This window comes from Anas platyrhynchos, chromosome 7 (genome assembly GCF_047663525.1).
Source record: "Anas platyrhynchos isolate ZD024472 breed Pekin duck chromosome 7, IASCAAS_PekinDuck_T2T, whole genome shotgun sequence".
NCBI classification, from domain to species: Eukaryota; Metazoa; Chordata; class Aves; order Anseriformes; family Anatidae; genus Anas; species Anas platyrhynchos.
Genome location: NC_092593.1, coordinates 6,712,451 through 6,831,789, shown reverse-complemented (window position 1 = coordinate 6,831,789; position 119,339 = coordinate 6,712,451). Strand labels below are relative to the sequence as shown.

The window sequence follows — 119,339 nt, the reverse complement described above, 5'->3', positions numbered from 1 at the left end:
CCTAAAGACTTTGGGTCACAGCTGACATCCCATAAACATGGCTGACAAATTTTGCCAGCTGCGGCTACAAGCGACCGAGTTTTGAGGGACAAGCGAGCCTGCCTCAGGTTGGCTTGGGAGTTATTCATCAGTACCGGTCAGAGGCAGTGCTTCATCAGTCGGTCTTTACCACAGCCCTCTTAAAATTTTAACATATATATATTTTTGAAAACTTGACACTCATTTTTATCATCCTAATGCGTATTTTTATGGAACATATCCCCTCAGAGAGTGCTTTACTGCTCCCCTCACGACGCTGAGGGAGCCACCCCACCTCCCCACCGCGCATGCGCCGCCCTCCGCGGGCTTCCCCCTTGGCGCCTCCTCCTCCCCCTGCGCCATGACGCCGCCGCCGCCGCGGTGACGCCTCACGCTCCCCCTCCGCCTTCCACCGGCGGCGTCACGGGCCCGGCGGCGGGAGGCGGGGCCTTGGCTCGGCAGCGGCGGCGGCCGCCGGCGCCTGACGCCCGCCGGGACCCCCCCCCGCCTCCCTCCCTGCCTCAGCGCCCCCCCCACAGCCGTTATCCCCCCCCCCCTTCCTTCCCCTCATCGCTCTTCGCCGCCTCCCGCCCCGCTCGGGCAGGCCCCGGGGCCGCTTCTCTCCCCCCCCCCCTCCGCCGCGGCCCCGGGGGGGGGCGGGCTCCCGGCAGGGCTCCCCTCAGGGCCGCCCTCTCTCGGGGGGGGCTCCGCCGCCACACAGGTTGGGCCCGGCCGGGGAAAGGAGGTGGGTGGGGGGGGTTGGGAAAGCGCTGAGGCGGCCCCGGTGGCGCTGAGGGGGGGGTTGGGGGGGTTAAATGTGTGTGTGGGGGTGTGAGGTGGATGTGGGGGTGGTTTTTTGTTTGTTTTTTTTTCCCCTTTTTGGGTTTTTTGGGCGCGCTGAGGTCGCCGGGTTGGGGGGGGGGGGGTTCTGCTGAGGGTGCGGGGTTGGGCTCAGGGCTGTGCGGTGGCTCAGGGCCCTCTGAGGGGGTGGGGGTGGGATGGGGATGGGGAGGGGGTGGCAGCAGCACCTGCTTGGCTCCCCGCAGTAACTGCGGGGCTGGCTTGTGACGGGTTTGGCCTCCGTTAAACAATGCAGAGCGCTGCGGTGGGGCCAGGAGGCCCTGGAAACGTGCTGCCGGGGCTGTGGCGAGGAGTGGGCATCGCCAGGCTGGCCCGTGGCGTAGCGCTTATTAGCAGAATGCCCGAGGAAGTGTGCTTCCAGCTGGCATCCCCTCACGGCTGGCTTTAAGGCAGTGGGCAGTGGTGTTTATGTGGTGTTGCAAGACCTTAGAAGAATCCCCTTGCGTTTATTTTTCTCTTATCTTATGGCTAAACCCTTCCTTGTCTTTGGAGAATAGCAGCAATACTGCACGAGGATTCTTCCTTTCATGCCTACAGTGGCTTTCTTAATATCTCCTCCAAAAATATTCAAAGGTGACAACTTATTATAATTCTGGTTTTCTTCACACTTTGTGTTCATTCGCGATTGCCACCACCGAGCGTGGTTATTGATTCAGATAACGAGGCTGTATGCAATTAGCTTGATGTTTTTCAAGGTTTCGCTGCATTTGATAAACGAGAATAGCAAAGTATTATTTGTCAAACTGACTCATTGCTGGAGAAAAATCTGTGCACGGCTCATCTTGATGAGCAGGCAGGCAGCCTTGATGAACTGTCAGCGGTTTACCTGACGTTAAGGGAAGGCTATGGTGAAGAAAACAGATGTTTCCAAACTGCTTGTCTTGGCTTGCTGGGATTTGTAAGCTGTCAGAGGAAACTTTTTCTAAGGCAGCCTTGGTGTCTGGGAATCCTGAGAGCTGTCCTAGGGTGTGTGAATAGGCAGATATCTGTGACAGGTAGATTTTTTAATTATTTTTTAGCGTAGTGTAACAAGAGTGCTGTTTTGTTGTATAATGTTTAGTATCGTGGTAGGGAAGATCTTACATAACATTTATTTATTTGCTTTGTGCTGATTAAACTCTAGATACTTCATAGCAAAAACCACCTTTCAAATGTGGTCACAGATCCATCGGTGGTTCTGTGCTGTGGTTCCTGGGAAAGCTGGTCAGTGCACAGACTCGTAGAAATTACAGCTGCCTGAGGCTAGATGGGGAAGGCTTTGGGTTTATTACAACCATAAAGATACAGTTTTATTCTGGAGAAAGCAAGAAAATTAGTCATGCTCTAGATTTAATTCACAGATGATGTTTTGACTTTGTGTTGTTGTTGTTTTTTTTTTTTTCTTACAGTTTCCTAAAGTCCAGTGTTAACATTTAGCTACAATTCGGGTTTTAAAAAAAAAGTCACTACTGAGTATTTATAGAGCACTTAATAAAAAAAAAAAAAAAAGCTTTGTATATTAGCAACCTGGATTTCAGCCTTTGTCTTTCATCTGTATTATCTTTACTGCAGGCTCAATTTTTATATTAGCAAACTAAGTCAAAAGTAGCAAATATCATGTTTATCATGTTCAACAAATATCAATAATTTTCGCTACATGTTTTTTACTGGCTTCTGAGCAGTCTCTAGAGTGACAATAATGTTTCCTTATAAACTGCTACATCAGAAGGATCACAGGGTGATTTCCCCCACTGTCTCCAAACACACACTCAAAGGTGTTCTGATCTGTGAAGGTGTATGTGTTTGGTGTAGAGTTAAGAACGTTTTTTTTGTTCTGTTTTTAATAATTTCTTTTTAGATTTTTGCTCTTATCATTGTCCTAGGTACAGATGAGGGTTTGGAGAAAAATGAATGAAGAATAAAAATGTGACCAATGTAATTAATTACATTTTGTTATTTTTGAAGAACTTTGTTTCATACATGTGATGAACCTCGGTAGGGTAGCAAGTTAATAACAATGTTTTTATTATTTAACATGTAAACAATTAAGTTTGCTGTCCTGAAAGTTAAGCTTTTGAGATTCAGAAGTAGAGCTGACACAGTATTGCATTAAAAATATCTTGGTGACATTCTGTTAACCCCACTAATTTCTCCTTGGGAACGAAGAAAAATGCATTTTATTTTTTTTTTCCACAACTGCAAATACTCCATTTGCTATTTCAATGTTCTGGTATTTTGTAGTGTTTAGGAATAGGTCAAAATAGGTCACGCATGTTATAGTTGCACTTGTGTTGCAAAATAACATTGTAAACATGTAATTGGGTTCTGGGAACAGCATTCAGCTTGCAGTGTGTGTTAGCTGTGATTCTTACTTCTGGATCTCAGCGTGAGATTTTGATTTAGTAATTCATGAATACAGACAGATGTAGCATGTGGATGTGTGTTAGCCTCATTTCTTACTCTGAACGTATATGTTTGCAGATTTTTTCTGGGATGTTTGAATTGTATTCACCTTAACTGTATTTTCGGAGCAGCTGCAGCAGTTCTGGTACCAGCGAGGAGAGGAGAGGTGTTCTGTGTTAGAATAGCACACCGGCTTCCCATCAGTGGGAGCCACTGCTCCAGAGACACTTGACCCACAAATGCACGTACGGCATAGCTTGGAGCCCAGCTTAATGAGGTCATTTGAAGTTGGTCTTCCTTGAGCAAGGCCCAAGCAGGGTTGTCTGCAGTGTGCTTTAAGAACTGCCAGTCAAGAATTGCTAATGGAGGCAGGCTGGTGGAGCTCTGACTTTTTCCTGTCCATTGGCAAAGTCTCTCACTTGTATTTACTTCCATGTCTCATATGATTATGTATTTTTGAAGTTATCTTGGCCATCTGTAACTTATTTTTTCATTTGAGAGCAAAATCATTTCTTTAGGCTGAAGCTTTTTCTTTGCTGTAGCTTTGTTTTCAGCCCGTTTCCTCACCTCCCTCACTTCCTGGTCTTTCCTCACTCACTTCTCTTTCTGTATGTCCATTCAGTCATTTATTTGTCTGCTTATGCGGCTCACCTGCCGTAGTAAAAGATGCTGCTTCTGTGTTCCCGGAATATTTTCTGCTAAGCATAGTAACGGTTCAAAACAGCAGTGCTTGCAGTTACAGAATTCAAATGCTTCAGATGCTGAAATTGCAGAGACTGTAATTCTGAAGCTCAGGTACAATAACGCTGATAAATGGTTTGCATTTCAATAATAACAGGACAGATGTGTAAGAAAGGAAGGGATTTCATGGGGTTGCTCCCTGCTCTGAGGCAGAAGCAAATACATTGAAGTTGTATCTGGCATACGCTTGTCTAATCTGTTCTTAAAAAGCTTCAATGAGGGGAACACCACACCTTTGCTGGTCTGTTTATAGCTAGTGCATAGCTGTTGTTATAGTTCGGAGGGTTTTCTTAATATTTAACTTGGGTATCTGTCTTGACACTCGTTAAGCCAGTTAGTTCTTGTCTCACTATTATTACTCATGCCGGATAATGATTTCTGTACTGTTTGTCCCAGCCATGTGTAGACGTGAAGACTGTTCCTCTGTCTCTTACTTCTGACTTCTCTTTACTAAACTATGCAAAGAGGCCTTTGCTTCACAGGCCATGTTTTCTCAGGTTTTGTTGTGTTTTTGTTGTCATCAACTCCCGCTGGACTCTGTCTGATTTGTCTGCAGATTGTTCAGTTCCCCAGCCAAAGTCTGACCACAACAGAATAATTAACTTACTTCTGCTGTAATTCACAGAGTAACATATGGCAGCCCTATTAAAATGTAATTCCTGTGTGCGTGCGCCCATATAATTTTGTTGCTTTTTTTTTCTTGTATTTTTTTTTCCTCAACAACATCAGGGTCTTGGCTCCAGTGTTTTTTAACACAGGAGCTTGTGTTAGTATTTGTTGAATTGGGTACCTTGAACAAAAAGAGTAGAACCTTTTGGTGTGTTTAATTTAATCTGTATTTCAGGTTAGCTTTCTGTTATGAACTATTACCAGACTCCCCAGAAGCAGGGATCAGTTCTGCAGGAAAGGGGGCAGTTTCTGCTCTTCCTCCTCTATTTCCCACCACACACAGTCCCTGTGTTTTTTGAGTGTACGTCTTGTCTGCAATGGGAAACCTGACTGAGAATGTTCTTCTGGGGTTTGAAGTAGCTTCCATTGGCAAAAATGTGTCTTAACCAGTCTGTTTTCATATGTTATGACATTGAAGTGGTCCTGTTGGTGAGATGACTTGTGTCAGTGCAGCCATACCTGAGCAAGCCTCCTTCTTCTTGGAGATGTTGTTGCCCTCTCACAGTCCAGTGACAAAGCAGAAGAAACGTAGGTGGGCTTTTCTGGAAGACTTGCAGAGTCAGCTAGCAAACAGCTGTGTTCAACATGCTTCCTGGCTTTACTCCAGTTTATCCCACTTGTTATGTAAATAATTTTATCCATAACTTTTCAGAGTAGATCATAGGCGGGACAAACTGCAGGATTCTTTTAGCAGTGCTACTTCTGAAAAAAGAATGAAATAGCCACCAGTCGTCATCATTAGAGAAGGCCTTTGGTTTATTGCAGGAAGGCATGTTCCAGTAGTCAGTGGTGATTGACTCTTACCTGATCTCAGAAGGATTTTAAAGTAGTTCACACAAGAGAGTCCTGTACATGCCAACAACTTTGAATGCCACATTGCCAAAACTGTCACAATGGGAACTGTAGTGTCACCTTTAAACAAAGATTTGAAAATTGAAACATCTGTGTAAGTCCCTTGTTTGGATTTAAAAAAAAAAAAAAGTGAGAGGTAGAACGCTGATAAGCAGTAATTAAACCCCTAAAGAAAATCTTTAGAACAGAAGGTGTTCTATTGCAGAATGTGAGGACTGTCACCATGAATATTTTTGGCAAATACCATCTAACTGCTGAAAAATGCTCGGTAAAGCTCCACCTATATTTAGCTGCTGGTTTGCCATGCTGACTACGTGCGCTTTTAGAAGTGCCATGATTATTGTAGCTCCAGCCTGAAGCTTTTGATTTAAAACAACAAAACAAACAAAGCCCAAATAATTGGAATGGCAAAACCCTGAAGCACTACTCTGTTTTTTCCAGGATGGTTTAAATGGTAACAGAATGGGCATAAAGTAGTAGTTTGAAAACAGCTTCTGCTGCTGGTGCAGTAAGTGCAGTACGTTGGGGCAGGTAGTGTAGCGAGTGACTTCTGAAGCTGCTGCAGTAAGTTTCTTTATTGAAGGCTCTGTGTTTGTGATGTTAACACTATCATGAATACCAAATGAGATTTTCAAAGGAGAATTTATATGTCACTGGCATAGTGACTGACAAGTCTGTGGTAAAATCTTAATCCGTAATTAAATCGGAAAAAAGATCCTCCGGTATTCTTCCTCCAGCAGTAAGCATGAACAGATGCTTAGGGAAGAGTAAGAACATGGCAAGCGTATATCAGGTTTAGCTTGAGGATCCATTCAATCCCTAGTATTTTCAGTGAAGGGCTGTTCTAAATCTAGGCTTCTTTGTTTTTTCATGCAGCCGGTCCTTTTTCTGCATGCATCCAAATTTCTAGCACCCAAATACCAATGGGTAAGAAGTTCAGTGGGTACTCCGCTACTCGTTATGTTAAAATCCACCTTCTTTTTGTTTTCAGTTTGGTTTGTGCTATTGTCCTTTGGTGCTGCATTTGTTGTGGAAGAGAGTGAACAAGCCATCTGCTCTGAGGAACCTGCTTTGGCAGGGGGGTTGGACCCGATGATCTTTTGATGTCCCTTCCAACCCCTACAGTTCTGTGATTCTGTGATCTCTAATATAATGATCAGTTTCTGTTCCTCGGGTGATTTTGGAGATATTTATCACTTCCTCCTCTCACCTGAGTCTCTCTGAAACTGAAGAGTCCTAACTTGCCTCTCTGTACCCTGCTGCAGAACCCATTCTGTGCCTTTGGTCATGCTTTTTGCTCTTCTCTGAACCTGCTCTATTTTGCTTTGTCCTTTTGAGAAGCTGAATGCCCCAGAGCTGCTAGTGTGACATTCAGGATGGACAGACACTGATCTGCTTTGTACTCATTTCTTTCATTTTCATTCCTAATGATTTCTATTTCTGAGTGCAGGTGGAGTTTGCTGCCGAGCCCGTTGGTTGTTTTGTTCTGTGTAAATTCAACTGGTTCTCCCCCAGTACACACGCTTACACATGCACATTTCCATTCACCTGCACTGGCCATGAGCTGCTTGATGTGACAAGGACCACCTCTGGTACTTCACGGGGCACTGCCAGCAGGCACAGTGCTGCTGGCAGGCTTTTCACCTTGCTCTCATTTTTCAGCTAATTCAGGATGCCTTCAGCAGCTCAGCCTCTCGGGGGACCCTGCTGGTACCCTTGTTCCATTGTGAAGCACAAATTTTGCCTCTCCTAGTTTTTTTGTACTTTAACTGATTTATTCACGCTGTGGTCTTTCCTCTTTATTACACTGTGACTGCAAAATGCCTTTTGAGATTTTTTTTCCGTCGTTAGAAGTCCAAGTAGCCTTTCTTAGGGAATATATTCAGATTTTCTATTACCCACATCCAGGGTGCACCAACAGATTAGAAAGTGAGGAAATCCTCTTGTCACACCTGCTCATCCGCACCCTACTTCTCCATATGCCCATTCATCCGAGTTCATTGTGTGCCAGGGAGGCTGAGGTGTTAGTCATTTCCTGGAATCCCTGCATCACACGTGCCATCCTCTAAAAGATCTTTTAAAGCCCAGAGCTGTGCAATGGCTGCCAAAAGGGGTGCTTCAAGCAGGGATTGTTGCTCCTGTCTTTGTGCCGGAGTTACTGCTGTTGATGTGTGAGATCAGTCAGGTGAGCTGGCAGTAAGTTAAAGAATGTGAAATAAATCTTTTTGGCTGGCTCACCTGTTTGCTCTGGATCTCCTGCGTGGCACAGGATCTCAGCTGGAAAGTAGCAGTGCTCCTTCGACAGAAATGCAAACTTAGTGCACCTGTAGACTTGAAATTGTGATTATCTATGGGCATGTATACATTAAACCTTTCCCTGGTAAAATCTCCCAACTTTCAAGTCTGTATTTAAGTTACCTTATTAACTGTCTTTATGAGCTACATTTTTATCGGCTGAGGAACAGGTGTAATCCATGTAGCATCATGGATGTCACTGAAGATTTGGTACCCACTGCGAAGCAGCGAGTTGTGGGAGGTGCAGGCAGGAAATGTCACGTGGCTATGTTGTCCTCGTGCCTTTGTATTTGCTTTCTGAGTGTTCAAAGTTAGGTTTGCCATGTTTCATTTTGGTTCAAATGTATGAGAAATTACGCTGAATATCAGTTTTCTGGTTTACAGGAAGCTAAATATTGCTCCCCAAGTTCGAAACGAGGAAGGGCTTCTGCTCTTGACAGCTTAGCAATGCTTTAACATGTTGGCTTTTGTGGGGCATCCAGTTTAAAAGCAGTGCCTGCTGCATATGGATAAAAACCTCAAAGTTTGTCTGCTTAGAGCTGCTCAGTTAGACAAGGCAGACTACAAAAATGATGCACAGTCCTATTATGCGTGTGTTCTAAAAAAAGTCTGTGAATTTTGTGTATGTATACATGTGTTAGAAATGCCTCTCTCCATTTCCATTAATGGATGTATGTTAAGTATAGACTTGTCCATCTTTCCAGTGGTATTATTGGGCCCCATGTTGCTACAGCTCCAAGCTTGAGAGAATCATAGAATCATAGAATATCCTGAGTTGGAAGGGACCCTTAAGGATCATCAAGTCCAACTCTTGACACCGCACAGGTCTACCCAAAAGTTCAGACCATGTGAAGGACAAATGTGGCTCCCTTGATAGCTTTACTCCTTCTGTTTGTTGTTTTTGTTGAATTTTTTAATCTCGAATAGGAGATGGGTTCATCAGTGTTCTTTCTGTGCTGTGGTGGAAATGCGTTTGGCTCAGGAATGTTTCACCTCACTCAAATATTCCATGTCAGTGTGTTAAGGGATTCTCTTGCATTTTTGTGTTCCCGTTATTAGGGATAGCAATAAGGGAAGGAAGGGCCGGCTGAGCCTGCGGTTGGTTTTCTTGGTACTGGGTTTGCAATGATAGTGGTGTGATTTGCATCATGGTTAAATCTCACAGCTGGAATCAGTGAGTGCTGTTTGAATGGAAGGTGCTGTCAAAGCGATGATTATATTGTAGAAAACTAAAGCTTCTCCTTTTTGGCACCTAAAAATAGAAACTACAACTAGCTTTAGAAATTGAGAGCGAGTTTGTTTCCCCAGTTTATTTCCCCAGGTAGTTGTCTTTCAGCCCATCAGGGTTACAGAATTAGCAGGTGATCCGACAAGGATGGAACTGGTTACTGGAGTTTCAGGATGTGTTTTTCTGCGTGCTCTCACAAGTGAAGTCTGACTGATGAGCTGTAGGTAGCTGCTGTCACGTTAATTGACATGCTTCAGTTGTTTACAATACTGGTTCTGCTGGAAGCCAGCTTTTTATTCTTGGGTGCTTTATTTTTGCTTGAAGAATAATGTTCATAGATTCAAACTGCTGTTTGATTGGCTTACTTCTCTACTTAATGAGTACTCTTCAACTTCATTTATTTAATACTGGTTGTAGCAGAGTCTTCTGATCTTAGAGATGTGGAGATTGCAGGAACAGCTAGTACCAGTAGTGCTGGTAAGTGTACCTGGGGTGCAAGCTTACAGTGTCAGTGTTACTGTGCCCTTTGGCTTATCTGGCAGTCCTGAATTCTGTCATAAGGAAGAGAGATGCCCTGTGCTCTTTTAGGGTATTTGCTGTGATTTCTCTGTGATGCTAAAAAAAAAAAAAAAAAAGTTTAGCCTGCTGTCAGATCTTGGGTAGGGGCCATGCAGTTACAATTGCAGCTGGTAACGTTTATGATTGTAATATCCTTAGCCCTTGTTGGCAAATATTTTGACTTGCCAGTTCAAAGATTGAACTAAGCCTAATGTTGGTGCCATTGGTGCCAAGAGCACCACTGACAGTTTTCAGAGAGGGAACAGAAGTGCCTAAATCCAATTATAACACTCATTGTAATACTTAACACGTGGGATTGTAAGGGTTAAAACTATTTTATTTGAGAAGCTTTTTATGGGGCAATTCCATTAATTTTACACAGTTAATTATGAAAAAGTTACATCTCAGAAGTATTTTACTCTGCAACTTTGTGGTCGTTGTGTTATCTTAATATACTGGTTAGGGCTTAAACCTTTTTATGGCATGAATAGCATTAATCAGTATGTGTGACATCCAGCTTCATTAGTGGTGAGAAATGTATTCTTCACGTTGTGATGCTCTGAGACTCTTTATCACCGCGGTGGTGATAGATTTCCAGGTGCTGGAGTGATTTGGTGGCAGTGATGCAGTTCACGGGGCTATTCCTCCTTATCATACTTCTGTGAGAAAATCTAGTCTCAGATAAAGTAGAGCCAAGCGATGAATAGGAGCATGAGCAGAGTCAATTAATTCCAGCTGGTGTGTTCTGCTGCAGAACTGGCAACACTGAAATATTTTGCATGGTGTCACTGTGGTACCTGTCCACAAGTTTCAGCTGTTGTGACCCTCTATATTAGAAAACAAACATGCATTTTAATAGCTGTTTGCAATTTAAAGAAAAAAATGTTAAGAAAGCATCATAACACTCGAAGCAGGTTTACTTGATGTATCAGCACAGTCATTCTGCAGTTAGAGCGAGAAATTAGCTGTCAAAGAAAGTGCTTGGGCTGCTACTGAGTACCTGCAGGAGCAGACACAGGAACTGGAGAAGTTCCGTAAATCTTGAATTAGGCAAAGAAAGAGATCTTGTTGAGGAAAGTAGGTGCTTTTCTGTTCGAGGCCAATTACAGCCTTATCTTTTTTGTGTACTTTAAGTGGAGTGGATTTATGAAGGGGTATCCAATAGAGGCTCTTGATTGGAAAGAAGAGGTTCATTCAAAGCAGGGAAACTTGCATCTGAGTGCCTTGAAATTCTCTAAATATTCTTATCTCCCCCTATCAACTGTAAAGGAACTGCGGGGAGATGAGCTTTCCTAGACTACAGTTACTCTTTGTGAATCTTGCTGTAAGTGTTGAGATATTGATCTCAAAAGCATATTTTTTCTATAAACTCATCTTCAGCTAAATTATCTACTACTTTGCATTTTTATGAGAACAGTCATTAAGAACTGTGTCCTTGCATTCTCAAAGCCTTCTTGAGCTTTTAAAACTTTTTAAGCCAGTGTCATTGTTCATGAAGCTGATAAATGTTATAAGAATGTGTCAAATTGCAGCCTATAGAGCTGCAGGCACCAGGCATTTAATCGGGCGAGGAAGTGGTGGTTGTACTTCTGTCACTGGGTTTGTTGGATCTTTCAGCTCCTTCTGAAGTCTGCTTCTCCAAGTACTTTGAGAGATGAGCTGCATTTAGGGTGCTAAAACTGACAGCACTGCAACTGGGAGGGCACCATCTGTAATTAGAAGCAGTATTTTATGCCAGTCTGGTTTTCCCTCTTTTTGAAAATTGAACTCCAGAAGAGTAGAGCTGGTAACCATTCTCTTCAGGAAATAAATGCCAAATCCTGCTTATAGCTATACAGATGAACTTAGTCTGTGTTGTCGTGTGTGCTAAATTTGACATAAATTAACTTCTCCTTTGGCTTGCCAAAGTCTTCTGTCAGAGAAATTGCAAGTCTGCATGCTGCAGAGATACCTGATACATCTGTAATGGCTACAGAGGTACTGATGCTTCAGCCATCCCACGCTTGCTGGCTGCAGTTTTCCTGATACTCCACACTGAACGCTGAATCTGTAGGTTGCATACAGAAGCAAGATGGCTTCTGCATGCATTGCATTTTTATACAAGCAAGGATTGCATTATCCCTCTTTAACTTCGTGTTACTCTTGTGTTAGATAATTATGCAGCATAATTTAATAATTCTTCTGAATTCTCTTGTGGACTGTCCTTTCTTGCAGCTGCAGCTTTGTTTCTGATTTCCTCAATGATCATCTTTGTCAGAGTGTATTTGATGCAAAAACATTATTGAATAATGTTATTTTAAACACAACAAATACTAATACTGAATGAAAAAACAGCAGATTATTTTATATATATATATAAATATAACATTTAACTGTATTTAAATACATTTTGTTCGGCTGACTGTTTTTAAACATTTGATTCAGATCATTTTCCTAGGCCACAACTTGCGTATCCCAATGTTTGTGGCCACCTGAGCATTGCCAGGCTGCAGGGGGTTGCGCTGGGAATCAACACTTAATGATGTTTTCTGCTATGTGGAAAAATGTATCTCAAAATATTTTATTGTAATCCATCAGCTGAGTTTCCTGTTAGTTAATTTGGACTTCTAAGCAAATAATTCAAACATCGTGCGATGTTTAGCCAAATGTTTTTGGAAAAACCTAAGTGGGCTAATTGCTGTAGTTAGTTCTGTTAACTAATCTATAATCATTTCAAGAAGCTGTATTTTGGTTGGCAGTAATAACAATCCTTGAAATCAAAGCATTTACTGCATTATTACTTTTTATTCAGCATAGATGCCGAGCTAATTATTACATTATTTTACTCTGAATTGATGTGGAGCTAAATATCTACAACTCTTTGGCCTTTTCCTTGTCTATTGTCGGTTATTTATATGTCATTTACAATTTTCCAGATACTTCCAAATATTTGCAGGGGTGCTCCAGAATGCTGATCCAGTAATTTTGTAAAGGGTCTTGCTTAGACTCTTGTAAGTGCCTGAATCTTTAATTTAAAGTGTTTTATCTGAAATATACTACAAATAGTGCTTCATGTCCCTTAGTTGCTGTAGATGGTGAAATTTCTATTCCAGTAACACTGTGCTGTGGTTTGGATACATCCTCTTGCTTTTTTTTTAAAAACCAGAACAAAAATGGACGCTGACTATTTCTTCCTATTTTGTATCACTACTTGCAATCTCACCACCTAAATTCAGTAAAACACATGTATCTTGTGTTGTTTTTTTTTTTTTTTTTATTATTATTTTCCATCTTGTATGATTTTATTGTGAGGAAGACATTAACTTTGCCTGAGTTAAGTGTTACTGTTTCAGGAAGCTGGTTGTGCTGTACTGGTAGTTGGCTCAGGGTATTATATATGTTGAAAATTGGTCTGTTTCTGTACAATAGGTTAAAATAACTTGGGGTTCTGAATAAGCTTGTTTAACTACAAGAGAGTGGGAAATTCAGGGCAAAGTTTAGAAGTGCACTGACTAAGCTACGTAGAATCAGAACAAGTCCTAAAATATTGTGAAAGACAAAATCAAATAGATTTGCAGGAAATAAACCAGATGTCGAATCACCCTTCTCTTTCTGCAGACAAGCATTTGATGTGTTTTGTGCTTGATATTCTGTCAACTGGTTGTCCCAGTGGTAGAAGGCTTTAGGTTAGCTGCTCGGGATAGAATTGGTGAATGCTGGTATCTCGGGAAATATAGGCAGTGAGAGGGAAAAATAGAAGGCAATACAGTTTCTGTTTTCTGTTCTCTGAGTCGAGGACAGCTAAGTCAGTCCCAAATGCTGTCTTGGCCTTGGAGTTGGTTGTGGGGTTGCTGGCTTAGATTGTCAGGATGGTCTAGGTTGTCCCTTAAGTCAACAGCTATGTAGCTTTTTTTTGGTCAGTCTTTTATCTGTGCATTTGCCTCTAATATCTTTTAGATTTAAAAGATTCTGTAGTAGAATATTTGTTGCTGTTATTTAGGCTTGCTTGTGATGTTCCAAACTCGATCTGTTGAGTTCGCTACTTTTTTCGTTTGCCTTTGTTTGTAACCTTAATTTACTAATATGTCATTGACTCTTTTTTTGGGGGGGGGAGGGGGTTTCTCCCCTTTCTACTTTCCTGGTGGATACCTTTTCATATAGATTATCACAACGTGTAAAAGGACTACTGAGTTTTTCTAAAGCTGAGTTCCAGTATAGTGACTTTTCTTGACTACTTGTGTACTACCTTTCCTGTTCTCACAGGATTGGGTTATGGCTCTCATAGTAGCTATAGCAAATTTCCCTCTTCAGAAATCATCCTTCTGTTCTGAAGTTGGGTGCTGCACAAACCATTTCATTTCTGCATGTTTTATGTCTCCATATCCCCCAGAACTCAACCGCCCTTCCTAGCGCACCGAATAGTCATCTCTTAGAGCATCTTCTTTCTTCCACCACTGTGTGAGGTTAAACTTTTTTTTTTAGACTACAAGTTTTCAAATGTGAACAATAAGTAGTTGAAAGATCCTATAGTATATCTGCCACCGTTTGTGCGCTTTCATCTCTCTGTACAGGAGAGGTGGCTTAACCTGGTCCAGTTATTGTAGGAAAAGTGCATGCACGTGGACAGTTGGCACAGAATATTTTGGCAGCTGGATTATCATCCACACGAGGTACTTGCCCTCAGGCTTTGTGTCATTTATCACGAGGAAGCTACAAACAATTTCTGAGAATCACCTGGCTATATTCCTCCTTCAGCAGCTTTCCCAGAGCCTGAAAGACTTCCTGGCTCTGTGGAAGGTAGCTGATGGGAAGTGAATCATGAATATGAATCGGCATCTCTCCACCCTCTGATCCAAAATGCTGTTGCTAGGATATTCTTCTTTGTTTGCCTCTCTTATCACATCATCACCTTCTTGAAATTCACTCTCTGCCATCCTTTCGTTAATTACATTCAAATTCAAGCTGCTGCTGTTTTTCTACAAGACCTTGACAAAATCTTATTCTGCCTTTGCATCTGCTCTCTTGTTTTGCTGTTTTTGCTTCTCTGGGATCTTCCCGAGTTCCAGTTTTCCCTGTTCCTGCTTTCTTTTTGTTCTGGTCTCTCATCTGCTCCACGTGTGTTTCTATCCATCTGTCTAATGCTGCTCTGTACCCGTGGATTAGGATTTGGTGTCTTTTTCCTGACTGAGATCTGGGCCACCTGTTTAATTCAGATTTTAATATTATTAGCTTATTTTTGAAGTGACAGTTGCTAACAAAAATGTTAATATGTTCAGTTGGTGATTAATTATACATTATGTTGGAACAGGATTCTGGTTAAGAGCAATGAAGTGAGAATTTCATAAGTTATTATAGAAATTTGTGTTTTTCTAGTGTTTTTTTGTTTTTTTTTTTTTTTCTCCTATGGGAAAAGAAGTGGATGCTCACTCGCTGGCTTATGTGCATCTAAGATGAGGCCTCAGAGTAATAGCAAAGAATGAGTTCTTACAGCTGGAGGAACTCGAAGATGTTTCATAAAATCTCTTTTCATTTTCAGTTTGCTTGCTGTGTGTAAGCCCTACAACTCAAATACCTTGAGCCTCCAAGTTTGGTTATTTATACAGCTAGATTGAGGAAGAAAGTCTTAGGTATATTTCCTTGGAGGTAGAACCAATTCTTTTTTTTTCTTAGTGTGGCAGAAGATTTAAAATGCTCAGAGAACTTCTGTATTTCTTTGAAATGCTTGCAAGGAAATATTACAAAAATACTTCAACCAAAGTCATAAACCACAGTTTTATGCTTAAAATATTAGGTGAGTAATAAAAATCAGGTGTTCGTGAAGATGACACTAGTTCTTATTTTAAGATAGTTGGATCAAATACAGAATTAAAAATTGTTTTATGAACGCTCTCATAACTAGTGAATAAATATTTGGCAGATCCCCAATGATGACTACTGGTACAAAAACCATAGTGAAGGAAATCATACATGTAGAATACACATTCTCTTTTGCTGCTTTTACTTGTAGGGATGTAAAAGACACGAAAATCAGACATGGGGGAAAAGTTAGTTGTATTGTTTCAGGCTGTGTAAATAAAACCCATTCACTAAGCAAAGCAGATCTCCTGGTACCTTGTGAGAGCAAGGCCCAAAGATTCTGTCCTTATACTAAGTCATCAGAGCTAATAAATGCAAATCCATCCCGTTTTGCTCTCTGAAGATAAGTACAAGTCTGTTTCTTCTGCATCTTTGCAATTTTTCAGCTCTGTTGTGGAGCAACAGAAGTTTTTTGTTTGCTTTTAAAATTTTTCTGTTTCCTGCTGGTGGTGGCATCAGGAGGCAATAGTCAATGCTATCAGTAAAGTTGGGCTTTCTGCCTTGAGACTGAGGGCAGGCCGGGTCAGATGGGCTTCTCATCCTCTTTCAGGCTTTAGTGCTTTCCAAAGCATCGGGGGGAGTTCCTTTCCATAGTGCTTGGAAGCTCTTTCAGCTACTGCTTTGAGGCTGTCTGTAGACCTGGGAGTACTTGAGAGCCTGGTCTCTTCTTGGTTATTACAGAGCTATTTCAACAGGCAGTAGTGCATGAGTCATCTGTTATGTAGGTAAAAGGCAGTATGCAGGGGAAAACTTTACATGGCTCCCAAGTGCAAATTTCTTTCTGAAAAATACGACCTTTGCAGGTCCTGCCATACGTAGTGAATTTTTCTATATTTTCTGGTGAAATGAATGATGCTTTAAAAGGCTGTTTTTGTGAGATGAGTATGCAAGAGACACGATGCCAAAAACTCAAAATGAAAGACCTGTCTACCTAGCCAAAATTACCTTGAGATCCAGAAATACTTTTTTTCTGTACTGTATATACACATTTAGTTTATGTATCGTTTATATGCATGTTTCATATGTAGAATATTATGAAAAAATATGGAAAGTGAAGATTTTACAGCTTTATATTGCTTTCACAACTTCAGTAATTTTGTATTTTGTGGTTTTCATTTTAGGAAAAAAAATAATGCTAACGAGACAGCCATTTCCCTGAAGTTCAGGTTTTCAGGCTCTCTGCCATTATGGGTAAGTTTTGTGTGAAGCATATATAAAAATTGACTTACTTTTCATTTCTTTTTAAGAGCAAATACATTCACATAATGGCTTTTTTATACATTCTTAGGAAATGTATAGCTGTGTAACCTCCTTTAACTGTGTAACCTAACGGAATGTCTGCATGAAAGGCAAAGCTCAGCTGCTTTGCTAGTGTTCAAAATATTTCTGTGGTTGTTTTTTTTGTTTGTTTGTTCTTCCTCCCCATTGGAGTATAGCACTTTTCTCTCACTATGTGCTAACTTGAACATCCAGCAATGGGAAATTAGGACTCATGGCATTAGGGTACTGAGTGATACCTACTGTGCTCTGAATGGTAATGGCTAGGGGAGGGCATCACTTACTGGTGCTCGTTCTCAAAATAAAAGAAATAAAAATTGGGGTCAGAAGCTTTTGTCTATCTTTTATTCTAATGCTGCTTGAGCTAACCTCATGCTTAGGAATAAAGTAGTATTTAGATTTGTGATATTCTTAGACATTTTTTGTGAGGTGACTATTGAATCACACTGCATATTCAGTGAGCTTTAGATGCTTTGCCACGCTACTTTAATTTCCCTTGTATGAAATGTGCTGCCTTATGAACGCTGGGAATTTTACCTCCTCCAACCCACCGCTAAAAATATACTTTCTTATCGAGGATTAGAATTGGCTATAACACAGTGAACTAATTGAATTGTGGCAAGTTATGAAATGTGTGTTAGTTTAAGAAAGGAATAACTGTCAGCTGCAAGAATGCCATCAGTTCTGCTATGAAATATTTCTAGTAAAACCTGCTTTTTTTATAGATTTGCATATCCTAGTAGAGTTAATGAATAATGGCAGCTTGAATGGTGATCAAAGCTACTAATTTTCAGACCAGTTTTCTCATTTGTTAGGCATCTATTAAGTTAGAACTCCAAAATCCCTCAGTTTCTTGATTTGACAAGTTTATTTACTGATTTGACAAGTAATTTGGTTATATTTGAATGGAGTGTGAATAAATTATCTCATCACTGCTGGATACCTGGAATGCATGTTGGCTGGTTTTAGTGCTGAGTTCTTCTCAGGTCCATGTTTGAGAAAATTCCCTTCTTTACAAATAGCAGCATCTAGCTAGTAATTCTTCAGCAAACCTTTTTAATTGTGAAGTAGCATGAGTGCATATGGGTAGCACTTTTGCAGGTGAATTCTGGTATCGAGTATTCTAGATATGTGCTGAGTGTAGTATTGTTGTTGTGCCAAGGAATTAATACAAAATAATAGCATCAAATAAATTTCTCGTAGCGATGCATGGACAAGCTTTTAGTTCCTAAGTGCTTTCCTGTCTTAAGAAGTCCAGTGCAAATTTTCTCTAGAATAGATCCTACTCTGTGGCCTCAGGCCATCATGATTCTAGCAGAAGATGCTCAGGATTTAGTAATCTAAACTGCGTAGTGTTCTTTCCCCTAAATTGTCCCGTGGTTCAGTGCTTCTGTTTCTTGTTGTGACTGTCTTGCTTTAGATTGGACCCACTCTACACGCAGCCAGGAGTACATGGGACTGGAGATTTGAAAATCAGTGTAAATTAGCAGTGTTAAGAGTAAGTTTGCAGTTGGTAAATTAAGGTGGTATAGACCTCTTTTATTCAATGTTTTTAGGTGGAACTTAAGTTTGTTCAGCCTCAATTAATTTGTCCTTAGACCAAAATAATAGTAAACCAGGCATTCCTTAAGTGTGAAATGAGGTGAAAAGCAGTGTTTTCCTTTCTCCTTTGTTTTAAGAGAACGTGTTCATATGCTTTTGATTTTTTTTAACCCTTTGTAAATTAGGTAGGTATGCAAATAGCACTCCTATAAATAAAGAGTGGCATTCTCAAATTCTAGAACAGAATTACCATTTATTAGTCTTGAAATTTCTTCAACTTTGAAGTTCTAATAAATTGTTTTTCATAAGACACATTGTCAAGGGTAACATTATCTTACTTGAAGCTTTACGTGCTTACACAGAACCACTGGAACCATTTAAATATGAACTTTGATAATTTGTCATGGGCCTGACATAGGACTGATAACTTGATCAATGCTGTCCATTGCAGAGGGACTCTGATACTACTGTTATTAAGCAGTTGATGTGATCATTTGGACTGAACAGCCTAAAAAGAGTCTTCCTCATGCCTTTAAAGTGTGAAATTCCAAGAGTGATGAAATTTTAACATTTACAGGTCACGTGGCTAAATTAATTTTGAAAGTGGTGAAAAAAATGCCCAGAAACATGGGGGTGTATATGTATGTGGGGAAAAGGCGGGAGAAAGCAAGACAGAAGTTGTGTACTCTATGAAACTTCCCTGGACTGCAGTGGTAGTCCTCTGCTACCTTTGAATTCAAATTTCTTAAGAAGGAACTGAAAAAAAAAATTGAGAGAAGCTCTGTGATGTCAGTGTTCAGTCAGAGGTGAAAAGAGAAAAAAGACTGGCTTGCAAAAGAATAACTGCAGGTATTAATTTTTTTTTGAAGATGTTTCTCACCTACTATTGTTTCTTGTATTTGCCCTTCAAAATATCACTGCAAGACTAATGAAGTGTGACTTGTGTTCAATTTTTAAACTTTGTTACCATGTTGCTAGGCAGATTTCTTCATGCATAACTGTAGGTTTTTGTGATAAGATCTTGGTCTTTGCTGTGCTTCTGTAAGCCCCCAAAACACTATCCTTGCAGACCTGCAAAAAGTGGAAAAAATTACCCTATGGGGCCATCAGCAGATGTTCAGACAATGGAGGTGTTGAGGCATTGGTGATATGATGCTTCCTGAGTGCATGACCCTACTTCTTAAACCTGCCACTTAAGTATAGCTAATGATTAAGCTGTTTATTTCCTTAAGCACTGCTAATAATAAGATAAAAATATTTGATTGCAGCGTGGCAGTAATGTTTTTAAATTTGGCAATTACGTGTTGCAGATGACTTTTAGGTTTTAGAATGATGCTTGCCTAACTGGGAAATAAGACAGTAATGTACTTCAAGTTTAACAGTCGTTTACACTTTCCTTCTCTTTTTCTTCTGAGCAGATGAGCAGCAAGCTTTGAACTCAATCATGCAGGATTTGGCTGTGCTTCATAAGGCCAGTCGTCCTGTATTGCCTCAGCAAGAAACAGGAAAACCAAAGTCATCTTCACCTAAAAAACAGGTAATTTTTAATATCCTTACTAACGTAATGAAAACTGGAGGGCCTGCTGCGACTTCTGTAATTATTCTTCTTGCCAGGCCAGTGAACATACCAGAATGAGCTATTAGTTTCTCGCGTGTGCTGCCATTTCCTTTGTTCATGTTCTTAAATTAGCAGCAAAATGAAGCAGTAGGATTTCAGACCAGATCATAGTGTATGATTACGTGACTCTGATCCTGGTAAACTGAAGATCACAGAGATGTTTTGACAGTGTATAAAGATTGACAACATTTATTTAGAGTATTTTAAAATGTCAAGCTGTGCATCTTCTATTTAAAATGCTTCTTTAGAATGAATTTCATACCTATATTGGATTGCACATGTGTCAACTGCGCAGATATCAGCACAGTAGCACAAACCATACTTAAGCTCCTTTACTCCATCTTTGGCCTGATTTTTTTTGTTAGTTTGTTCATATGCTGAAGATGTGAGTTATTTACACCTTTAATTTTTTCTGCAGATGCCCAACACAGCTGGAATAGAATCACTGTATGGAGAGATTAGGAGAAGAGAGGATATGGATATTTACCCAAATTGTTGTAATAGGCCTATTGGATTAACTGTATGTGATTGGACCCTTAATTGGCAATCCAATATCACAAGGACCATTAGCTTGTACAGTCTTGTTTTAATCCGTTAAAGATCCAAGTATTTAAGTATATTTGACTCTTAAACTATCTAAAAATTTGCTATGTTATATCCTTCTCATTCTGTAAGTTTAGTATATAACACAGTTTTTTTTTTGCTAGTATCGTGTGAGTCACTTCTGAGTTGTGACTTCAGGCATTGAAGTAATGTACAGATATGATCTTGAATGATTTGAATATAATCTTTAGAAATAAAAAAAATAATTGAGCCATTTCTGAGTTTAAGCATGTTAGTGGTAAGGCAGAAATGTATCTTTGTTCTGTTTAAATCTGTGAGTCTTCTGCGTATATCAATCTTCTGGAAGATTGAAAGTTTTGTTTTTTTGGACATAATCTCTAGTTGAATGTCATCTTTCGCTGTAATAGTTGCTAATATAATTTGACTTTTAAATTTTTTAATTTGCAAAAGAATTTTACTTCTTCGACTGCAGGTATTAGAAAACTATAGGAATCCTAACTTAATGCGATTTTAAATGGTAATACTTATGAAACAAAGTGTCCCTTAAACAGAGGGGGGGGGGGGAAAAAGCTTCCTTGTATGTTCACCAATTTCACAATCAAAGTTTGAAAGAACAGTTGTATTCTGTCCCAGTGCAGCAAGGTGTTTTTTATTATTCCCATGGATTGCAGGGCATAGAAGATTGTCAGTAACCAGGTCATAAAAAACATTAGAACTATAAAAACATTAGATTTAATTATTTTTTTTATTTCTTATAGCAATCAATCCAGTGCCTGTTCACAATAGAGGACTGTTTGGTAATCAGTTTCATGCTGAACTTCAAATTACAAAAGTGTTACAATATTAAAATATATTGATTTAAAATGATGTGTTTACTTACAGAATCATTCATTGTACTTGAGGATCTTTTTTTGTATGTGTGTTTCTTACACATTTTAATCTTCTACTGATACCTCAGCAGAAGTAGCTTGTTAAAAAGCTTGGTAAATCAGAAAGTACAGAAAAACAATATGAACTTTATAAAAAATTTACTTAAGGATTTACTTAAGGATTTAAGGATTTACTTTACTAGGATTATTGAGTGAAATTTCACGGCCTTTGCTAGAGGCAGTAGCAACAAACTAATAGTTTTTGTATTCAAGTTCAACAGTTGTTTACACTTTCCTTCTCTTTTTCTTCTGAGCAGATGAGCAGCAAGCTTTGAACTCAATCATGCAGGATTTGGCTGCAGATATTGTAATGTTTTTGTATTCTTTTTGTTACAGAATGATGTTAGAGTCAAATTTGAACATCGAGGTGAAAAAAGGTAAGCTGGGAACACAGGAAACAGGCTTTTAATTATTCGTAGATTTTGTTGCACTCCTGTCACAAAGTTTCAAATAACTGTTCAGAGTGTTTCAGATATCTGAGTGTGTTTGGCCTGATCTTAAATTCAATTTTTATGTAAGCATGTTTTATGCAGAATTAATCTTTAAATATTAGGTTATACACAAATGCAGAAGTGTCTTACTGTAGCTAAGTCCCATGTAATATCCTTCATGGTTTTACCCTTCAGGTAGATGTTTGTAGCCTAAAGCAATTTCTTAGCTTAGGCCTTAAATATGAGTAGACCAGCAAATATTTTTAATATGATTAAAAATAATTCATAAATGCATGGTAATATTCTGAAACCTGGAGTAAGAAGCCTAGGTCTTTAATCTTAATAGTGGCTTGTGCTTTGGAGGAACCAGTCTTGAGAACTATAATAGGAAAATTTACTAGAATTTATAATTAGATTGTCTTCACTGGTATTTTTTGAACAATCAGTTAAAATGAGTTTCATTCTTTGTATAAGAGGTAGGTGAATGATGTGCATGCTTAAAGCATAGAAACATCTCTATATAACACTGCTCTGATGGCCGCTCAAAAGATTTCACAGAAGTCTACCTCCAATTCTGTGCAGAAGTGGTTTGCAGGCAACTGTATTTTGTCTTGTCTCTTTCTGAAAGGGTTGTACCTACAGAGAAATAGTTAGAAATTAAGATTTTTGAAAATACGTAATGAAAAGGGAAATAAAATCCTCGCTATACTATTTGTCAATAGAATTGGTAAACTTCTTAAGCAAAGATTGCATCAGAACAAAATCTCTGCTGCTACTTGGCAGTCCTTAGTGATGTGCAACAGATGAGTGTGTGTCCATGCCGATTACAATTTGTGATCTCCCTTTATACAAGTTAGGGGAAATAACGGTAAATTTGCTAGGTGTTAACATTCTTCAATATCTTTTTCTGTTCAATTTTCCAAACATCACAGATAATGGTGGCTTGGTAATGGTTGAGTGCTAGAAGTATTTTGGAGGAAATAAGTTTTTTAAAAGACTTTTAACACTGGGGACTCTTCTACCTTGGGATTTCTTGTGAAATAAAGGGAAGTGTGTATTTAAAACAAAGAACTGCTTACTCACTGCCAGCCCGCGTGGCCGTGCATTTTTGTAGTTTGTCTTAATTCATTTTGCAGTGGACCAAGTTAAACAGTTCACTATGAAAACAAGAATGAAGTAAGTGCATGGACGGTTACTTTCCCAACGTTTTATGCTGATAAGCCTAGCTCTCTTTTGGATTGTCCAAAGCAACCTGAATCTGCTTGTCCAAGGGTACTGGGCAGGCCAAGCTTATTGCTCAGCAGGAGTTCTAATACTTTTGTTGCCTGAACATGAAGATCTAAAGGAAAAAATAATGAAATGATGCAAGAAAAATAAGTTGTGCAATGGCTTTCTCGCTAGTTTTTAAAAAGGGAAGTGGGAAAGAGAAGTGATTCCAGCGTCCTTTCAGCAGTGAATGTGGTGCTCTGTACCAAGGAGCATGCACTGTGGTAGGCAAAGTTCCAGACCTTCTAAACAAATTGTGAACTACAGTGAGAGTTGATATGTTTGTTTGATTTTATTGTTGATGGTTGTTTTTTTATAATAATTTTAAATTGAAAGTGATCTTGCTTGTAGCCTCATTTCAGTATGAAATATTGTTCCCTACCTAGAATACTGCTTAGAACATGGATAAGAGAAAGTTATCCTTTCCCAAATTTTCTGCTAAACAAAGTTTGTGTGGTTTCTTTTTAAAATTTAAATGTACCTGACTTGCTTAGTCACTTCTAAAAAAATTCCTTTTGTTTAATAGTGTTCTGTCCCAAATAATACAATACTTTTCTATAGCAAAGGGTCAGTAATAAGCGTTTTGCTTTTTTTGGTTTGGAAAGGCATCCGATTAAATGATAATTGGAACTGTTGATCTACATGATGCAGTGTTCTTATTGGGGGTACACTTGCACAGTTAATGATGGACTCATCAGTTTTAATGTGTCATTTGTTATTCTAAGGACGCTTGTGTTTAGTAACCTTCCTCAGATGAGAAAATTTTGGATTTCCAAAAAATGGGACTGCAGGGCTAATTTCTTTCTGATGCTTATGCTCATCAGCCTGTGGTAGTCCATTGTTTTACTCTACTTTTTCTGAAGAAGAAAGTGAAATGGTAGATGTTTCTAAGAATTTCTCTTTGAATGGGAAGCAAAGGATTAAGTTAAGAAAGAAGCCGTATATAAGAAAGTTAAACACTCATAATGGAGTCTGATTTTATGCTTGATTATCCCTTTTATTTTTTTTTTTTACTGCTTCTGTTCTTTTGATGATTCCTAAATATAGGGAACAGGAAATACAGCAGAGCCTCTTTTGGTCTTTTTAGTAATAACTTTGATTCGAAGAGTATTTTTAAGTAGCGAGGTAACAGATTTTCATGAATAATTGATAAAAATTCTCTAACTTATATTGTGTTTCAGGATCCTCCAGTTACCAAGGCCTGTCAAACTTGAAGATCTTGCAGCTAAAGCTAAAGTTGCTTTTGGACAGACTATGGATTTACATTACAGCAATAATGAGGTAATACTCTGTGTTTTCTAAATTTTCAGTGATTTGTGCATAGATTATTTTAAGGCTGAAATTTGCTCTCAATAGCAATGAGAACCACTCCTGTGACAAAACCTCAGATTTCTAATGTTTGCGTTCTCAGATATATAAGGCTTGCCTAACTTAAAATAGGCAAGAGATTCATGAGATGTTTAATGGGGAGAGCTGTAACTCAGACTTGATTGGGAATGGGCAAGTCCTCTTTCTGCTCTGCCACAGACCAGTTGCACAAATTCGGGAAAATCTTTACCTCTTTGAGCTTTGTTGTGTTTGTAAACTTCTTCAGTAACATCTATACTTTATTGTACAGTGCTGTGTTTTTTGTTGTTATTATTTTCTGCGGTGTTTTGTTTTTTTCTTTGTTTTGAGAATTAATCTCATTAGGTAATTACACCAATGCTGTATTTAATAACGTGTAGTTTGGAGGCCTAAGCTTAACTGTTGTTCCTCTTAAAGTATCTGGTTTGTGGAGATTTCCTGAATAGTAGCTGGGTGCTAATGCTCTCAGGCCACAGGTTTAAGTGACACCTGATCAGGATTACTTCCAGGTTTCCTATGGAAGTAGAGATGGGATTATTAATGGAAGATATGTTTATGGGTACAGGATCTGTTCTTAGGACTCACTTCTGTTTTTGGCATTGAGTCAGCAAATGCTTGGAGGATTATTTTGTGTGCTTGGTTATGCACAGCATAATTGCTGAATCTTTGCTGAAGTCAATACTTGTAGTTGCTGTTTGTTGGTTGCTAACCAGACACTTTTTTGAAAGCGATCCTCAAAATAAAGAATTTCTACAAGAGAAATTCCATCTGGAGATTCAGAAGTTCAGAGAAAATAGGTGTTTGTAATGCTTTGGCTACTTTCTCTGATAGGTGTTTGGATATTTGAACAGGTTTTCATCTTTTGTGTTAGCTGGCAAACCATCACATCACCCTTCTAGAAGTGTGATGGTAATAACCTGCCATTAGCATTAAAACTGCAACTTCAAATGAGCATACTTTTCATTTTTTATCAAGACCTTCCTTTCTCATTCCCATTTCTTAGGATATAAAAAGACTTCATCTGTTGTATTGGAGCATCACTGACCAAAACTGTTGAGAAGTAGAATAGCTTTAAAAAAAAACAAAACATATTTTGCTGCTCCTTTGTTACAAACAGTCATAATTTCTACTCCTGAAACATATGCCCTATTTTAGTACTATGTAACTCTCATTTGATGTGGGTTTTAATGGCATATTATTTTCTGAAGAAACATGGATGCCAGGTAGATTGTAGTGGAAACCACAGTTCTGTGTAGCCAGATACAGTTCCATCATAAATTCTGTTGTTCATTGGAGGCATTACGTAAATGAAGCAACTTCAAACAAATACAGCTGTAATATTATGAGAGAGGAATATCTACCTTGTAGTCTAGAAAATAAGATGTCCTCATACTTCCTACGTACTTGCATTAGTTTAGGAAATGGAAAATATATTGACACTGCACATGTTTCTGAAACTGTAGGAAATCAAGTTGTGCATATGTGAAATAGTTGTTTCCACATTGTGAAGACTTGTTCCAACATGCTGTAGCTACTGAAGGCCTCTAAAGGAAGAGTTAAAGTGGGGCCTCGGACTTCTGCTGGTACATTTTGGTGGTAACTTAAGATACTGTTAGTGAATCTTATTTCCAAGTTGTTTGAAATGAAAGGAAAGATAAAATCAATTTATCTGTTCTCCTGTATTCGACTAACTAATTTCTTTCCCATGTACTGTTTAAGACAGCTATTTATTATTTTATCCTTTTTGTAGCTTGTAATTCCATTAACCACACAAGATGACCTGGACAAAGCAGTTGAACTGCTTGACCGTAGTGTTCATATGAAGAGTCTCAAAATACTGCTTGTAATACATGGAAATACACAGGTATGAGCTGACATCCTAAATGTCTTTTTCCTCAGTTTTCAGATGGAAGTATAATTTGTGTTTTTTTCTTAGTGATGACATTTTCCCAGTTGAAAATGTTAAGGACTACTTCAGTTTAAGTAAGAAGTATGTATTAGCATTCTGTATTGAGTCAGTTTTAACTTTTTCCTAGATACTGTTCCCCTTTTTTTGGATGCCCTCCTTACACCATTTGAACATTTAAAGTGTTCTTTAGAAGGATGAGGATGTAATGCAAATTTGAAAAGTGCATAGAATTTTAAGCTACTGTAGTTACTTGAAACTATTATTTAAGTGATATGCTAGTGATGCACTTTTGTGATACATTGAATGCTTGTTTTAGCTAACAGTAGCAATGTTTTAGGAAACAGTGGCTGTAGGCTAAATATTGAGTTATTTTTGCTATTATCTGACAGGTCACAGCCATGGTATTGATAGGATCCTGTATACTAGTGCATATGGAAAATTATTTTAAACATTAAAACTGAGCTACTGAAATAGATTATTTTTGATATAATTTTGCAAATTTCATTTTGACTCCTTGAAAAAAGGAATACTTTGTACAAAGCCTTTAAAAGTTTGTGAAGGTTTTTGATTGTCAGGAGAATAAATTAATTATAGTCTGTAATATATACTCTTTTTCAGTCACCTAGTGTAAATAATGTGGAACCATTACCGTCTTTGGAAGCTTTAGATAATACGGTGTTTGGTGTCACAGAGAGAAAAAGGCAGCTTCCTGTAGTAGGTAAGCCATGGATTTTAATAGTTTTAATTGTAAAAAATTTTTGTAATATTCTCTTCATGAAAATCTTGCTCTCAGCACAGACTGTTTTATGTTTCTCTTACTTATGGATGACACTGTACTATAGAGTATGTCTTCTTTAAAACTTTGAATTTTAAGTCAAAGGTAACCACTCTTAATATACAGTATAGAAAATTGTCCCTCACAAGCTCCCCCTTCATCCCCTCCCCCCCCCCCCCCCCCCCCCCCCCAAAAAAAAAAAGTAAAAAATCATCCACAAGCATATACACCTATGTAGAATTATTGGTGTTAACTGGTGGGTATCCAGAAAAGGTTTTAATATTTGCCTTAATTTTCAGATACAGGAACAAATTACTGAACAAATCTTTGTTTATATGGGAACATGTTTTCTTGCTCAGTTTGACTCCTATATTTTTAATCTTAACGTGTGAACATTTGTTCAAGATACTTTTTTCTTTCTTTTTGGCATTGACAAAACCTTTTTGCCTATTCATGTTTTTACGTTGGTGTGATGTTAGCTTCCAAATTTAATTATGAAACTAGAGTTAATGCTTTTTCAGATGAGTTAATTTGTTGTGCATTTATTAAGAATACGGTTAAGAGATCCAGGCAGGCTCAGTCTCTATGAAGCATGTGAATAAAGACCCTGGATTTGGGGTTAATGAAGAGACTCTTAACTAGCCCTGTTCTTTCAAAAGGTTCGAATACCCGTGATAGGAGTTCACCACCCCCAGGATACATTCCAGATGAGCTGCACCAGGTGGCCCGAAATGGGTCGTTCACCAGTATCAACAGTGAGGGTGAATTCATTCCAGAAAGCATGGATCAGGTATGTGTGTGATTGATTGAAATTAAAGATTTTGCAAGTGAGATTGATTTACAAAGTACTGCTATTTCAAGAAGGATATGTAATTTTTAGAACAGAAAAAAAAAAGCCCTAGGAAAAAACATGATCTGTAAGTGAAGGTTAAAATAATTATGCTTATTTAGTCTTGCAGAGCCTATTTTTTTCTCTATAAGTCTGTTCAATTATTTAAATCTGTTGCTACAGAGAGAAAGATAGTGTTCTTCGTTTTCATTATAGATGAATGAAGTAGGGAAAGATACAAATTACAGGAAAGATGTCCACGTTGGAAAGCACAAAATCTTTTTTTTTTTTTTTTTAGTAAGAAGGGTAAGAAAGATTACCTCTGCAAGTTGCAAAACTAATCAGAGGAGGTTCTAGAGATGAGTTTTGGCTTTGTCTGAATTATTTGGACTCAGCTGATAGTGTTTTGGGGTAGAAGGATGATGATGATGGGCCTGCTATAAATAAGCTCTGAAATACATTCTGATGTTGTATTTTTGTGTGGTGATCACAAACGTGTGATATTTTGTTCTCCTTACCTGTGTTGTTTGTGTGGGCTTACCAGCACACTTAGATATTCATAGAGCAAGACTTTTATAAATACTAAATTCCTCTTAAAAACATCAGGGAAAGATGGAGGAATGTAATGGTTCACAGAATTGGCAGTGGAGAAAGTTATTTTTAAGGAGAGAGAAAATAATGCTTTATACCCAAATCATTTCAAGTTCCTGTTGACGTTGGCATGGTATTCACAAATGGCAAGAGGCAGTGGTTTATGAGCTGAGTAAATGAGAGACAGATGATGGAATAAAAATAGAGGCACAGAGATTGTGCAATGAATTGCACAATTTTCATGGTTGAGTCGGGAGTAGAGACTGAATCTCCCAACTTCCAGCCTGGGGTACTATTCATTTTCATAGCCGTGTGGTCACATCCAGCCTGGGCCTGAGTTCATTCAGTGAAAAGATTGCTTTTGGCCTGGACAAAGTTGGTTTTGGCCAATGACTGTCCAAGCAGATGAGCTCAGAGGCCCAGGATGTCCTTTCACTCCAGAGTAGTTAAGAAACATGTAATCTGCCATGTAAGAGTTGCCGTGTGAGCTGTCAACAGAATTTAAGTAAAAGCATTTTACTGTCATGGGAAGCCAGGTTAGTTCAACCTGAGCAGCCTCCAGGTCTGGATTTAGGTGTTGGGACCTCACATCCTCTCTTGGTTCCCTTACCCCTAAGTTGCCACATCACCTTTCCAAGTGCTGACTGTGCTGCCTCTCTGTCACAGCCTGCCTCAGCAACAGGAGGGGAATTGGGAGTGGAGGGCTCTACCCTGCTCTTCTGCTGAGCTATTTCAGCACTGCTATTCGTGCTCAGACCCCACACTTCCCCTAGGGAAAAGATGGTGGGTTGGAGAGAAGTGGACCATGGTCTGCCAGTTGAAATACACTGTGTTAAATTATAGGGGTAATAGGTCTGGCAGCAGATAGGGTTTTATTTCCCTTTCAGGACTCAGTGCTCAGCATGATAGAAGAGGAATATAACGTTGAGCCTCTGGTGAATTGAACGTATGGTGAATTTAATCCTTCCCAATATAGAGTTCATTTTAAGTGAGTTTGTAGACTACAAACTCACTTTCTCGGCACTATTTCTTTAGTAAGTCCTTGATGGGTGCTTACAAAGTCACGTAACTGAGACCTTTAAGATGCAGCACAGACCATAAAAATCAGAGGGGCAACTGCTTAATTTACAGCAGTGGACTATCATCCAAATCGTAAGAAATAGCAGATGTGTAACATACCAAAGAAGTTATATTTCAGGAAGGAGCTCATTTTGAGACAACAGGTGAGCTGCTCGTTATTTTTGAGAGGCAGGCTAGTAAAATGGACATTAGTATTATATTCAAGATTTAGATTCTGTTTCTACATCTTTTAAAAAATAAATGTGTAAAAATTTCAGATTGCTTTACTGCAAAAGAGTAGGAAGGAATACCTGCCAGTTGTTACACTGAAGATTTAAGGGAGGTAGTGAGAGAAACAAAAACTAACATCAGCTGGTAGAAATAGCTGCCTGTCAAGAGCATACTTTTTATTTTTCTCTAGATTAGAATTTGAGCAAGTGTTGATATCTGTTTTCATTATGTGATGGATCTGGTCTAGATAGTCAGTTTTATGATTCCTTCACACTGATGCATGGAAGATATCATGTAACTTGTGAGTACTGATTACTAGGATGTCAGAAGTGCTTTAGGAAGAAATCAGTTTCTGGTGTTTCATTGTTCAGTGTTTGTTTTTTTTGTAAACTCCACTTTCAGATCAAAGTGTATTTTATATGAAATAGTATTTTAGTTTGGGTGAAAAGAAAGAATGTTTATAAATTGTGTTCCTCCATCTTTCTCCTTCCTTTTACTGTCCAGTTCTATTCATAATTCTGAATAACTTGCTTGGAGTCCTAACCAGAGATAGATGTTTAGAGCTTTTTACAGTATTTTATTTCTATGATTTTCTGAGAATTCTAGTTGGTGAAACTTAAATCACTTCAGAGATTGTACAAATTGCATTCATCACAATCAGTATCATTCATGATTTTTTTTTTCCTTGATGACAATGAAATTCACTTTTATTTTTAAATTCTCTAACCTTTTTCTCTCTTTGGAGACCTTATTCTGTTGAGACAATTTCATGAAGGTATTGCTATAATATTAATAGTCAACGGTGCATACAGGAAGAGTGTAGCAGTACAACTAGGTGTGTGTGGACCATTGTTGAGGATTAAATGCTTTAACTTTATTGTACTCATGTGAGAGGAAAATGATGGAATCCTTTCAGGGAAAAAATATGTAATGCAGGTTCAACTACGGCAGCCAACTTTTTCTCTGGTAGTTAATTTTATTTATATATATGTGTGTATATATATATATACATAAATAATATATATATATACACACACACATAAATTTATTTATTAGGAGTTGAAAAGCCAAAACCTTCAAGTATTTTAAAAAAAAAAAAAAAACAAAGCTTTTAAGTTGTTGCTCTGATACCTGTATTGTTAATAGATGCTGGATCCACTGTCTTTGAGCAGTCCTGAAAATTCTGGCTCAGGAAGCTGTCCATCACTTGACAGCCCTTTAGATGGGTAAGAATTAATTGCATTCATTATTTATCTTTGTTAGATTGCTTAATGTATCAGTTGTAACATATAAAAACTCTCCAGCAACAGCTACTACTGAACTTCTAGGAATTTCTCTTGATCCAAGATCTTTAAGATGCAGAACAGGCCATGAAAATTGGAGGGACAACTGCTTAATTTACAGCAATAGCCTGCATTGCTTACAAAAGCTTATCAAAATACAATTGCTTACTAATGCACAGCAAAAAAAAAAAAAAGTAGCTTTCTTTTCCTTTTTAAATTTGCATTTGAAACCTAAATTTAGATTTTGGATCCTACAAAAATACACTAAACTACATTTAAACATTTAAACTACATTTTGCCACTCATGCGTATATGAAGTATGTTCCTTGGCATTGAGCATCCCCATCAAATTTACACTTTTTAAGTATTGCTATATGAATTTCCCTTTTTCCAAGGTTGAGGGTACCCAATACCAGAAAGGAGGTGGAACTGATTTAAGACTTAAGCAGTCAGTCCCCTCCTTTTCCTTGCAGTTACTGTCCAGTCTGTCCCTTTTTCCCATTGCAGACTTCCCGCTTATTTTCCTTTGTTTAAACCTGTCAGTTAGCGAGAAGCAGCATGTATGGTGGCGAGCCTGGAGGTCTCTTTTTATTGACCTGTCAGGAGATGCATGTATTTCGAGAGGGTGACTGCCCACAGTTTCTCAGCTGCCAGGAGCTCCAAACTGTACACACTTCTGCTTGGCTTCTGGTTGGTCAGACGAATAAAGTGGGGTCTTAAATTGTGCAGATTGGCTCCTCCTTTACTTGGAACTACTACATTAGCAATGCTACTAATTAAATGCTTTCATTAATAGAGAGGTAAGAAGTTGGGTATCATTTTTTATGGCAATCAATTAGAGCTATGGTATTCCGTGGTACCTTTTCATTTGAGAATGATTTGAGGACAGAAATGCATTTGGTCTTACAAATAACTTTTTGAATTAAATAATATTTCTTCATGCCACAAACAAAACAATAGACATGAAATGCGGCTAAATACATACAAAGCTTAAAGTAGCTAATTAGAATAGAAATTCAACAAACTTCTAGTTTTTTTTTTTTAATGGGGTAGGGACAAGTAGAAGAAGGGTAAACAAGGCAATCTTAATTTGACTGTTTCTGTTTCCAAACTTTTAAATTGCTTTTTATTTACTAGTTTTGTCATCTCTGCTTAGTCTGTTTTCCTTTTTTATTTATTTTTTCACCCCACTTTCAAATGTTTCCTGCAGAGGTGTATGTTTTGTGTCACCATTCAGCTTCCGTTACCTATTAGAGAAATTCTTACCAGAAAAAAGGAGGAGATTGGTTTGGTATGTTTTTAGAAATATACTGTATTTGGTTGCTCTGATCTGCAATCCCATCCATTCCTTTTAGTCACTAAGAGATGCGTACCAACTGTAGGCAAGAAACAATCCGATTGTATAAGAACCAAAAAAAAATCATTCATCATTCTGTAACTCAGTAAAATTAATACAGCAATCCTATAGCTTTCATGGAGAGAAGAGGAAATATTCTAGAGGCATTAAAAGCTTCTGCATTTCTTTGGTTAAATTTCATTAAGGATTTTTGTAAGCTGCATAAGAGACTTTGCTAGTCTATAAACCATTGTGTTTAGCCTTAAAAATGTTAAAACAGCAGTGCTCCTTTGTAGCTTTATTAGTGCTAATTCAGATTTTTACTAGTATCATTACTCATTGACACAGTCTGTTGTTCCCTTACTACATTAAGCTTAATAAGGAAGCTTTTCCATTGTTACTGGATTATTATTGATACCTAATCGATTTAATTTCTTTTAACTGTGTTCCACTTTTGTAAGCAGATACAGTGACTTGTGTAGCAATAAGCTTTCATTAGTCATAAAGAATTGTGACGCAGTAAGATTAAGTGCTAAACCAGTAATTTTTAACTCCTGTACGTTTTTACACTTTTAGAGACAACTATCCCAAATCACGGATGCCAAGAGCACAGAGCTATCCAGATAATCATCAAGAATTCTCAGGTAGGCAAAATTGCTGGATATTAATAGCTTTCCAAAATACTCTGGCAAGTAATAAGACTCAAAAGGGATGTTCATGTGAAGAGGTATTATATTACACAAACTTGTTATGGTAGTGGAAAACAGCAACAAAATACAATGTAAATATTCACAGGAAAAGATACAATGAAATTTAAGATCTTCTTAACATTTTCTTTCAATTATTGTGTGAAACAACAGGTTTGTGACATATCTGCCTCTGAAAAGAAAAAGGATGTAGTGGGTAGGGGCACACAACAGTTGGTTAAACTATACTGTAATGTCCACCTCTATATTGGTGCATAACCTTTGTTTATTTAATGTTGGAGCATTCATTTTCTACTTTGTGAAAAGAGGAGCACTCTTAAGTGTTCTTAACTGCTGTAATTGAAAGCTTTACAAAGTGCAAGATTGAAGGAGAACCATGTGCTGTGCCTATAAATTAATCAATCATCACCACTAATGTTGCTTTCATACCATGCTCTGGCTTGAATCCAAATTGTTGTGTGTGGTTCAGGATACCAAGTGCAATGGGTAACCTTGAAAGTATTTTGAGTTAACTTTTATGGACATGCCTCAAAATAAAATTTTGCTGTTGAACAATAACTAGCTTCCAGTGAATCCAGGATGTTTTCTATATGGGCTTGGTGGTGGGTTTTTGTGTTCTGGTTGTTGTTGTTTCTGGTATGTTATATATTTTAGCACACTTCATGTTAGTTATAAAGGTTTATTCACATAACTGTGAAAAAACAGTTATTTAAAAAACAGTGTTTTTTAAAGATTCTAGAGATACGTACTAATCCTGCAGCTTGTTATTTAGTATCTATTCTTATTATTTGATGTATGACAAAGAAAAAAATAGTTTTGAGTTAGAAAAAATGTTTACCTGGCCCAGTCCATTCTCCTACCACAAGCAGTATCAGGCTTCTATAGATGTGTGTATAGTATTCCTGCCTCAGAATATATTCCCAGTCAGGTATGTCTTAAAGATTCTGCAAATGCTTTTTTGTACTCCGATGGATTTTTTTCTTCTACAAATTTCTACATTCCCTCTTTCAATTTGTGTACACTTCCCCACAACTTCTTGTCTTAAAATTCTGTTGATGCTGATGTTCGTTGTGTTTTATGAAGAAGCATGCCCCTTGTGATTTTTATGGACCTCTCATGTCTCCCTTTAAGCTGTTGCTTTTTTAGGCCATAGAGACCTGCACTCCTTATGGAGAAACTATTTTGTATCTTTGATCATTTTTGGACTTTTAAATCTTTTTTCTGTGTAGTAAGAGTAGACCAAAACTTTGTTCAGTATGTCTTAATGACTTACAGCATTTAGTCTGCTTTTCAGCCAACAGCGTTTAGTTGCTGCTTTCCCGCAAATCTCTCTCACAGTCCTTTAGTCTACATTGAATTCCATCTGTCATTTTAACACTCAACCAGTTACTCTTAAGGGCTTCCTGTGATTCTTCTGTTGGCTTTGTTTCTTCAGATAATTTTGTCACCTCACATTGTTCTGCCCAGAGAATTCATGCGTAATTAAACTGTATGAGTTGTAGCCCAGATTTTTGTGGTACTGTTGACCACTTACTCCCATCTTATGTGTTTATCTTTAACCAATAGTTTATTTGTGAAGGAACTTTGCCTTTATACCATGAATACTTCATAGATCATAAAGGATTTATTCACTGTGTTTTAGTAATTCAAGCTGTGTTGACTCATTTACCAGACTTTTGTATTTATGCATTTTTAAATTTTATTATTTATAGTAGTTTCTGCTCCTTTTCCTGCTGAACTATAGTTTCCCAGAATTTCTCTAAAAAAAATAAAAAAATAAAATAAACAGAATAACTAGGCATGCTGCAGTCCACCGATACTGTTTTAAGCAAGAGATTACAAACAACTTGAGTTACATTCTTGAAATCCTGTGGAATTTCAGGCTGGATGTCCTTTTAGTTCTAGTTATTTTTTAGTGGTTTGGGGATTTTTTTTCTATAGTCTTTTTTTCTTTGAGGCTTCAACTTGAAACATATCCTCTGATGTGTTCCTCTAAGTTTAAAATTATAATACCAAACTGATTAATATGCCTTTATTTTTAATTTTGAAATTTATTTTTTTTATTTTCTAGTAGAATATGATATTCCAATATTCGAGAAGTTTGGAAAGGGGGGGACTTATCCCCGAAGATATCATATTTCATATCATCAACAGGATTACAATGATGGTAAGTGTAAATACTGCAAGCGTTCAACTTAATTAACCTATTTTTCTCTTCTTAAAAACTGAAGAAGAAAATTCAGATAGTAAAATCTTAATAAAACGAAGTATTGAAGAAATGGAGAACATAACTTCTTTCCCCAGACTTGCTTGATAAACCTCTAATGATTTCTAGAGCTGCTGAGTAGTCGCACCTCTGGTAAAGTTATGGATTACAGAATTCAAGACTCATATGAACAGACCAAAGATAGAACTTCTTTTATGGCTTTCACAAATCACCCAGTGTATGCCTTTGTGACCTTTTCCTGTCCAAAGTTAGCTTGTCATTTCTTGTTTTGCTCAAAAAAACCACCCACAAACACCACATTCTGAATGGAGTTACTGTTAATGAGTTCCCCAATTAAGAGAAAATAAAATTGAAGAGCAAACAATTTGACAGAATTAAAAATCAACTGTTAGTCTTGCATTCCAGCAATTTATTCTGTTGTTTATTGAAGTGGCCAAAACCCATGTTTGGATAGTAATGACATTTCAATTAAATTCAACACATCCTGAATTTCAAAAGGAAGAAGAGAGGAGCGGCTGAAGGATTCTTTGACTTCAGAGTATCTCACTAGTTCAGTGTGCTAAGAAGAAACTTCTCCAGAGACCTGATGCTTTCATTTGTACTCTGAAATGACTACAGCAATAAACAGAATTCTGCTGTGGAAATCACAGAAATACCAAACTGAAACAAGGCAGTCCCTTGTTCTGAGGCAGGATTAAATTGACTGATTTCTGTCACACTGAATCTTAAGTAAACTCTAAAGTGATTCTAAGGGAAGAGATACTCCATTGCTTTCTTCTTTCAAACCTTTCCTCAAGCATTTTTGAAAGGCCCTTAATTTTTTTTCTGGTCTCTTCTCTATAGTCTTGTGGTGGCCAAAACTGAATAAAGTACTCTAGCTGAGGCTTTTCTAGTGGCTGCTTTATGTATAACAGGGTGTAACCATGACTTTGTATGCAACAGTCCTGTTAATGCATTCCAGAATGGCACTTTGTTTTTCCTTCAGAGTCACCATACTGACTACTGCTTGATCTGTGGTCTGATACAATTCCCATGCCCTTTTCTTATGTTACTGTTAGTCAGCCAATTATTTTTCACTTTGTGTTTTTTGAAATTGATTTCTCTTTAAGTATATATGTTCGCTTCCTTACTGAATTTCTTCTTGTTGATTTGTGAACCATCTCCAATTTACCAACATCACTGTGAATTTGATCTTTAAAAGTACTTCAAGCCCTTCTTGATGTCGCTTGCAGTATTTCAGTGTACTCTGTTCCATCGTTATATCTCATCAGTTAAAAATAGTGTAAGGAGGTGAACTGAAGGTAAACTGCTGTGTGTGTCCACTTGAATTAGTCTCTTTTGGGTGAGACATAACTGGTAACTGTTCAGTCTGTCTTGGGCATCCACTTCACTATGTTAGTCTGTGCAACAATTCATTAATTGGCTTATGAGAATGTCCTTATGAAATGGGTGAATTGGGTAAGATACATGTGAAAAATCAATTTGGGCTGTTCTCTCACCTTATTGTCTTTTCAGTACTTTCTAAAACTGCTTAATAGTTTGTTCCCATATTTATCTTAGAATTGAAATTGATCTGACTCGTATAAATCTGAGTCTGCTTTTTCAAAGATGTTTCATCTGCCTTCAGTCCCTTGGAAACTCCCTCTCCAGCATAAGACTTAGTTGAAGGAATGTCTGATTCATTATTTATCTGAGTTCCCTAGGAAGAAACTTCATCAAACCATGCAGAGCTAAAAATGTTCGTTACCTAAATATATTGACATTGTGTTAAGCATCTGGTTGTAATTGACCTTGTTGAATATCAATGTCCTTTTTTTATTTTAATGCTGTTACTATTTATGAATCATGGGATGTTTGGGATGTTTATTTTGTGGTCTTCCCTCTGATTCCAAATGTAGATCTTTCTCTACTTTTGATTCTTATTTTCATAAAAGGATAAATATGTTAGCCTGGGTGTCATTGGAACATAAACATCTCTCTCTCTCTCTTTCTCTTCTTTTTATTAGAAGTTTATTCTTTACATCTTAACAGAGCAATACAAGTGGAGGCAGGACATTTTCCTTCCTGCCCTCACAGCCCCCCAGGTTTCTGAAGCATGCCAGTTAAACTTCAGAACAGTTCTAAAAACTGTCATTTGTAAGCTGCTCCCAGTTTCAGACACTTTAACTGTTCTGCCTAATCCCTACATACACCTTTGAATGTTTGTTTTCTTCTAGTCTGAAAGTTCGACCAGTAAATTCTATAATCATTGCATATATCATATGGCGTAGAGAACTTGAACTACATTATGTGGAATTCACGAAGTATTTGCATACGTAAATTACACAGGAGTATGTTTTTGCAGTGTAGCATATTTTTTTCTCCTTTTTAACACTGAAGGTCGTAAAACTTTTCCAAGAGCCAGAAGGACTCAGGGGAACAGCTTCCGATCACCGGTTAGTTTCAGTCCCACCGATCACTCGCTGAGCACCAGTAGCGGAAGCAGCGTCTTTACACCAGAATATGAAGATAACAGAATGAGGAGAAGGGGAAGTGACATAGACAATCCTACCTTGTCGGTGATGGACATCAGCCCACCAAGTCGCTGTAAGTTAAGGAATTTTGTGAACTCTAATATAAACTCTTACCTTTCAAATATACTGTGTCAAAACTAAGCATGTCATCAAAATAAATGTGATAAGTAATGTTTTTCTCTCTAATAGGAAAAAAATGAAGTCTGTAGGCTCTGCAGTTTTTTCATGGCTTACTGTGCCAACATTCACGTAGATTTTTCTCATGGAACATACAACTGTGGTAACAAATCACTGTAAACCTATTTTTGATGCATTAGATTTTTGAGGACCTGAGAAGGGTCACATAGATGACAATTACTATTTATTTTTGCTGATATTGGTCAACTTTTCTGATACATCGTTGGTCTTAATTGGTACTGTTTTATATTTGTGGTGGAACAAAGACACTTTGTGATGACTTCAGTAGTTGATGGATTTTAATTATGCCTCAATTAAAAAAAAGTTACGAAGTTTGTATAATATGCTTTGTCTGTTTTTCAGATTCGATGTTACTAACTGCTTTAAGAGTATATATTTCTAGAAGACTTTTTTAAAATAAATTTAGAGTACCTCATATTTTCCATCTCATAGAGAGCTTTATTATCTTCATAACTTATATGGGGAAGTTCAGGACACCCTGTTGTTGGAAAATACGGAAAACTTTTTTTTAAAGACTATGTTGTGGTTTTTTTGTTGTTTTTTTTTTTCAATCAGCCGAATAAGAAACTCGCTTGAAAACCAGAGCTATACTTATTTTTTTCAGCACCACGAGCTCCAACTAACTGGAGACTTGGAAAACTGCTGGGTCAAGGTGCATTTGGCAGAGTGTATCTGTGTTATGATGCTGATACTGGAAGAGAACTGGCTGTTAAGCAAGTCCAGTTTGATCCAGATAGTCCAGAAACCAGCAAGGTAAGTGATGCAGAAGAGAGTTTGCTTCTACTGAAGTGCTACGTTCTGTGCTAAACTGGTCCATTCCTTGAATGAGATAATGTTTTAAAAAAAGATGTGTTTTCATGTCTTTGTTAGGAATCCCGTTTTGTTAATACATCAAAGAATTTGGTTACCTGATTTTAATGTTACATCACACTTGAAAATTTTCAGACATATATATCCTCATGCAGTGAACACACAATTTAATTTGGTGCAGTCTTGGTCTCTAAAATTAAGCGATTCATTACAAATAATTACCTACTAAAGAGCACTCTGTTTGTACTAGTATAGGAATTAAAACACATTCCACATACAAACAGAAATCCTGCACTAATTTAAGTGTTCCTGAAATAAATTTTAAGGGATTTTTTTGTTTGGCTCTGAAGATGATATGAAATTTTTCTTTCCTTTTTTTTTTCTTTTTAAAAATCTCTTCAGTTTTTAATTTAAATTATTAAATCTTTGAGTTGGGGGTGGGTCTGCTAAGCTTCGCATATCACATCTCTTCAGAGAGAAGCAGTAGACAATCCATGTTTCTCTCTGAAGAGCTAATCTTTCATTGACAGGTTATTCTCTCTAAAATTGAACTTGTCCTCCGAAAAGTATTGGACACTTAAGAAGAGTAACTACTTTAGAATAACACCAATCTTCCATTTCTTTTTTTTCAAGTCATGTTTGCTCCTTTTAGCAGGACGGAAAAATTATTACTATTTTTCCTGCCTTAAGACTGTGTTTTATACCATGGTGAGCAAGGCCGGCGAGCAGAGGGTGTAAGCATTGCTGCAGAATTGAGTGGCTACCAGTGATGCTTGCTGCTATTTGTGATGGAAGATCAAGGAGAAGAGCCAAGAATCATTTGTGGTGTTATGTTTTTAATCAAGTAGCAACACCAACTACTCTAGAAATACACAGCACAACTGACTTAGCTTCAGAAGTGTTACAGATAAAATATTGTAGTCTCTCCAGTGGCAACAGTTTTGTGACCTCACTCGCCATATTATTTTGTAATGTGTACCTTTCAACGTCAAAAATGTTTTCCTTCTAACTTCAGAAGTATGAGGATATCAGCAATAGTCTGCGATGGATAAGTCAGTTTTAATGAAAGGCTTCTGGGTGAAATCCGGAATAGAATAAAGTGGGTTAGTAGAGTTTTTAGCATCTTACTGTAGAGTCTTTCAAAATATCTTCTGTTTACAAAATTTTTGGTAGTTAGATTAGTTCTGGAGAAAGCACCATATGTGTTAATGTATTTGCATATTGTTTTTCATGACTACAATATCAAGCAGTCCTCAGAGGCGTTTTTAAAGTATGGTCTGTCAGTTGACATTCCGGAAAAGTTGAGAAATAAGGCTAATTATTCCAGTAGAAAGACTGAACTTAACAAATTAATTAAATGGGAGTTTTGTGATATGTTACATAAGGATTGGTGAGGTAATACACATCTCGATATCTGTGCTCTGGAACAGATATAACTTCAAAGAAATACAATGAGAAGGGCAAGCAATTTATAGAAAACATCTTTTTTTCTTCATTTTGCTCAAACTAATGGTGTTATTTTCTGATTACAAAATTTGTAAACTTTACATAACCTCCAAGAGTGTTTCATTACTTAGTTTACATATCCTTTCAGAACAGCAGTACATACTATTCTGCTTAAGAAAAATGAAATCCAAAATCCAGAACATTATTTTAATATTACTGAACGACCATGGTAAATCCTGTTTGCTTTTTTCCTTGTAGGAAGTAAATGCACTTGAATGTGAGATTCAGCTGCTGAAAAATCTGCTGCATGAAAGAATTGTTCAGTATTACGGCTTCTTGAGAGACCCACCAGAAAGGACACTCTCTATATTCATGGAATATATGCCTGGGGTAAGCAAGAGAACCAGTCCAGTTCAACCATCGTTTCTTCATGATGTAATAAGCATGGCTTTTGCAGAAGTGCACATAGATAGTAAAGATACGTTCAAGTTAAAACAATAACCAAAGATGGGTACCAAAAGATGCTTCCAACAGTCTCACTCTGTCTTCCCTGTGTTTTCAGAATTGCTGTGGTTTGTACCATGCATTTGATTTTGGTATGAGAAGTGCCTAGCATTGTCTTTGAGAAAACAGCATTATTCTTAAACTCTTGGATTTCCTTGAATGTTAATATTTCTTTTTACTGTGCTTCACTTTGTGCTGTTGAGTAGTCGTCATCTCAACTATTCTGTTATTCTGAAAAAAAGGAAAGGTAACTAAGATAGGTGTGGGAATAGGTGCAGACAGAAAAACTTGGTTCTTGTGTTTGTTTTTTTTGTTTTGTTTTTTGCATAGCACTTGAATGCATGAACACGCTGAACTGTTCTTCTTTTACTGTTTTGGTTAAAAAATAAAAAATAAATTCAGGTTAGAAAACTGTAGATACTAATTTTCTCACCAAGTGGAGACAGATCTAAATAAAATGTGCTCTTATAAAAACATAGGATCTACATTTCTGAATAGTAACAGCATTGTACTTCACTGTAAGACTCCACAGAAGAAAAGTGTTGTTTTTTTCAGGTGAGTTCTGGGCTTTGTTTTGGGGGGATTCTTCAGTTCTTCTGAGATTTGAAAGTCAGTACCACGGAAGTAATCTGTGATTAACAGAGCCAGGTTATACAAAGATAGCTTCAATACCATGAGGTTTTAACTTAACGTTATTTTAAGCCAACACTTTAAGCACTGTCTTCCGGTTTGTGATGTTTTTCTTGACAACTTTTTTTTTCCCCAAGTAGAAACTAGCCCGTATAAACACCATCTGTTTTGTCTGACTTGAGTATCATCATTTAACCATCAAAAGAACTGGGAGTAGTGTTTGACTGCAGATAGTGCTGTTCTCTTTTTCTGTACAACATACTGGCACTATTCAGCTACTTGATAGTCATAAAGTTAATAGCTTAATATTTCAATACATGACTTCTCTGTTCAGCCTCATCTGAGTAAAAGTGTTTTCTCAGTGGAGACAAAACTGTACTTTAAGATGATCTAGAAAGTCCTGAAATCTCTGCATTTCAGGCATAATCTTCATTGAAGTTTAACAGCAGTAGTATTGGGCCACTTGTGATCCTACAAATGTTACAGTGTTTCATACTTCTTTGCCATAGGGTTCCATCAAAGACCAATTGAAATCATATGGAGCACTCACAGAGAATGTGACTCGTAAATATACGCGACAAATTTTGGAAGGAGTTCACTATTTGCACAGTAATATGATTGTCCATCGAGATATTAAAGGTAAGAAGGAGGATAGTTCTGTGTACAGCTCAGTGCTCTTCACTATGAACTATATTCTTGCCTTTTCACTAAAATTTAATTAAATTTGAGATGCCAAAATACTGACTTGATATCAGTGTGATTGCTTTCCAGTGTTATTCTTGTCACTGTTGTAAAATGAGTCTGTTCTAGCAGATCTCTGAAAATGTTTCCCTAGTCTCCGTCTGCAAAGCATTCATAATAAATTTTGTTCTGATTTTATTTTAGTGTAAGTAATTTGAATATATCAAAAGATCGTGTAATTACAAATAGATGGAGTATGCAGAGGAAAGCAGCATGATTTGAAAATATTTATTTTTACAGAGTTTTGTTAGTTACACAGAAATTACCCAGCACTTCACTGTTACAAGAAATGACTGGCAGAGGTGACTTGCCTGACCCAAATGACTCAGACTTCTTCCACTTTCCTTCCAGGAAACTGATATCTTTACTTTTTCAGATAGAGATAGGTAACTTATAAGTGCTGCAAAAGCACATTATGAATATGTGGGAAGATGGTGAAGTGCAAAATATGCGTGTGGAACAACACCGTTGTCTTCCCTAAAACACTTATGTTTTTTCTGTTGCTTTGTATCAATAGTATTTTCCAAAAAATATTTGAATGTCAACGACATTTTTTGCATGCTTATGGAAATAAGTGTTTTGAGCTACTCTGTGACATAGTTTAAGATTTTACTTTAATGTGGTGTGAAGACATTTGTAGCAGTGTGAAAATTTCCCATTTTGTTTTGTCAAGAAGGGTTTACAGAGTGACTGAAGTTTCCTGGAGAAGGAAAACAAAACAACACCAAAGTGTTTTTTTCCTTCCAGGAGCAAATATTCTGCGAGATTCAGCAGGCAATGTGAAGCTGGGTGACTTTGGTGCCAGCAAACGACTCCAGACTATCTGTCTGTCTGGTACAGGAATGAAGTCTGTCACAGGAACTCCGTACTGGATGAGTCCAGAAGTTATCAGTGGAGAAGGGTACGGCAGAAAAGCAGACATCTGGTATGTTACAAAACTTCTTTACCAAAGTGCATGATTTCAGAAGGGGCTCTTTATCATCCAGAGTTGGAGTGTTTTGTTCTGGGGTTTAAGCTGAAGAAGGGGACAAGTGTGAGCACTGGCAGTCGTGTTTGGAGCATGTAACGCTGACATCTGGGAATTGTTGGTTTGGCAGTTCCCGAGCCTGTTAATTTAGGGGTCATACGAAAATCCTGTGAACTAACCTTGCATGAAGTTAGGGTTAACAGACTGCTTGTAAATCCTGCAGAGTTACTGGGTGAAAGCAACATGTAAAGCTCTGAAGCATCAGCAGTGTCCCGTAAATTAATACTTTGCTTAATTGAACTTTATCACTGAAATACCTCCAATGCAAAGCGTTAAAATGAAATGCTGCTCCCTTGAGCACATAGGAATGAATTAGCTAGATTTAAATGGGAGATTGGGTATGGGGGGAGAGGGGAGGTTTTTGTAAGTTATTACATTTTTAAGAACTAAAAAGGGAAAGATTTCCAGAATGAACATGAGAGAGTGTAACACATCGCATAGGGTAACTTAGCGCAGGCCCAATGGACAGATCCTTTTGGCCATTACACTCCTTACACTGTGTGTGCTCTGAACACAGGGCTGGGTAGGCAGCAGTAGATGTGCAGAGGCAGAAACATTTTGTTTTAAAAGAAACCAATTTCTGTCCAACCAACAGCAATATTTTCAGTGTCAGGAAAATTCACTTAGCCTGCTTCAGATCACTTCGTAATTATTCTGCTCTACTTGAATGATAGAACAATTGGCATTTGACCTGTTCATTGCTGAAGTATTTGTACCAAGGTCAATGCTTGTTTTTGATGGGGAAAATTATGGTTAAAACTAAGAAGAAATACTGAAGTGAGACTTCTGTCATTCAGTAAATTGTTATTGTGTAAAGAAATGAGACTCTAACAAAATAACTTCTTGGAAATTGAGAAATTTGTCCAACCTCTCCATTTGGCAGTATTGTTCATGTGTTACTGGAAGAGGCTGCTGTTGCAGGGCTTATGGAACAGACTTCTCCTGGACATTTGCATGCACTTCTGCCTTCATAAATCATTTAAACATCAGCTTTGTGTACAAAGATAGTTTAAGAACTTAAAACTTTGTTTCACAATCCATTTTAGTATCTTTAGCTAAAAGAGGAAGACGCTACTGAAGGATGGTTTTAAACTTTTTTTTCTTCAATGTTAGGTTTCTATCCCACTAACTGGGGACAAGTGCATTTCTAACGAGCTAACAAAATGCACAGTGTACTCTGCCTTTCAAGCATTCCTGTTGCTTTGCATTTCCATTAAGGACTTACTGAGCAAGAAAGCTTCCAAGTGCATTCAAATCCTGCAGGTGTCTGAAGAGCTGGAGCACCGGGCTTGCGCGGAGCTCTTGGCCTCTGTCAGCCTGCTGAGCGCTGAGATGTGAACCTGCAGGGTTCTGGTGTCTGGTCGCAGCCCAGGCAGTGTTGTCCAGAGAAAGACCTGGGTATCTCTTCTCTGAGGTAGCAGCTCTGGGCCTGGTGAAGTAAGGGCGTGAAGCTGCGGGTAGATTTGGGTTACCTTGAGACAGTGGATGGCTGTTCTCTGTTGCTGTGTAGAGTTAAGAGGACCCTACATGCTCATGGTGTTTAGTAGCAACCTGATGTTTCTTGCATTCCCAGGAGAGCACGATTCTGTTGTAACCTGCTGTCTCATTTTGCCTCTGTTTCAGGAGCGTAGGTTGTACAGTGGTAGAAATGCTCACTGAGAAGCCCCCGTGGGCAGAATTCGAAGCTATGGCTGCCATCTTTAAGATTGCCACTCAGCCAACCAATCCCCAGTTACCACCTCATGTCTCAGACCATGCTCGGGATTTCTTGAAAAGGATTTTTATCGAGGCCAAGTTGCGACCATTTGCAGATGAACTGCTAAGACACACGTTTGCACACTATCACTAACAGCCTGCCTCAAGTCAGCTTGCGTCTACTGCATTTATTTTCTATTTGACTGCACTTTTATTTTTTATCTTTTACAAAAAAAAAGGAGAAAAAAAGACAAGAGAGAGAACGCGTTCTCTTGAATCTTTGTTTCACTTAGATTGTAAACAATCTGAATTTTGTATCTAAAATGAGAATCTTCCCTTCCCTGCTCCCACCAGGACTAGAACTTCTTGTTTCTATAATGTACTGATGTGGTTCGTGTAGATAAAGCACTTTAGTACATATTTGTTCCTTATTTAAAGGGGGAAAAAAAAAGAAATGATTGGATAGTCAGGAACTGTGTGACTTTTTCTGACACTGCTGACAGACTCAGGGTGCAGGGAAAAATAGACATGCAGCTAGAGGACAAAAAGGTTACTTCTCTGTGATTGTTCTTTATATTATAGGTACTTGTAACAGAGAGTTCGAAGTTCTCATATTTTAACGTTTTAATCAGTTCTAGCATTTTGTAATTTAAGCTGGATCATGTGGTTCTGAGAGTTAATTATAAAGCTGGAAGAACTTGGAACTCTTTGTACAAAAGCATGTCTAACTGGTACTTCTATGTGACCAAAAGAAAATAATAAAAAAGAATTCAATACTGATGTACTAGAGATGTTGGTGTAGAACTATCCTATCTTTATAGGAAAAGAATTACAGGTAAACAGATTATGGACCCAGACTCCTAGGAACTTAGCATGCTGTAAGGGGAAAATTTCTGCAATAGAAAAGAGGTAGCTGTTGGATGTAAATAATTGGGAGAATGTCTCCTGCTGTATCTGCCAAAGAGAATCCTCTGTTGCATAAGCTTGGAGGGAGACAATTACCTTAGATAAGAAATAAGTGGTGTTGAGAGAGTTCTCCTCCATAATCCCATGAACATTTGGGGGAGAGAGGAGTGACAAATCCTTCTGCAGTATGTGTGTTACGTGATTCAAAATGACCTATAGGAAATAATGTCTTCAAAGCTGTTGAGGGGCGCTAGGATGGAATGTATGTCAACATCAAGTGCCTGAATACTATAAAGTTCTTCCCATTATGCACTATAAGCATTGCTTTAGTAACACAGTTCAGTCATCTAGGATGTATTGACAATTCCTAAAATAAAATTAAACTTCTTTGAACACTAGGAGTAAGTCACTGAGAAAGATAAGACTCCAGTTATACTTCTCATGAGGCAACAATGAACAAGGAGGCACAGCACAAGAGACTGTATGAAGGATAGGCCAAAAGTGCAGAGCGCCAGCAACTGAATAACATGAGCGGGATTACTGCAGCCCAATAATCCAGTTGATCGGTGTTTTTTCAGATTTCCAACTCTCATAAAATGGACATTAATCCTCTTTCTCAAAGAGAATAATAAAAGAACAAAGGCAAAACTCTGAAATAGTCCTTCTCAATAGAGAAGTTCAGGTTCTGATCAGGTATAGTTACCAACCAAATTTCACACCAGAAAAGTCAAGCTCTCGTATTTTTGTAGAATACAACATAAATAATTTAAAAAAGGAATTTGGAAATAAATTATTGGACTACAGAACTGAATTAATGTATACTGTTTGGATGATTCATTGCTTGCTTTTGTTTTATAAAAACAGAGCAGGCAGATGCTGTGAACCTTGTCTACTCTGACAAGACTCTACATTATTGTCCCCAGGCTCCACTCTGTTTTATATCTTTAGAGGACTACCAGAATTATGAAATACATGGAGACAGAGTAATAAATTTACCTATTCTCATGCTAATTAGCTCATGAGATTTCTGAATTTATCCTGTTAACTTCCAAATTTTTTTTACAAGGGCATAAGCAGGAGTGTGGATCTATCCTAATCACTTTACCTGTAGTGGAGTAAGAATGAATTTTGTGCCACCTCTCCTGACACTGAGAGTGGTGGCCTCCAGTTTGTGAGCATTGTACCCTGTTTATAATTTTCTCAGTCAGGGTGCACATCTGTGCAAGGTTTCCTGAGCATGGGAGGGGACAATCCTGACCAGGGAAAACTTAAAAGGCTGAAAGGAAAGTCTGCTTGTACTGACTTTTTGGGAGGGTTGGGGGGCGGGAGGGGCTCTCTGTCACTAGATAAAAGCTATGGAAGCAGACTTTAAGGAGAATGTGTGTGTGCTCTGCTGTAAAGGACCTTTGCTTTATAAGCAAAATGTAGTGACAGCAGGGGTGGGAGGGTTAATGTAGAGCCTAATAGTTTATGTAGCTAATTTAAAGATCATATAACCGAAATGATTGATTTCAAGCAGATTAAGAAGGTACCAAAACCAAGGTGAAAATGTATATAAAAATCAGTAGTGGACAGTGATACCTGAAAAGGAAATTTTGTATTACCAAAAAAGGACATTAAAGGGAAAATGTAACCAGGTTTATCTGTAGCATTCATAACATTTAAAGATACTATTCTAAAAAGAAACTGCACTCTCTGAAGCTTGAAAATTTTCAGAATCTAGTTTTCTAATACTGTGTCCTTTTTGTGAGACAGTGCTGGCTGATGTATATTGCAATACCACTTTCTCATTGTGAATTTAATTACTGAATAATTGAGTTTGCTGCTTTTGTGCCTTTTCTAAAAACGGCATTCAGTCATGACAAGGGTAAGCATTTTGGAACCAAAAAAAAGAACTTGCAGAGCACATATCAGAAAGCCGCTGAAGTAAAGACAGCACTTCTTAAATACAGACAACTTTTTGTCAGCTCCAGCAATGCTAGTAAAACGTTATTAACTTGACCAGGATTAGGCCTTAGCTGTGTTTTTGTTTTGTTTTTGTTTTTGTTTTTTACTGTGTGGAGAATTTGTCCACTGACCTAAGCAACTTATAGTAAATTTAGATGATTATCAATATAAATGCTTTGAGCTGGAAGTAATGATGAAGCTAAATCAGACCTTTCACCAGAAAATTAGTTGATACTTATCCCCTTGCATGATGCACTTCAGTGTTGTTGTGTTGGGGTAATGTGGTAAAGCAATTTGTATTAAATAATGTAATGCCTCTGTGTACAGTGCCTGTACAACACTTTGTTGACCACTGGCATGATAATGGACAAACCCTTGCTCTAAAATTCCAGAGGGTGCATGGAATTGCATGCTGGAAACTCCACTGGAGGAGGTTTGCTGAGATGAGGCCCCTTCTCAGCTCACTATTTATGGTATCTTATTAGCAAAGACACCAGCATTTTAGAATCATCAGTTGTTCTTCATTGTTGAGTCCAATTACCAGAAAATGCTCATGAAAATAGCACTGTTGCAAGGATATGATTTGTTTTTCTGTAAATGCCATGATGGAGCTATGCTCCCCAAAAGTAAGAATCAAGGTTCACCGTGATTATGTTTATTTACAAAGGACTTATTTATCTATTAATTAATTTTATGTTGTGTGTTTTACATATTAAGTAACAAAAGTTAAGCTATTTCTGTAATGTGCTTTTAATGGTGGGACTCTGTCCTGTTAAACTAACTGTCATGTTAGAGCAAGTTTTATTTTTAATTTAGGTGATAGAAATATCCATGCAAGAACTTAAAGTATGGATCTATTAACTTCATTCAACTTACTTTGACTTCTTGAAAGTTTAAATTTAGTCTCAAATTTTTAACCGAATTTGCAATTCCAATTGCAGCCTAACAGTCCTTTATAACAAAATGAAAAGTTATTCATTTGTGGTGGTGTTTTTTGTTGTTTTTTTTTTTCCCCCTTAGGTAGTGCCTTTTTATCTGTATGCCTTAATTTTGTTCCTCTTGAACAGCATATTGAAATGCTACGGCTGTCATACAATTCCGTGTCACCAAATTGGGATTAGAGTATATTTTGAGGTGCCCAAACCAGAATTCACATGACTGCATTAAAAAGTGTACTTTAGTTATAATCTGCTGCAGTCTTTTACATTGAGAATTTTAAAAAGTGATTTTTGGAGCACTTCCTGAGTGCTTCCTATGCTTGCACAGGTTTCATATTTGCATTTTGGAGACTGTATGCTGTTATGCATACCACAGAAAAGACGTGTTTCCATTCACAGAACCGCAATTACAGCTGAGATTTAGCTTCCTAGCTCTGGGTACGAGACTCTGGGTTTCCTGTAGAGTACTTAGCAGATGTGAAATTGTAGTTGGTACGTTAGTAAACATGGTACTGTAATAAAAGTTGTTTACTTTCAGTACACAGGAATATTATCTAAGCAAATCAACAGACTTCTCAGTGAAGCTGATATTGTTTCCATTAAATTCTTTCCTGTTTTCTTTTTTGGAAAATCCTAATCCTGCCGTTGTCTTGACTGAAAGCCTTCTTGCAGCACCTGTAGGTACAGCGCAGTATAGCAAGCCATTCTTTCAGATGATAGAGCAAACTGTAACTGCAGCTTCAGAGACTTGAGCAAATTGGTCAGATCTACAGTTATTTATAGTTAATTTCTTTTTAATCTTGAAAATCTGTCACGCATATAGAAAAGCAGAATTTGTGTGCTTGAGTGTAAGTCTGTATGGTGTTTCTGGAAAAGCGAAAGTATTACTGCTGGTATCATTTCTTGCTGGTAACTTGCTGTCTTGTGTTAATGACAAGCCTGCAGTGTAAAACCACATAGAATTACCAAAGCTTTTCTATTCCCATATACATATAGCCAAAAGCGATGTTTCATGGATTAGTACTGTTACTTATAGATACACATACTTATATATCCACCAGTAAGCTTATTGCTAACTGAATAAAGCAGGTACTAGTACATAGACACCTCCCATGTTTAAAACATTTGGGTGTTTATATTTGCTGTTTAAATGCACAAAATTCATGACAGCATTAAAAGGAATTTTTTTTTTTTTTTAGTAACTCTTTTTAACTTAATCTTATTTTTGTAATTCTAAAAATAAGGCATAAGCTTGGTGACTAAACCTGGTGACTTTTTGTAGCCAGGCTTGAGCTTTGGGACATTTGAGGAACGCCATCAAGATAAGTAGATTTGTGACCTGAATTGCTCTGTGCACCATAGTAAGAACTTTTCAAAGCTGCTGGGAAGGAGTCTGCTTTACACCAGAGCCAGATGTCACCCACAGCTACCTGGGTGTACGCTGCCTTCAGGAGGAGCCACAAACCCACACCAGAGGGGGCAGAACTGCTACCAGCCTGGTTGCTAAATCGGTACTCTATCAGAATACAAAGGCACTCTTTTCATTTCCAACCCCTCGGTTTATTTTTCTAATTGGCATAACCTAAATGCTGGTTAGGTGGCAGCCACCGAGAGCTCCCCATTAGGGCTGGAACTGATGCGGTGCAGCTTTAGCACCCGGCCCTGTGCCATGAAGTGGGGTGCAGCAGCTGGGGCGGTTCTGTGGGACCCCCTGCCCCGTGTTGGGGGCACGGCCCCGTCTGCACCATGCACAGCAGCTGCCTGGCTTTTCTAGCAATAGATATGTACCTGTACTTGAGGGGTAGGATGGATGGAGAAAGTAAAATTTCTCATCCTTCAAAGAAACAATGCGAGTAGTCTCGCTTTGGTTAGGTCTTAGGTTTTCATAAACTTACTTTCAAGGGAGAGGAACTGGATAAAAATACATTAAATTTGTACCTCGGGGTTCAGTCCTTATTTTGAGTCCACTGATGAGGATTGGAGGTCAGGGTCTTCTGTCAAGAGATACAAGGAAAAGGACACTTTAAGTGGATATTCCCAGGAAATATTTCAGTTGTTCACGTCGCTTACCCCAATAATAGCTGATCCTTTTCCCCAATGGTTATTTAATGTGGGTTTAAAAACAAAAGTTGTGTTTTCTTTTCTGAACAGGCATCGTCTTGCCAGTTCCCTAGTGTTTGTTTCTCGTTAATAGCAGTGTAAAGGTGGTGTCACCCCCAAATCTTTAACGGTTTATCAAAGCCTAGTGTCTGTCATCTCAGACCTCACAGGAGTCGTATAAAGGAATATCACTGTATATATGTGGAGGAGACTTAGGTAAATCGGAACGTAGACTTTTAGTTTTCATGAAGCTATGAATACAAATTTGTAAATTTTCTCTTGATCTAATGTACATTTTTATGTAGCCATTAAATTCTCTATTTAATCTATCAGTTTCTCACTGTAAATGTTTTTACTCTCAGTTGAATGCTGGGCACAGTTTGTAATGTATGTACACAAAGGTGTTTTTTTCTATCAACGTTGACTTTTTTGCACATTTTTGGAAATATTTAATTTGTACACTGATTTAATACTCTGACCAATTGTTGATGGGTGTATGAGAATCACGTGTGTGTGCAATGTACTACTGTCTGGATGTATGGTTTTTTATTACTTTTGAGATGTTGCTATCAGTAACTGCACTGCTGTTGCTGCTTTACATGGAATATCTTGTGTATAAAAAAAAAGGAAAAAAAAAATTAAAAAACTAGCCTATGGTTATCTTGGTTGAGGAACTCAGGAGCCGAGCGTCGCTTGCCAGTTCCCTCTGTGTCTGCGGTGACTGTGTGTGTATATATCCCAGTAATCTTATTCCACAATTTCATTTCTACATTTTTATGAACTTGTTTTTTAAGGGTACTATGTTTAGTTAGAATAATTAAATATATAAAAGCTTTGAGAGATAATTTACTAGATGAATATATTTTCAGCTGGCTGATGTTCAGAATATTTTTTTAATTTTTCGTTTTTAACCATTCAAAATGTATTTGTATTTCCAGAATCAGACACGAATTGTACTTAGAAATATATTAAAACACTGTAGGGACAGCTGTGTGCCTAAGAGTTTTGTATTAATATTAAAAAAAGAAAAAACAAATCAACCTTCCCTCCCCCCACACCCGTCCCCTCAGCCCCTTCCCGCCTTTTCCCCTCAGCCCGTTCCCGCCTCTCTCCTCCGGAAGTGACGCAGCGCCTGGCGGCTGTGGTGGCTGAGGCGGCTGTGGCGACGGCGGCCATGGGCAGGGAGGAGCGGGGAGGGGAGGCCGCTTAGGCCGTGCCCTCGGCCGCCGGGGAGCTTGTGGAGGACGGCGGCAGCGAGCTGGACGAGCACGGCGCCGAGGAGTGCCGGCTGCGGATGCTGCTCGGGGTGGTTGGTAGGTGCGCGGCGGGCGGGCCGGGGCCGTTGTTTCGGGGGGAGGGGGCGCTGAGGGTGGTGGAGGCCTGGGCAGGTGGGAGAGCTGGGTGGTGGCCAACCGCGTGAAGTTAAACGAGAGATAAAAGCGCCGGGTCCTGCACCTGGCTGTACCTACAGGCTGGGCGAGGAGATGCTGGAGAGCAGCCCCGCAGAGAGGGGTCTGGGGGCTGTGGTTGACAGCAAGCTGAATGTGAGCCAGCCTCGTGCCCTGGAAGCCAGGAGGGCCAACCATACCCTGGGGTGCACCAAGCATGGCATTGTCAGCCAGTCGAGGGAGGTGATTGTTCCGCTCTGCTCTGTGCTGGTGCAGCCTCACCTCGAGTACGGTGTGCAGTACAAAAAGGACGTTAAACTGTTGGAGAGTGACCAGAGGAGGGCGACAAAGATGGTGAAGGACCTGGAGGGGAAGACATACAAGGAGCATCTGAGGGGACTGGGCCTGTTCAGCCTGGAGAAGAGGAGGTTGAAGGGAGACGTCATCGTGGCCTACACTTTCCTCGTGAGGAGGAGTGGAGAGGAAGGCACCGATCAAGAGATACGTCTTGGCAGTTCTTTATTTTTCCCCACTCGTGCCATTTTAGAGAGAGATCATCTGACCAAGGTAGATAACATGAAAGTACGTGATGCTTTTGGTGTGAGGCGTTTTCTAAAACTTCAGATTGTCATATTTTTTTTTTTTAATTACCTCCCCTAACAGAGGGTACTTCAGAATGCATCTGGGAGAGCTGTAGATATGAGCACCTGTGCCCCTCTTCCTATGTATGATTCTGTTGATTAGTTCATCCAGATGTTTTTCTTTGTTCTTTCCTTTTAGATATTTCGTGGAAAGTACTGATCCTGATGTCATTCAGCAGCTTCTGCAAGACCGTGTCATTAAGGACTGTTGCCTGAGAAATGCTGAAGGTGAAAAAACAGAGCTCATTACAGAGACATCCACCAGTAAATCAGCAGTATGTGTGGCAAGTTTTAAAGCAATTGAAACAAACGTTGGAGAAATTGTTAAGTAGCTTGGAGTGATTATTGTGTGCTTGTTTTGTCAGCAGTCACTTTCAGTTCTGTCAGCAATGCTCTGTGCCTCGTTAATCAGCTCTGCTTCAATGTTTGTGCGGGGAGCATCTCCTAAAGATCCCTAAGGTACTTTGGTTAATTACACCAGCAATGCGATTTCTCTCAGTCCCTGAAATTTAAACTTAATTTAAAATTAATAAATCAATATTTCTATCATTTAATTGATCGTTTTAATTAGTGTTTTTATTAATTAACCATTAATTAATAAATGTTATTATTAATTAATAATTTTTATTTAAAGTTAAATTAGTAATGTTCAAAGTTTAGGTATTGTTCAGTATAACTAATATTGAGACATTGAGACCATTGAGACATTGGAAAGTGAAGTCTGAGCTGCCTTTCTCCTGAATGACATGTACATTGATATTCTTACAGCCAATGTTTTGAAATAGTACTCTGAGATATTGCTAAAGCAAAGAATCAAATCAAAAAAATTGATGGCTGGGAAATATTAATACATGTACAGCTGCTTTGCTTATTTGTGTGGATCTCCTTGGCATGCTATTGAGAAGTAGCATCTTAGTGTTAGGTCAGAGGTTGGACTCAATGGTCTTGGTCTCTTCCAACCTAGAAATTCTGTGGTTCTGTGATTTCTTACCGACTATTCTCCATGGCCATAAAAGATGTCTAGTTCACTCTTTAAGTGCACTTCTTGCTAGGTGGCAGGAGAGGGCAGTGCTGCTGTCTGATTAGGCAGGGCATGGCCACTGCAGGTATTACTCTTTCACGGTGCCAGAAGAGAGCGCAGCAGTTCCATAAACAGCTGCAGTCTGTTAAAGTAATTGTTAACTTGTTCATACAGTTTTGTTCTGTATAGAAGACTAAATGTTTCTTTAGGTTTTCAGAATACGGATGAAAATGAATTTGTAGGAAAAAGGCTTTGCAGCGGCAGGGAGATTATACAAAGTTTGTTCCCTTAATACTTGCTTTCTAATATGTGGTAGCATTCAGTGAAACTACCAGGTGTGAAACAACTTTTTTCCAGTCCTGTTCCAGTCAGTCCCCTGCCTGTTCCTGTTGTGGTCACAGTGCCTCAGCCTGTATCTTTCACCCTTTTAGTACAGAAGTTACTGTATTAAGATTTGTGATCTGAACTGTACAGAAAGCTTTCATGTATTATCACCCCCCAATATCTTTTAAATTCCCTCTGGGATACAATAACTGTAATTAATTAATTAATTAATTAATTAATTTAAAGTAATTAAAAAAATAACTGGGGTTACTCTGGATATGTTTTCTAATTCTAGGTTTGGTGCCCAATGTCACCTGAATTTTATTGAGAATATGTAGCCATCAAAATAAAGAAACGGATACTGCTCTACACCATGAACCCAAATAAGTTCTGAGCCTGCCAGTTCCTGATTAAGTTTCATGAGTGACGGAATGACAAAATCAACGTTTTTGCTGACAATGTGTTTGCACTGAAGGAGTATGCAATTAGACTTGGGAAGTAAGTGTTCACAACCAGTGACAGCACTGTTGTTTTTCTTCTTCCTAGAAAGTTATCTCGTAATCTCACAGATTTCAGTCACCTCTAGACATTTATTGTAATTCAGTGCACCACAGAAAAAGAGCCTTTAACAAGGACACAGGGAGGGGGCACTTGCTAAATAGCACAACAGTTTTTAAATGGGGTAGATGCTGTAGAAGTATAGCAGCAGAATTAGTTGAAGAAATACTAGGTGCTTGCTTTTCATGTTCTTGACTCAGTTCTCCTTTCCACGCATCATGTATGGAGTTCCAGTTTACTGAGACATGTTAAAAGGAAAAGACAGTTGCAGTGCTAGATGAGTGTGGGAGTGTTTTAATGACACCCCTGTGCCAGCTCCTCCTCAACTGCCACATGTTCCTTTTGGTACTGGCAGGGAAAGGCCATGCACATGACAGGAATTAGTTCGTCTATAACTTCTGGGGCCACGGAATTCAAATCTGCTTGGCCAGGTTTTACTGTCATGAGTCTTTCATCAAAAGTTGTATAACTTGGGCTGTTTATTTTTTACTGGTGCTGTTAATATATTTAAATGGCTGTTTTTGAAGGACTGTCCCTGTGTAGGTTTGACAATATGTCAAAATATTGGAGAGGCATCTTTATAGATCCCTCAAACACCTTTTTGTAGGAAATGAAAGGCTTTTTGTTAAAAAAAAATCAATCTAGCACTGCATGTTCTGTGTTCTGGAAAGTACTTAGATGCGTCTTAATTATGGTGAAGTAGGGTGCAGGGACGGTGGGACTTAAAATGGAGGACTGATAGCCTGGCGCTCTAGGTTATTCTGTGCTTAATTTAAATTTTCTTCCTAGTAGCTTGTATGGTGCTATGTTTGTGTTTCTGATGAAGATAGCGTTGATAACACAGTGATGATGTTCTAGTTGTAGCCCCACCAAGCGAGGAGGCTGGGGGTGCGGCAGCTAGGGGGGACGCAGCCGAGGCAGCTGGCCCAGGCTGGCCACGGGGTGCTCTGGACCACAGGATGGGTGTCTTGCTCAGCACTAAAACCTGGAGGGGAAGTGTGCCAGGGCTGCAGTTGCTTGGGTGCTGGCTGGGTATCGGTTGGCTGGTGGTGAGCCATTGAATTTTATTTTACTTGTTCTTCTTGGTTTTGTTTCTCTTTGTGTGTTCGTTTTGTTTTCCCCAAAACCTGTATGAAACCTAAGAGTTTTCTCACTTCTGCCCACCAATTCTCTCCCCCATCCCACTGTGGGGAGAGTGAGTGGGTGGTGGTGTGGTGTTAAACCACAACACTCATTTTTAGCACCCAGTTTGGGGCACGGATGAGATAACAGGTTCAACCAGAGTGCATTGGAGGAAATTTAAAATTACAATACCAGTTTTACAGTTTCTGGTTGCAATATTGGCTTATCTGTTGTCAACATTGTTTTATTTAGTCCATGCCATGCTTCCTTTCTTGCTGAATACCAAATATGAGAGCTCGTTAAAGGCTGTTCTTGGCTTTTTCAGTTTGCTGTGATGTGTAGCACTTTAGTTTTGTTTTGCTTGGGAGATGTATGACAAAAGCATTGGCCTTGAACCTAACCTGGTAGTTGGGCCCTGAATTGCTGGCGTCCCTGCACTTTAGGATCCATCTCGTAGAGACAATTAAGAATTAATGCTTTTTTCCTTTTTTTCCTCTCATAGCCAATTTATGGATAAAACAAAGGATGACACCTTCCCCTTTTTTTTCCTGTGTGCTAGATATTTTGTGCCTTGTTACAATAACTCCTCAGTATCTTAAACATCCTTTGGTAACCAAAATATTCCTATAGGTGTGTCTCAAGAACGTGTTTTTGACTTTTCCTAAGGTTAAACAACTATTTAAGATCCTTGCTTGGGGATATGCGCTGAGGAGTACGGTTACAGGTGGATAGGTGGGTGCATGGGCAGGTACCTCCGATGCTCCGGGACTTCATCCTTGAACAGCTGTGGGATCCCAGTGAAGCGATAAAATGTTTGAAGGAAGTGAATTGTTAGAGAAGCCTGCATTTTCAAGTGTTTGAATAGGAAGCAAAGGTTGCAGCTGTTAATGTGCTAACTCAGTAGATTTGAGGAAAACATCTTTTATTTTAACAGCTGCCTCTAGTCTTTTCATGTAGGCCTAGTAAATGTATTCGGTCTCATCTACAGCTTCACTGGTACACATAATTGCAAAATATTTGTAACTGCCAGAATTTATTTCTGGTAGGCTGGGTTGTTGTCAAGGGTTCCACAAGCTGGATAGCTGCCATAAACATCCCAACAAGCTAAAAGCAAACTGTAAGCTGTATCAAAATGTGGTCCGTTCTTTTATCAGTTCAAATGTGTTCTGTGCTTCCTGATGTGGTATCTTTGTGAGGAAATGACTGAGAAACCTTGATTTGGTTTAATTTGCATTTGTTCTGTGGTTTGTTTTTTTCAGACCCTATATATATGGTCCTACTGCACAAGGAGAAAGAATCCAAATTCTACAAAACTTCAAGCACAATCCAAAAATCAACGCTATTTTCATTTCCAAGGTAATTGAGGACTTAGTGTGTTATCGTATCCATTTTCAGAGTGAACTTTAAGAGCAAGTTATATATGTAACTTGTGCATTGGCCATCTTTGTATTGCAGCTAACAAAGGTGTACTTTGTACTCAGTCTTTGTTTATGAAACATGCATATAAATATAAGATGCTGCTCAGAGACTGCTTCTGTGTTGTAGGTAGGGGATATGTCCTTTGATCTACCAGAAGCCAATGTTCTGATTCAGATTTCATCCCATGGTGGGTCTTGAAGACAGGAGGCTCAAAGACTGGGGCGAGTGCTGAGAGCCAAAAAAGGTAAATGAGATAGTTCTTAGGCTCTGTTTAGCATTTCAGTAATTATTAAGTTTAAATTGAATACTGAAATGTAAACAAAATAAGCTGTGTCTTCTTAAATAAGCTGTTAGGTTGAGATCACATGGGAGAGGTTTTTTTAACAATAATATAGATGCTACCCTGTCTTTCACTTGCATCAAATTTTCTTTACTTTTCCAATTTTTCAGCCAGAAATGAATTTTCTTAAATGTTTTCTCACATCTTTTTTGCCCTTCCATTACAATGTTGTTTCACTGTTGCCAGAATAACTGAGGTTTTTTTTCCCACTTTTTGTTTCACTTTTAACAACTTAAAATTAGATTTGTGAAATATGCATAATATCAGTAGAAGCATCCAATGTTTCTGGAGCCAGAACCCACAGTGATTTTAATTTTTTTCCAAAATGTGTGGATTGGAATATATTGTATGAACATAAAGCAAGTATTGTTTCTATTCTTTGATTCTGTCCTTTAATGATCGGGGGATTCTAGGGGATAAGTAAATTGCAAACTGCAAAGCTATTTTTCTGGGATATCTGTGGAGTTGTTCCCCTGTAGCTGCAGTGCCAGTGAGCTCTGCTGACATGACAGACAGGAGGATTTCTGGCTGGCGTTAGCTCCAGTGCTTGCAGAGGGTGGCTCAAGCAGCCTGACTGACAGTGATATGATCGATTAAAAGATGTAGTCGGCAGCTTTTTCAGTAGAAGTGAGGGCGGGCTTCCTGTCCAGCATTTTAGCCCAGTTGTTAGTCACTAGCAGGTTTGTATAAACGAGCTGTAACCAGCCTGCTGGTTTGGTGTGGTTTAGGTTAAGTGCAACTTGTCAAGCAATTGCTCTCATTGAGAACAAATTAACAGAAAGCCACCACAATGGAAAAACCCTGTCTGAAAAAGGGATAGATATCATCCGCTTCTGTTGAACCGTGGTTTTTGTTGCAATGAGTCTGTGAAATTAATTCTTTATGGTGGCTTCTAGAGTCAGTGAGTAGAGATCACCTAGTAAGCTGTCTGATTGTATTGACATTTTCATTTTTGTGATGGATAAGCAGAAGGTCGGTAGGATTTAAACTTTTATATGGGCAGGGTTTTAGGAATTGCATCTTTGGTTACTGGAAATCTGACTGATGACTCCCATTCATTTTTAGTTTGAGGAATATTATTGGGAAGGTGGTAATGGGGTGCTTCTGTCACTTTTTTTTTTCTGTTTCAGTTTGTCTGGAACTAAGGAGAACTGTTTCTTAGACATGAATTTCTGGTTGACTTGATGAACTGAATGTTTCCTAACAGACACCGACTTAAGGCTGTTCCATTAGCTGTTAAACAAGGAATGCTTAATCTGCTGTATTTCAGTTTATATCGTCCTAAGACAAGTCAAAAAGTAGCTCCAGGCAAAAGTGGTTCTGCTTCAAGAGTTCTCTTGTACAGGGTGGTAGTAAGCTTGAAAGTTGGTTTATGTCACAGCCTGTTGACACGTATTTTAGAAAGAGTGAGTATTCACTTGGGAAGCAGTCATAATTTAGTGGAGGCTGTAACTGTCAGGTGGAGAGTGAAATTATTCATAGTGCTTCAGTTCTGTGTTTGTCTATCTGGAAAATGACTCCTGTAAGCAGGGTAGTGGTTTTGTTTTTTACCTCTGGTTTTGTCATTTAGGAAACCTAACTTTCTTGCCCTTTTTCTTGGATACAGAGACAAAGTGCACTTTGTCTTTAAAATAAACTTTGCAAATTGATTTTGTGGAGAGATGGCTTATTTAAACACCTAGTTTTACTGTTTAGTCCTTTTTTGTTCTTGGTTACAGTGTTCCAGATGGAATTAATCATTTGATGTCTTTGTCTCCTAGGCATGGTTGCAGAGGAATACAATGCCTTTTTTTATTCTCTTGTGTCCCAAGACACTCAGGAAACGGCATATTCAACCAAGCAACAATGGTTTATTGTAGATCAAGGCTACAGCTTCAAGGTAACTCATCCCTTCTGTTTGTTATACATATATAACATTCACAAATCACAGAATTGTAGGGGTTGAAAGGGACCTCGAGATCATTGGATCCAACCCGATTTCTCTATGCCATGGGGGCACTTTTTAAAGTCTGTAAACTTAGAGTGAATGGTGGGCAGTGTCTTTGCTTCTTAAATAGAGCCTTGTCATCACAATTTGCTACTCGGAGTCTTGATTATCTAAAAGATTTTCGTTAGCTAACCAAAGTTTAGTTTTTTACTGTGTTGTGGTTTTGAGGTTGAATGTGGGATATATTTGAATTTTAAACCAATACCAGAAGAATTTACTATATCAAATAGCTGGGGATCACTTAAAACTTGGCATCTGATGAACCGCTTAAAAAAATTATGATGCAGTGGGAATTCTTTGCATTCTATGAATCATGTTAGCACTGTTTTGCAACAACTGGAAACAGGCTAATGCAATTTAAAATTGCTTCTCATGACTCCATTTTAGATTTGAGATGGTTATAGCACATGTGCTTCTTAAACAACAAGAGTGACAAGTGTTAATTTGTCCATGTAAGAGACAGATTGCTTCCCTGATTGGATTCTTAAAGCTAGACTTTTTCAGATGTCCATTTTTGATTTAAAAATTGCCATTGACAGCAGCCCACAACATGGATTGGTCGTAGTATTTTCACTCTGTTTTTCAAAAACATTGCTTTGTGTCTAATGTGGATTTGTTTTTCCTTAAGCTGTATTTCTATTGTTTTATCAGTCTTTGAGATCAGATGCAGCCCAGATTACTGATGTAATTAGTTTCTAATTCTGCTGACTCTAGATGAGCTGGAAAAGGAAAATGAGGAGGAAAACCACTATTTTTTTTTAATTGAGGGAAATGGCTGAATTTGAATGTCTCAAAATGTCTTCAGGATGGGAACATGGTGGGAAAAGTGGGATTGTCATATATAAATGTATGCTTACCAGAACACATTTAACTGCGGGGAAAATTCTTGTGAAGTGTTCAAAATAACTTGTTTAAGAAAGCAAGCCACCTATTCTCATGCTTCATAACAGAAACTTGAGAGCTTTACAGGAGCTCTTCAGAAAATGAGAATTTTCAATTAATGAAATATATGGCACTATATTGCCAGTAGATGGCGTGTGCCCTGCATCCATGGTTATCAGATGAGTTACTGGGAATTTTGAAAAGAACTAACATAACACCCACATTATTTTTGTGTGCTTAGACACAAAATTGAAAGAGTCCTTTTGCTATGCTGCTGCTGTTTCGTTGCAGAACCCCACTGAATATTATCCAGGAGCATTTGTACATCTATCAAATTATGTAGCAGCATAGTTATATCACTGATCTGGGGACGAATAGTCTTTTGCATAGCAAGATACGCCTCTCATAGAGAGAATGCTAGAGAGAAGCTGCACAGCCGCCTCCGCCTCCATGGTTACGTCAGACAGGCTGCAGGGTCGTGATCTCCACCCCTCTGCTCTGTGCCAAATCGCCACACAGTGCAGGTCGTCTGCTGTTGTCCACAGACGCCTCTGCTCTCCCGTAGCAACTTGATCCTGGATGTCCTGCGTCTCACTGCGATTTCTGTGTCCGGGTCGGTGCTTGGAGTTTCTCAGCGTCTCTCAGGTGTTTCGGCTTCTGGCAGATCTCTCCGTGTCTCTCAGGGCTCTGCGTGTCTCTGAAGTCTCTCTGTGTGTCTCAGTGTCTGTGGGTCTCAGCCTGTTTGGGTGCTATATGTTGCAGGAAGAACAGCCGAAAACGACGACAGACACCAGTATGGTCAGATCATGCTCCGTTTATTACCCGAATAGCCTGACTTTTATAGTGAACTTAACAGGGGCGGATAGCGTCTCACACAAGATTATTGGTCAAAAGCACTCAGACAAACAACTACAAGAAAACAACCCCGTTGTGATTAGCAGTCACGTAGATCCTGTCCTTGAAGTCAGCTGCTGGCAACAATATTTTTCTAAATTCCTCAGTTGGGTGATGTGGGAACACTGTCACGGGAACTTCTCATAGTCGTCCTGGTAGCTTGGTTTGCTCAGCTGCAGCAAGCCGTGGGATCTTTGCTGTTTCAAAAATCCCTCAACACAGAGTTCTCCATCATTTGAAGACTAGCGAGGAGGTGTATTTCTCAATAATAATTAAGGTTGTTTCAATAGGGTGCCAAGGAAAATAGCCAGTGCGGGAAGATAATTTTTTTGTTGAAGTTTGTTTTTGTTGTTGACATGTTTGAGCTTCACTGTCTATTACCATTTGCATGTTTTGCCTCCTGAAATATTTTTATTTTTCTTACAGCAAAAAGAGCAAGCAGCATCAAAGCACTCCTCCACAACAGAAGCCTCTAACCTTAGCCTATGATGGAGACACTGATATGTAACGTAAAAAAGAAATCCAAATGTAGACATTGACTGCCGTAACTGCTTTCTTTTTTGTAACTCTCAGACTTCTCAGTTTTTTGAGGAATCTCCTTATGTGTAATATACCGGGCAGAACAGAAATACCGCAAGCTTGAAATTTTGCCACCTCGTTATTAAAAAAAAAAAAAAAAAAAAAAAAAAAAAAAGAATCAAAGTCTTGGATCTTGTGCAACTTTTTTGAAGAGACTGGAAAATGCATCTCTTCCTGACATCAAAAGGAATTAGTATTAAAAAAAAAAAAAGCACCAACAAAAAGGCATGACAATCCAGAGGAAAATGTGACGTTTACTGTAAATGACAAGTTTGACACAGCATCATTATGCACTATATTAGTGCAGGGTTCTTTATTCTTCACATATTTCAACAATGAGTTTTATAGTGTTTACGTTTCGTTCAAAGACTTTAAAACTGGATCATGTATTTTGAGAAACACAAAGAATAATGAGCTGGAGTATCTGAAGTTACCTGTTTTTTTTAAAATTTCTTCCTTCTTATCCTGTTTTCTAGTCTGGAATATGATTTCACTTCATTTACACCTACAGGACAGAATAAAGATTGCTAAGAAAAAGCCTAGGTGGTTTCTTAACTGAAAATATTTTTTAAAAGGTTGAGTAGATAGGTGTTCTGATGAATGGCTAGAAGATTTGATTGTAATTTAAAAGTATTTTAAATTAAATAAAACCATGTAGAAACATTATGGCCAGTTTAAATTGTTATTCAGTTTAATTAATATAAACTCTGCTTTTGTATTTAAATTTTCTTATCTGAAATATTTATAAATTATTTTTTTTGAATTTAATTACCTGACCTCATTTAATATACATCAAACACAAAAACAGTTTGTAGAAGGTCTTGTTTTTTTAAATGTTTCAAATCCACTGAAAAGTTAAATGTTGTAAACATCTGGGAACATTTGAGAGGGTATGTGTTTATAATAGTACGTGTTGCAAGTAAGAAAGTGCCATCTTGTGGTATTGACTTGTATTTATAAGCAAATAAAATGCTAAAGGGAGTGAAAATATTGCTTCTGGTATGTTGAATTAAATGTGTGTAAACAACATTCATTATTAGTCTTTTACTGTGTCTGGGATTGAATTCTGATTTCAAACAATTCTGGCATGTTTTGCGCTGTAGTGATTAGCTGAAGAAATACTGTAGACAAGTAAAAGTTGAGAGAGTAAGTGCAGATCTGGAGAATGCTTGGTCTTAATTTCTAGCTCAATGCTACTTCTTATTTGAATAATTAGAAGGGGAAAAAAGAATTATTACCAGCCTGACATCTACATGGCCCTTGTCAATGTGCAGCTACTTCACAGTGGTTCATCACAAGAGAAGAGCTTAACTAGGGCAGAAGGCAGTGCCTGTGGCACTTTCTGAAAAGAAAGCGCCCCATTACAAAATAATGGGGAGAGAAATCTCCCCATTACAATTCTGTCAATGCCCAGAGATGCTGCTCTGTGCAGTCAAGCACGTCCTGTGTTTTGTATTTTGTTAATATTAGACACTTTGTCTGGCCTTTTCTGCTGTTTGCTTTGTTTCTATTAATTTTCTTTGGTTTTCTTTTGCTTCTTTATCAGCTTTGATTACTTTGTCTGTGAAACTTCAGATCGGCTTTCGAAAGCGAAGCAAAATGTAAAGTGGAGCTTTTTTCTCCCTTGCTGACACCAAGACAATGAATATGGATCAGAATTTTCATTTCCTTTTTTTTACCACATCCATTTGCTTGATAGAACAAGCTTGCCAGGCTAGCTTTTCCTTGATAAACCTAATAAGGAAAAAGTGCTTTCCAACTCCATATTATTTTACGCCTTGTTTGTGACTTCAGCATCCTTTATACAGGTTTAAAGACAATCTATGCTTTATTGCCCTTGAGTCATTTCGTGAGAGCACTTGTGTTTTTCCCTACATAAAAACATCCCCCCATAATGTGATGCATATTAAATAGGCGCTTGAATGAAGATGCAGTGTTGTGCTTGGGTCCGGCAGCTCCATTTCCCAAAATGTTGGTGCTGCCCAGCTATGGGAACAGGGCATGGCCTCTAAATTTCTTCATCAGATGGCCAATTTCACAAATGGACCTAGATGGGAAACCTCTTCAGGGGGAGCACACCCTGCCCACGTGGGGAGCGCACTTTGCTTCCTGGATGAAAGCCAGTGCTGGCTCACAGCAGCTGGAGCAGGGCTGGCTTGGGGCCTCCCCAAATCTGGGAAACCTCGTGGTGGTTCTGCTCTGGTGGCGGTGGTGGTGCGGGTTGGGTTTGTTGGGTTTGTTCTCATGCAGGTGTTTCTCCGACCAGCGAGCTTCGTGGGTCCGTATTGCATTTGTTTCTGTTCCATTTGGTCGCTGATGGAAAAGTGGCTGTGCTAATAGAGTGCAGTGCGGGTGCCCTGATGGAGTGAAACGCTCTCTCTTTATGGTAACTGCTTTTCCACATGGGAGGTATTTGTTTTCAGAGGAGAGAAAAATGACTGCATCTGCACTATGTTTATAAATACACAGGGGACAATCAGATTAATTATCACTTGCTTTGGTAAAAATGGCTGTGTAAAGGTGCAGAACAAATACCATAAATCTACCCAAGATTATGTTAACTAACTTATTCTCCCTCCTGAAATAAAAACAAAACAAAACAAAAAAGACACTCTCCCATACTTGCATTGGGTAGGGAAGATCTACAAAATCATTAAGCAATGGTAGATTTGATAAGCAAAAATGAGTATTAAGACAACATGAGTGTAAGACTATTCACCCAAATAGGATATTTTTAGTATTTAAAAAGTACTTTAGTATTAAAAAAGTACAAATTGAGTAAAGCTGTGTTCCCCCTCCAGGCCCTGACTTTGGGGTGCCCACGAAGGCACAGCACAGCCCCAAACACAGCATTCATTGCGTTCAAGTCATGGCTATAGGAAAAGAGAGCTCGCATATCTCATCGCAAAACTAAAGGACTGTGGTGAAACAGCTCTCGCCTCTTATTTTTTCCCACCGGTAAGTGCTTGTAGAGGTGTTTTGCAACCTTGCCGTGATGGCAATAAGCCTTTATCTGAACAAATTCATCCTGAGACACTGGAGTTTGTACTTTGTTTGCTGCTGCCTTGCCTGCTGTTTCTATCCTGGCTCCGAGCAGGTACAAATAATGAATTAACTGCTGGATAAGCCCCATGGTCCCCTGAGCAATTATTCTGGCTTCTACCATAGCAGACTCAATTTGTCCTGCAATAAGTACAATTTTCTGAGAAGTTAGTTCTGGTTCAGGCATTAATGATCCACATCTGTGCAGCACAGTTGTTTTTGGGGGGAACCAGTTGTGAGCCAAGCAGCAGAGGGGACGGTCACCACCTCCAGCGGGACAGGCAAGCTGGGTGGTGACGGGGAGCCATCAGGCAAGAGATGCTGAATGCTTGAGAATTTTTGCTATTTGGTTTATCTTAAAGATGCTCAAATATGGTGTAAAACAGGACATGATTTCCTTATTTTGCTGTTCTAGCAAGGTTTGTAAGAGTTTCCATACCAGCTTCATCATTGTAATCAAAGTTTCATTCTTTGCATCGTATTCTGCTGAGTCAAAATTGCCTGGCCTGGTAAAAGTTACAACATCTGTAAACAACAGTAACGATACAGAAATGGTGTTAATCGGGTGTGAAACCTCTGCTGCATCTCCAGAGTGCTACAGGTGCTTTGAGCACACACATCCTGCGCACTAATAACCTCCCCGCATCACGCCTGTGTCCAAAATACAAAGTCCACTGCTTTGGCAGTGAGGCTTTATGGTATTGTGCCCGATCTCTAAGTAGATGCAAAATCACGGACAGCATTATATCCTGTTTACTCATTTTGAATATATTATTAAGTGTTTATTGGTACCAAAAGGGCGTAATTAAATAGCATGCCAGCTGCAGATGAACACTGTATTGCTGATAGCTCATGGCACAGGAGATGAGTGAATTTTATTAACTTCATCATTTCCAATCCTCAGCATTATAAAGAGCTCAGACATTTCCTATTACAGCTGCAGATCTACCTTAACATCACTAAAGCAATCATAGGTATAAACTGAAAAATAATTAAAGGCCTGGTGACAACTTGATAACACTGGATAATTAAAGTGTTGGTAACAAAATCTGAATTTTAATTTTTCTCACTATACCTGATACTAGAAAATGAGATGGAAAACATCCTCACTATAGGAAAGCTCACCCACGAATATTTAAGGAGCAGGTGCCAGAGCTGAGCACTGATTTTCCTGAAACATTTGGTGCTGGTCCTGCCATGATCTGTCACACCTGCCTGGGCTCTACGCCACCTCCCAGTTCAGTGGTCATGCCCCTGCTGGGGGAATCAGCTCAAAAACTGCTTGGGGAAAAGGAAATGAGATTTTGCGGCTGGGTGGGAGAGCAAGGACATGTGGAGGGGGCCAGGACATCATGGCGTGTTGTTGTGTCAGTGCCCACAAAGGCAAATTTGCCTCTAATAAGTATATATGATATTAATAGTTTGACATTGCTTCAAAGACATGTTTAAACAACATTGCTGAAGTCTCTAAGCTGTACCATAAGTACAAAGAGCACCACAGAGTGAGAACCGAAGGCCATTTTGGCTCTGGTTGCATCCTTAGTGCTAGGACTGGCAGTGAGTGCCTCTTCAACTCTGTTATCTCTTCTACTTCTGATCCTTTCTAGGATCCTCTCCATATCCTTGCCACCTCATTTGGAAGCTCTTTAACCCAGTCTATTCAGTCTTTACTTGGGATTCCAGTGAAAATCAAATTGTAAGTAGAAAACAAGCAAGAGTTTTGGTAGGACTGGGACACAGGTGATGTCTGGGGACCATTCCCAATCTGTCTGCCTTCCCAATGAGCAGTAAATCTTGAGATGAAATAAAGCACAAATACCCCAGAAAACACAGACTCTGCTCCCAGAAACCAATAATCCCAGGTAGCAAAAGGGGAGCCGTCAGGAGGCAGGGAGGAAAAGAAAAAGTATTTTGCTGGGGGCTTGCAGCTCCTGTGCTGCAGGGATATCCTCCCTGAAGCTTACTCCCACAATTATAAGTTTCTCAGCCATTTCTGTAATTCACACAGTCTCTCCCTGCTGGAGCTGCAGGTAGCTTCGGACAGGACTCACCTGCGGCACCCAAGGGACGGGCTAGGGGTGGCATGGGGTAGTGGGGAGCCCCAAAAAAGCAGCAGCACTTCTTTTTCTTTTTAATGGAACCTAACGATCAATTTTTAGCAGCTCATGGAGAAGCGATTTGAAACACAAAGCAGTTTCCTCTCCTTCTGCCCCCCAGTTCTGAAATCGTGGCTTGCTCTGAACTGATGGCTTTATCTGCGTGCTTTAGGCACAGTGGGTAAGAAGGACAGTTCGTCACTTCAATATATGAATGCTTCTCCCAGTCGTCTAGATTTATCATTCTGATACAAGATTATTTTGCTTTTAGGGTACTTACCAAAGCCTTTTCTCTCAGACTCCCTGTCGGAGCTGATTTTTCAGCCTGAGGCACTCTGACTCCCCTTCCCCTTCCCCTACTCACCAGCTGCTGAAAGCTTTCACGAAATTGCCTTTAAATGAACCTATGCCTGGACTTCTTTCAAAGCATCCGGGTGGTTCCTGAGGTCTCTTCCAACGCGAGCTTTTCTATGGTCCCAGGATTCTACGAGTCATCTTTAGGGTGCCCCATCATATCCCACTGGCTGGAAATTTACCATTAAAAACATGCTAGGAGAGCTTTTTCCCATTCACCTGACTCTGGGAGCTGGGAATTAATGAGAGCTCCAACATCCCAATGCTGGGTGCTCGGTGCAGCAGCCCAAGGCCAGGGCTGGTGCATGTAGGGGCCCTCGTGCACTGCGTGTCCCCATATCCCAAACATGCCCTACAGACCTGGGCTGACCCTGCCTGTGCTGCTGCCAAACCAGTCTTTCTGACCGTGTTTCTTTTCTTATTCATAGGGCAAACGCCAGTCTCACAGGAGGAGGAAAAAATTGCCTGGAGATTTGACTGCTGAGCCTGAGGAAAATCTCCTGACTTTTCTTCCATGGTAAATGTTCCGAACTATGGCCATTTTCAGAGATTACCTCTTTCCTGACAACCCGTTTTCTCCCACTGTGTTCAATATAAAGTACTTTTCCTTTCCGCAGCCTATAAAAGAAGGCTAATCCGCAAACCGAAAGCCAAGTCCTTTGCCCTTCCCGGTGCTGAGCCGTGACGCAGAGAAAAATACTCTGCCAGCAGTAAGCACGTCGGAACTGGTGCCTGAGGCCTGCTCTACACAGGATGGGAAGGCAGCAAGTGATGTGTTTCCAAATGACCTCTGTCAGTGAAGAAAAAAAAGCAAAAAGTGAAAAAGAAAAAAGCAAAGCCCACAGCAGCCCCTGTTACTGGGAAAGGCCGCCTCAAGCGCTACCAAGGAAGAGCTGAGGGGAAGAGGAATAAAAGAAAAGAAAAGTGTCCTTGCACCACCATCTAGTGGCTGCAGGTCGCTCTTGTTCGCCAAAATAAATCCATGAGACCTTTCGTGGGGACATTTTCTCCCCTGCTTGTTAATGCCTTGCAACCTGCCAAATGATGCAGCACATTGCTGTACCTGTATCAGAAATGCTGGGCTGAGACACAGCTCCGAGAGGCGTTGTATTTCTGTGATACAGCAATAAAAGCTCCAACTTCCCATAAATGTGCCATATTTATACTTTTTATACTGTATACGTTTTATACATATGTACACTGGTGTTTGAAAGCGCCCCTCTTTGGGGCACTGTGAGCAACCCCTTCCCCAGTCTCCAGCTGCTCCAGGCTGGCAGCAGCACAAGTACAGCCGTGGAAAATTGAAATTATGAGCATATTTTCCCCGTTGAAGACCTGTGAGCTACGGAGGGTAAAAGGCACACTTCACCATGACCGTCTCTGCTCTCAGAGATATATTTTTTAAATGCTTTATGGTCTGTAGAGCAAAAGCTGGTCTTCACCTTGAATCAAATATCCTTTTTGGAGGCGGTCACATTAGACTCCCCCTCTGCCCTCGCCTTAGCTCTATAATTACATCTACATGAGGTATGACCTCTAGTCAAACAGTCTGAAAAAAGGTTTTTTAAAAGCTCTGGAAGAACTGCACCAGCAGCCAGACTTTAATGAAAAGGCAGGAAGGGCTGTGTTAGAAAAAAATTGATGTGTTTCCTTGAACGAGGAAAATACTGAAACTAAAATCTAACTGTGGTCCTAATCGAGGTTTAAATCCAGTTTGGGTAGCTCCCAAAAATACAGGTTTTAACTCAGACAGAACCTGATGGGTTCTTGCTCAAGCTCAGGGCTCTGTACTGCCCCAAGGGCCCAGGTGGATTATGATAACTGCCTCTTACAACCAGTACTTCTTTTGCTTTTTCAGTGCTTATCAGAAGTCATATTCTTTTCCCCACAGGAAAAAATCTGCACACACATATACTGCATTTTAAACTCCAAGATTTGATTCTACCTGGAATCTGCTAAATATTTAATAGGATTAGAGCAAAATAAAACTTATTCCATAATGAGAAATCTTGTTATTAACTACAGAATTGCTAGTTATCTTACTCTGCACCAGATCTTGCATAATGTAGAATAATGTGTACAAAAACTTAGGTACAAAAACTGACGGGTTTACCTTAGAAATTTTGTCCAGAAAACAGAAAATATCTACCTGATGAAAACACTTCTATTAAAAAACGAAACAAAACAAAACAAAAAACTGCTAAGGAAGAAAAGAGCTCTTCTCGTAATAAAATAAAAGCTACATTTACATGGACCTTAATCAATTGTTCCAAACAGAGTTAAGAGATTTTTAAAAATAGGCTAAAAATACCACGAGGAGCTCTGTAAAAATGCTGAGAGCCTTCCTGACATTCATCATCCTAAAAGCTGATCGCTGCCAAATGTTAGAAGATAAATTCATTGAAATTCCATGTACTCACCAAAGCAAAATTGGCCAGATTATGATTTATTCTTTTTTAAATCTTCACGGTTCTAAACAATAACAGCAACAGCAGAATATCAAAAAGTCCCAGGTGGAAATGTTTGGGAAGCAAGAGGGCATGGAAAACTGGGATTTAAAAAAGGATTTTTTTTTATTATTATTTTTTTTTCTGGGTAGAGCTGTTGCCCAGCATTTTTTTTTATGGAGCGGTGCAATCCAGGTGTATGTGCTTGACCTGGATTGGAACAAGGCACAGATTACCTAAACCCTATTTTCTATCATCAGTCAGTCCCAAACTGAATCCACAAGCTGCAAGGGCACCGGGAGCAGGCACATGAGGCAGATGTGCCCAAACCATGCTCCCTGCATCCCCAGCCACCTGTCCCATTGCATCCCAATTGAATCTGAAGAAGATGGAGAAGGGGACACTGAAGGGGCATGGCACACTGTGGGTGACATCAAATCCTAAGGAACAGTGGCTGAACTATTCCTGCAGGGCCAGCAGCTCCCACACTGGCTGCAGCCTGTAGGGAAACAGTGCCCTTTTTTTTTTTTTTCCCCAGCAGGCTGCCCTTAGCTTTAGTCATTATCCCCCTGCAACCCTCAGAGCCCAAACCCCAACCCTTCTACTTGCACGAAACACGCAGTTCAGCACGGATTTAGTCAGGAGCTTGCCAAAACACCCAAAAGCACAGCGTGCCAAGGGTCCAGCCCCCAAAGCTGTGGCTCCTCTGAGGGCTGGCGGTGCAGCAGGGCTGTGCACAAGGCGCCCTTGTCCCCTGTGCCGTGGAACAAAGGCCGCTGCTGTGCGCTAATGCCGGCGGCTTGGCGGCGGGCAGGGGGGTGATGGGGCGGGCACGGGGAGGATTAGCCTCCAGTGATCCCACAGGGAGCTTTCTGAGCACCCTGCAGCTCCCAGACGCTGGAGGTTTCTCCACAGTTCCCTGTTGCTCCGGGCAGGTAAGGCTGCGGGGTGCCCGGCCTGCTGAGCGCAGTGCCTCGGGGTGGGGCAGGCAGGGCTTTTGGGGTGAACGCTGAGAAAGCGAGCAGGATTTATGTGCCTTCTGCCACTAGCTCAGGGAGAGGGTCTTGTGGTTTAGCAAGCCCCCCTGGCCACCCAGCATCCCCTCCCCATGTCCCCATGTCCCTGCTCCTGCCCTGTGCCCCCTCTCTGGGGCTGGCATTGGGAGGCACGGCAGGGCTGGGGCAGCCAGCACGAAGGAGAGGCAGAGTTCAAAGCAAATTAAAAAATGCATAAAATAGCCCCTGCTTGGTCTGCTTGGTAGAGGCTGATGTCCCTCAGCCACTTCCACCGGGGTTGTAAAGGCCTCAGTCTGTCCCTTTTTTCCCCCTTAAAAACAGCACCGCTCCTTGCCAAAGCGTTTCCCCTGTCATCCCCTGTGAGGGAGGACGGCACCGGGGACGTCACTGCTCACACGGGGCTCGGGTTTCCAATTTTCACTCGAGTGACACTGTCTGTCCTGACAGGTGCCGGCAAGAGGCCACCGCCAGCGTCCCCGCAGGCTGAGCGAGCGGCTGGTGCAGAGCAGGACACCGGTGGCAATGCTCACCTAGGGTACCCGAATCCAGGCACCCACACACGGTGCTGCCACCACACACGTGCAGCCAGGCGGAGGAGAGACCCCAACTCCAGCCCCAGCCATGGAGCCAGCCCCCGAGATGAAGAGGTATGTGGGTTTGGGAAGGGTGTCCCCGTGCATGGGGACATGTGTGATTTGGGAATGAAAGCACGTGTGCTCATGTCCTGGGAGGGATGGGGGCTTTGTGGAGAGATTCTCTGTGTTTAGTGGTGGTGGAATTAGAGAGATTCAGGGCTCGTGGTTTGGGGTTTCAGTCAGCCTCCAGGGAGGCAGGAGCAGGAGGCTCCTTGTGCCTCTGCCCACGCTGCTGCCAGAGGGAGCCTTTGGCTGCTGTGCTCAGTGCTCCCGGTAGGTTTCGGAGGCCTGGACTAGCCATGGGATGGGCAGCTCCAGCCCAAATTGTTACAGTCAAGTCTATTTTTAATCTGTATGTCCAGAAAATGGAGAATGTCCATTTATCCCCAGTGATAAGCAAGGCTGTTCCACCTTACCAGCAAGAAGAATTAAGCAGTTTTAGAAATCCTGCCCGGGGAGAAACACCGAAAACCTCAGTGGAAGAATTAACTTGGCATCATCCTTCTTGGTGAATACTTGTGCTGCACAGTCTGTCCAGGCCACCTGGCAGGTCTCCTGGGATGGCTGGAAACATTTGACCGGTCAGAAATGGAGTACGTGTCCCCGGACCATCTCCGTGCAGGGGGTACCATGCCACCTCTCAGCATTTTAGTCGGAGATTTATTCTGAAAACCATCTTGCACGGTTCAGCCAGCAGAGAGGGCAAAAGAGTCCTCTCTTTTGACAGGCAGAGACGGATGAGGTCAGAGGGTTGAGTGGAAATTTGAGGGACTGGCCTGCAGCCAAGCTGGAGCTCATGTAGGGAGGCTGAGTTCAGGCTCATTACTGCTGAACTTTTGCAAGGCCTTTTCTGGGAGATTTGAGATCAAGATGGTAGAACTGAGACCCTTGATCTGCCTCTTGGGAGTCAGGGGAGCTCTTTCTACAGGATTTTGGCCATGAACTCATGAAATGGACTGTTCTTGAAGAACTCTGGCACTGCCCCAGCATCTCCAAGTACTCTGGGACACCTTAGTTTCTTCTTCATTCACCAAATCAGTGCATTATTTGCACATGCCCATTTCCATGCTACCTGCTAGCACAGTCATTGTGTATTTGTGGTCCAAAGCCTCCACTATAAGACTCCCGTTTTTCTTTCCCACCTCCTGGCTTGTTTCCTACTCATGTGAGAGCTTTTCCCTGGCAGAGGGGAGTTGAGGGCTGCTTACCGCTTTTGCAGACTGTTTGTCATGAAGCATTTTGTAATGACAAAGCTTTGGGAGCAGTAATATGGCTAAACTGAGCTTATACAAGAATATCACTCCTAAGTAGAAGATGACTTTGCATAGGTAGCTTCATGTTAAAACTTCCTTTGTAGAAACGAGGTCTTCAATTTCATTTCATACCTTCCTGAAATGGTGTCTCATCCCTATTTCATAGATGTGGCACATTATCATAGGAAAATGAAGATGTGACTTCATTGCTGGAAATCTTCACACGCACAAAAAATAATCAAAAACCTATATTAAGAATGAAAACAATACCTGAATGAAAATAGTAATGGTACAATGACTTCTTTGCCTTTTGCTCTTTGAATCCTATGCCTTCTAATATTCACCCAAGTAACATTTGCATCCAGGGAAAACTAAAGTTAAAAAACAAAAGCAAAACAAACACTGAAACATTGGGGCAATCAATGCACTTCAGATGCTGAAGCTCACTATAGCCTTTTCCTAATTTCACTGTTATTTCTTCTGCTCCATTCATGATTAAAGGCTTCACAGAGTGTGTAATATCAGTTAATCTAATGCCTTCCACCGTATTGACTGGTTAATGATTCTTCAGAGGGAGAAAAAGCTTCCACGGCACATCTCAGACAAGCAGTGGTGCAGGTGGCCACTCCATCGGTGACACTTCTGGGTGATCAGCTAACCAAGAAGTTCTGACTTTATTGTAGTAAAAGAACACAGACACTATTGATTATTGAGCAAGGACGATTTGTCCTGGAGTATCTTCCTTTTGTTCTGCATTTTTAAATGCAGCTTCATAAAAGCGTACAGGTTCTTCAAATAACTGAAGTGCTATACTTTCCTTACAGGAATAGGTTCCCCAGCATGAACTTTGAAGCAGAGATTCTGGCAGCTCCACACGATAATTCAGGTATTTGGGAGAAAAATCAAAAACCGAAAAGGAGATGAAAGTAAACTACCCACTCCACTTGCTATCACTACAAATATATCTTGTTTTGGAAACAGAGTTGGAAGTTGTTAAAAAAACAAACAAGAAATAAAAAAAAAACCAGGCTACTACACTGAATACAGTTCAGGGGATGTCCGATATACACTAGGGTATAGTTCAAAGTGCTGAGGTTAGATATTGATACCTTTTCCTCCAATAGGGCTAGACATTGGATCACCATTCATACCTTGCAGAAAAACAGCAGTCAGGGACATGTGGTTTTGGAAAGAGCATAGGTGTCCAGTTAAGATTGCACAGTCCTGTATGACACATACAAAGTCTTTTTATCAGTAGCAACTAAAAGCAGAATTTCAATAAGCAACTCCTCAAAAGGCAAAAATGAGGATGAAGATGCTCTGCTGAATCCCATCCTGTCCTTCATTCTAATTTTGTTTAGGAGGAAAAGCTGGTGTTGGTTTTTTGTTGTTGTTGTTCTGTTTTTTCTTTCTGAACACTACGTTTTTAACGCCCATCTCAGATGTTGAGGCTGGCACTAGCACTAAATCCCTATTGCAGTCTTCTGTCTGCAGTAGTCCCCACAGACAGCAGTCAGCTGAATGGCAAATTCTGGTGAGCCTCAAGTCCTAGTCTTAGCATTGCTCCTCAGACCCAAGCAGCTGGCCAGAGCTTGTGCCCTGGCAGGAGCACCGTTGTTAGGATGAGACTGCAAGAAACTGTGTTTTTGCAATAATTGCCTCCATCTTCTTGAGTTGCCCTGGGCCTTTGTTCAGAGCTGCAAATCTTAGTCTTGGTGGCCTGCACTTGAGCATGAACCCATTCAGCTGAAATGCTGCCATCTGCCCTCATGGCCACGAGCTGAAACTTCCAGCAGGGAATTCACTTACCCGGCAGAGCACGGCTGTCCCACGCCAACGAGAGCTGGAAATGAGGCGCACGGCGTTAACTATTTTTGCTTCAGCTGCAGGTGTGCGTTTTTGTGTTGCATCACCCCAATAGCAAGTGTGCCAGCAGCTGGCGGTTTCATTTACGCTGTCCAGCATGTGCAAGAGCCACAGCCCTTCCAGGTCTAGACTTGCTGAGCAATTGCCTTCTCATTCTTTGCCTTTAGTACTTCAGCCACTTCCCTTTCCGCAAATCGAGTCGTATCCCGCTAAGCATCTTCAGGAAATAATGGGGCCATTTTCCTCAGGGCAACCTGCGGTACTGATGGTGACTTAAAAAATATACTGGTGTTAAGGGGCATCAAAGAATATTTTTCACACCTTTAGCGTCAACAGACAGAAAGTTTTCACGTGAGCCCACTTGCATGGATGGCTCCTGGGCTCCGTGTCCTCCCGAATCTCTGGCTTCTGTTGGGTTGGGCTGGGTTTGGTTTGGTTTCTTCCACAAGGTAAGTGTTTTGATCCTTTATTTGCCTTGAAGTCACTAACATATAATTCATATTTGTTTCTCAAGAGCTATATGTGGTCCCCTCCATGAGAAGTCTCACGGCTGAGGAGTACGTAGAGGCCTTTAAGTCATTTTTGGATCATTCGACGGAGCACCAGTGCATGGATGAGTTCAACAAGGAAGAAATGCCTCGCATCATGGCAGGGTAAGGAGCACATCCACCGAAAAGTGAAAGCCATCTGTTATCTGGGGAGGGCAACCTGTGCATAAGGGTCAGCAAACATGTTTAAGGGTTTTCTGGGGCGTGAATGAACTTTCAACGCTTTTCAGTTTTAAGTCCCTTAATAGTGGTCTTTAGGATATTCAGTTTAATGTCTCAAGTATACACGTAATTTCAATTAATACATTGTGTTGCTTCTCAGCTTATGTTTGGGAAAGAATCAAGACCCTATTTTCATGTCCATCTGCTTTCATTAGCTGATTTTCAAAGGATTAACGATTTTTGGATTTTTTTTTCTCCCCCTCCTTTTTTTTTTTTTTTCTTCAAAAGAAAGCTCCCTCTTGTGCTCTATGCCTGCTTTTGGGACTTCATCACACATCAGTCCAAACAGAAACACATCTCTAATTCTATTCTAGTGACTAATTCTTGCTTTTCTCAATCCCGTAAGACCTCCTTATTTCTATCCTAAGTCGATTTGCATTGCTTAAGTACCAAATGATAATCAGTTTTGTGAAGTACTGATGTAACATATTAAGCCTGTGTGACTGCAGATAGTTTCAGAACAGGCTAGATCCAAACCACAAGAAAAGTCTTTCAAGTCTGGATAATTTTTGGATGCTGTAGAAACTGTATTCTCCTTTGAGAAAAACGCTTATGCAGGTAACTTTGGATGCTTATATCTATGTCTGTGTCTCTCTAGCTAGCTATCTAAAGTAATAGAAGCAATAATAAAGAAAGAAATTGTTTGGGGAAGATTTAAACGCAGCATTTCTTTATGTGAATTTTAACCAATATTGTTTGCTGGACCAATACAAAACATTGCAGTTTAGTAGCATTCTAATTTGGGGTTGGTCTGAGCTTCCATCTTCCACCCGTGACATCTTTAATCCTGGAACAATACACCTCCAGCCCTCACTAGAGCCAAGGCTCCCTGACTTGCTCACAGCCCCCAGGATTTCCAGCTCTGTCCCCTCTTTTGAATCATTGCTGTGGTGTCTCTTGAGATTTCATACGGGAAACTGTCCCTCTGCGCAGGCCATGCCTGAGGCAGAACAAGGCCATGAAGTACTTCCATGTAGAGCAGCAAGCAGCCTTGATCCCAGGAAGCTCATCCTTGAGCCAGGCTATTATGAAATACACTGCCAACAACCTCATGATTTTATTTTTTATTTTTTATTTTTTATTTTTTATTTTTTATTTTTTATTTTTTATTTTTTATTTTTTATTTTTATTTTTTATTTTTGGATCTGAAGTAGTTTTTCTAAGGTAAAAATTATTGAAGTTTCTGGCCTTTGCTCCCAATTTCAAGCCAAAGTGAATATTGAAAAGAGAATATTTACAGTCACATGGATAGCCCAACTTTTTATTTTTTTCTGAGCATTTATAGCCAATGTCAGAAAACCTGACTTGTCACCTGAGGACAAAGAGTTTTACCCCAGCTCACTTTGTCCCTACAGCCCTGGCCAAGCACAGCCTCACTCCCTGCAAAGGGAACCCCACACCCCAGGTTTTCTTGAGGTTGTTTTGCCTGGTGCCAGCCACAGCTTGAAGAAAACTCTGGCAAGGGAACAGAAACACTATATCCTGCTGCCTACTGTACTTTTAAAATATGAGCCTGCTTACACAAGGCCAGATCCTGCCAAAAATAAGTTATAGCTGGGCTCCACAGGGATGCTCGAATTTTCATCTCAATTCGTGTGGCATGTATCAGTAAAATTCCTGGACCAACATGGCATCTGGGATATTGGAATTAAAACACAGAGTTGTGTGACGCGGTGTGGTTGAGTAACGTGTACTTGTAATTTCAGCCTCGGCAATGGAAAATCCACGATAAATGTTCTGGGCGTGGGGAGCGGCACAGGTAAGGAGCTGAACAGCACAGCTGATGCTGGGGGGTGGGGGTCCCCGGGGGCAAGGGAAAGCTCTACCCAGGTTCTGGGCAATGGGGAGAATTACTCAAGCATCAATAACAGTATTTTTCATGGAAATACCTTCCTCTTGATGACTTTCTCCTGACTATATATATCTAAAAGCAAGGAGTCCTCCAGGTTAGGTAGGAGAGCACCTTCAAACCTCATCGGAAGGAATTGCAGACACCTGGGATTTGTTCCACCCAAAGGTCATGCCTTAGAGTCTCCCACCCAAAGGCACCTCCCCACATTGTGCATTGCCTTCAGGGTCTGCAGAGGTGAAAGCTGGGCTTTGTTTGGCTGCAGGTGGTGCTCAACCAGCAGAGATGAACATGGGCTGGCCACAGCCATTAGCAGGGGGCTTGGTCAGCTCCTTCAAGATGTGCTTTTTAGAAGTTATTATTGTTTTTATCCGGTGACAAGTGGCATTTTACTGCAAATGGTATTTCCTCCACCTCCCCCAGAGAAGAAAAATCTTTTGGCAGAAATAACCTTAAAGCTGTTGTAAATGCATTTTTGGAGGGGAAAAAAAATAATAAAAAAAAAAGCACGCAGCTTTGCTCCTAGGGAAACTGGGAGCAAATACAAAATAGAGAAAAGAAATAGCAGTTTGATTTGTCAGACTTTGAATTTGTTTTAAAGTATTTTCAACTGAATTATAAGTGTTAATACTTTCTATTGAAAGATTTTTTTTCTCACTTGTTTTGATTGTTTTCCTGAGTAAGAGGAAAATAGCAGTGATTGTTTTCTCCAGCTGGGAATATGTTGGAGCATATAAGAGAGCGAGGAGGAAGGAATCATTCAGTTCTCAATTACAGTCCGTTCTCATTAAGTAATGTAAAACCGATACTCTGTTTGACTCCAAGAAAGCACAAGGGAAAGGGGAACCCTCTACACTGCCCTCGTTTTTCCTTATTTCCTCTTCAGAAGAAGTTTCAATGGGAAAGAAAAGCCCTAAGGCAGGCTGGCAGGGGCACAGGCTCGCACCCTGCAGCGTGCCGAGGCTGCCTGAGCTGAACTTGTGCGTGCTGCACGGGAGTGAGCCAGCGTGGCACCGAGCGAAAGGTCATGTGTGATCCCTGACCTTCTCGGGCTTGGACTCTGGTTTCACACGGCCGAAATCAGTTTAGTTGACTGAACTATTAATGGGGATTGTGACCCGCTCTGCATCCTAAAAGGCTGCTGCTTGATCCTGGCCACGCTTGCTCATTCAGCCCTTCTTCCCTTGGCCGTCAGCTCACAACGAGTGATCGGATGGGACGTGGCTGCTGTGGGGCTGCACCCCCATTTCAGCAGTGCCCTGATGTGGTTTGTGCTGAAGGGTTGTTGCTCTCAGCTTCCCTGGTTTTCTGCAGGAGGCACGTGAGCCTGGGGATGGGGAAACCTGAGCAGCATCAAATGGTGAATCCCCAGGGACCATCTTTGCATTTTATTGCACCTTCTGAGCCCTGTCTTTTCTTTTTTGTGGGGAGATCTTGGGAATGTCCTGTTTGACCTCACAGAGCATGTGAAATTGTTGTCTTACCCACAGACTTTCAAGGTTTTCAGCATCTTTGCTTCAAATTCAAGCCAGCAGCTCCCACCTGCCTCCACCAACAAAAGCATCCAACCTGTAGGAAGGCGGTGACCATGCAAAGAAAGAAAAGGAAAAAAAAAAAAAGATTTTTATGTAACCATTCATTCAAGGAAGATCCCTGTAGCAAGTGGTTGAATCAATTTTACAGTCCTAAAGGCCAGCTGGTAGTGCCTTGGGCTGGGGAGCATCAGCAATTAGCGGTTCCCAAATGTGAGCTCCCCACACAGAGCATTGCTGCCCCATGCCCTGGAGCCTCTGATGGTGGCAGAAGTGCATTTCAGCAGCAAAGGGGTATTTTAAAAGTGATTTTTTTTTAATGTTTTTGTTCTGTTTTGTTTTTAACTCTGTAAAGTTCTGTAATCCAGTCTTTGAATTAGCAGGTGATAATGCCCTTGGCAGTACATCAGCAAAAACACACAGTAAAACACAGAGTTTCAGAGTAGGAACTCCTCTGCCCCAGCTCACCCGTAACACCAGTGCCAGCAATGAAACTGCCTTCAATGGATGCAGCCTCAGCCTCTTTCCTTGTGCCTCTGGCCAGCCCTGCACTGCCCCTGCCACGTGTCTCAGGGGTGCTGGGTACCTTTCTCCAATTTCAAAAGACACGTCCTTCCTTGGATGGCAGTGCAGTGGCTGGCATGGCTGGTATTTCCCTCCTTGAGTTCTGTTTAATGTAACACCTGTCAAAGATGACAGCTTTCCTCATAACATGTCCATCCACTAAAAGGCTAGAGAAGATGCAGTATCTCATGTCAAGCCCTCTGTGTGTGACATTTTCGTGGGCAGGACTATTTTTAGGCTCCACCATCAGCTACAGACAGGATCCTCGCAGAGATCCACTGCAGGCTGTCGCCTCTGTTGTTTATTCCATAGTCCCACACAAACCAGATGGGCTTTGTACACTTGGTGCATCACAGCCTTTCTGATAGAGAGCAAGGGTGACCTGCATCACCTCGAAAGGGGCTGGGTATTTTCTAGGACAGAAAGACAGACTGAAGCTTGCTCCTCCTGAGCTAAATATGCAGGGCACCTACATGATGCTGAAGCCACAGATAAGTGAATATTTGAGGCTCTACAATAACAACCGGGTAATGTGTTCCTAGAGCTGGCACCATGTGGCCTGGCTCCAGAGAGGGCAGACCCTTTGCAGACCCCCAGGGCTCCAAGCAGGGTCACACCTGTGGCAAGGCAGCTGCCACCTCCCTGGGGCAGTGCCAATGGCAAAGCTGCACAGCTGTGCCAAATCTCTCCCTGTCCCCATGCTAACTTTGTGTTTTTCTTGAAAACTAATGATTCCTGTTATTTTTTAAACATTGATCTTTGATTATTTCAACCTGTTTCTCCCATGACCCAGAGTATTGCCATTAGTAGGTTTCTGCTCAGTTGCTTATCTCTTCCTTGTTCTTAGTCTTATCTCTAAGTGCACGTTAACTCGAGCAGTTAGACATCGTGATAAGGCTGTTACTGTCTGAGATGCCACCATGCAAGGTAAAAAGTGCCTCACTTCTGCTTTGGGGATTTCCGAGCAGCAGGTGCACTGGCATCCTTTCATCACCATTCAAGTGTTTTTTTTTTTTAATAATGAATTTGTGTTTATTGAATAGGTGAACAGGATTTGAAAATGCTCAGGATCCTGCAGGCTGCACATCCAGGGGTCCTTATTAACAACGAAATCGTAGAGCCCAACCCACAGCACGTGGCTGCTTACAAAGGTGAGGCTCTTTGGGCCACCTCCACAGCCTGGGGTACAGCCAGTACCGTTGATTTGTATGATGATTTGTTCTGCATTTTTTTTTCTTCTACTTTTTAAACAGAGCTAGTTAATCAAGCTCCAGATCTGCAGGGTGTCTCCTTTATTTGGCACCAGCTCACTTCCTCAGAGTATGAACAACAAGTGAAAGAGAAATGCATAAACAAGAAATTTGACTTCATACATATGATTCAGGTAAGGAAGTATTTTTTTAATATAGAAGTATTACATTTCAGCACTACCTTCTGCTGGATGTTGGGGGGACTGGGGATGAACACAGCTCTCCAGCAAACAACAGCTTCTGCAGCAGCTGTACAAATATTAAACCTCATTCCTGATCCACCCAGGTTTTGGTCTCTGGTTTTCACGGGTTTAACTGTATGGTGGGTAATAAAACAGGACTGTTGGACAGACACGTAAAACATCACACAGAGACCAACAATTATGCTTTGCCACTTCAAAAAGCTGAAGTTTTTTGACCTAATCAGAATAATTTGGATGGCGTTGAATGGAAATATTAGTGAACATCTCTATCTGTATCTGCACTCTCACACAGGGGCCTCGGCCGTGGGAAGTCAGCAAAGATAGTGAAGAACTTGCCTAAAAAGTGATTAAAGGGATGCACACATCTTGCAGCCACAACACTGCTGGGCCTGAAGGGCGGCGCTGGGCGGGAAGCGACGGGGAAGTCGTGTAAAGCACCAGCTCTATAGAGAGGGCCTAAACCCTTGCAGGGCTCTTGCACCACACAGGAGGAGTAACGGCTGCATGCAACTCTCCCTTCCAGATGCTGTACCGTGTGGAAGATATTCCTAATACCATCAAGTTTTTCCACAGCTGCCTCGACCACCAGGGTAAACTCCTGATCATAATTTTGTCAGGTAAGAGGGGTGTCTCATTTTTTGGCATCATTGCTGGTATTTTGAAGGGCTGTGAAGTATGAGAGCTACTAGTAATTGCCTCAGGATTTCAGTATCAGTAATTCCACCACAATTAAGTGAAAAAAATGTATTATATAGGGAGCATGCAACCATGGGCTTAGTCTCTTGGACCCCAATGTCTGATGAGACTACAGACATAACCTGCGTGCTCTTGCTTCCCTGCATGAAAAGTAGATGAATGACTACGTACCTTGTAGAAGCCTCCTGCTGTGAAATTACTGGCTAGAGAGAAGTGTGGCTACTCCTGGAGGAAAGCCAGTTCTTGTTTATGGTGAAATGAACACCATGCAAAGACAGCCTGAGCTCTGGGGCGCTTTGCACAGCAATGGCTAAAAACCCAGCAGGCCAAGCAAGGGGAGCTGCCCAAAGCTGTGGGGTTTGAAAAAGAGGCACTTATAAACTCATCATACTTATTTAAAAAAAAAAAAGTGTTTTTTCCAGTGTGCCATTCATGAGTTCCCAGCTCATGGAATAGTGGACAAAACACAATCCCCCATGTTCAACATTAAACCTCCCTCCAGCACCGCTGGAACGCTGGTTTCTCTTGCTAGCTGGGACAGACTTTTTCAGGTATATGCTTTTGGATGTGCACTTAAAAATGAGGTTCAGTGCATAAAAATGCCTGTGCTATCCTATCAAAGAGGCACTTAAGGAGTAATGTGCATGTGCAGGCTCTGTGCCCTGATATAGTTGTGTGCACTCCTTGGTCCTTACAAACCCAATGCTGGTGATGGTCTCTTGGGAGTTTCTCTGAAACGGGAGAGTTTTGGAGGGAGGGCTGCAGGTGGTCGTGTTTTTACCCATCTTTATGAGTGGACTCAAGTGAGGGGAAAGCCCTTCCACTGCTCCTGGCAAGGTCTGTGCCAGCAGCGAGCATTTCAGCCCCATTCAGTCTCTGCACTGGCTGGTGTTGAGCTGCCTTGGCGTTGTAGGACTGACCTCTCCTCCCACTCTGCAGACAGCAGCGGGTGGGCCAGCTTGTGGAAGAAGTACAGGCACTGCTTGCCTTCAACCGACAGCGGCCACTACATCACCTCCGACGGCATCACAGCTGTTTTGAGGAGGCTCGGCATCCAGTACCGTGTCCATGAGTTCCCATCGGGCTGGGATATCACCGAGTGCTTTGTCGAGGGGGACCCAGCCGGAGGCCAAATGATGGATTTCCTGACAGGGACGAAAAATTTCCTGGGCACGGCCCCGCCGGCACTGCGGAGGCGTCTGCAAGAGGCTCTCTGCCAGCCCGAATGCAGCAGCAAGAAGGACGGGAGGGTCATTTTCTGCAACAACCTGAGTATGATCGTAGTTGAATCCTAGAGTCTGGACCAACTGCAGAGGCCAAGTCAGGGTGGGTTTTGGGTGAGGTGGTTGTAGGGGGGTGTGCAGGAAAGCGGGGCTCAGCCTCCTGCTCCCAGTCTGGAGCAACCTGCGACATCAAGGATGAGCTCTTTGTCCCATTGAGGTCAACAGGGCCAAGATTTCCCCCTGGAAATCTAGTCCAACCTTAGGAGAACATGTTCCAGAAAGCAAAGAGCTGCATCTCACTAAAAGCCTGCATGGAGGGTGTTTTCTTTAATGGTATGCATCCTCTCTCAACTGGATTTCCAGTTTTCCATACAGACGGCATGTTTACATACCTAAAGGCATGTCCATGCGACTAAGTGCCAGGAGAAGGCTGCAGCCCCCATGCCAGCTGCATATGCACCCGTTTCTTCCAACTGCACCTGGACAAAACCACCAAGGTGTCCCCGCTGCTTTGCCCCAAACACGTGCCTCAGTGCACCCTGACTGGAGCTGCTCGCTGCTCTGCACTAGGCTATTTCAAAATTATTATTTTTTAAATCAGCATAGCTATTTACTACCCTGAACATCTCAGCGTCTCGCCATATAGACATGTCTTAAAAAGTTTTCCACCTTTTTGTTTGGAGAATCTCTGGATTACAGGATAATACTTGCCCTGTGCTCTTTCAGGCAGGTATTACTTTTGTTACTTTCTTACTACTGTTTTTCTCCATGTAAAATAAAAGCCTCTTTAAACCGAAGAATGTCACATCTTGCTCTGTATATGTGGGCTTAGAGAAAATGAAGAGCAAAGAGGCTGTTTAGTTAAAATGGTACTTTGCATTTTTCTATTTTTTTACCCATATAGGTGACTGCAGCACAGCACCTACATTACTTAAATACAATGCATGGGCTTAAGATGGTCACACAGGTAAGTTGAGACTACTTCTGCACGGTTCTGAGCCTTTCAGAGGGCTGAAGGAGGTGCTGCCAGGGCAGCTGGATGGAAAGGGGGACCTCACCCTGCATTTTGGGCCATGGTGCTGGGCAGACTATGGGCTGAGCACATGTGCAGAAGGGGCTCACGGTCCTGCCAGCCCCATTGCAAATAGGGGTCAGGGCAAGAAGCATCACCTCAGATGGGAAATAGCTGCAGGTGCAGAGCTCATATCCACAAGCTGATTTTTCATGTTTAAACCGGAAAGTGGTGGGCCCATGCTTTTCAGAGACATTTCCTCTGAAACTACTGTATGGAGGGAAAAAGGAAAAAAGGATCAAAGTGGAAAGCAGTACGAAAATGGTAGCATAACATAATCTCTGGAAGGACCATGGCATCCTCGTCTGTAAGTACTATTGATTTGGCTCTTTCTTTGTTGTCAGCTTAAGAAATACCAATCCCAACTGGACAGCCTCCTCTGGAGTACCCTGTACCTATGCACAAACTTTCCATTTTGTTCCATATCATTCTTATTCTACAGCTGCCTCCTTTGCTTGCTTACAGCACTGGGCAGGGAGTAAATGGCTGGCCTGGTGGACAGGCTCTCAGCAACGCTCCTGTGTCCTCCTTCCACTGTTAATTCCCATGCTTTATTTCCAGGTGTTAGTAATGTCTCTGTTTCTCCCTAGTAAATTAAAAGAAAAATATATATGCCAAATATCAGGCTGGCTTTTCAAGCTCCAAAGAACCACCTATTTGCTAGGTTCCCCCAGATTTTCCCCAGCCCAACAGCACTTAGGCTTTCACTCCTCCACGCAGTTTCCCGAGCAGATAGATGCATTTCCAGTAAGCAGATGCTCAGAAAAAAATCAGTGAGATGAAAATTTACTCATGTCTTTGTAAATCAATGCACAAACGCTCAAAGAAAATGAGCACTTCAAAGCAGGCTGTTCAGTGCCAGCCCAGGGAGATGAAACAGGGCACCCCATTAAAACACTGCTGCCTAATGCTTTAGCTGTAATTTTTCTTTTGATTCTTGAACAGCAAGTCATTTAACAGCATCCCTGCATGTACACCTGGAGGAAATACTATCCTAAGTGCCTATTCCATTTATTTATATATTTATTCTCGCTTTAATACGTTATTTATTAACTATTTTTTGTGCTGTTTAAGACATGCCGTTTTCCCACGCGGAAGGTCGGTCTTTGAGGTGACCACGAGAGGGCTGCAGCAGCCGGCGGATCGGATCTGGCTCTGAAAACGTTTGAGATGCTGAGCTGGAGGAACAGAGCCAAGCAGGCGGGCAGGATAACACCGCTCTGCCTTAGCTCCCCTCGCCTTGCTGGGTCCGTGCATCCTCAGGTCAGTGCCTGCTCCCTCAGCCGCACAGCTTGGCCCAGCTGTGGATGGAGCAAGCTTGTGGATAACCACGTAGCAAGCTGCCGTGAGTGCTCTGGGGTGGAAGGAATGCCTACAAAGCCCAGACTGTGTTATTTCTAAATAGAACAGTTGCAGATTTTATCCTTATTTCAAGTTAGTAGAACATCTATTTCAATGCCATAGCATTACTCACCTTGCATAGTACAGGAATAAGAGAGAAAGCAGTTATTTTATACTACCAATGAAGGTTAATTGGCTTTTTACTTGGCCTGTATTCAGTCTTGGGGGCTAAACTTTTGCCTTTATAAGGCACATTAAGGCTTCTCTACTCATGAATATTACTGGGGATGAAAATAGTGTAGGAACAGGAAAATGTAATAGCAGCTCACCAATAAACTGACAAGCTCAGTAAAATACTGGAGCATGTATTGAAAAGATTAAAGCTAACTTCAACCAGGAAGCAAAATATAAAAGTACAGATGTTGAAATTCTTTTTCCTTCAGTATTTGCCTAGAAAAAATCACTGAGGTTTGTATCAGGAAAGAATAAATTATTTGGGCACTCCATGCATTCTTCATGAATAAATACATCACAGAAATGAATGGCTGTAAGGTAGGATGTCCAATTGCCACAAACCACACATTGTCTGTGTTAGTAGTGCTTAGTGAGACACCAGGCTTAGCCCTGCAGATTTCAGGCTCAGGTTGCTAGATCTGGAGCCCCCCGGGAGAAGAAAGCTGAAGCAGGATCTAGATGTGGTAGAGCAGATTCCACTGGGTTGTACATGGGAAACCCCAGGGACACTAAGGGATGCTTATGCCCAGTAATTAGCCCCTCAGCAGTCCTGAAATCAAGCAGGATTTATTATTGCTTCCTCAGAAATACTAAGCTGGGAGAGCTCTTGGTAGGAGGAGAGGAGAGGAGAGGAGAGGAGAGGAGAGGAGAGGAGAGGAGAGGAGAGGAGAGGAGAGGAGAGGAGAGGAGAGGAGAGGAGAGGAGAGGAGAGGAGAGGAGAGGAGAGGAGATGAAAAAGAAAAAAAAAGAAAGAAAAAAAAAAAGAAGAGTGCAAGAAAGCACAAGCTACAACTGGGAAGATCTTGGGTCTGTAGAACATGTGAGATGGACGGACTCTACTGGGGCTCCCATCCCTGAGAAGGAGCCAGGAAGAGCAGAAGAGGAGCTTCATTTCCACCAGTCAACTCCCAATACTCTGATGACACTTTTGGTTAGACCTGCCAGCAAGTTTGGAGAGAAAACGTGTTTTGTCATACATTTTAAGAACTGTAACTCCGGTCATTTAGAAATATGATAAGGAAATTTTCAGAGCTATCTCTAACTCCCCACTGCTTTGTCAACATTTTCTAGCATTGTATTAATCACTCCATATGTGTCTGTAAACAGCTGATACTATGGACTAAAGATTAGAGCTCATTGCTCCCATGGCTGTTTTCTTTAGGCTTTAACTCGATGGGCACTATGCCATGGACTTCACTTGGACAAGACCAAGCCCTTTGCTTTAGTGAACACTTTGCGATGCTTTCCTAGCTCAGAGTGGTTTTACTTTATAAGGTACCTAAATCATCCAGAGGGTAAATGTTTTGATTTCATTATTTCTGGGAAAAGGGCTAATACACTTTTAGTGCTGAACAAACAATCTGAGAGAACTTGATTTGTAGATGTTTTCATACAGATAAATGTTGACTTTGGTTTGTTGTGCTTGTGCAAATCATGTCACTTGTTACTTGGGAAAAGGGGAAGGTTTTGAGGAAACTCAGAAAACTTCTACAGATTTAATACATTTAACTGATAAACCTTCTTCATTATTCAGTACCAACTACAGGTTGTTCTCTGATTTTAGATACTGGTTATGAATTTTGGGAAGGAAAGAAATCCCCGTGATTCAAGGCAGAAATAGTTAACACAGCAGAATCTAACAACTCAACTGCCAATAACCTTCAGTCTAAAACTTACTCACCCAAACTTTCCCCTATGTGATGGGACTTGGTTTTGTACATGATTAAAAAACAACAATGACACGAATATAGATTTCAGCCTAGATGTCCTTCCTGAACTTTCTCAGTTCTTAAGGTTTCCCTCCAAGGTCTCATCCTTCCAAAATCCCTTCTTCAGCAGAGCATCCTCCCCTCCACAGCTTTGTCTCAAGGCATCCAAATGAAGGCAACCATCCCTCCTGCGCTCAGGGGACGCGGGGTCGTGGCCAGCCTCCCAGCACGACTCACTACCCGCTCCTGCCAAAAGTTAATGCAGATTTTTTGCTTCGGAGCATAAGGTGACAGAAAACAAATGACCTGCGCTTGTCTGGGTACTTTACGAGGAACGTGTCACCCCATTACAAATGCCTTAAAACAACAAGCACTGCCAGAGCGTGACTTCACTGCACTTTGTATAAATTATTCCTGAGCCAGTGCTTAATGTTTATTAATATCACTGATGCTTCTGAAATGTTAAGTAAGGACATTAATATAACCTATAATACGAAGCCGTGTCAGGGTATTAATAGGAGAGCAAACCTCTTGCTTCCTCCTCTGTATGGGTGAGCAGTATTTCAGGTCCCAGCATACGCAGAGGAGCAGCTACCCCTCAGCAAATACATTCCCCACACTTGTGGGAATTTAAATAAACCTGCCACCTCACCCAGCAATTAGTTGTTTTTGAACATCGTTAGCATTCATACCAGTACTGAAGTCATGTTCACATGTATATATCGCCATGGTCCCTGAAAGTTTAAGAATATATGGAATTCACTAAGGCTCAGAGAAAAATCCCACCTTGACCAGCATCCTGTCTGGGACAGGGATAGAAAGAAATAAATAGGGAATATAGAAAACAGTCTTTTCTTTATGACATCTTTCTCCTTCTGCCCCCTTTCTCCCCTGCCTATATGCAATGCACTGCCTGGGGACCTCCTGCACAAGAGGTTGCCTCCAGGCAATCATACTTCTGTACTGCCTTTCCCCATTAATTTGCCTAATTTGTCTTCACACATTTTGCAAAAATGGGCAAGAGATAAGCCCATTTCAAGTGCCTCTCCATGGTCACTGCCTTCCTTATCCAGGGTAAAAACAAAACAAAACAAAACAAAGATGATTTTTGCATTTGCTTCATCTGCAATGATTTCTACAACCTTGTTACTCAACTTCACCTTCTTGCAGAACGAGGAAAAGTCCTTCCCCTCAGTGAGAACCATTGCTTCTTGTGATTTTTCTTTTCCATCAGAGTAAAATTTTTCCAAGTATTTGTGTTTTCTTTGAAGGTAAAAGAATAAGCGTAAAGCCATCCCATTTATGCCCTTTATTTTCAAGCATTCCAGAGAAATATACAGTCATGATGAAAGAAAGGTTGAGAAATTTCAGCTCGAGCAATGAAAATTTGGGGCAAGTTCTTAAACATAGAAAAAGGAGATTTAGAATCCAAACAGTTTAAAAACCTTAATGATGGACATTTCTCCTGTTATAATCATATAAATTAAAAAAGCCTTATAAAGTGCAGCCTGCTAAAGAGCAATAGAAAATCCTGAGATCTTTAATTTTTTATTTTATTCCTGCAACATTTCTCATATCAGTTAAATATTAGCTGAAACAGAAGGAAATTGCAATATCTACAGAATCTTAGGTGATGCTGTGATCACAGTACAGAACTGTCCTGCTTAAAGTGCTTGGACAAATATAAAATTAGCACTTGGCAATGTCATTTAGAAAGGAGTAAAACCCCAGCAAAGTCTGAGTTTCATAAGACCAGGCTCAGAAACACAGCATCAGCATCAAAGTCATCCTTTTCTAAAGAGTTGCGAAGTTTCTTTTCTTTTTCCTTTAACAACAAATGCAAAAGCTCTAAATCTTCTCAGCCCTAAGTGCAGATGGTGTCAGATGAAGTCAACAGGAGACAATGCTTTTAGATGCTTATAAAAAACGTGATTTCGTGCATCTCTCTTACAGGCTATTATTCAGTGATGAATGTGCAGAGGGCCTTTGTGATGCCCAAAAAGTGACTGAGGCTCTTTGTTAATGGCAGAAGGTGGCCTCAGAAGCCCAGCCTGTGCATCTGAGTTGAGATGCTCATAGATAAGTTCCCTGAGCAGGTCATGTCAGTAGATATAATGTGTCCTTTGAACCTCTGGCACCTCATTCTCTGTCCTCTGCTGTGGCATGTCTCTTTCTTTGAGTAAGGGATGGTTATTTCTTTACAATGGAAATAAAAATAGTTGACACAGAAGTGTGGTGTTTTACCTATTCAGAACGACAGTGGAAAGTTGCACTCCAGAGTCAGCTTGAATAGAGTGAACACTATTAAGTGCCAACATGAAAGAGACCTCTCAGAGGAGATAATGCCTTCACCCAATTAATCTTTCCTAATGAACTTACTCTTTAGAGGTGGGTAGAGCACTTTCAGCGTGAAGTTTGCTTCCTGTGATCATTTGTGCCAATAAAAGTCCTGTGAGAATGCTGATGAAAATGGATGTGAATGTGCCTGAAGTGGAGTTATTTTGATATTTTACTTGTCAAAAAAAAAAAAAAAAAAAAAAAAAAGAGGTTTGTACTTTTCAACCAGACATGCTATTGTGCTATCTCTTGATGATTTCTGTTCTCTAATAACTCCTCAAATGATAATGAGGCTCCTAGACATGTGTTTCCTTTTGAATTTACAGCTGAGAAAATTCCATGTTTGAAGCACTTGGAAATAGACTTTCATTTGATAACCTGTATTTTTGAGGTGGATAGCTGCTTTCTGAACACCTTGATGGTTATTTCAGTAATAGCGGCCTGCAAGTGCTCTTCTGGCTCTGAGAGATTTTGACAGGAAAGAAGCCCTTTCCAGCCAAGATGTATTCTAATGATACTTTGCACTTAGGCAGATTCTTTTATTGAAGCATGTTTTATTCATTAGTTACCAGACTCTCAATTGGTTTGTTTAATTGTCTGTCTTGCTATCACATAAACTAGGAAGTCCAACAGCAAAGTTTTTTTTACTATTTTTTTGCTGTGCTTTGGTGATCCTAAGAAAGAAAGTGCCAGAGAGACAGAAGAAAAGTGTGAAAATTCAAATGAAGCAGTGTCAGGCTAAAACAAATCCAGAGGGAGAAAGAAAGCCAGAAGGATTGATGAGAAGATTTTAAAAATTATATCTTTATGATGCATCAATTTCTTTATAAAACTGCAAGCTACTGGTCACTGCCATTAGAACTGGTAGCTAAAACTGGGAGAACATCTCCAGATGAGGGCTCTCAAATTAGCTACCTAATTCCTACTGCTATTTTAAGGACTTGTACTGGTGATCAGATTTTCACAGATGTTGGTATTTTGCAGTCTTGGAAAAGAAAATGTGCCCAAAAATTAAGACTGAAGTTTATAAGCTAAAATACCCAAATTTTAAATGTTGGCCACTGCAACTTGTCTTCTGCTAAAAACAATTCAGTAATATAATCACGAAAGGCAACTATCAGTCTTCTCCATCTCCAATCTAACCAGAAAAAGAAAAAATAATTAATGAGGACAATAGAGTTAATGGCTGGGGAGAAATTACTTTCCAGCTACTACTCATTTCTGGAGTCACGATAAAATTAGTCACTTTGTGTCTGTGCAGCCTGGTTTCATACCTCAAACTGTGAATTGGGATCATTTTTGAGCACTGCAAGCAGATAATACTTCTCAGCCCCTGTGGCAGGAAAGAATAGTTTCTAAATTGCACTTCGTTAAATATGGTTGCAGAAGAACTGGTGTGTCCAGGTGATAGGCACTGAACTCCTATTTCTTACCGTATTCTGGAAGAACCTCTCAATCAAAGTGAGACTTTATGGCCTGTTTTTAATTTCACAGTTATAAAGACGAACATGCAGCTTTTTCAAGGAAATAATTGGGTACTGTAGAATAAAGCACCTTCCTACCAAATAATAATGGCATATTTAATTAAGTAAAAAGCTATACTAGCTATAACAGATTTTAGTGTCTGTAACTTATTTCTATATTAAAGGGTATTTTATAGCTCACCCCACTTAATGTATAATAATTTTATTTTTTCTTATTTCTGCTTCTGTTCCATGTAGGTTAGCATCTGTTTTTTTCAACAAATATCTTAACACAGCTTTGTTTCTAATAGAAGTGTATTCTCCTTGCTCATTTTTGCCAGACCTTGTATGTCTGCATCTGTTGTGGATGCTGGGGCACAGCAGTGTACCCCATCTTTCTGTCCCTGGTGGTCGCATCAACAAGCTTGGTTTGGAGCAGAGTCTCCATTAGGGGGCCATTGCTGCAGCTGCAATGAATTGGTGATTCAATCTGCTACCAAAATCCTCAAAATCAGCTGATTTCTTTCTCAGTGGGGTCCCTATCCCTTGTTGCTATACCTCTTCATGTAGGGTTTCCAAGGCTAGCCTGTTGGATCCTGGTTCAACTTTTTCAGTCCACAGTCCCAAAGCCATACTCCTGACTTAGATTTGTTACGGATCTTTCCTCATAGATCTGAAGCATATTTTTGCATCTGAAAACAGATGTAGTCACACATAATTTCTAGAGAACTGGCAACAGGTTGACTAGGGCAAACTGTTGTCCTGAGCTGGCCATGCAGGTTGTGTGGCAACTCTGAAACCTGAACCTAAGCAACTGTGAGGTTTGAAAGTGCAAATGGCATTTCTGCTTGCCCTAGACCCTCAGCTTCTGCATTTCTTGTCAATATGATCTCCCCTCAGGGAGTGCTCTGGGCTTCTTCTGTCTTGGAACAGGAGGGAAACGCTGCTGTTGCTTCCAGAGCACGAGTAAGATGGAGAAGATGAGCTTGGTTTTAAAAGCTTAAACATGCTTCTTGGCTTGTGGCAGGGCTAATGCCTGAGTGAGTCCTCAGATCATAAAAGACACTGATGCATCAGCATCAGAGCCATCTATTTACCCAGGGAAGTGCTGCAATAGATCAATGTTAAATGCTTATTTGCGCTTCACTGCTCCAAGGCACAGAAACTAATTACCAAAGATAAATTAGCCCTTGTGACAATGACTAAGAAATACACATCCCAGGATAGACCACCTTGACCACAAACAGACATATTTCTCCCTCTCATTAGGAGTGGCAGAGGGTTACACGGCGTATCCTTCAGGCAGCATTTACTCAGGCTGGAGGGCTTTGTGGGTTTGTGTGTGCTGAGGAGTCAGCAGCCACTTGTGTCTCTGACTGTCCCCTTTCCCTGATAGGTGTCGGTCACGTCACTCCTCTGTGTCTCTGCTTGCCCAGCTGCAGGTTAGCACCAGGACTAATACACCTTATGGAGACACCAAAAGTCACAACTGATGGCCCAAACCTCCCAAGCACGATCCAGTGACATGAGCTTTCTACTTGCTGCCTGGCTTGGGAACGACAAGCACCTTGCTCCTCTTTGGTATTGCCTGTACACCAGCTGGTAGCAGGTAGAAGGTTTCTTGTGTTGTATATGAATTCAAGGAGTTTTTCTAGCAAAATGTCCTCATTGCAGCTGTAATTGGCATGTGGTAGACGCAGAAAAGAGCTTAAAAGGACTTCAGTCTGTAAAGCAGTTGCTCCAGATTTACCTCCACTGAACCATTTGCCATCACCAGAGGGACAGGGTTTGGCCCAGACCTGCAACCCTGTGGGCTTTTCTAGTGTCTCCCAAAGGCCTGGCTTGTAGCTCTGAGGTTAGGGACACAGCCTGTGCTCACACAGGACAGCAGACAGGGAATTTGTCCTGCATCTGAGCTCTTACAGAGCCACCTGGCCAAGCTGGTGTTTTTGCAGGTGGTTTTTCGTCATTTTACTTGCAGGCAGCAGAGGTCAGCATTGCCCTGCTAATGGGAAACCACCTGCAAGCGTGGACAAAATATTGCAAAGATCATTTTTTGATCAGTCCCCGTTTTATTGAAGTGAAGTGAGCTTCAGCTGTGGCTTTTCACTACAGCATCTCCTCCGGGGACACGTCACATCTTCTGTGCCTACCAGGGAGATGGCAAGGAAGGCTGTGAGGTGTCCTCACCCCTGTCATGGCCTGTTTAAGGTGCCTAAGGACAGCTGAGTGTCCTCAGGGTGCTGTCATGAGCCCTATGGGATGCCTGTGTCCCTCTAGAAGGGCAGCAGCAGAGGTTGGTACCCTCAGCACCACACATGATGGCAGGCATGGGCTGGGGATGGAGCCCTCCGGGCTGTGCTGGTGACTTCCCCTGTCCTGTTCATGTCAGACCACATTTAAATGAGGATCCCCTCTGGGTATCCCGTGGGGAATGCCCTTGTGGTGGGCTGAGCATGGGGGAGAGGTAGCAGCAAAGCTGCATGGCCTCAGGGATGTGACAGGAGTGCCTGGGCCTCTCCTGATGCTGCTGGTGTGGGGGACAAAGTGTCCAGATGTGTTCATGCCTCTGGTCCTAAAAACATGCTTTATTTACCAAGCCACCGTAAGGCAGGTAAGTGATGCAATCAGTGATGGAGATACCTGGCTTTAAATGTGTGATTTCTAAACAAGCTTTGAAACACATGAGTCATTTGGGTCTTTGAACACAGAAAATCAGTGTTCGTGCTCGGTGGTCATTAAAAGTATCTGTTCAAGAAAATACAAAGATTCATACCATTTACAAGACACCCATACAGGCTGTAAATTGCAACTGCTTACTTAAATTATATATGTTTTTTCCAGATTCAAAAGTTCTGACACATTTTCCTCAGTAACCTGTGCCTTTAGCACAGGGCTTCTCTGGCAGATGAGGGCTAATGTTCTGCCTGTATAAACCCCAGGCTGCCTAGCTGGCCCTTTCTGCTGCTTGCCTCTGCCTGCTCTGCAGCTCCAGCCTGTAGGGGATTTCTCCCTTGCTCTCAGGAACCCAATGTAGCGTTGCAGAAGTACTTGAACACAAAACACATCTTCCAGAGCCACCAGCTTGGCACCAGGCAGCCAGTTCAGTTTGCTATTTCAAGTGCCTAATATCTTTCTTTCTTTCTTTCTTTCTTTCTTTCTTTCTTTCTTTCTTTCTTTCTTTCTTTCTTTCTTTCTTTCTTTCTTTCTTTCTTTCTTTCTTTCTTTCTTTCTTTCTTTCTTTCTTTCTTTCTTTCTTTCTTTCTTTCTTTCTTTCTTTCTTTCTTTCTTTCTTTCTTTCTTTCTTTCTTTCTTTCTTTCTTTCTTTCTTTCTTTCTTTCTTTCTTTCTTTCTTTCTTTCTTTCTTTCTTTCTTTCTTTCTTTCTTTCTTTCTTTCTTTCTTTTTCTTCCTTCCTTCCTTCCTTCCTTCCTTCCTTCCTTCCTTCCTTCCTTCCTTCCTTCCTTCCTTCCTTCCTTCCTTCCTTCCTTCCTTCCTTCCTTCCTTCCTCCTATAAAATTAATCTTTCTGAAAAGCACAGGGTCTTTATTTTGAAGCTTCTGTTTTTTTGCACCTATGCTTTGAGCTGGGCAGCTTTAAATCCAGGTATTCTGCACCATGTTAATGCTACATCATTCTCAGTGCATAATCAAAAAGTCACACATCACCAAGTCAGTGGCTATACAAGTCAGGCTGGTTGCCTCAACACTGTTGCCACCATCAACCCAAACCCTAATTTCACAATAAACGCCAGAGGCTCTTGACAGGAGCTGTGTTCCTAGCACATGCTGGCTGGCACTCACTGAATGTGTCGTCTCGAAACAGGGAGATGGAAGAGCACAAAGCTCCTCATGGAAGCCTGAATGGCCCGTGGGGACAGCATTGTCAACTCTGTGAAGCAGCAAAGCTTTTATGGCTCTTGGTGGCTGCACACAGCTGGCCAAGGCACTGGCCTGTCTTTGGCCTGGGTTGAGGGAGACAGAAGAACTTCAGAGCTTCACGCCTTTCCCATTGCCCTCCAGGAGGTACAGAAGAAGCTGAATTCTGCCTGAATATTTTTCTTTGCCATATTTCTGATTCATGTTATTTATTGTAATGGCAGGGTCAAAATGCCTAAGGAAAGCAAGCAGTTTGAAGGCTGGACTTGGTGTATCCCAGTAATGACCAAAAAAAAAAAAGAAAAAAAAAAGTATCACAGTAAGTCCAATCAGCTTGGCCTTCTGCATTAACTATCCACTTGCAGCTGAATGTGAAATTACCCCGAAACACCTGCATCAGACCACTTTAAGCCAGCAGCCAGAAGCTGAGCAGAGCAGCTTTGCTCTCAAGGCATTTGGATGGGGAGCACCCTGGGACCCGTGCTCACTGCCCCCCCCATGCCCTCTCCCTGCTCTTTGTGAAACATTTTCCACCGAGGTCATAAAAGAACAAACAAGGCAGGATCCCCTGGCTGCGGTAATAGCTTTGATCGGTCGCAGTCCATTAGTTTAAATAATCAATACCCGTAAGTGTCGCGCCGCAGTCTCCTACTTCATCACGAAAGCTGGGAAGTCGCAGAAGGCCATGTGCACTTATGGCACTCTCCATTAACTTTAGCAAAATTAAGCAGTCACTATTCGAGCATCTGACAAGCTACTTCCCTCAGTAAACCTGGAGCATCCAGCTTAAATACAGGCAGTCGAAGGGAGGATAAAGGCGTGCTTTTATCAAGGGGTTTCATGGCATTATCATGCTCCTGCTATGGCCAGCAGCTCCGCATGCGCTCAGAGGGCACAGCTGCATCTCTCTGCATGCCAGAGGGCTGCTCTGGCCTCATGGCACCGACCTCAGCTGCAGGGCCCTGAAACGGAGGTGAGGCCCTGGATTTGAAGGATTGCCAAAGATTGCTCTCCCTAGCTCTGGAGCAAGAAAATCCTTGAGGCAACCCACAATAAATGACATCGAGTTTAAAAAAAAAAGAAAAAAATTATTATCTTCTGAACATATTTTTTTTTTTTTCCTGTTCCTGTGTTGCAAAACCTCCATCTGGAAAGAGGTGGCTCCAAAGTTTTATATTCAGCTGTTTTTAAAGCCTCTGTGTACTGTGGATACAGCTTTTAAAGAACTTTTAGGGAAGGGCTTGGTGTTTGTATTTTGGGGGGGCCCAAACTAACACCAGGTCGGCTCTTCATCCTGTCGAGGATTAGCTGGCAGCCAGGAGGTTCAGTGGGTGAGCCCCGCTGGTGCTGTGGCCCATGAGAAGGGGCTGCAGGTTTCTCCAAATCTGCTCCGTCTCTGCCTACAGGTAGCTGTGATGACTCACCAGACCGTCTAGGACTATATCAAGCAAGAAAAATTTGCATTGCATTTCTGCATTCTGCAAATGTTCCAAGGTTTTTGAGTGACTTATTTTTCAACATTAATTACAGCATCATTTATTTCTTTTCAGCGGGTACAAGCATCCTCCAAATTAACAGCACATTCCTATTAACGTTCCATTTCTGACATGACAAAGAGGTACATTCATCCCAAAATATGAGTAGGCCAATGAACCAAAAAATAGATGATTAACAGAAGCCCAGTTCCTGGAATAAATCAAATATTTGATGCCAAGGTTCTCGCCTCCCCAGTGAGCGTCTCAGTCCCTGGTTTATACACTTATCTGCAGCGTATTTCTTTCTGCTGAGCGCTTTCATTTTTGCACAAAAGCAAAACAAAAGGCAATTAAATCCCAGAGGAACAAACCCGAATGTTTTGCAAAATGAAATTCTTGTTTTCTGGCTAGCCTAAAGGTCACTGATGTTGGAGGAGGCTGTTGTGCTGCGGCCTGCAGTGAGCCTGCACCCCAGGGCTTCAGCACCGTGGCGTTCACGGGGCTGCTTTCAGCAGCAGCGTGCACGGAGGGGATCCGTGGATATATTTTGTTGGCTCTGTTATGAGGTGTTCTTCCTTCAATGCATGTTCAAGCCCTTCTGTTTGATTTATTTCTGCTGAAGAGGAGGGGAACAAGTTTTCCAACTCAGGGAAAGGGAGAAGTACCTGCACGTCTGTCACTTCTGGCTCTGCCCTGCACACTTCGAGTCTATTAACCAGAGCAAGGTGCTGCATTTCTTCCACTGTCTCTGGTGTAACCACTACAGTCCCACAGGTTTCCATTCTCTCCACATTTTCATGTCTCATACCCATCCTCGTGTATCCTATTCTGAAATATGTCCCCCAGAGCCTGGACACGGCTACAGGGGAGAAGCAAGCGGCTGTAGCCTGACACGGAGGTGAGCTCCTGACACTAAAACTGGCACCAAATCCCAAAGTCCTTTACGTACTCCTCCTTTACTCACCATTAACCTCACCATGGGTTTGTCAGAGCAGAGACAAAATCAAAACCCAAGTAAAACATTGAATATGACCTGCCGAGCAGTATCATTTCTTAGCAGAGATCACAAAAAGGATTCCAGCCCAATAAAAGAGTGAATACACACATATATAAAGAAACTCAGGGGCCTTTGTCTGTGGGAAGATGAGAGGTGAATGGGGATCAAAATAACAAGGTGGCAATGTAGCTTTCTAATAAAGCCCTGATACCTTTAAAGTAACAGGTCCTGGTTTTATTTAATCAGGAAAATAGCTGGGAGTTTAAATAACTTGCAATATAAAGCCGGCACAAAGGGGAGAGTGGCCAGGCTGAGACGGATGTTTCGCTATCTTGCGTGAGAATATGATGCTTGAAAGAAGCAGTGACACATGGAAACTGCCTACAATGGCACCGGCTGGATGGAGGCGAGAGATAGAAACGGTATATAAAAAAAAATTATTACAAGAAACAGTTGCAAGCCTCCAGGGTAGAAAGGGAGCAGAGAGCAGAAACATTGTGGTAGATAAGGAGGGCAAGCGAAAAGGTGAGGGCACTGCTGCAGGAATGGCAATTACTTGGGATGTGGCAGGGAGGAGCTCAGAGGATGTGATGGGGGATCACGGGTGGCTGTGGGCAGCAGGGAGCTGCTCCTTGCAGGAGCACCCTGATGGCCACGCTACCTGCAGACACCCCTCCAGATCCATCCAAAAGTTCCTTTTCCAAAGAAATGGAAAAATGACAGCGCTATCCGTGAAAAACTCCTTTATGTTTTCACTTGAGCAACGTTGTACTACTACTTCCAGGGCTTTCGTATGATCCATGTGCCTAGCACTGGTAAGTGCTACCCAGGGAGCACTGTTTGTGTGCTGATATATCACTGCAAAATCCCGTGTCCGCGACTCTTTTGGCAGTGAGTGGTAAGCTTGGCTCTGAAACTAATACGCTATTTCACACCGTAGTATAAGTGTAGTAGTCAAGCCAGAGCATGGAAACCCCAGAACTGGCAGGTCACAAACCAGCTCACTTTCCACCCTGAGTAGCAGCATGCAGGGGTCTAATTGCATGTGCCAGTAGCTGGCCGTAACAACTGCTGCTGTTGGTGCTGTTGTTTCAAGTTAGATCCTTGTTAATCTCTCCATTGTGGAAAAAATTCATCCTGTGTATGTGCTCCTAAACGCATCTAGCTTTGTGGTTTTGAGTTACACGGTGCCTTTAAAACTTCTTTTGCTGAGATGTGCTGGAAATCAGGGACTATAGAGGTGATAGTTGCATGGTGAGCAGCCCTCAGTGTCCGTCCTGTGCTGCATGCAGTTCTTGATCTTCTTTTCCTTACTTCTCCACCTTTGACCCATCATCAGGCCTGGGAGAAGAACAATTGAAATAGCATCGGGGCGGCTCTGTGCCTGGAGCTGGGGGAATGTCTGGGGCCCTGCAAAAGAGAAGAAAAGAGAAGAAAAGAGAAGAAAAGAGAAGAAAAGAGAAGAAAAGAGAAGAAAAGAGAAGAAAAGAGAAGAAAAGAAAAAAGAGAAGAGAAGAGAAGAGAAGAGAAGAGAAGAGAAGAGAAGAGAAGAGAAGAGAAGAGAAGAGAAGAGAAGAGAAGAGAAGAGAAGAGAAGAGAAGAGAAGAGAAGAAGAGAAGAGAAGAGAAGAGAAGAGAAGAGAAGAGAAGAGAAGAGAAGAGAAGAGAAGAGAAGAGAAGAGAAGAGAAGAGAAGAGAAGAGAAAAGAAAAGAAAAGAAAAGAAAAGAAAAGAAAAGAAAAGAAAAGAAAAGAAAAGAAAAGAAAAGAAAAGAAAAGAAAAGAAAAGAAAAGAAAAGAAAAGAAAAGAAAAGAAAAGAAAAGAAAAGAAAATCAGGGTTTGCTGAGCCACCTTCCCACACCTGCGGTTCACATCCTCACCAGCCCCCTGGTACCAAATGTGTTTCCACCAGCAACCTGTGAGAACTTAATATCATTGTAATGAGGTTGGAAGAACGAAGAAAGCCTTGGTTGGAATCAAAATATAGGCTAAGGAGAGTGTCTGGTATGGAGTGTATGGACGCAGGGCTGTGTTAGATTGCATTTACAGGTTGCTACAGTGGTGTAAAGTCCAAAGGGGTGAGCGGGCGCTGGGTTGTGCAGATGCCTGGTGCAAATACCACCTCTCTGGTACTGACCAATGCCATCCATGCTCAGAAGCCTGTGAGCTTAAAGGTAATAAAACAGATTTCGCCAAGACTGCAAAATCTCCAAATGGTTGAGGTCGCAGGGTCCAACTCCAGGTGGTTTTTGAAGATCTCCACAGAGGGAGATATCTCCAAGGAGGGAGATAACTCTTTAGCAGGCCAGGGTAATTTAAGTGCTGGGGTTCGGCACAAGCTAAGGATTACAAATGTCGAAAGTGTTCCTAATACATGGTTTTATTGTGATCTTAATGCTAAGGTTTTGACTATGAGAGTTGCAAGAGGGTAGTGCAATCTGAGAGGAGTGTGTGTGTCTAAGCTGTTTCAAAAGCTTATCGCGAGCTCCCACAGGAAGAGATATGAATGGCACAAAAATATTACACTTTGAGCAGAGAGATTTAGGAGGAATGTGAAACACGCTGATGAGATGAGAGAGGAATATTCAGTTGTCAAAATAATTCTCTGAAGGCGGCAGCCCCGTTAAACCAACACAGCTGGGCTCCCTGCATCGAAATGTCCATGCCGGAGCCGTGCGCTCATGGGGGGCAAGGGCATCCAAAACTCAGGCCAGAAGAAAGCTCTTCTAATTTCTGCTGGTTGCCTTTCTGGTGTGGCTCCTTCAGATCTCAAAAGATGCGGTGCTGTTATCAGCAGGTTGCAGCCTCGCAAAGTGGGCACGGAGCTGTGCTGGTGAGCATGGCATTGGTGTTCTTACCTGGCCACCTCTGAAAAGAAGTGTCCAACAAGGGGGCTCTCATTTGTAGGTAGTTGGCTGTTTCTATCAGTTCTTGCCTCATATTGCTGCATCCTGAACAAGAGAATGTAATTGTTCTCAAACATCAGCAAAATGCCCTAAAAATTTCCTTTTTATAATGAATGATTGTTGCTTTCGAAAATCCAAACCCATGTAGAAAATCTAAATCAACAGCACAAGTGGCAATGAGGAAAATCCGTCTCCTCTTCCCTGGCACAATTCTGCTTTCCAACGACATCCATAATGTCAGCCTGGTCTTTGCCGAGTCCTTCACGCTTCCCCAGTGCAGAAACAAGCTTCTTGGCAGAGACTGAAGTCCCAGAAAAAAGTGAGCTGCAAGCTGCTCAGGTACAGCGCGAGGCAGGGGTCTGGTCCATGACCGCCTTACAGCTCTGCAGGACAAGAACAGCACCTGATTTCTAATGCCATCACTTCCAAACGGCTCTTTCTGATAATGACTATTGGCCTGTGAAGGTGTGCGGCACCCTGCATCACCTCCAAACACGGACACAATAACAAACTCTCTGCCCAACCTTTTAGGAACTTGAATTTCTTTCCAACTTTAATTAAGAATTGCAGTTTCAAATTTATGATTGAAATACCCCATAAAACTTACATTTTCATTATTTTTTTTTTTCAGTCTGGGAACAGAGCACTAATTTGTTTCATTGCTTATGAGCCAGAAGTTGGGAGTGCTTCGTTATGAGATATTTCACAAACAATCTTTGATTCAATTAAGTTTAGGGAGGGGAAGAAAAGCAAAATTATTATAACCGAGGCACACATTTATAAAAATTCCAATCCATTCCTCAGAAGTACCTGGGAAGATAAAGCGACCGGCTTGTTGAATTCATTGTTCTTGGCAGCCAAACTCAACTGCAGCGGTGGCTCAGCACCGTGGCGATTTGCAGCTGGGTGATGGGGATGCCCTGACCCGAGTGCCCGTGGCACAAATACTGTGCTGCTTTGTGCTGTCCCTGCCGATGTGCTCCTCCAAGAGTGCTGCATCAGTGCAGGTGTGCTTGTGGGGAGAGCTGCTGAGCTGCAGCTCGATTTAAGCCCGGATATGGCTTCGTCCCAGCCACATTTGCTCTGACTGATAGCTATGGAGAGATGAAAATACGGCCAGATGCTAATTTTGGCTGTGTTAGGGGTCAGGAGCAGGGGTTCTGAGGCAGGCAGTGGTGGAGGTGAGGTGATGGCACGCGTGTCCCTCCCCAGCACTCAGCAACCTGAAAATCAGTGTGCCCAAACCCTGATGGTGTGAGAGGCAAGATATAAAAGGTCCAATTTAAGGTGATGATGTCAACGTGGGGCTTGGGGAGGGAGAGAAAATCCTTAAGAAGACTTGTGACCAGCCCTGCTCCCTCCAGGAGGGCTTTCAGCACCCGCGGTTGTGCGTCTGTGCATGCAAAGCTTTGGAAATTTCCATTTTAATAAAAGCAACCTTGGAGGAGTGTGAGCAATAACCTGTCTGCTCTTTGGCACTGACAGTTCAGTTGTCCTGTAAAATGAGATTTTGCTACCCTAGCGCAGCAATCATGTTATCAACTCCAGCCTACATCGACGTGCTTTATTAGAAGACAGCAGAAATAATTCTTTGGACATTAAGCAACGTCTAGCTCCTGCTGTTATCGGGCTGGCTGAGCATGATTAAATCAGATCCAGAGGTGAGCCCAATAAATGCGTGCAGTCTCTGGGCGCGGATATTTGGTCTGTCTATAGTAACTGTGGTGAAAGGCCAGAACTTTGGGCTCTCTCACCCAGCCTTCCCCTTCCTGCTGCCTCTGGAAAATCAGGTTTCCTGACCCGGGGCATGCTCAGGATTCATTAATGTTGGTGCATGGATCTGTCCTCTGCCAGTTCCCAGACCTTGGCTGGGCTCTGCTCTGACTCCAGGCTCTGGTCCCACACCAGAGGGACAAATCTGTGCCCAGCCAGGGTCGCTGCTGCCCATGGGCTGCTCCAGCACTCCTGGCCCTGCTGAGACATCGTGCCTGTGGCCACCTGGTGTACCCTGAGGAACCCCAAGCCTGATTTTCAGCCCAAACCCCCGCAGATATACTTCAGAGGAGGAAATAGGCTGCAGATGCTGACTGTTCCCAGCCCTCATCTCGCCTACGGGGACAGGGACAATGACCCAGGTCCTTGCCTGGTTTCTGGCTGGTCTCCTCTCACTCCCAATTTTGTGTTTTAACATTGTCCCATGCCACTGTTGGCCAAGTATTTACAGACTTGTGAATTGCCCCAGAAAGACTGAGAGTTATTTAATGCACAACAGCTATCATTTTCCAATATCATTCAAATATTGATACCTTTGAGGCTTTTGTGATCTCCTCTAAATAACTCCTTTCAGCCTCATTCATTCTAGGGCAGTGCTGGATGAATGCTCAGGGTAAAAAGGTACAGGTAGGTGAATTTTTTATTTTTATTTTTTTTCTGAATATTGATGTTAAATGGAGTAAAGCCACAACAATAAACAAAACAGGCAGTCTGCCTGGGGGTGGTGTGACCGGCTTCCCCAGGGGATTCTTTCTGCAGAGTGATGCCAGCCCCCTGTCCTGTGTCCTGTTCGAGCCCGTGTCAAACTGAAGTGCTTGGGACCAGGCTTAAATCTTGCAGAATGTGGCTCTGTGGGGAGTTCAGTAGCAAATCGACAGCAACATCTTTCATAAAGCATACACAGGCACCAGATAGTTTTTATTTTTGGCTCTCTGAGCTTAGGCTTTTGTATTAAATGGCAACTGGTACGTGGAAAACTTCCATTTGTTTTGTGGGGTACAGAGTAGGGAAAGCACAGGCCAGACGCATGGGTTTTATTTTATTTATTAATTTTTTTTTGACTGGCTTGCACAGCTCTGGCGATTCCAGTTAATTTGTGTTTCCAGAACTGCTCAGGAAGCTGGGAAAACGCCACTGCCCTGGGTGCTCAGGTCTGTTTGAACAGCAGAGCTTATCAGCACTGCCGGGGCGTTGCAGCAGGGCCGGCACCCACAGCCTGGCAGGGAGCCGTTCCTGCAGCATTAGCATTCGCTGGGGCACCTCCTGTGCAGGGAAGCTGGCCCAGATTGTGGCTGTCTGAAAAACCAGCTTGGCCTTCGTTCTCCTTAAAATGAAAGGCCAGCCCTGCTGAGCGGGGTGCAGGAGCCTGTGGGCACCTCCTCCCCTTCAGCCCAGGCCAAGGCTATTCAGCTCCAAGAAAAAAGGGAGAAAAAGGTGCTGCTTGCCTTTCCAAGCGGAGTTTTGCATAAAGCAGGAGCTAAAAGCCGAGGGAATGTAATGAATGTAACTTGAAATTAAGCATTTTCTCCCCAAATACATGGGAAGCAGAGCTGCAGAGCTGCTTCAATGGCACTACCCAGCAGGGAGCAGGTGGTGGGCGTTTGCGGGGCCAGCCCCTCTGATTCCTGCTGCAGATAAACTTGGGGCTGTCTGTCTGAAACCATGACATTGCTGTGGTCCTGCTGGCTGCTGCATTGTGGGCACTGACTCCTTTGCTGTGAGTTTTTTGGGGACGGGGCCACTCATGGACAGAGGGAAGTACAGCAAGTGCTGCCTGTCCCCAGCCAGAGCTGCTCTCTCAGTGATTGCAGCTGCTGATAGGAAATCTTTATTTTAGTAAACTTTGGGCTAAATGTCAACCCACGAGATGTTTTTTTTTCTGTGACTGTGTCTTTGAAAGTAGGATTATTGCTATTACTGGTGTGATTTGATAAGCCTTTCACAATGTGAACAGTTCATTTCTCCATGAAAGTCCGAAAGGAAAACTTGAAAAGTGAAGGAGCAATGAATAATTTGGGGCACACAGATGGCAAATATTTTATTAATGCTACGAGCACCAAAATGCAGTGTGAAAACAGACACGGGCTGATGTTTTTTCTCTGCCCTTGCATTCCCGGAGTTAAAACTGCTTATAGCAAAGCTTGAGCCCTTGAAAGTAAGGGATAAGCAAAATCTCTGCTGCTTGCAGAAGAGCCACCTAAAAAGCAAAGTAACCTGTACTGGTAGGTTTCTATAGGCAAACTAACAATATTGTACCTTACACACTGAGATAACCATTTCTAGTTTGGCAGGAGTCACATTTCCTTTATACCCGTAGCAGAGTTCATTTGTCATCCGGACCCTAATCAAGGCGCCGATAGACCTCGAGGTCTGAATGCTGCCGGTGCCCTCACAGCTGTGCCAGGCTCCTCTGGTGCCAGCCACGCCAGGAGGCCACTGCAGCAGGTGGCTGTCACCCTCCTGTGGGTGCAGGAATGGATCCTGGAGCCTTCAGAGACAGCTTGGAGAGACTGCACGCTTAGGCACAGCAGTGACACCACAGCTGCGGTGTGAGCAGAGGAGCTTCCTCATTTCCCCTTTCTACCTTTTCCCCCAGCATTTTTCCAGCTGGTGACCTGGGACAAACCACACAGCCGGATCCCTCCACTCCCCGCTGCCTCAGCAGCCACATCCTGGAGATCAGATCCCAAAGGGGACCTCCTCCCGGCCGGGGGTGTGACTGGAGGCACCGCAGGGGTGTCAGCACGGCACGTCCCCAACACCCAGGGCACCGTGCCGAGGGAGCTGCTGAACCAGGCACCACCACACACGTAAGTACCGGGACGGGCTGCGTGGGCATCCAGCAGCATGAGGGCAAACTCGCTTTCTTGCCAGAGGTCGTGCTGAAAGTGTAAAAGAGTTCGTCAGTGGGTTTAATCAGTGTTAATTCTGCCACTGCTGGTGCAAACCTGGTCCAAACCACTGCAGCATAAGCACAGAAACAGCTTTTGAAGCTGCAGTCCTTTTAGGAAGCTACATAAAAATCTGGGTCGTCACTGAAGGGAACATGTCCAAATGAACATTATTACCCCAAAGTTTCTATATCGTCCTGATTTAAAAATAATAATCCTTTTTTTCTCTCTCTTTTTTTGATTATTATTATTTTCTTCATTTTTAAAGTTAACTAGCCGCAGCGTAAACAGCAAAACACATAATGAAATAAATGGGGCAAATTCGAGCAGCCAAAAGCAGAATGAAATAAATGAGACAAATTCCTCGAACTGTACCTAACATGAAAATGAATCTCGGCTGTTTGTTAGAGACTGCCGAGCCGGGGGTGGGCAAATTAAATCACAGGAAGCACGGGGAGTTGGACAAGAAAGGTTGATTATCTAAATCTCCTCTCATTAGCTGCAAAATATTTTTTCGAGATGGAAGGCAGTAAAATATTTCAGCAGCAAGTGCCAAAGCCTCTTTGTACATATAAAGTGAAAAGCACGGAGCTGAGCAGAGGAATGGGTAAACACGGATGCTACCGCTTGCTTCTCGGGCTGGCAGAGTGTATTCTCACTCCGTGTACAGCCAGGTGTAGGCATCCTTCCTCTCTCAGGCAATGTCTGTGCTTGGTTTCTCCAGGTTAATGCTGGGGATTCCGGTGCTAGGCACCTGGAAAAGAGGCGGTGGCTGCTGGTGGGTGGGTGGGAGGGCTCGGGAAGGTCTGCCTGGCCAGGCAACATCACGGTCTCTCTGTGCATGTCCCCTGAGTGATGGCCCTTCAGGTAATGGAGTCGATTTAGCTGCAGTTTGTTGGTCTGTCTTTCTAATATGCAGGCTGGATTGCCTCTCTTATCTAAGGAAGCCAGACTCGTTAAATCAGCCCCAGGCAGGCTACGGGGGGGGGCTCATCTCCATGGCCAGGGGGCCCCATTGCCTTCCCCCGCCTCATTGCGCCAGCCAGCCCTCGTGGGCATCTGGGAGCGAGCAGTTTTTAATGCTCTTCTGCCATCGTTTTCACCTTCTCTGATTAATGCACACAAGTTTGCTGTGTGAGAGGGGGTGGGACGCAGGAAGGGTGCTGTATCTGCCCTGGTGGTGGTGCTTAGGAGGAGATGTTGCTGATGGATGGCACGACACGGTGGCAGCCTGTGCCCGAGCTCTGGAGCAGCACCCGCTGTGTCCTCAGATAAAGAGGAGCTGTAGGAGTGCCTCCTGCTGGAGTCCTTAGCACTTGGGGAGCTGCAGCTCACGGGATGCAAAAATAAAGCCTTGTCACGAGCTGGACGTTATTTTTGGCACCGGTAGAAAAGAAAGCTGAGCAAAGCCAGGCAGCTGTTGTTATCATTGAAAGGAGACAGAAGTCCAACGAGAACAATAAAAATAACCAGGGGAGCTGGAAGGGGGTTGGCCAGGGGAAGGGAGGAGAGGGGGAAGTCACAGGCTGGCCCTTGTGTGTGGCATCTACAGAGGGTTCCTCTTCCTCCTTGTGGGTGAGGACAAGACCCGATGGACACCAAGTGTGGTTTTGGTTGTTCCCAGCACAAGCCTGGTGGTCCCCGGGAGCACCCACTGCCTCCCCAGCCCTGGGTGTCTCCCTGTGCCACGTTTCTCACGGTATCCATTCCAGTAAGCCACGTGGCTTTCGGGAAGTAACTGCTTTGCTTGTGGGAATTGCACCATTATCTTCAGAGGAATTGAAAATTACCAAGTGCGTTTTAAAGGGTTTTATTGTTTCTACCCCACTGCCAGCATCGTCTTTAATCGCATCAAAAGATTCTATATATATAAAAAAAAAAAAAAAAAAAGGAAAGGAAAACATGATAAAGACATCTGCTAGCATCTCTGGAGAAGTGTGCTGCTCTTTTTTCTAATCCAGACCAAGCTTTCCAAGCCTCACCGTGCCTTCAAGGAATAGGGGAATTTTTCTTTTCCTTGAGAGGTGTCTCAGGACCCTTTCACTGGGTAGTAAGAGTGCCCTGTGTCAGCACAATTAAAAAATGCTGGTATTTCCTTCACTTAGATTAACCATGATACATTACCATTTGCTGCTCAGACCTGATTTATGGTTTCTATCGCAACATTGCGTAATCTTTCTTTAAGCACTCCGTCCCTAATGTAAATTAGCTGGCGGAGGATGGGAGCAAAGTCCTGTGCTTGACCGTCACCTCCCTGTTCAGCCACACGAGATGCCCTGGCTTTATCCCAGCGTGTACTGAGCATTGTTTTCTGTTCCTCCCCCGGGTGCAGGGGATTGCTGTGGAGAACAAACCGTCCTCCCACCGTGAACAGCCTCCCGAAACCCGGCATGGCTTCCTCCATGCGGAGCCTGATGTCTGACCCCAGCAGGTACCTCCGGTCCTTCCGCGTCTTCTTGGCAAAGTCGACCGAGCACCAGTGCATGCAGGAGTTTGTGGAGCGGCAGCTGCCCGGCGTGCTGGCGAGGTAATGGGGAGAAAGTCCTGCCCAGTGTTGGCACGGTCCCGTGGTGGTAGCAGGTGGCTGGTGGAGCCCTCGGCCACCCCCAGGAGGGGAGGTTTCGTCTGCAGCACAGAGCCTGCCTAGCAGGGAGGAGATAAGCCCGCGTGGTTTCTTTGCATGCAAACTCACCCTGGATAAACCTTGACACATGAAAAATGCAATAATACACATGGAGACTTCTGCAAATCACCCAAATCACCAGAAATTGGCATGTCTTAAGAGCAGAGGTCTGAATCTGAGCCCACCTGCCTGCTCATGGGTGTGCATGTACCTGCACACGTTGCTTTTGGGTCTGTCCTGCTGGTTTTAATTCCTAGCATCCCTGGCACTTCGCGTAATGCACGTAACCCTATCTGCTGGGCAGCTCTGCTAACATTTATAAATAATGTTTTGCAGTATTGGACATGGGAAGCCTGCAATCAATATTCTAAGTGTTGGTGGCGGAGCAGGTATGCTGTGAGCTTCACTGTTGATAAGCTTTAACCTTTTATTTTTTCTTCTGGCTAGAGGACTGCAAATTGCAGAGAAGAGTGGGGAGGGAAGGAAAGGCTTTTCTCAAGAAGTCCTCTGCAGGGGGCAGAAGGAAATGGCCATAGTACAAAACCCGCTTGTGCCCCACACCCTGACTCCTGCGTGTCCTCCAGGAGAAACCTTCTTCTCCACATTGCCCCTCGAGCTCACAGAGGCTCCAGCTTCCCCTTGGGTTTCTGTGCCACCCGCTGATGGCACAGGGGGGGACACCGCCAACCCTGCCCGTACCTAATTGTCTCCATCCCACCCTAGTGGCACCTCGCAGTGTGTTTCCATCCCTATGAGTGTCTTCTGGCCAGGTCTCACTGGGATCTGGGGGATCAGGAGAAGTACGTCTCTTTCCTGAAGTCAGCTGGGTGGAAAAACAATACCAACAGCAGAGAGTGCTTCTCTTCATTAAATTCTTGCTTAAGTTCCCTCTTAATTAAAGCCTGTGTTTCCTAATTCTGCTCTGCCCATTAAGCCATTAAACTAAATTTTTTTACAAACAGTTAATTTATTTTAAGTGCTTTAGTCATAACAAGTCCAAACACTAATCTCAGCTTTGTTAATCTCTCCTAATAAGTAAAAAAAATAAATGTAAGTAAATGGTGGGTGTTAGTTATAAAACAGACAGTGTGACAGAGCAGGAGCATTTCTCTCCGAGCAAGGAAAACCATTCCTCTGCCACAAAAAATACTGCTTTTAAGAGGAACACTGCTCAGTTAGTGAGGTGCTTCACTCCCTAACCAGGAGCACTCCAGCCTGGCATGGTGGACGTGCAGTCAGGAACCAGCAAAGCCCATTTCCCGGCTTGCTGTCCCTGCTGCAGGTCCATGGGGACCTGGAAAGGAGCAAACCTCAGGGATCCAGTTCCCCTGCCTGATGCCAGCCCCCGTGGCCCCATCCTTGCACTGCACAGGGAGGCAGCACGGAAGGCAAGGATGCTTTTCTTCCGCTTTTCCACCTCCTGTGCACTTTTTCCACTGTGAGAAAGAAGCAAACCATTTAATGTAGCATCATATCCCATTACCCCCGCCCATCTCAAGCTCCTGCCTTTGCCTACAGCCTCTGCCTTATTAAGTTCACACTCCAGCGCGCAGCACTCTGTACCTTTAAAAACCATAAAAGTCATCAGCGCCGCTATAAAGCAGCAACTGTGCTATAAACTATCCCGTTACGTAAAATGTTTAATTAGAAACTTAATGGCGAACATAGTGGTAGCCTTTAAAAGGTAATTGTGTTGGAGAGTTTAAATAATTCGGATAGCCTAATTGCCAAATTGTTGATAATGCAAGCTGCCGCAGATTTGACTGTAAAATGCCTCAGGACACTTGTTTGCATATAAAAGAGCTAACCGAAGTCAATTAAGGCTGTGGATTAAATTATGAATCAAAGTTATTTTTTTTGGTTAAAAACAATACAAGGGTGGTTTGGCCGCAGAGGAGTGGAAGGAAATATATTAACCTACCTGCATATGGAAATGGGAAATTCAATTATTTTTTTTTAATCAGAACCTGCGCAGCCCTTTCAAAGGGCTAATCCATTTTATAGAAAGTTGGTAAAGAAACCAAAAATAAAAAAAAATGTTGCAGTAGTAACTTCCAAATTCTGTGTTTCCAGAGTTTACCACAGCAGCCTGCAAATGACAGACTTTCCTCTGAATTTCCAGCAAAATACGGGGTTTGCAGTGATAGGGAAGCCACAGCTATTTACGCTACTTCAGAAATTCAATTTCCCTTCCCTCAAAGAATGTGCTTGCCCAGATGTCACATAAATTTTGGTGTTATTAGTTGCTTTATGAAAGACATAAGTCTGGAAAGATTGAACTTTTCCTCACTTTTTATGTGAAATTCTCGGGGTGTAAATGAGCAGGTGAGACCCTCGGGGTGCAGTGTCTCGTGGTGGGGCCAGGAGCAGGCAGAGAGCTCCTCATGGTGCGAAGGACCCTCCAAGGGAAGGACCATGTGCTGGATTGAGCTCCAGGGTACACATTACAGCTGGCACGGCTCTGCTTCTTCTATTTATTCTTGTCTTTTATTTATTCTTCCATTGTCTTTTTCACCTAAATTTGTTCCAGCAGAATAAGCGGAAGCAAACCCTGCAAGAAGCAACCAAGCCAGCCCCATGCTGTCCCCGGACCGATGCCTCAGTCAGGAGCATCATCTCCCCGAGCTTCCTACATGGCAGATGGGGAGAGGTGGCCAGGAGCGATGGCAGCTCTGTTTAAATTTAAAACCTTACGTGTATGGGTGCTTCCACTGGGAGAATAATTGCAGCTGTCCTGAATGGTGCCAGGGGAGAACTATTCCGTACAAAAAAATACAGTCAGGTCTGGGGTATTATGTAAATATAGATGGTATGTGCATTGCTCATCTTACAGAAAAAGTCACAGTATGCTAAATCTGGACAAGAACGTGTTTTTCATACTTCCAGTGTGTTTACATATTCTCCTCTCACTCATCCCCATGACACGTTAACCACTGAGGCTGAAATTTTATTATTGACTCCCTGGTGAGTTGTGACCATCCAAACCAGTACCACTGTTATAAATGGCCACCATGGTCATTTAGCATTTTCCCCAAGAGGTTTGGCCGTGTCTAGAAAGCACAAGGTCACACCACCCACATGACTGTGTCTGGTTTCCCTCGGCACTGCTGGTGGTGGCGAGAGAGGAGGAATAAAGATAGTTGGGACTGTTATTTATTTTATTAGATCCTACAGCTCTGCCCTCAGTGGTAATCTGCTGAGAATTCAAAGTACCTACTTGTACCTATGTAGTGTATTTTCAGTATCCAAAGGGCAGGAATCAAACTTCAAAACTGGCCTTCTGGTGGTACTGGAGATGATGTTTGCCTGAGATTTGCTTTCACCTCTTGTGTGATGTTGCCTCTTTCCCTAGGAGAGATTGACCTGCAGATCCTCTCAGCTGTACAAGCCAGATATCCAGGGGTCACCATCAACAACGAGGTGGTAGAGCCAAGTGCCGAACAAATCCTCAAGTACAAAGGTATTTTGACATTAAATAAATTAAATTTACATTAAGTACTCTAAATGCATTAAAAGAGTTGAATGCTGGACGACCCCACATTCAAAGGCTTTCTTGCCAGAATTGGCTCTTAAAGCTTAAGAAAGTTATTATTTTATGCTTTCCTGACATGATTGCTTTTCTACGTTTGCTTTCTCATTATAATCTTTGTCTCTTACACTGCAAAGAACTCAAAGAACATGGCAAAAGCTTGCAGGTAGGCAGACTTCAAAAGCTAAGCAACATGGAAAGTGGTGTGTGACTGTATGGGAACAGAGCAAAGACCTTGTATTTCAGAAAGAATTCTCCTTCAGCTTGCACCGAGCTGGGATCCTGCAGCAACACTGATTTTAGTGTCTCATGGTAATTCTCACATATCTTAAAACAGTTTCCGAGTAGCTAATCCCCACAGTGTGAACTGCGTTATTTTGATTTAGAAAACATTGTAAGGAAAGTGAGCTGGATAGGGAAGGTTTTTGCTGTGTGTCTGCTCTCAGTGGCTTAGAGTTCATTTCCTTCCACCAGCCTGACAATCTGAGCTATGCTCATGGGGGAAACCAAAGCATTTTCCAAGGACAGAGGATAAGGAGGGGTGCTTTGGTTAGATTGTCCTACAAAATGAATGTTAAACATCAGTCCACAGTTTGATTACATTGCTGGTTTATCACTGTATTAACACCTACCAGGCTTTACCTAGCGTGTAATTATGGTCTTGTATGGAGGTTACACCCATCACATCATATAGGCCATGAGAAGCCCTGGGCAGAGCCCAGCTTGCCAGAAAACAGCGGCTGAATGGATGTGGCAGTAATGAATGAACCTCATCATCAGTCTCCGTTATTGGAAATGCTCCAGACCATAGTAAATACCAGATTATAAAACCACATTGTAAATCTTACTCTTACTCTTTCTAAGGTCCTTGAAAACAAAGCATTCCCAGTATGAAACCACCTGAGGAAGATAAAGGGGAAAAAAAAAAAGCAACAATCAGAGGAAATGCATCATTTCTTGACACCTGTCTGTGTGTTACATGGACCTGATCTCTGAAAAGATAGCTTCCCAGCAGCTTTTAGGTTGTTCCAGACTGAGATGGTAAAGACTGGACAGAAGAACATTTGCTCTGTATATTGGAGGATTTGGGCACTAGATTCACTGGCTGCAACCAATTAATTGGCAGTCCTGTCCTATTTCAGGGAGTTTTGTTCCAGTAGGAAGTTAAAGAAAATATAAGATGTTGTCCTTATTTTAAGTTTTATGCTAAACTAGAAATGAAATATTCATCTGAATTTCTTTCTTTAAACTTTCTTATTTGGTAATTAATCATGTCCCCAGTAGGTATCATTAATTAGGTTTCTGAGCCCCTTTTCCGAGGAGAATTGGAAGCATTATCTGTGCCTCTGAAGATTCAGTAGCTATGTTTTCTGCCTAACCAGCTGCTGTCTCCTTGGGAAGGAGATGCCGGGCTCACAGGAGAAACTTTCTTCCTGGGACTGACAGTGATGGCAAAATGAGCTTTCTCCTAGGCCGTGCCATATGCTGGAAACTCTCCTCATAGTCCTATGTCCAGTCTCTGGCTTTCCTTCTGTGCCCAGGTGAAGCCCCTTGGTGCCCATGGCCGTGGCTTTGGTGGCACCATCACAAGTCGTGCTGCTGATGCCCAAGCATCACAGTGCGGCTGCGCTCAGTCCAACACCAACTCAAGGGCGTGCAGATGGCTTCTGGCCAGGATAGCAATCTGGGTTGTAATGAGGATAAAATTTAAGGAAAACTTTTCAAAGCTGTTAGGGTGATATGTTTTGGGTTCGGATGAATCTTCAGGCAGCAACTTCCCATAATCAGAATGAGTTTGTCCTTTCTGAAATGTTGGCTTTAAAAGCCCACTTTGGCATGCAATTCACTTCCCTTCCTAGCGTCTCCTTGCAGACTGCCTAGCAATTGAGCTGGAGCAGATTGCACCAGATTATGTGTGATGGTGATATGAACTGCTGCTGAAGCAAGCCCGAGTTTAAAACAGCAAATTAAACCTGAACTGCAAGTGCTGGGGCCAGTGACAGATAAATGGAAGCAAGCAGAGCAGCAGCAGAAAGGGGTGGCCCATTTCCGTCCACAAAAGTGAGGAGATAAGCACTGATGGAGCATTTCTCATCTCTCTGACAGGGATATATCCTAACAGAGCCCAAAAGGAGGAACATTATGATTAACGGAGTAAAGGCACTGGTGTTAGCAAATCATGTTGTTCTGAGCATGTGTTCTGTAGCTAAGGCTCAGTCTGCCTTTGGGCCATTTAAGTTTTAAATTTATGTTAACTCCAGTGAAGCACGGGAATCGCATCAGGGATGGCTTTGTCCTGGAGCAATCCTGAGCCCCAAGCAGGCGCACAGCAAGATGAGCTCCATATGCCAGCAGATGGACATTTGTATTCCAGCATCTCCTAAAATGCAAAATCATCCCTCAGTGTTGCTGCTATAAAAGCAACAAAATGCAGTGGTGAGCCAGGCCTCTTGGTATAACTTATGCTTTGAATCCACTCCTCCAGCTCTCGGCTTTCATCTGCCATTGGATGTGCATGGCATCAAGGTCTGAAAACACACCACGTGTCACTCTTTCTAAAGTCTTTGCTCTAAATCACTGTTATCCCTTTCACTTGAAGTGGTTGACCAAAACTCTGGACTTTTGAAAATCTCATTTATTTGAACACAGAAGCAGAAGCCCAAGGTCAGGAGATGGGGCTTTTCTCATGAAGCAAAACTCTTTTCCCTTCATCCCCATGATGCTCTCCCTGCCTGAGCCACTTGTTTCCTCTGCTCTTTTCAAGCTTTTAATTGTGCTTGCCTCCTACACAGCCCCTTTAATCAATCCTCAAGCTCCTGTATTTATTTAGTCAGTGGCCATGGCAAATGGAGCTTGAACCAACCACGAGAAAGATTTTCATTTATTTTTTTTAATCAGGTAAAGACTGGAGGAGACCAAATGAGGGTGTAAAAGGGAAAGAATCAGACCCTCTTAAGGTTTCACCTAACAAAGACCTGGACAGCCTTCTTCTCACACACAGCCTCAAGGTTTTAAATATTCCACTGCTGTGTTAAATTGGTAACAAAACACTTTGCCTAAATATGACTTTTGGATGTTATTAAAGCTCTGAATGGAAATCGATCCCATATTTGCAATTGAGATGACTCTGTCCTGTCTTCTCCCATATTTCAGAGCGTGTGGCGGCGACATCAAACCTCGAGAATGTAAAGTTTACCTGGCATAAGGAGACAGCTTATGAATATGAAAGTCGAATGAATGCAGAAAAGAATTCTAAAAAATGGGACTTCATTCACATGATTCAGGTAAAAGTCTGCAGAGTAGCTGTTGTCAGAGATTTGGTTGTTTAAAGTGTGCATGAGGTATGTGACCTCATTATCCACTCTAAGGGGGAGACAGGTGAGTTTATTTCTCTATAATTTAAAGTATTTAAGCAGAAGTGAACTGCAAAAAAATGAAAGATGAGTTACAGCAAAGCAGCTTTGAGCACGGTAGTCCTATTAACCAGGATGTGGGCGACAGTCAACTAAAAATACATTTTAACTAGTGTTTTCAAAGCTCCTTGTCCTCTCTGTGAAACTGCCTTTGTATTCCCCAGTATACCGAAGCCATTACAAGCCATCCTCACTGCTAAGGGAGGCAAACCTTTGTATCCCAGGTTAATGAGTGAACACAAGCTCGGTGCTGGGGATGGGGAGAGCAGACCCGAGCCCACGGGGCTGTCCTTGCCAGCAGGCCAGCACCCTGTGGATGGACCTTGGCACCCCGCTGCTCTCCTGTCAGGGTTGCTCTGTGGTACAAGTTATAATGTTCTCTAGGATCCCACCATGTCTCACTAGCATTTCTGCTCTTCCCAGATGCTGTATTATGTGAAAGATGTCCCAGCAACTATCCAGTATTTCCACAGCCTCCTGGAAGCACAGGCAAAGCTCCTCATCATCGTGGTGTCAGGTGAGAGCTGCTCCACAACACACTCAGTGAGGCGAGAGCCGTGGGCACTTCTGGGGTCTTCGCGAGTTCAGCACGGGCTGGCCAGAAAGCAACATGTATTTTTGATTTAAATACCCCTTTATTGCATATAGAGTAAACGGTGCCCATTCATCTACAACTGTGGAAACCTGCATCTCGTCTATATCTGCCCAGCTCTGTGCTGCAGGTTGAAAAGCTGAAGGCTCTGTGAGGCAGTAAACCCATGCCATGGGCACTGAACACCTTTATCTCACCTTCTTCCTTCTCCCCTTCCCCTTCCTACAACCAGACCAGTGACAGAGCAAGAGCTCCTTTAGCCTCTGCTACAGCTGTTCCCTGTAAAAGGCTCTTCAGGCTGGGCACAGCATTGTCTCGCTCCTGGAGATGTGCAGCATTAAGCAAACAGCTACAGCAGGGCTCGGCTGTGCTGTACAGCAGGTGTTAGAGGACATATGGCTCATTTTCTTCTCAAACTGCCCATCTCCTTAATATAGTCCTTTTGGGTGGAAAACAGCGTTTTCAGGCTGTTTGAGACCTGAAAGAAATGCTCTGTGGTCAATCCAGGAGGAAAATGTGGGAGTGGAGAAGGCTACTGCCTGTGGGCAAGGTATGCTAGAGATATGGTAGTAGTGGGGTCTGTTTTGACTCTAGAAAGCCTTTAATTTTCCTCATGTAAACTATAGACATTTTAGTTGTGTAAACAGTCACATTCAACAATTTTTTTCAGGGCTGTTAAGTACCATTTGTTCAGAAGTGTAAGCTATTTTTTTATTGAATTTGGACATACCTGCAAACTGCCATGTATTTGATGAAGTCCCCCCCCCCCTTTTCTTTTTGTCTCCATGAAGTGTCCACAGAGAAAGGGCACTTCTCCAACCTGAATTTATTCAAACAATTTTTCTCCAAAATGATTTTGCTTTAAAGCAGTACACTACAAGAATTCTGTATTTTAAATGATCTGAGTTATTGTTCTTGTTGTTTGAGTAATGAGAATAGATCACAGTATCAGTTTATTGCTGATTACTTGCCTGTAGTTAATTGAAACACTTTTCCAGTTGCTTAACCTGTCCCTCTGGATATTCATGAAATGTGAATACAGGGAGGAACACATGTCTATTCAAAATTAATTTGATTAAAAAATTGAATTTATGAAAACTATTTGAAATCCTCCCCAGGCCAGGCGGTTCTTTGCTTTCTCATTCCTCCTGTTTCTTCTCTTTGCACCTTCAACTCATGATGCCCCACGGTTGCATGAATAATTTTAGCTCTTTTGCATTCAGACGGAGCAGGTTAGACATACAAGTGGCTGGTAATGGCTGTTTCTTCTGCAGATACAGCTAATGGGTAGGGTGGTGTCCCTGTGAAAATCAGAATTAATCTCAATAAGGTGGGACATGATAACACGTCTGGGTAGATGTGTCAGTTATAGAGAAAGAGGGCAGCAAGGGGAATTGCTAGGTCCGACAAGAAAATGGGAGAGAGGAGAGGAGCTCAGAATAGCAGAGGGGAAAGGAGGGGAGAAAACCTTGAGGGAAATAAGTGTGTAGAGAAGGGAAGGAAGAAGCTGCTACCAAAATGAGCACTGAAGCAAAAAGAGGTAATGGAAGATAAGCAGAACAAAGCTCATTTCAAAAAATGAAGGTAATGTCGTCTCCAACACAAACACATTAGGATATGTTAATTAAAAACCATTCTGGGAATAGGATTGATAGGAGAGGGTTTGGTCAGTCAGTGAAGGTTGCAATGCCTCCTGTTCCATCCCTGCCAGGAGAGCAGGCGAGTTGCAAGAGCTATATGGTGTTATTTTTAACACATTTAAAAAATGTGTTTACATCGCCTTGAAAACAAAAGTAGCGCCATATGCTGAGCCTATCGAGAGCTATTATAATAATGCTTCGTTCAGGTAGTGTATAATTGCTCGGCTCAGAGATGGCACTGAGTCACACAACACTGACACCAGCAAATTTTCTGCAATTAGCGCTCTGCATTCAATTTCCACCAGGTGAAAGAAAATATTGTAGCCCTTCTAAACACCAAACTGTTTATTTGACTATAAATAACTGTTTGCAGATAAAGCATTTGCAAAACCGCCGAGCAACTGGTTTTAGCAGTTATGGAGATTTATAGTCATAACTCTCAAGAGCTGCTCATTAGGCTCAAAGTTATTTTCATCCTGTCCAGTCATTCTGGGTGATCCTTTTATAAATGGCTTGTAGCTGAAGTGCTGAAACACAGATCCAGGGTGAAGGAAAACAAGGAAGTGAAGATGTATCTGGGGAGGTTTTAGCTTACCCAGCTGGTTTTCTTTATAAAATGTCCCTTGAGAAGAGGAGTGAGCATGTGTGTGGGCTTAACATGGGCTCTCTTCTGGAGGTGCTTGCAGTGCTACAGGAGCCTTTTCCTTCCTGTCTCTTCATTTCTGAGCAGCCCAAATAAAACACAGCCCAGACATCCTTCTGGCACCACTGGGGAGGCCTGCTTGGGATGAGGGGAGCCCTGCTCACTGCCCGTGCCTGACAGCCTCTGACCATGGTGGGAATGAAGGCTGCAGGCCAGGACAATGGATTTTTCCACCACACGTCCAGCTGCATGGTTAATGTGAGCAGGGTTTTGCACACCATGCATTTCATGTTGTAGGTAGATAGTTTACTGGCAATAGGTATTTTAATGAAACTCTCATGTAGCTCAACCAAAAAGTACTTGGGTGAAGGAATGGGAAAGTATTTGGTCTGCTAAATTGGTGGATGATTTAAACTTAATAGCTTAAATCAATATGTTAGCAAATAGCTGGTGCTTTATATGTGTACTATAGAAGCATACCTCTCAGAGACATCAGCCACTGCAATGGCACACGTGCATGGAATAGAGTTGGAGCACATTGGGAAAGGAAGGGGGGAAGATTGCGTGCACTGAGCTGGGGGCTCAGAGGTAGCTGTGGGTTGGTGACATGTCCCTCATCTCCCACAGCCCCAGAACAGAGGCATGGGGCAGCCAGGCAGCCACCTCCCCTCTGCCCCAGGACATATGCCCCATCTCTGCGGACAGCTGCGAGATAAAACAAAGGATCAAAAATTTGTTCAAATAGTGTCTGAGTGTTCTTTGTTATGGTTTGTCTCTCAGAAAACAGTGGCTGGGAAACGCTGTGGAAGAAGTACGGATCTTCCTTGCCTTTAGATGATCTCTGCACTTACGTGTCCTCTGCTGATATCAAAAGGATGCTGGATTCAGCTGGGCTGAAGTACCAGCTCCACGAACTCCCATCCGACATGGACATAACCTGCTGCTTTACTGAAGGGGACGAGGATGGGGAGTTGTTGCTGGATTTCTTGACAGAAACATTGGACTTTTCTAAAACTGCTCCTCCTGAGCTAAAGCATCAGATAACGGAAGAATTAAAAAAGCCTGGATGCAGTGAAAAAAGAAATGGGAAGGTGCTGTTTAATAACAACCTGAGTGCAATAGTGATTGAGCCCTGAATTAACACATTTTGTTTTTAAAACATTGTTTATAAATGGATTAGTTTACTTCTACTTAGTTTACCTCTTGTAGCCTGTTAAGAAATTATTACTAATATCTGTTGTTATACGTGAACTTTAATAGTGAGATTAATTCTGTACTAATCTACGAACCTGTAACTCAGCAGTAAATTGTGCTTTATCATATGGACGTTGTGTAATCAGATGTAACTTGGACCATCAACTCAAACACTGCAGAAGCCAGACCACTTCCTCTGGCTGATGGATAATAGCCATCAATACATGATTAGGTCATATTCATTTAAAAACTCTCTACAGACCAAATACACAATTTTCAACTTCTTAGTGACTCTTGCAAGATGCCATAAAAGTGATTTGGGTACCAGGTACATACTGGTACTGCAAGAGGGAAGGGTCTGAAGGTGGTTGTGGCACAGTAGTGGTAACAATCAACCTCAAGAGGTGGATTTTGCTGACAAGTCCTGATGCAAAGCCTTGGTTAGGAATCAGCTGCTGCTGTTACACGGGGCCTTTTCTAATTTTTAATTAAACACACAAACCATCTGGTTGTAGCCTCTAACTAGCCTGGCAGCAATGGCCATGCATGCCTTGTGAGATTTCTAGCTTGGAAGATGTAAAAATAAACCCTGAAGCCAGATGACAATTTTCAGTGGGATTTGTTTCCTTGCCAGTGAAACCACATCAGGTCGGTCTGCCCGGCACATGGTGCAAGGGGTCCAGCAAGAAGGTGTTTCTCCTCCTCAGCCCCTTCTCTCTGCAGGGCTGTCTGTGCTCCCGGAGCTGATGCATTTCTTTTGTTGAGTGATTTCATGGGTTTAAGAAGTTCTGTGCTCTCTGCGGGGCACAATGCATAACAGAATACAATACAGTTGTTGAATGACTTTAATAGCGTGAATACTCAGT

General features: G+C 41.6%; 3 protein-coding genes and 1 long non-coding RNA gene across 43 annotated transcripts; all 4 read left to right on the top strand.

Annotated features, from left to right (window-relative positions):
• Positions 1 to 566: 566 nt before the first annotated feature.
• MAP3K2 (mitogen-activated protein kinase kinase kinase 2) lies at positions 567 to 62,094 on the top strand. 38 transcript variants are annotated; one of them, XM_072040535.1, is made up of 26 exons: positions 567 to 763; positions 16,561 to 16,630; positions 19,678 to 19,796; positions 21,707 to 21,747; positions 24,249 to 24,348; positions 26,165 to 26,278; positions 26,942 to 27,041; positions 27,758 to 27,888; positions 30,955 to 31,034; positions 33,004 to 33,071; positions 35,206 to 35,301; positions 37,741 to 37,947; positions 38,677 to 38,825; positions 40,587 to 40,718; positions 41,972 to 42,101; positions 42,951 to 43,128; positions 44,854 to 52,129; positions 52,288 to 52,771; positions 52,985 to 53,120; positions 53,211 to 53,304; positions 54,486 to 54,688; positions 57,130 to 57,226; positions 57,416 to 57,533; positions 59,390 to 59,508; positions 61,044 to 61,111; positions 61,819 to 62,094. In XM_072040535.1, exons 2-17 carry the CDS (start codon positions 16,627 to 16,629, stop codon positions 45,077 to 45,079), a joined length of 1,875 nt encoding a protein of 624 aa, XP_071896636.1. In that variant the 5' UTR covers positions 567 to 763; positions 16,561 to 16,626; the 3' UTR covers positions 45,080 to 52,129; positions 52,288 to 52,771; positions 52,985 to 53,120; positions 53,211 to 53,304; positions 54,486 to 54,688; positions 57,130 to 57,226; positions 57,416 to 57,533; positions 59,390 to 59,508; positions 61,044 to 61,111; positions 61,819 to 62,094. The 38 variants fall into 38 exon arrangements, with proteins under 38 accessions (XP_071896636.1, XP_071896635.1, XP_071896633.1 ...); XM_072040534.1 differs by having other exon boundaries at positions 61,044 to 61,143; XM_072040532.1 differs by having other exon boundaries at positions 60,790 to 61,111.
• Positions 62,095 to 65,226: 3,132 nt separating this feature from the next.
• Positions 65,227 to 68,616, top strand: LOC113844076 (uncharacterized). Its single transcript, XR_003498220.3, has 2 exons — positions 65,227 to 67,980; positions 68,081 to 68,616. It is a non-coding gene; the product is annotated as an uncharacterized lncRNA (long non-coding RNA).
• Positions 68,617 to 70,695: 2,079 nt separating this feature from the next.
• Positions 70,696 to 86,936, top strand: LOC113844155 (carnosine N-methyltransferase 2). Of its 2 annotated transcripts, XM_027461862.3 has the most exons (9): positions 70,696 to 70,845; positions 71,374 to 71,573; positions 73,639 to 73,700; positions 75,195 to 75,333; positions 77,157 to 77,209; positions 80,439 to 80,546; positions 80,649 to 80,779; positions 81,372 to 81,465; positions 82,484 to 86,936. In XM_027461862.3, exons 2-9 carry the CDS (start codon positions 71,548 to 71,550, stop codon positions 82,837 to 82,839), a joined length of 969 nt encoding a protein of 322 aa, XP_027317663.1. In that variant the 5' UTR covers positions 70,696 to 70,845; positions 71,374 to 71,547; the 3' UTR covers positions 82,840 to 86,936. The 2 variants fall into 2 exon arrangements, with proteins under 2 accessions (XP_027317663.1, XP_027317664.1); XM_027461863.3 differs by lacking the exon at positions 73,639 to 73,700.
• Positions 86,937 to 103,581: 16,645 nt separating this feature from the next.
• LOC101795218 (histamine N-methyltransferase) lies at positions 103,582 to 119,079 on the top strand. Of its 2 annotated transcripts, XM_072040694.1 has the most exons (8): positions 103,582 to 103,665; positions 104,556 to 104,758; positions 107,172 to 107,366; positions 107,799 to 107,851; positions 110,815 to 110,922; positions 114,145 to 114,275; positions 114,828 to 114,921; positions 118,060 to 119,079. In XM_072040694.1, exons 3-8 carry the CDS (start codon positions 107,230 to 107,232, stop codon positions 118,413 to 118,415), a joined length of 879 nt encoding a protein of 292 aa, XP_071896795.1. In that variant the 5' UTR covers positions 103,582 to 103,665; positions 104,556 to 104,758; positions 107,172 to 107,229; the 3' UTR covers positions 118,416 to 119,079. The 2 variants fall into 2 exon arrangements, with proteins under 2 accessions (XP_071896795.1, XP_027317732.3); XM_027461931.3 differs by lacking the exon at positions 103,582 to 103,665 and having other exon boundaries at positions 104,301 to 104,758.
• Positions 119,080 to 119,339: the final 260 nt, after the last annotated feature.

Bases quoted from the DNA above. Each gene is read 5' to 3' on its own strand.
- LOC101795218 (XM_072040694.1), top strand. From the start codon at position 107,230: ATGGCTTCCTCCATGCGGAGCCTGATGTCTGACCCCAGCAGGTACCTC. The intron at 107,367-107,798 runs GTAATGGGGAGA...AATGTTTTGCAG, and splicing joins CTGCCCGGCGTGCTGGCGAG to TATTGGACATGGGAAGCCTG. The intron at 114,922-118,059 runs GTGAGAGCTGCT...TTTGTCTCTCAG, and splicing joins CCTCATCATCGTGGTGTCAG to AAAACAGTGGCTGGGAAACG.
- MAP3K2 (XM_072040519.1), top strand. The intron at 27,042-27,757 runs GTAAGCCATGGA...TTCTTTCAAAAG, and splicing joins AAGGCAGCTTCCTGTAGTAG to GTTCGAATACCCGTGATAGG. The intron at 35,302-37,740 runs GTAAGTGTAAAT...TTAACACTGAAG, and splicing joins TCAACAGGATTACAATGATG to GTCGTAAAACTTTTCCAAGA.
- LOC113844155 (XM_027461862.3), top strand. From the start codon at position 71,548: ATGGAGCCAGCCCCCGAGATGAAGAG. The intron at 71,574-73,638 runs GTATGTGGGTTT...CTTTCCTTACAG, and splicing joins CCAGCCCCCGAGATGAAGAG to GAATAGGTTCCCCAGCATGA. The intron at 73,701-75,194 runs GTATTTGGGAGA...TTGTTTCTCAAG, and splicing joins AGCTCCACACGATAATTCAG to AGCTATATGTGGTCCCCTCC.